Source organism: Oncorhynchus mykiss, chromosome 12 (assembly GCF_013265735.2).
Source record: "Oncorhynchus mykiss isolate Arlee chromosome 12, USDA_OmykA_1.1, whole genome shotgun sequence".
NCBI classification, from domain to species: Eukaryota; Metazoa; Chordata; class Actinopteri; order Salmoniformes; family Salmonidae; genus Oncorhynchus; species Oncorhynchus mykiss.
The window spans coordinates 87,630,079-87,758,089 of NC_048576.1; the positions used below are offsets into that span (position 1 = coordinate 87,630,079).

A 128,011-nucleotide genomic window follows, 5' to 3' on the forward strand; every position below is an offset into this window, starting at 1 on the left:
TCCCAGTGGCTTACTACTGCAGGTGCATGCAGGTGTATGGGTGAAAACAACAAGCTCCCCTTTAAACCGCTAGGCCCTAGGCTACACCTAACCGCTTGACTGGCATGTTTTCCACCCCTCAATGTCAGGGGAAAGGACAGAAGGAGAACAGTAGGGTATTTGAAGGTCTGTTCTCAAATCTTCCTATATAAGTTAGCTAGCCATCACATGGACCGTTGAATGAAGCTCACGGTGTGTTGATGAGCTTTGTTGTGTAGTCTTACTTCAAATCTGTTGGTAACAATGGCTATGTTTTGAGACTTATCTCAATTAGGTCAACGTTATAGCTTCAACAAAAGGTCCAATGCGGCACACACTGCCATAGCGCTGCAGTTTTAACCTTCTCCAATTATACAAACAAATGGTGGATTTTAAAAGTGTAATACTTTTTAATAATACAATAATAGTAAAAATAAGTTTAAATATACCAAGTAAGCAACAGCTCCATCCATTTCTGCTTCCAGGAGAGCAAGGGATTATTTATAACTGCGGTATTGTCCGACACAGACCCCGTGGGTCTTAAGAGGTCGCAGGTGGGGGGGAATTGCTTTTTCCACCCATAAATGTTTATTCAATAGGAAATAAACAAACCTGCAATTACATTTGTGCTTGGGTGATGTCAAGCCCGGCTTGCCTCTAGTGATAAATCTGTAGCCTCCATACTCTGGCTTGAACAGTAATGAGACTTATGAGGTCTCAGAGGAAGATGTAACGTTGTGGAGAAGAGGAGAGAGGAAGACATAAGGCAAAAGACAAAATAATATTTTAGGGTTTTAATTGGTTTACAGATGTTGATGGTTTTTTATTGACGCTTCTTGAAATACGGTAACATTAGACTGCACTGTACGGCATTCTACAGCTAAGTCTTGGGGTGAGTTGATGCATTTTGAAATACAATACAATCAATATGTAGGCCATTCTATTCATTTTTATTTATTTAACCTTTATTTAACCAGGTTAGTCCCATTGAGATAAAACATATCTTTATCTCAATGAGATTTACCTGGTTGACTAAAGGTTAAATAAATTAAACATAAAATAGCCTACATATTGATTGTATTGTATTTCAAACTCATCAACTCATCCCAAGACTTAGCTGTAGAATGCCGTAGCCCAGAGGGGCCAGACAGGCACCCTTTCCCAGAGAAAGAACATTTTCAGTAGGGAAGAGCTTCTCTGTCATGAATAATACTTCTCTTCTCTTTCAGAAGGGAAGAGCTTCTCTGTTATAAATTATCACACATACTTCTCTTCTCTTTCAGAAGGGAAGAGCTTCTCTGTTATGAATGACCACACATACTTCTCTTCTCTTTCAGAAGGGAAGAGCTTCTCTGTTATAAATGACCACACATACTTTTCTTCTCTTTCAGAAGGGAAGAGCTTCTCTGTTATGAATGACCACACATACTTCTCTTCTCTTTCAGAAGGGAAGAGCTTCTCTGTTATGAATGACCACACATACTTTTCTTCTCTTTCAGAAGGGAAGAGCTTCTCTGTTATGAATGACCACACATACTTTTCTTCTCTTTCAGAAGGGAAGAGCTTCTCTGTTATGAATGACCACACATACTTCTCTTCTCTTTCAGAAGGGAAGAGCTTATCTGTTATGAATGACCACACATACTTCTCTCTAACACACATGGCTCCTTTCTTCTTTTTTTTGTGTTTTTTTGTTGTTGAATTTTACCCATTTTTCTCCCCAATTTCGTGGTATCCAATTGTTTAGTAGCTACTATCTTGTCTCACCACTACAACTCCCGTACGGGCTCGGGAGAGACGAAGGTTGAAAGTCATGCGTCCTCCAATACACAACCCAACCAAGCCGCACTGCTTCTTAACACAGCGCGCATCCAACCCGGAAGCCCGCCGCACCAATGTGTCGGAGGAAACACCGTGCACCTGGCAACCTTGGTTAGCGTGCACTGCGCCCGGCCCGCCACAGGAGTCGCTGGTGCGCGATGAGACAAGGATATCCCTACCGGCCAAGCCCTCCCTAACCTGGACGACGCTAGGCCAATTGTGCGTGGCCCCACGGACCTCCCGGTCGCGGACTGTTGCGACAGAGCCTGGGCGCGAACCCAGAGTCTCTGGTGGCACAGCTGGCAGTACAGCGCCCTTAACCACTGCGCCACCCGGGCTCGCATGCGTGCGCACACACACACATACAAAAACACACCAACCTCTAAAACACACTCTTTAGGAAAGTCTGTCACCCAGTCAGAGACAATTAGTGGCTTCCAATAAATCAATATCTCGTTTTCAAGTGGTTGCGATAATATTGTAACTCACACAACACTGACATCAATTTCCTGGGAGATTCGTTTCTGGGAGGCGGAAACTAAATTACACCTTTTTATAGATTCATGAAGACCACTTGAACTTGTGTTGCTGTTGATTACATAAAAGTTAAATAAAACCAAATTGATAACACATACAATGTGCTGAACTTTCTATCAATTTTGTTTTATGGTGTTGTGGGTAATGGACCCCCATCCTTGATGCACCAAATGTCATGACAACCCTTCAGCAGCCCACCGGCAACCCACTGCTTTATAGAGTGGCTCTGATGCTTATTGATGCTCGATGTAGACTAGACAAAATGACTGTGAGATGCTGTCTGGGTCTCTCCACTGGGGGTGGCAGAAGTCGGCCGGCTTCCCCAGGTTCCACAGCCCATTCCTAGGTTGAGGAGCGGATTGTTTCCCTCGGCCTGACAGGCTAGCCTGGGTGGAAGGTGTTGTGATGGGGATGGCTGCTGACTTTTCAAGCCTTCAGACTCTCGTCAGCGGCACAACGCTATCCTGCAGAACTGGGTTTTCTTTCAAATACTTAAGCGACGCTTGATTTTGCTTGTCTTGCGCAGTGAAACCAATGGAATCATCCCAAAAGAGCAAAACCCGACCAAATCAAAGGCTTAAAGTATTTGAGGAAGAAAATAGTATTTGAACCCACGACTGCTATCCTGAAGGTGTTCAAGGCAGCTGTATTGTAGTCAGACAATTGTTTCCAAAATATTAAATATACCTACAAGTATCGTCTGACAGGCATAGGACTTAGTCCTCCTATAGAGGAAATATGCATGGAGGATATTTAATTTGGCGCACAATATCTGATCTGTTTTTACCAATTGAGATGTTGTGATTGTGTGTTCTTGTATCCTCCAAGCTGCAACAACCGTTCTGCCTCAATTAACATTAAATAAATTGCTTTTCCAAGGCCACAATTCTTTGCTTCAAACAAAGCTCTTGTCTAAACGTTTGCATCTGAGGTGACTAGCCGTAAAGCACCCTCCCCGTGACTGAACGCGCTGTGTGTTCTCAGCTCTCCAAATTATTTCTTTCCGGGTTTTGCAGAGAAATGAGAGTGGTAAGCAAGGTCACTGTAGGAGAGTTCAAAGGATTTCCTCATTCTGATTTAAAGGCTACAGCAAGGCTTTGATGTATCTTGGTCTGTTAACTCAAAGGAATTGAGCTTGAGGTCTTTGACCTTGACCCACTAGAATTACTGCAGTGTAATCTTACGAAAGAAGTGAGACAGAATGAGCCTACTCTGCAGCCATCAGAAAACACAGGAAGAAAAGTTGAAATGGTTGAATTTGTTACCGTTTTTTTCTCCACTATACATACAGGCTTAGTTGTTATATCCACGTGAATGCTTAAGAAAGGTGAAGCCTTAACCCATTACCAGTGTCTTCAAGAAGACACCCTGAGTATCAAGTGAACATTTCTGGTTTTGTCCTTCTTTTTTACTCACTCTGGAGAGAGGGGGGGGGCAGCCCAGAGTATGAGCACCACCACTTCTCAGTTATGTGGAGAAAAGTTTTCCATTGGGCGAAAAGAGGGGGAAGAACGGAGGGGATGGAAGTAGGAATGAGAAGGAGGACAGAAGGAGAGACGAGATAAGGCAGACAAGGAGGAGGTATAAGGTTTCTGTTCTACACATCCTCAGGACCGAAAGCCTTTATTGTTCTCTCCGGTGTTCCTCCCCACAGGTGTTTCTGTGACGGACAGATGGGTCCAGAGGGCTCGATGGGGACGTGTGGCTGAATAATAATTTATTGATTTGTCTAATGACGGAATGGATGACTGTTTAACAGAGGTGATAAATAACCTTGCCTGTGGCCTGTAGATTTGAGTTTGTCCTCAAGTTAATGCTAAAGCTTAAAGATGGAATCTGGTGAAACTGCCACATCTGTTTGGGCTATTACAACAACAAAGACGTTACTGCAAACAACAAACACTGTTTTTTCCCCCTCAGACAAAACTGCACGCGTGTTAGAACAGAACATTATGTACAGAATGTTTTTTTACCACGCTCCTCCTCTCCGTTTGGAAGCTCATCCTCTCTGCTTGGAAGCTCCTCCTCTCCGCTTGGAAGCTCCTCCTCTCCGTTTGGAAGCTCCTCCTCTCCGTTTGGAAGCTCCTCACCTCCGTTTAGTCAACAAAACAAAAACCATAACAAAGGCGCTGGGGTGAACAGGGACGCTGTTTCCCATAATGCAGACTCCATCTTTAATTGGTGAAACTGCCATGTCCGTTTGGGATAGTACAATAACAAGGAAGTCACTACAAAACCATAAACACTGTTTTTTTCTCCTCCAAACTTTTTTTTTTACCACACTGTGGACGCTCCTCTTTTCAGTTTTCCCTCCATTTCATGAACAAAACAAAAACAATAACAAAGGCTGTGGGGTGAAGAGTGGTGCTGTTTCCCTTAATGCAGATTCCAGATTGAAGCTTCACTGGCTATAATAATATTGTCAGTCTCGTCCAAAACTGAGTTTTGTATGTGAGTTTGTCATTACTAACTGGTTTTGATTTCGACAATGCTGACTTGCCCACTAACACAGGATACCCAGCTGCATTGATTGCTCTCTATCCAATCCTACTGCAGAACACACAGACAATGAGACAAACCTGCCCAGCAGTGCAGTGGATCAGACTTTGTTTACATAAGACAACACATTGCTAGATGTACAATTAGGTGACTAAAACCTCCTCAGTAAAAACTTCAAAATGAATTACAGATTCCTTGAGTTATCTTAGATTCCTTCTGACTATTTGGGGGAAATAACACTATTTCACCACCAGATGTGAAATTGTAATTCCACATGTGAAAGTGAGATTTCAACATGCGGAGTTTATCATATGTGAAAATGCATATCTGATTTTCATATGTGAAAGCGCAAGTTTACAGGTAGTTTTTTTTAAGGGAGTACTGGCTTTGTTTCTATGGTTTGTCATGGGAGACAAACATCAGCAACTGCCACATCAAATCACATCCCCAAGACTGAAATAGTTTTTGTTTAATGAGCAACAGAGTGGCACTGCATCTCAGTGCTAGAGGCATCACTACAGACCCAGGTTCTATTCCAGGCTGTATCACAACCGGCAGAGATTGGGAGTCCCATAGGGCTGAGCACAATTGGCCCAGCGTCTTCCCGGGTAAGGGTTTGGCCGGGGTAGGCCTTCATTGTAAATAAGAATTTGTTCTTAACTGACTTGCCTAGTTAAATAAAGGTTCAATTAAAAAAATTAAAAACACATGCAAATCGGTGCGTTCAGTCACTCTTTAAGCCCAGGCATTAGCTTGCTCAGGGAGCTTATGCAAGTCTTCAGGTCTCTAATTTGGGATGGGTAGGCCTATGTGTTACGGAGGGGATTCCATGAACCACACTTGCTTGATGAGTCACCTTGTCTGAGACCTGGAGACTTGAGTAAGCTCCCCAAGCTAGCTAATGGCTAGGCTATTGCAGTCTTATGGCATGCAGGAGACTCGGATTCGAACCCAGTCACAGGGGGGAAGTATTTGAGTATTTCAACTCATTGGTAACTGTATAACTGATGAAGACCATGGGGTTTCAAACATAAACATTAACACACTGTCTGGTTTGGTAAATAGAAATGTGATTATTTTCTACACATCCAAGAGCAGGCTGTGAGGTCTAAAGTAAGTGTGAGATGTGTCAATAGCAATCTGATAAATCTATATATTTTCTGTCTACAAACATGTTGAATATTCAGATGTGTTTGACACTGAGTCAAAGCAGATGTAGTGATGTCTAATTTAACAGAGTTATTGTCAATGGTAAGTTAGAGCTTCTGTTTAGGTTAAACAACTTTAAAAAATGTATTGGAAGTATTAAGGATGTCAGGTTTAAAATAGCATAGATGAGCTAATGATTATAATGTGTTCCAATCAATCAAAACGGATAACAGGCTGCTCGAGATGAGGAAGGATGATTTTAAATTAGAATTGTTCTTTGCGACGGAACAGACCGTGAGGTCGTGCTGAACTTTTCAGGTTAGCTGCTAGTTAGCAGGAGAGAATAAATGTGGTTTGTTTTAATTGGTAAATGATACATACAATAGCCTACCAACACACTGCTATACACAGACAGGAATGGAGAGTGTGGTCTTCTTGGATAGAACAAAGAGGGGGAGGATGTTATGGAGGAAATATGGAAGAGATCAGGTGAGGAAATAGGAGGTGTGGGGGCGCTGTATGAGGGATGATGGGAAAAAGGTTTTAATAGAGAGAAAAATATAAGGAGTTGTTTGGGGAAAAGGAGAGGAGAAAAGTGAACAAATAAAGAACACTGGTTGTGCAGTATGTTCTTGCTTCTGTTGCAGGCTACACTTGAATAAAGTATAATTTTAAATGAAAGTTATATATTAGGTTTGTTTAAGTGGTAATTAAGGTATTTTTTTACGCTTCAGAAAGAGCTAATAGCTTCAATGTGATGGATCAACTCATGATTAAATCTCTTCAGCCTGGTTCTTGGAAAGCAACTGATGGTTCCTGGTTTTCCAAGTAATTCTCTGTTTTTCCCACTGTCCTCACTGTCTTTGTGTTTCAAACATGAGCTTGTCCGAGGTGTCGTGTCGCACTCGACGACAGTTGCTATCCATTGGAGCTCTGCGATTGGTTGTCCAAAATTCTGCGGCGGGGCTTAGTGAAGGGTCCATTCAACTCACAGGTAACTGTATAACTGAAAAGGCCATGGGGTTTCAAACATCATCAACATTAACACAATGTCTGTTCTGGTGAATAGAAATGTGATTGATATTTTCTACTCATCCAAGAACAGGCTGTGTCTAAAGAACATGAGGGACGTGTCAATAGCAATCTGATCTATTCATTTCCTTTCTACAAACATGTTGTTGCCTCAGTTGCATGATACATTTGGATGAAGTAACGTTTTAAATGAACATTTGTACTTTCTTTCCCGTTTAAGTGGTAATAAAAAATATAAGTGGTATTATAAAAGATTATTGCATGAAATTAGGCAATTTTTTTCCCTGAACAGGCGGAAAATATGGAGGAAATATGGAAATATGGATATGGAAGAGGTCATGTGTCACGTGAGGAAATCGGAGGTGTGAGGGATGATGGGAAAAAGGGATGAGAGAGAGAAAAAGATAAGGAGAGGAGAGAGGTGATAAAATACTGTCTGTACACAGAGACATGTGTGTGCATGTGTGATGGTGTGTGTGTGTGTGTGTGTGTGTGTGTGTGTGTGGTGTCAATATTTTCTATGTGTGTGTGTTCCAGGTTTCTACCATGTGACTAATAACATAATCTAATCTAATCCTAAAAGGGTTCTTCAGCTTCACCCTTAGGATAAACCTTTGAATAACCCTTTTTGTTTCCAGGTAGAACTATTTTGGGTTCCACGTACAACCTTCTGAGTAAAGGGTTCCACATAACTCAAAAGGGTTCTACCTGGAACTAAAAAGGGTTATTCAAAGGTTTATCCTATGGGGACAGCTGAAGAATTAGATTATGTTATTAGTCACATGGTCGCAGATGTATTCGCAGGGTACCGTGAAATTGTGCATGTCAAAAAAAGAGAAGTGTATGAATGAAAACAATTATATATATATATATATATATATATATATATATATACAGTACCAGTCAAACGTTTGGACAGGTCTACTCATTCAAGGCCTTTTCTTTATTTTTAGAATTTTCTACAGTGTAGAATAATAGTGAAGACATCAACACAAAACTATGAAATAACACATATGGAATCATGTAGTAACCGAAACAAATCAAAATATATTTTATATTTCAGATTCTTCAAAATAGCCACCCTTTGTCTTGATGACAGCTTTGCACACTCTTGGCACTCTCAACCAGCTTCACCTGGAATGCTTTTCCAACAGTCTTGAAGGAGTTCCAACATATGCTGAGCACTTGTTGGCTGCTTTTCCTTCACTCTGCAGTCCAACTCATCCCAAACCATCTCAATTGGGTTGAGGTCAGGTGATTGTGGAGGCCAGGTCATCTGATGCAGCACTTCATCACTCTCCTTCTTGGTCAAATAGTCCTTACACAGCCTGGAAGTGTGTTTTGGGTCATTGTCCTGTTGAAAAACAAATTATAGTTCTACTAAGCGCAAACTATAAGGAATGGCGTATCGCTGCAGAATGCTGTGGTAGCCATGCTGGTTATGTGTGCCTTGAATTATAAATAAATCACGGACAGTGTCACCAGCAAAGCACCCCCACACCATCACACCTCGTCCTCCATGCGTCCTGGTGGGACCCACACATGCAGAGATCATCTGTTCACCTACTCTGCGTCTCACAAAGACACGGTGGTTGGAACCAAAAATCTCTCATTTGGACTCATCAGATCAAAGGACAGATTTCCACAAGTCTAATGTTCATTACTCGTGATTCTTGGACCAAGCCAATCTTTTATTATTATGTATTAAATGACCTTCACATCTTAAAGTAATGATGGACTGTCTTTTCTCTTTGCTTTTTTGAGCTGTTCTTGCCATAATATGGATGTAAGGGTTCTGTGTGTAGCTGGTGTAGAGAGTCAGGCGCAGAACAGCAAATATGAGTAATCAACGTACTTTTACTCAAAATGACAAATGTACAAAGTAACATCACGAGCACACAATGACGGACCAAAAATACAATAAACAATCACTCACAAATACAACATGGGGAACAGAGGGTTGAATAATAAACAAGTAATTGATTGAGTGAAGCCAGGTGTGATAAGACAAAGACAGAACAAATGGAAAATGAAAAGTGGATCGGTGGTGGCTAGAAAGCCGGTGACGTCGACCGTCGAACGCCGCCCAAACAAGGAGAGGGACCCACTTCGGCGGAAGTCGTGACAATGGACTTGGTCTTTTACCAAATAGGGGTATGTATACTTCTGTATACCACCCCTACCTTGTCACAACACAACTGATTGGCTAAAACGCATTAAGAAGGAAAGAAATTCCACAAATGAATTTTAACAAGGCACACCTGTTAATTGAAATGCATTCCAAGTGACTACCTCATTAAGCTGGTTGAGAGAATGCCAAATGTGTGCAAAGCTGTCATCAAGGCAAAGGGTGGCAACTTTGAAGAATCTCGAATGTAACATACATTTTGATTTGTTTGTCACTTTTGCTTACTACATGATTCCATATGTGTTATTTCATAGTTTTGATGTCTTCACTATTATTCTAAAATAAAGAAAAACCTTGGAACGAGTAGGTGTGCCCAAACTTTTGACTGGTACTGTATATATTTACAACTGTAGCAATACTAAATGTCCATTGGGGAGGGTGGAGGCAGGGTAAGTGCCTCCCCAACGCCGTCCTCTCCTTGTTCGGGCGGCGTTCGGCGGTCGACGTCACCGGCCTTCTAACCATCGCCGATCCACTTTTCATTTTCCATTGGTTTTGTCTTGTCTTCCATCACACCTGGTTCCAATTCCATCAACTACATGTTGTGTATTTAACCCTCACACGATATTGTCCACCTTGAAGAATCTGAGAATGATTTGCAATGTATGTTGAACACTGTCAATCTCTGGTGTACAAAGTGGAGATTATTGATCAACCAAGAGAAAACCCAGATAAGCACATCATATAAAAGGGTACAGTAAGACGCATTCATCACTATCCGTTTGGAACAATATTTTTCTCCCTTCTCTGCTGACGAGTATTTTCCCAACTCAAACAAGAGTAATGAAGGTCTGGTGCACTATTTTTTTTATTTCTTTTGATATTTCTTGTATATTATTTTATATTGTGATTTATCAGAGGGTTCTGCAGCACCCTCAGCACCCCAAATGTCCGTAGCTATGAATATATGACCTTTGGAGTGTATAAAGTCCTAATCTGATCCTGCAGGTTTAAGTGTTGGAGTCCGTTGCTAGATAATAGAACATCTGTAAAGTCTTTGGTTATTGTACATGTTCACAGCTCTGCAATTCATGTGTGTGTCCTTATTGAACATGGAGTTATGGAGCAAGGAAGCCAAAACGGCAAACTCTATTTAAAACAGATGTTTCCTTGGGGTGTATAAGCTTGCCCCAAATCGGGCTATTCAAGGAGACATCGGGATGGGAGCCCAATGAAATAAGGTTATGGAACCATCTTATTGACATGCCAGAGGACAGAATAACTCAACAGGCTTTCACCTGGGATAAAACACACAATTACCCTTGGACAAAGGAATGCAATGACATAAGGAAGCTGATCTTCAACAAATATTTTGAAACAAGTTGTGATGGAATCACAGGAGGATGGTGGCACCTTAATTGGGGAGGACGGCTCGTGGTAATGGCTGGAGCGGAATCAGTGGTATGGTATCAAATACATGGTTTCCATGTGTTTGATGCCATTCCAGTTGCGCCGTTCCAGACATTTATATGAGCTGTCCTCCCCTCAGCAGCCTCCACTGGATGAAATGTCAACATGAGCAAACACAAGTTAACCCTTAGCTACAAAGAAAAATGTTGATATATGGCTAAAACCAAAGCGCAGAACGTAAAACCAGATAAAGAACACCTACAGTTTGATCCATAACCCTATGTCACCTATCACCTAACAAGAAGTCAAAGATTCTTGTGTACCCAGTTGAGAACTGGGATACTGCATCTGGCAATTGAAGTAGGAAGGTTTAATACCATAGATGAAGTGCAGTCTGCGATTTAAGGAAGATGGAGAATTAACTGCACTTTTTATTTTACTGTACTTTATAATGATGATTTAAGAGTAACCTTTTTTTAAATGCAGTAGCAGAAACCAGAACTATACAAACTTCAATTTCTATTTTATGTTACGAATTTGCTAAACGTATGACAAATTCCATCTAGGTGACTAGGTGGCTAACATTAGCTTGGCTAGGGGTTAGGGTTAGGTGTCATGGTTAAGCTAAAGTTAAGTTTAGGAGTTAGTTTAAAGGGTTAAGGTTGGGGTTCGCTTAAGGGTTAAGGTTAGGGTTAGCTAAAAGCGTTAAGGTTAAGGTTAGTGACAGGGTTAGCTAAAAAAAAGTTGCTATTTAGCTCAAATGCCAAAGTTGTCAGTGATGAGATTTGAACTCGTAACTTTTGCTTTGCTGGACGTTCTTGTTAAATGCCGACCAACCATCCTACTTTAGTTTTTGCATTTATTAATTATCTGTCTCCTGTAACCATACCAAACGTAACATATCATACTAATTTGCAAGTCCCGGATTTACATTTACTATGTTACGCCTAGTCTATGAGACCAGGCTGGGAGAAGTGTTGAAGGAAAACTTGAATGTCTATTCAGAGAAGAATAGCGTTGCTGGTTACACATTTTATATCAAAAGCTTGGAAGATGGGACAACACAAGTTGTAGAACTGAAAGGTTTTTGTTTGATAAAAATATTTGTTCATTTCAGTAGGAATGCAAATGGGTGTGTATGTGTTTGTATGTGTGTGTGTATATATATGCATGTTTGTATGTATGTAGTTACGTATGTACAGTATGTATGGACGGGCATGCATATGTAAGTATGTTCATTTTCTTTGGATACAGCAAATACAGTGTCCATGTGGGATGGGCATCATGAAGATGAATGACACAATAATAAATCAAATAAAACATCTAATCACATACAAACACACAATAAATACATTGCTGGAGACAAAAGGAGGAACAAACAATGCATGAGGACTATGAGCCATGGAAAGAGAAGGAAGGGGATGGATAGAAGAATTCAGAAGACTAAAAGAACATATTGGCAGTCCAACAACCTTTGATAGGTTGTGGCAGCCACCTGCCCTCTGTCACAATCTATGATGCTCATCATTAGTCATTGTCTTTCCTGAGGTCAGTTATGACAGCAGAGGGCTACAGAGTCCTCCTCCTGGGGTAGCTTGGTTCCCATTTACAATGTGAACAATGTGCTTCCCGTTCAACATGTTAATGATGCCCTTGAGGAGCGGTGCATGTGTGTGTGTGTGTGTGTGTTTGTGAGCGTATGTGTGTGTGTGTGTGTTTGTGAGCGTATGTGTGTGTGTGTGAGAGAAAAATAGAGAGAGAGTGAGTGAAATTGTGGCATATTTAAAAGAGATCCTAAAACACACATTTTTAGCTTGGCTTTTCCTCAGGGTGCATTTTTTAGTCTTTCAGTTTTTATTGTTATTCTTTTGTTTTTTCCATCCTCTTATGTGTGGTAAATATTTATTTTATTTTTTTCGTTGTTTTTTATGTAGTTTCTTTTCCTGTTAAGTGCATTGCTTTGCATTTATGTCTGAAATGTGCTATATAATTCAAGTTAGATTTGATTTGATAGGGTTGAAAGCTACTGGTAATTTACAAAAGTTACCGAAATTTTCAGTAATTTTGGTAATTAACAGAAAATCTATGGAAATCTAATGTAACTTAGAATAACATTTTTAACATTTATTCATTTTATTAAAGGTTTTAAAAAATATAATCAATTTGACTCAAAATTCCATGATGTGTATGCAGTGAGGCATTGTTGGCAGAATAGATGGATGCAGTTCGATGCATGATTAATAGAATTCACCAAGACATTTCTTGGTAGTCCAACATATACTGCAATCAGGTTGTATATCACAGCTGGACTGGTACACTGTTTGCAGCCTCCACTCATTCAGGATGCACTGTTTGCTTCAATTACTCAATATTTTAAACAAAAAACGGCCGACTGTAACTAAGGCTGGGAATGTCAATACAATCAAACTAGCAAGGGCAATGATCACAAGTCAGTCCCAACGTGGCTAATAGGCTAGCACACATGTGTCAAACACAAGGCCTGCGTGCCAAAAAGGACACACAGCGAGTATAAATTAGTCAGTTGAGTGATCTACTTTATGAAACAACAGCTTGATGTGCTCATGTCTTTGAATTCAACTTCAATTGTGCTGCTTTCGTGTGTCCTGTTTACAGTGCGCAGCAGAGGGAAAGTGTACAGACATATGCCACAGTCTTAGCTAGGCTACTAAAATATTGCAGTCTGGCTTCGGTTTTTAATGCTTGATTATGAATAACCCAAAAACACCATGCAAAAGAGACACATATAGGCCTATTACAGCAGCATTTGAGCAGAATCCTGCCTACTCAACTACAATACACAACTTGCAGACTTGTTTACGTGTTGAGGGGGTTTTGTGCGTTTTGTTGCCAACCTTACTTTGCTACCTGACAACTTTACGTTTTTTACTTTTTAATTACCGTTTATATTTTACATTTTTCACTCACTCAGCTTTTTTTCATTCAACTTTTTCACTCCGGACGCTTTATCTGGACGTGGTTCGTCAGGACCTCCACCAGCCGAAGATAAGTAGTAACATTAACATGATGCTTTATCTGGACATGGTTCGTCAGGACCTCCATCAGCCGAAGATAAGTAGTAACATTAACATGATGCTTTATCTGGACATGGTTCGTCAGGACCTCCATCAGCCGAAGATAAGTAGTAACATTAACATGATGCTTTATCTGGACATGGTTCGTCAGGACCTCCATCAGCCGAAGATAAGTAGTAACATTAACATGATGCTTTATCTGGACATGGTTCGTCAGGACCTCCACCAGCCGAAGATAAGTAGAAACATTAACATGATGCTTTATCTGGACCTGGTTCGTCAGGACCTCCATCAGCCGAAGATAAGTAGTAACATTAACATGATGCTTTATCTGGACCTGGTTCGTCAGGACCTCCACCAGCCGAAGATAAGTAGAAACATTAACATGATGCTTTATCTGGACCTGGTTCGTCAGGACCTCCATCAGCCGAAGATAAGTAGTAACATTAACATGATGCTTTATCTGGACATGGTTCGTCAGGACCTCCACCAGCCGAAGATAAGTAGTAACATTAACATGATGCTTTATCTGGACCTGGTTCGTCAGGACCTCCATCAGCCGAAGATAAGTAGTAACATTAACATGATGCTTTATCTGGACCTGGTTCGTCAGGACCTCCAACAGCCGAAGATAAGTAGTAACATTAACATGATGCTTTATCTGGACCTGGTTCGTCAAGACCTCCAACAGCCGAAGCTAAGTAGTAACATTAACATGATGCTTTATCTGGACCTGGTTCGTCAGGACCTCCAACAGCCGAAGCTAAGTGGTAACATTAACATGATGCTTTATCTGGACCTGGTTCGTCAGGACCTCCACCAGCCGAAGCTAAGTAGTAACATTAACATGATGCTTTATCTGGACCTGGTTCGTCAGGACCTCCAACAGCCGAAGATAAGTAGTAAGATTAACATGATGCCTTTTAATTGCAGTCGCTGTACTCATAATATACAGGAGAACGATCACCTCATGGTGCAAGCCCAGCTTCAGACGCAATCGTTAGGCACGGGTAATTTCAGTGTAGGAAAGGATGAAACAGCATCTGTGCCACCAGTAAGTACAGATAGTAACGTTAGTATAAATCCCCTCGCACGGTCCCCGCAGCCGGACAACTTTCTCATGGCTTCTGGAGGGAAATGCTGTAGGAACGCTGTAGGAATGCTGTAGGAATGCTGTAGGAATGCTGTAGGAATGCTGTAGGAATGATGTAGGAATGCTGTAGGAATGATGTAGGAATGCTGTAGGAATGCTGTAGGAATGCTGTAGGAATGCTGTAGGAATGCTGTAGGAATGCTGTAGGAATGCTGTAGGAATGCTGTAGGAATGATGTAGGAATGCTGTAGGAATGCTGTAGGAATGCTGTAGGAATGCTGTAGGAATGCTGTAGGAATGCTGTTGGAATGCTCAACCTGTGTTGCTCATTCAGCCGACAGAAACTTTCAACCAGTTTTCCCCATTAAGCAGCGAGTCGGAGTCAGAGGCCGAGCCTTCTCCTGTCTCTATTCCTCCTGTTACGGTGTCTGAGACGCCGAAGTTTCCCACCATTAGCTCTGACTCCATTACCCGCAGTATTAGACTTAAAACAAATCATCCAGCGATCATACACTGTTTACCAGGGGGCAGGGCTACCGACGTTAAGGCTAATCTGAAGATGGTGCTGGCTAAAGCTAAAACGGGCGAGTGTAGAGAGTATAGAGATATTGTTATCCACGTCGGCACCAACGATGTTAGGATGAAACAGTCAGAGGTCACCAAGCGCAACATAGCTTCAGCGTGTAAATCAGCTAGAAAGATGTGTCTGCATAAAGTAATTGTCTCTGGCCCCCTCCCAGTTATGGGGAGTGATGAGCTCTACAGCAGAGTCTCACAACTCAATCGCTGGTTGAAAACTGTTTTCTGCCCCCCCCCCCAAAAGATAGAATTTGTAGATAATTGGCCCTCTTTCTGGGACTCGCCCACAAACAGGACCAAGCCTGACCTGCTGAGGAGTGATGGACTCCATCCTAGCTGGAGGGGTGCTCTCATCTTATCTACCAACATAGACAGGGCTCTAACTCCTCTAGCTCCACAACGACCTGGAGATGCAGGGCCTTAGACTGCTGCGCAACTCGGGAGCCCAGTTATAAATTACATGGTTAAATGTATGGATAAAAAGCAAAATTGTGCTGCCCTCTTCACTGACCTGTCAAAGACCTTTGATACTGTTTCTCACTCACTGCTAATTCACAGGCTTTAATCGATTGGCCGAGACCAGGCTGCATGTAACTGGTTTAAAAATGACTTGACCGATAGAACGCAATGTGTATCTACTGATGGTGTTAAATCAGGTTTCCTGGATATTACGAAAGGCTTCCTGCAGGAGTCGGTTCTGGGTCCTGTACTTTTTACTGTTTACATGAACAATGTTGACGTGTCTGTAAAAAATTGTAACCTGCACTTGTATGCCGATGATACTGTTGTGTGCTATTGGTTGACCAGACGCCATCTGAACTATAGTCTGCCTTCATTGTATTACAGAACTTTATTGACCTGAAATGAGTATTGAATGCAGGTTAAACTAAGTATACATTGTTCTCTTGAGTGTATAAAAATCACTCTAAATATTTAAGCATATGTACTTTGGATTGTGTCCATATTGATTGTGTCCCTGCTTACAAATATCAAGGCATCTGGATAAACGAAAAGCTGTCTTTTTTAAAAAGCATATTGATGAGTCAGTTAAGAGGCTGAGAATAAACATGGGCTTCTTCTATAGAAATAGGTCCTGCCTCTCGCTAAATAGTAGAAAGCAGATTATTCAGTCAACGATCCTATCGGTCCTACACGATTGCGACATCATCTATATGAACGCAGCTGCCACTTCATTAAAGCCGTTTAAAGCGACAGTTTTACTATTCATCACTGCATTCTCAACCAGAAAGTTGGTTGGCCCTCTTTGATGTCACATAGGTCGATACATTGCTATGTTTTCATATACAGCAGAAAGCCGTTTTACAAAAGGTCCCACTGTACCTAACATCATTACTAAACTTTAGACATGAGTTACCACAACGGGCTCAGGGATGGCCAACTCTGGAAATTCCTTTGGTCTCTACTGAGTTATCAGCTTTCAGTTTTCTTGCACCTTATTTGTGGAACAATCTTCAAAATGTTATTGCATGTGATGTTTTGGTGCCCATAGGGCAATTCAGAAAGATGATTGAGGAGCTTATTACTGATGAATGTGATGTTTTGGTGCCCATAGGGCAATTCAGAAAGATGATTGAGGATCTTATTACTGATGAATGTGATGTTTTGGTGCCCATAGGGCAATTCAGAAAGATGATTGAGGAGCTTATTACTGATGAATGTGATGTTTTGGTGCCCATAGGGCAATTCAGAAAGATGATTGAGGATCTTATTACTGATGAATGTGATGTTTTGGTGCCTCTAGGGCAATTCAGAAAGATGATTGAGGAGCTTATTACTTATGAATGTGATGTTTTGGTGCCCATAGGGCAATTCAGAAAGATGATTGAGGATCTTATTACTGATGAATGTGATGTTTTGGTGCCCATAGGGTAATTCAGAAAGATGATTGAGGATCTTATTACTGATGAATGTGATGTTTTGGTGCCCATAGGGAAATTCAGAAAGATGATTGAGGATCTTATTACTGATGAATGTGATGTTTTGGTGCCCATAGGGCAATTCAGAAAGATGATTGAGGAGCTTATTACTGATGAATGTGATGTTTTGGTGCCCATAGGGCAATTCAGAAAGATGATTGAGGATCTTATTACTGATGAATGTGATGTTTTGGTGCCCATAGGGCAATTCAGAAAGATGATTGAGGATCTTATTACTGATGAATGTGATGTTTTGGTGCCTCTAGGGCAATTCAGAAAGATGCTTGAAGATCTTATTACTGATGAATGTGATGTTTTGGTGCCTCTAGGGCAATTCAGAAAGCTGATTGAGGATCTTATTACTGATGAATGTGATGTTTTGGTGCCCATAGGGCAATTCAGAAAGATGATTGAGGATCTTATTACTGATGAATGTGATGTTTTGGTGCCTCTAGGGCAATTCAGAAAGATGATTGAGGATCTTATTACTGATGAATGTAATGTTTTGGTGCCCATAGGGCAATTCAGAAAGATGATTGAGGATCTTATTACTGATGAATGTGATGTTTTGGTGCCTCTAGGGCAATTCAGAAAGATGCTTGAAGATCTTATTACTGATGAATGTGATGTTTTGGTGCCCATAGGGCAATTCAGAAAGATGCTTGAAGATCTTATTACTGATGAATGTGATGTTTTGGTGCCCATAGGGCAATTCAGAAAGATGATTGAGGATCTTATTACTGATGAATGTGATGTTTTGGTGCCTCTAGGGCAATTCAGAAAGATGCTTGAAGATCTTATTACTGATGAATGTGATGTTTTGGTGCCCATAGGGCAATTCAGAAAGATGATTGAGGAGCTTATTACTGATGAATGTGATGTTTTGGTGCCTCTAGGGCAATTCAGAAAGATGATTGAGGATCTTATTACTGATGAATGTGATGTTTTGGTGCCCATAGGGCAATTCAGAAAGATGATTGAGGATCTTATTACTGATGAATGTGATGTTTTGGTGCCCATAGGGCAATTCAGAAAGCTGATTGAGGATCTTATTACTGATGAATGTGTTCTTTATGACCATGTTTTTATTTCTTTCTGCTTGCATTTTGTATTTATATTTTGATATGTGTATTTTCTATAATTGCTGTAATTCAGGGCTCACCTGTAAAAGAGACCTTGGTCTCAGTATGACTCTCTGATAAAATAAAGGTTCAATACATAAATAAATGACATCTGCAAGTCTTCCAACTTTTGACTTTATTCACAACTGCCACCAGTTTAACGACAAAACATTGACAACAAATACATGTTGACATAACAAAATAAAGTTTGTAGTAAAGAATATTTCATGCTGAAAAAATAATATTAAACACCAATGGTATTCAATAAGTTGATGGTTTATATTTACAATGACAAAGCTGTAAAATATTATCCAATTGTTTTATTTCATCTTGTTTAATTATTTAATGGATTTTGTCACACAGAGGGCCATAGATGATTAGAGACACCTGTGAAATTCTGAAGTACCCAAAGTGGCCACTAGATGTCCTGTGATAAATTACATAAAATCCTTGAAAGATAGCAAAATACTGGTAGTTTACTGGTAGACTTAGGTTTCCAGTAATATACCCTCCCTTTACACTCCTAGTCTGAGATGACTTTGCACATATTTCCCAAAGCGCTCTTTCTCTGTTGATCCTGAGTGATAGGTTGTCTCAATGTAATCCAGGTATGAAATTATCTTTATTTTCAAACACAATCTGTTTTGTGGCTTAGTTGTGGTCAATTTTCAGTGTACAAAATATTATAATTATGTTCTGGCCCCCCGACCATGTGCTCCGACAAAATCGGCCAAAATCGGTTGCCTAACCACTGGCCTACAGGATGTGTGTTTGGTGCCACCTGTGGATCACCCAGAGACACCGGCTGCTCTGATACAGACTGGTAGAGTGGAACTCTAATGGTACTTCTGAGGGAAAGGAGAGATGAAGGGAAGGGAGATGAGGGGAGTGGAGGAGTAGAGGAGTGGAGGGAAGGGTAGGAGACAAGATGATGAAGGGGTGGAGAGGAGGGGAAAGGTGTGGAGAGGAGGGGAAGAGAGGAGAGCAGAGCAGAGAGGAAAGGAGGCAAGGGGAGAGCCCTGAGTGGTTAATTATAACTGAAAGCAGTGCCCTTCTTTTTTTATCCCATGTGTCTTTTCATCCTTCCTTTCTCCAGAGACAGACAAAGCAAAAGTACAGAGAGTGCCTTTGCTGGTGCTAGGACAAAAACCTCTCCCTCAACGTCAGCAAGACCAAGAAGCTGATCGTAGACTACAGGAAATAGGGTGGAGGGAGGGTCAAGAGCTTCAAGTTCCTACGTGTCCACATCCAGAACAGTCATGAATGTACGGCAACCCCTCTTCTCTCTCAGGAGACTGAAACGATTTGGCGTGGCCCCTCAGATCCTTAGGAACTTTTACAACAGCACCACTGAGAGCATCCGGACTGGTTGTATCACTGTCTGGTATGGCAACTGCACGGCCCGCAACAGGAAGGCTCTACAGAGGGTGTTGCGGACAGCCCAACGAATCACTGGGGGCGAGCTCCCAGCCATCCAGGACATACATGCCAGTCACTGTCTGAGAAAGGCCTAAATAATTGCCAAAGATTCCAGCCACCGAGACAGGGACTGTTCTCCATGCTCCTGTCCGGCAGGCGGCACCGGTGCAATCAAGGCTCAGGCAAAGAGTGATAAATACCTGGCCATAAGACTGTTAAATATCCAGGTTACAACACTCTATTTTCCCAGGGGGCAGTAGCAACCTTGTCCAGGTGCTGAGCCTGATTGATAAGGACACAGGTGCTACCAATTAAGGTGATGGTCAGTCAGTGTCCCAGCTTGTGGCTGCTGGTTTGTTTGGTGGCCATGAGGCTTTTCGTTTGGCTTTGAGTCTTTAGTTTGGGCATGCCTGTGGTTTTATGTTTTGTATGTTTATTTTCATCACCATCTGAACAAATAAAGTCAAGACGGAGCTGGCACTGACCTCAGTAAGTTGCTGTCTCCTGAGCACATCCAACACAGTCCTCAAACGCTGATTTCTCACATAAATGCACACATTCATTCAGGTTACAGAGCACGTAACTAAGCCTAGGACCCATAGACAATGCGAGTGTAACAATATCCGTAGGCTGGTTATTGGGTTCATAACAATTGGTTAAATTATTTATTGAATGAGCAGAAATTACACATGGTTTATGTACAGCTTCATTAAAGCACAATAAGCAAACTTATGTTAAATATATTGTGTAACTACAAAACTCAAGTGATTGATTGACAGTAGCTATTGAATGAAGTGTGTGTGTGTGCTTGGGTGTGTTTCTCTGCTACATCTAGTTCACAGTACCATTCTACAAAATTACAACAGTCTTTTTCAGACTGTCATTAAGATATTAGAGAGGTTATTTAACAGCAGTGCAGTTACATTGCAAGTCTCCCCATATTCCTTGGCCTTATGGTATTTTTCTAAAATCCCCACAGTTCTCAGATGCATGATTTACAGGCTGTCCATTCCCATGATATCTGCAGTAGAAACAGAGTTAGACTGACCACTCTCTCAGAACCTAGAATGAGGAACAACAGTGTTTGACTGACCACTCTCTCAGAACCTAGAATCAGGAACAACACACATAATCAGTCCTAGTCCTTACACTGTGATCAGGGTAATTGGAGTAGTAGTCTCTTACCTTGGGGTGGTCAGGTTTGTGCCATCCACCCATTTTCAGGTCCTCTCAGTAACTGACAGTCAGACCAATCCAGACCTTTGTGTTAGTCCTTAGCTATAGCTACCTAGCCAGGCTAACAAGCTAATTAGTAACAACAACAAAAATCGAACAGACCTTTGTGAAGTAGTCAAGCAGGGATAAATGTGCACCAATGTCAAACAAATTGATATGAGTATGATGTCATAGAAGAACAACTAGCTACTGCATTTTATTTGGTATCTACAAGGGGTCATTGCATTAGCTACATTGGTTATCAAGATGGTTTGTATCGATTGTATTAGTGTGGCACCCTTTTGCATGTAAACCATTATCTGTTATACATAGTAGATATTACAGTACATTCCTAACAGGAACATACTGTAATACAGTCCTCATTTATGGTAAGCTATGCCAAGATCTCTAGACATCCCAGACCGAGGACAGCCCCGCTGGTGCACCTGCCTGAATTGCCAGGAGATGGCCACTGACCTTGAGAGGAAGTGCTGCGGTCAGAGCCTGGACAGATGTGTGAGCAGGATGGCACACATGAAACGTTTTTGCCTGGAGGAGGGGACTTTGCGCTCTGTCTGGTCTACCAGAAATGTAATTTTGCCACAGGCCAACCTGCACAGATCACAAGGAGTACAGACATGCATCATAAAGACAATATGTTGTTTGGCAGTATGGAGCCCTGGGACAAGAACCAAGTGGTAATCTCTAGGCTGTAGAGATAGAGCTCTGATGTCCTCACTCCAGAAGACAGCACAGGAAATCACTCCCAGCGCTGTCACAAAGCCTATAACAACACGTACAACTGTTCTACCATTTACTGTCCAGCAGTACCACCAGAGATATCTCCAAGTTCAACTTGCTAAATACTTCAATCCAAATACTCTTGAACCTTAAAACACACAACTGCTGCCATTTCATCACTCCACTATTCTATTTATCATGACCAAGTATGTTTACATAACAGTTGATCACATTTCACCACTCCACTATTCTATTTATCATGACCAAGTATGTTTACATAACAGTTGATCACATTTCACCACTCCACTATTCTATTTATCATGACCAAGTATGTTTACATAACAGTTGAACACATTTCACCACTCCACTATTCTATTTATCATGACCAAGTATGTTTACATAACAGTTGAACACATTTCACCACTCCACTATTCTATTTATCATGACCAAGTATGTTTACATAACAGTTGAACACATTTCACCACTCCACTATTCTATTTATCATGACCAAGTATGTTTACATAACAGTTGAACACATTTCACCACTCCACTATTCTATTTATCATGACCAAGTATGTTTACATAACAGTTGAACACATTTCACCACTCCACTATTCTATTTATCATGACCAAGTATGTTTACATAACAGTTGAACACATTTCACCACTCCACTATTCTATTTATCATGACCAAGTATGTTTACATAACAGTTGAACACATTTCACCACTCCACTATTCTATTTATCATGACCAAGTATGTTTACATAACAGTTGAACACATTTCACCACTCCACTATTCTATTTATCATGACCAAGTATGTTTACATAACAGTTGAACACATTTCACCACTCCACTATTCTATTTATCATGACCAAGTATGTTTACATAACAGTTGATCACATTTCACCACTCCACTATTCTATTTATCATGACCAAGTATGTTTACATAACAGTTGAACACATTTCACCACTCCACTATTCTATTTATCATGACCAAGTATGTTTACATAACAGTTTAACACTTTCCACAACTACACTATTCTATTTATCATGACCAAGTATGTTTACATAACAGTTGAACACATTTCACCACTCCACTATTCTATTTATCATGACCAAGTATGTTTACATAACAGTTGAACACATTTCACCACTCCACTATTCTATTTATCATGACCAAGTATGTTTACATAACAGTTGAACACATTTCACCACTCCACTATTCTATTTATCATGACCAAGTATGTTTACATAACAGTTGATCACATTTCACCACTCCACTATTCTATTTATCATGACCAAGTATGTTTACATAACAGTTGAACACATTTCACCACCACTATTCTATTTATCATGACCAAGTATGTTTACATAACAGTTGAACACATTTCACCACTCCACTATTCTATTTATCATGACCAAGTATGTTTACATAACAGTTGAACACATTTCACCACTCCACTATTCTATTTATCATGACCAAGTATGTTTACATAACAGTTGAACACATTTCACCACTCCACTATTCTATTTATCATGACCAAGTATGTTTACATAACAGTTGAACACATTTCACCACTCCACTATTCTATTTACCATGACCAAGTATGTTTACATAACAGTTGAACACATTTCACCACTCCACTATTCTATTTATCATGACCAAGTCTGTTTACATAACAGTTGAACACATTTCACAACTACAATGTACCATATTATTTTAGCCATTTTTTTAATGGTCTGGGTGACTTAGTACTTTACCAGTTCAGCACCTTATCAGAATGTTTTCCTTACTCTGATTTTGTTCTTTTGAGGTTACAGAGACTACCTTGTAATCTTGTTTATCTCCCTAATAAACCTGTAGTTAACCTGATCTTTTTAATCGGACAGACTTGTTTTGTACTGTATTTACACCAGGGTAGTCCGTCTTTTTGGATATCTACCCTCCTGTAGGCCTGTGAATTTGAAGTTAAAACCGCCAGGAGCATAGATATCCAGAAAAATATAACAATTTAGTAAATAATACGAAAACCCTTCCAAAAATGCAATAATAATTTCTATTTGATAGGTAAAGAATACACAGATATTGTTTCTCACACAAATGTATTGTTTCCCACACAAACTTCCCTTATTTACAAATTATTTATAAGTTTGGTTGTAAGGCCCCCCTCTTTCAACAACATTTCTGAGTACTCTGTAGGTTTTCACGCTTCCTGGGAGCCACCAAGTCTGACAATAGGGAAAGCTCATGTCCTTCCACACTCAAAAGTGTGCTAACTGCTTCCTGTGTTGCGACATCTCCTTGAAGTTATAGAAGCTCAGCCGTAGTTGGTGATGGCACTTCAGGGAGTCTTGGTTCATTTGATCTCAGGATCATTCTCCTTGGTAGCCCCAGTCGAGAGCCAAGTCTTAACACGGTTCTTTACAAGTTCTGGGATGTAGGTGTAGTCCTTTGCTGTTTTCAATGTGAAGAAACCTTATTGTATCGTCTGAATGATACAATAATATTTGAGTATTTTGTCTATAGAATTTAATTATCAGTGCAGACAATATTGACAATGTAACGGCAATGACATGTATTATGACATAATCTAAAAATATAACAGCGCTAACATGTGACTCATTATACAGTATATTGAGTTGTACTAATGACATTTTCTTGATTGCACATCATACAAATATTTTTCACAACCATGAGGATGACTAACACTTGCAAAACCCTTACAAAAAAAAAACGTCAACATTTGCATTTGCTCTTGTCAAATCAAATGTTCACATGTGAAATAGCTGTTTTCACATGTTGAGCTTAAAAATGTGAGTTCACATGATTACAGCACTTTTTTATGTGAGAAGAAAAACTGGTTTTCACCTCAGAAATGTGTATATGCATTCTCATGTGAAAAACTTTCTCATGTGAAATCTCCCATTTACATGTGGAATTGCAAGTTCACAAGTGAAAACCATTCACATGTGTAAATTTAATTTTTAGTTTCACAATTTATTGCAAGATCACATGTGGTGAAATGGGGTTATTCTCCTCACATGTGAAGAGTTGGCATTAACATGTTGCAGTAGCAATGTTTCCACATATGGAATTGTAAATTCTGTAATGTTTTGTACAAATTCTGAAAGTTCAAGTGTGTTAAATATTTAGATTTCCAATTTCTGAGCCTTCCATTCAGAATGTTACTGCTGCAGGCACCCACCTCTCCTCTTCAGACTTTGGAAGAAACCCAGTGAAAAGAACAGAGAAGCTAGCACTCCGTGTCTCCTTATTTATATTTTGTAACATGTTAAAAGTAGCACTGTTAACTCAAGTTTTAGTGCACTATTGTTTTTATCACATTGTCTGAAAGTGTTAAAAAATACACTGAACACATACAATACATCATCTCTTCAGCTAAAAACAACAACGCAATGTCAAAACAAGTTAACTTTGAGGTAATTCACCTAATTTTGCTAACCGATACCGACAATATTCTTGTAAACGAAAATGCTCGCCTAACCTGCTACGAAAATCACTTAGTATCAAATTGGAGTGAAAATAATGTGTCCTGAAAAAAACGTCAGTCTCTGCTGCTACCTTTAGTCAACAAGTTTGGCAACTACTCCTAGTGGTGAAAGTAAGAACTGCAATTGAAGCCAGAAAATTAATTAGAATTTTACCTTTATTTAACTAGGCAAGTTATTAAGAACAAATTCTTATTTTCAATGACGGCCTAGGAACAGTGGGTTAACTGCCTGTTCAGGGGCAGAACGACAGATTTGTACCTTGTCAGCTCGGGGGTTTGAACTTGCAACCTTGACTACTGTTCAGTCGTGTGGTCAGGTGCCACAGGTGCCACAAAAAAAGGACTTAGGAAAATTGCAATTGGCCCAGAACAGGGCCTCATGGCTGGCCCTTAGATGTACACAGAGAGCTAATATTAATAATATGTATCTCTCCTGGCTGAAAGTGGAGGAGATTGACATACATATCTACAACGACCAGGGACCTTTTCAAAAGCCTCATCAAAATGGCAGTGATTGGTACTGTAGATGGTTAACAATAACAAATCAGACATTGAATATCTCTTTAAGCATGGTCAAGTTAATAATTATGCTTTGCATTATGTATTGAACCACCCAGACACAAAGATAGTCGTCCTTCTGAACTGAACACGGAAAATTAATTCACTTTTTGTCCTAAACACAAATTCTTACAGTATGTTTGGGACAAATCCAACACAACACATAACTGAGTAACTGCCTCCTTATTTCCAAGCATGGTGGTGCCTGCATCATGGTATGGGTAAGCTTGACTTCGGGAAACGAGATGGAGCTAAGCACATTCAAAATCCTAGAGGAAAACCTGCTTCAGTCTGCTTTACACCAGACACTGGGAGAGGAATTCACCTTTCAGTATGACAATAACATACACCTTAAGACCAAATCTACACCGGAGTTGCTTACCAAGAAGACAGGAAATGTTCCTGTGTGGCCAAATTACAGTTGAGACCTAAATCTGCTTGAAAACATTTGGAAAGACTTGAAAATAGCTGTCTAGCCATGATCCCATCCTCTTTACAGAGGTTGAAGAATTACAAAAGAATAATGGGCTAATATAATGGGTAATATGTATACCGCTCTTAGACACTTACCCAAGAAGAATCACAGCAGTAACCTTCTGCCAAACATGTTGTGACTCAGGGAGCTGAATACTAATCAAATAACTCAAATCTAGTCGTTGTAGTTATATCAATCTTTAAAATGGTACATTTTTTCTTCTACTTTGACATTACCGAGTATTTTGTGTAGATTGTTCATTAAATTGTGATCCATTTTAATCCCACTTTGTAACAATACAATGTGAAGAAATCCAAGGGGTATGAATACTTTTGCAAGGCACTGTAAGACAAAAGAAACATGACACAGTGTGTGACTGATGAATCAGAGCAGGAACTGAAGAAATGTATTCAAATGCTGCAAGTGAACTCTAGAATTGAACAAATAACTATGCAAATGGAAATCATTGGTCGATAACCAGAGTAAGTTACAAAAATAGGATTTTGATTCCTATGCAATGTTCTACAAATAGTTCATTTTGTCTGCCAGAGGGGGCTGCTCGTCCTGGAGTGAAGGGGGTGGCATCGCATATGTGGGGTAGACCTGGGGCTCATTAGGATATAAGGCGGCAGTAGGGGGGTACGTGGGCGACCCATGTGATAGCTGTTTTGAGGAGGTGCATGGGGGTCCTCTGGGTAACAGGGAGCTTGCATGCCCCGGCTGAGGAAGAGACAGCAGAGGAGGAGCAGGAGGGCAACATGTCCTGGGGAGGGTAACCACTGCTGGTCAACGACCCAGTGTTGTATCCAACATGTCTGACAGAAACACAATGACAGAAAGAAGGTTTTGATAATACAAAAGTTGCCACATTGATTGCAATCCTAATGAATAGAATAATATATATAATTTTTATAATAACAATGCGTGTATAACTGCTCAGCCATAACCTCATGTTATTTATTACATTTTTTTCTTTTAAAATAATCTTCCAAAGACAAAAAATATCACCTCAGGCAGGTCACCCCCAAGACTGACCTGGCAACAGCGTACTAGCCCGAGTCCTGTGAGAACGAGGAGTTTAGGGTATTCCTCCTCCCTGGGAGGTAGCAGAGGAGACTGGGGTGTAGGGATATTGAGTAGAATAATTGTTCATTTATTCTCCATAAAACACCTCTATGCTTCAATATCGATCACAAGTTTTTCCCTACATTCACAAAAACAAAAAACATCACTTCCCTGCAATAGGACACAGTGTGCTCGTAAGTCTTATTACCTTGATAAACAGCTTATTTTGTAAGGCATTCAAGCACCTTGCAACAACTAACCCCTAAACTCTTGCTTAACACAAAGTAGCTAGCTAGCTAAAATATGTTTATTCATCTCTGGCACTTATTTCAGCTGACTAACGTTAGCTAGCTAGTAAATAATTGAAATGTGCAACCACCACACTAACATAAGACCTACTGTGTAAATTGTTCCTAGACCATGGTTCTTTTGAAGTACTTCGATGTCAACTTTGCTGAAAGTCTTGTTGAAGTCTTCTCGTTGAAATCACAGCTAATGTTGCGGACAGGCAGTGAGTGGATCTCTACGGAGGTGTCTACGGATCTAGGGATCTCTCTAGCTTACTGACACGGAAATTCAAATATTCCCGCCCCAACGTAAGTGGTAGTAGCTAGTTGGTTGGGTATGTATTGACGTGACGCTATGATGTCTCCTCTTTCCAAGTGCAAGTGTCATGCAGTTCAGACACCAGAAAACGTCAGTTTAAGTTCATGCACAATAATTGGGAGTGTACGATCCCAGAAATCTTTGTTAACGAGTAACCGGGCATAAAAACAGCCAGCTGAAGCCATCTGAGTGGTTGGCTTCTGAACCCTCACCAGCTAATGACTTAACGCTGGCTGTACTTTGGTCTGACCCACTACAGGCAGTCCGGCAGAAACCAGGCAGATGTTTTCATATCCTGAGCTTTATTCTAGGTCACCACCACACAGTTGCACAAACCCACACATCATTGAAGTATCTTTGTGGTTACAGTTAGAAATGGACTTGTGGTTCTGAAAGATAAAAACAGAAACACAGTGTTGGAAACTAAACAATAGGAAGATCTACACAGGAAGGAATGTCCTAACATTACACTTGAATAGGGATATTAACACAGCACATCAACATGTGGATAAACATCTCACTGGAGAGAGAGAGCTAACTAGTCTGACAAGCTAGATATATGGCCCTCTCTCTCAGGCCTGGTGGGGATCTTATCAGATCTGTCTCTGGGGTCATAAATTATACTGCACCTGCATGAGCTCCAGTTCTGAAACGTCTAGTCTAGACAGTTCTAGAAGCTTGCCCTGGCACCTGCACGAGCTCCAGTTCTGAAACTTCTAATCTAGACTGTTCTAGAGGCTTGCCCTGGCACCTGCAAATGGCAACAATAATGGCTACAATGAAAACGCTGCGGTAGCATGGGTATACAGACTATACAAATTACTCTAGACAAATATGCATCTACAGCGCAGATGCTCATGCAATCAATGCGAAACTGGCACTTATGCAATATAAACAACACGGAGTATCTGAAATATACATAAGCTGCAGGATAAGAACGTTACTTTAATACAGTTGCAGATGTAGCAAGGTAACTTAAGGTAAATTACTTGCAGTCAATCATCATTACGTAGCATAAAACATCCCAACAATAAACCCCACAACTCACTTTCTTGGATGCCCGCACAATCTTCCTAGTAAACACAATGAAAAACCTTGGTAGCAAGCCAAAACTTGCATCTTCTTCTTGGAACCACATAAACACTCTGAGCTAGAGTGGGCGGATGCAGTGTCCAAATGTGCATTCGGGTATGCTGATTGGCTGAAACTTCAGCGTTCTGATTGACAGCTGAGATGGAGAGATATCCACCCTAACGGGACTCTGGGAAAGGTCAGGTGCAAAATAAAGGCCTGGTTTTTTTACATCAGGAGTGTACGATCCCGGAAATACTTGTGCCAGTGCGTGGTCAGGAGTGTGCTCCCGCTCACAATAAATTTCACTGATTGTGTACAGGTTGGAAAATACCCGGAAACACCTATTTTCATGCAGTTATCACTGGCTGTCTAACTGCACCCATACCAACCACACTCTCACACACACATACGAACACACACACTCAAGTACACACGCACACACGCACACGCACACACACACACACACACACACACACACACACACACACACACACACACACACACACACACACACACACACACACACACACACACACACACACACACACACATACTCTTCTTCACCCTGCTGCTGAGCCTATTGATCTACCTCCACAGTGTTCCTGCACACTGTTTCACATTGTTTATAATGGCCAGTTCTTGTGTTCATTTATTAAATATTGTATTACCTTCTCTTTTTTCATTTACTATTTTGCTCTTGTCTATTTGTGTTACTTTTGTTACCTTACATTTATTCTGCCCTGTTGAGGAAGAGCTTTAAGTCAGCATTTCATTGTACCGTTACACCCGCTGCATTCTGTGCATGTGACAAATAAACTGTGGTTAGATTTGATCAACATAGTCCTTCATTATCTCTCTGCAGTTACTCAGGGTTCTACTCCATGTATACTGTCTGTCTGTCTGTCTGTCTGTCTGTCTGTCTGTCTGTCTGTCTGTCTGTCTGTCTGTCTGTCTGTCTGTCTGTCTGTCTGTCTGTCTGTCTGTCTGTCTGTCTGTCTGTCTGTCTGTCTGTCTGTGTGTGTGTGTGTCTCTCACCCATTGCTGCTTTATCCCCAACTTCTTTGCAATGAACACAATCTATTGACTTGTGCATCACTACTCTTGATGCATTTCTTTTTGCATTGAACGCAATGTATGCTTCATAGTTCGTGACGCATATCACTTTGCAAAAGGTTCACATTTTGTGGCTTATCAATTGATACCTGCCTGGTGTGGGAAATGTATGTTTGAGTCTTTCTCAGAAGATTTTAATAGTTTGCTTCACGCCATGTGAATCTCCGGTGGCCAACTTCGTTTAAAGAGGAACTTCAGCACTTTATAACCTCATATTCATTATCTTTACAAGGATACTATGTAATATTTCACTTCAAATGACAGGCATATAGAGACAGTCACGCAGACAGAGACAGACAGACAGAGACAGACAGATAGACAGTCAGGCAGACAGAGCGAGACAGACAGAGACATGGAGCTGCCTGTCCTTAAGCAGTGTTAAGTCTGTTTGTTCCATGCTGCATGGTGTTCCACTCTAGCTGGTGTTCCATGCTGCATGGTGTTCCACTCTAGCTGGTGTTCCATGCTGCATGGTGTTCCACTCTAGCTGGTGTTCCATGCTGCATGGTGTTCCACTCTAGCTGGTGTTCCATGCTGCATGGTGTTCCACTCTAGCTGGTGTTCCATGCTGCATGGTGTTCCACTCTATCTGGTGTTCCATGCTGCATGGTGTTCCACTCTAGCTGGTGTTCCATGCTGCATGGTGTTCCACTCTAGCTGGTGTTCCATGCTGCATGGTGTTCCACTCTAGCTGGTGTTCCATGCTGCATGGTGTTACACTCTAGCTGGTGTTCCATGCTGCATGGTGTTCCACTCTAGCTGGTGTTCCATGCTGCATGGTGTTCCACTCTAGCTGGTGTTCCATGCTGCATGGTGTTCCACTCTAGCTGGTGTTCCATGCTGCATGGTGTTACACTCTAGCTGGTGTTCCATGCTGCATGGTGTTCCACTCTAGCTGGTGTTCCATGCTGCATGGTGTTCCACTCTAGCTGGTGTTCCATGCTGCATGGTGTTCTACTCTAGCTGGTGTTCCATGCTGCATGGTGTTCCACTCTAGCTGGTGTTCCATGCTGCATGGTGTTACACTCTAGCTGGTGTTCCATGCTGCATGGTGTTACACTCTAGCTGGTGTTCCATGCTGCATGGCTGTTGGCACACATACATGATGATCCTATTGGTGGAGGCTTTTAGAGCGCTCGATAGGCGCACAAGCAGGGTTCGTCCATAAGGGACAACCAGGCATCCTCAACCTCCCTCCAAGGGAGCCCAATCAAATGCTTGTACAGCTTGCCCTCCTCTCTCTATCTCTCTCTCTCTCTCTCTCTATCTCACTCTCCCTCTCTCCCTCTCTCTCTCTCCCTCTCTCTCCCTCTCTCCCCCTCTCTCTCTCCCCCCTCTCTCTCTCTCTCTCTCTCTCGCTACCTCTCTCTCCCCCTCTCTCTCTCTCCCTCTCCCTCTCCCTCTATCTCTATCTCTCCCTCTTGCTCTCTGTCTCTCCTGGTGGCTGAGTCAGTCAGGTCTCTACTATGTGAAACAGTGACAGAGAGACTAAACTGGGCCTGTCCCCAGAGTTCCTCTCCATGTCTACTGTCTGTCTGTCTCTCTTTTTACTTCACTAAACACAGGTCAAACACTTAGTCACTTACCTTAAACAATGCCATATCTCTCTCTCTCTCTCTCTCTCTGTGTGTGTGTGTGTGTGTGTGCGTGTGTCTGCGTGCCTGCAGCCATGTGTGCCAGTGTCTAACCTGGCACCCTGTCTACAGCCTAACTGTACACATGCATGTGTGCAAACAATGTGCAGGTGTTGAGATACAGATATTTGTGTCTTTAAGAATGAGAGCCCTAGGTCAAGTGTCCATTACCAATAACAGAAAAATAGGGGGAAATCTTTAACCATTATATATTATCTTAATCCACTGTCTCTCAAACTGTCAGTCAGCTCTCCAATGGCTGTTAGGAGTAAATGTATTTTATTTGATTTGTTTTTCATTTAACCTTTATTTAACTAGGCAAGTCAGTAAAGAACACATTCAATGACGGTCTACCCCGGTCAAACCCGGACGACGTTGGGCCAATTGTGCGCCGCCCTATGGGACTCCCAATCACGGCCGGATGTGATACAGCCTGGATGTGTGTATGTGTATGATAATAGCTTTAATAGGATTTGCTGGAGAGAAGTAGCTGGCAGGGGAATATAGCAGAAACCATGCTAGATGGTCATATATACATTTTACGAGAAAGAGAGGCGGAGAGAGCGCATTAAAAGACCTTTCACTTCTGCTTTTTACAAAGGCGCTGCACCGCGGCTGACCCTTTGCTTTCAACCCTTTCGTGCGTGCGTGCATGTGCATGACCAAGAGAGAGAGAGATGTCTAAGATGAGTATGAAAATATTTCCCAAAGCTCTCTCTCTGGGTTGAACCTGAGTTGATAGGAGGTTGCCTAAAGGATGTGTGTTTGGTGCCACCTGTGGTTCACCAAGAGACACCAGCTGCTCTGATACAGCATCGACTGGTAGAATGGATCTGGGGCTTCAGAGGCAGAGGGGAGGGGAGAGGAGAAGGGGAAAGGAAATTTAAGGAGAGGAGAGGGTAAGAAATGAGAGGAGAACAGGGGAGAAGAATTGAGAGAGCAGAAGAGAGGAGAGGAGATAAGAGGTGAAGAGAGGGAAGGACAAAAGAGAAGATAATAAGAAAGGAGGTTATTTATAACTGAAAGCAATGGTCCAATCTGCTCTCCTCCCAGTTTCCATTCAGAGTGGTGAGGTAGTAACAGCTGAAGCCAAACTTCATCCATTCTTGCGAACAGTACCCTTTTACCATTAAAGACTGTTTCAGTCTTTCTGTTTCACTCTGTAACTGGTCTCTCTCTTTAATCAAGTTGCTGTGGCTGGTCTCTAGCTGGTTTCGCTCTTCAGTCAGTTTGTTGCGGCTTTTCTGCAGCTGGTTTCTCTCTTTAGCCAGGTTATTGTAACTGGTCATTTGATTTCTATGATAGACTAACAGACTTATGATCCCAGCCAGTAGGAGAGCACACAGCAGCCCCAGACACACTGCACCAACGCCGGAGGGTTCCTTCCACCACTGAAAAGATACTGAATGTTGAACACCAACTCCACCCTTCTTGTTGGGCTTGTCGGATCTTACATTGACAATCATCATCAATATCGTCATCATCAATATCCATGGAGCTCATTGCATTAGGTTCATCATCTTCAACTTTATCTGGATTTAATCACAGGAGGTTGGTGGCATCTTTATTGGAGAGGACTAGCTCGTAGTAATGGCTGGAGCTGAATGAGTGGAATGGTATCAAATACATCAAACACATGGTTTGGTGCCATTCCATTCGATCCATTCCAGCCGTTATTATGAGCCGTCCTCAAATACATGCACTTTTTCTGTTACCTCAGTTGCAGGTCTGTATCTGTCCTGTATGTTCGCTGCACTACTCTGGTCCATGTCTGTGACTAACTGTAAGTAACACTGTTTTAACTGTCAACCAAAAAGAAAGGCAAACTGTCAATCTTGTCAAAACAACAGGACACTGACGGAGAGCCACGTGACTTCCACCGAATTCCCCAAAAAACATGAATCAGTAAGTTCACACCTCCTTATATATTAGTCTGTGTTGGTCATCTGTGTGAAAAGGTATTCAGAAGTAATGCGTCGGTCAGCTGTTTGTTCACCCACACCTGCCCGCAATTGGTAAAACCCCATCTGCAAACGCCTGACTTTACGCGATGAAGTGAAAATCTGAGGCCTGTACCAAACCCTAACCTGCAAACATAGAAAATGGTTCCCAACCTTTTTCTGTTACTGTTCCACCAACTAGGTGTGGTATCCCCAGGACCCCTAGGGGTAATTGGCCTATCTACAGGGGGTACGAGGACCCCTAGGGGTAATTGGCCTATCTACAAGGGGTACTTGAGAAGACTCGTGAGACCATAGGCCTACTGGGAAAATGCACTTAAGGGGGTACTTCAGGGGTACTCAGGGCAGAGAAAAATTCAGATATTTTGTATTTATTTTGATTGAACCTTTATTGAACTAGGCAAGTCAGTTCAATAAAGGTTTATTTTATTTTATTTTATATAAACTGAATTTTGCTCTGCCCTGAGTACCCCTGAAGTACCCCCCCCCCTCTTAAGTGCATTTTCCCAGTAGGCCTACTATCTCACGAGTCTTCTCAAGTACCCCCTGTAGATAGGCCAAGTATCCCTAGGGGTCCTAGTACCCCTGGTTGGGAACCACTGCCCTAGAAGACTAAAAAAACCCTTGCTCACCAGAAAATATGTCATACATCAATAGAATGAATGCTTCAATCTAGTTGACATCTGCACAATTTTCTCTTTCATCTCTGCTTCTCTCGCCCAGCAAAGTTTTTTAGGGACCGGGAGAAAATGCAAAATTTCCAAATATTTGACCGGTTTTAAGGGAATTAAAATCTATGAAAACGACCCATCATGTTTCTGATTAGATTTCAGTTCGGCTTTTGGATGCATATTTTATTGTGGTTGAAATAATATCAGCTTTTATGATGCTCATAAAGAACCATTTCACAGGTTTTCTCTCTTTGAATTCAACTCTGACATGGTCCTTTTTGCCTCTGTGGATCATAGTGAATGTGTTTTGCCTCTGTGGATCATAGTGAATGTGTTTTGCCTCTGTGGATCATAGTGAATGTGTTTTGCCTCTGTGGATCATAGTGAATGTGTTTTGCCTCTGTGGATCATAGTGAATGTGTTTTGCCTCTGTGGATCATAGTGAATGTGTTTTGCCTCTGTGGATCATAGTGAATGTGTTTTGCCTCTGTGGATCATAGTGAATGTGTTTTGCCTCTGTGGATCATAGTGAATGTGTTTTGCCTCTGTGGATCATAGTGAATGTGTTTTGCCTCTGTGGATCATAGTGAATGTGTTTTGCCTCTGTGGATCATAGTGAATGTGTTTTGCCTCTGTGGATCATAGTGAATGTGTTTTGCCTCTGTGGATCATAGTGAATGTGTTTTGCCTCTGTGGATCATAGTGAATGTGTTTTGCCTCTGTGGATCATAGTGAATGTGTTTTGCCTCTGTGGATCATAGTGAATGTGTTTTGCCTCTGTGGATCATAGTGAATGTGTTTTGCCTCTGTGGATCATAGTGAATGTGTTTTGCCTCTGTGGATCATAGTGAATGTGTTTTGCCTCTGTGGATCATAGTGAATGTGTTTTGCCTCTGTGGATCATAGTGAATGTGTTTTGCCTCTGTGGATCACAGTGAATGTGTTTTGCCTAAGTTCCTGAAAGCATTTAGCCATGCTGAAAGCAAGCACCATGTATTTGGCACACGTACAGTTAGGCCCTAAAGCTTAGGCTTATGCCCTAATTCCAGATACAAAGAATGAAAGAAAAAGATAAATGTAGTCTATAGATATGAATTGCACAAGAATGATACATGTATAGGCTCTAAATCCATGTTATTTTAGCCCGGTGTTGAGGTTACTCTGTGTGAGTCATCTGTGTGAGTAGTTATTCAGAGATGCGTGTTTGACAGAGACAGACACTCAGGCAGACAGAGACAGAGATTAAATAAAAATGATATTCTGGTATTTACAGTGTTTACATAATCAACATGAGAACTTCTCAAATAAATGTCCCAACATGAAGAATTTCTCAGCTGTGTGAATGGTCAGGGAACTATTTTGGTAATGCCTTGCAGTCCTACTATAAACACATTGTTTTAAAGCATTACAATCCAGTGTTATTTCCCAGTGGTTAGGCCATAATACACGAGTGGGAGAATGAGTCAATCTATAAAGTACATCATGTGACTTTTTATTCAATTTCTGCCTGCTTACTCTTACCTTCTGATAACAGTCCCTCTCAACAAGATCTCGCAGTCTCACTGCAGAATTAGATGTTCATCCACGTTCTCCAAACGTCAAATTTTGAAGTTGTTCCAAACGGTACATTTCAAAGTGTTTTTGTTGCTCCTGGTGCTCTGTACCGTTCCATAAAGGTTACGTTTAGGAACTCATTAAGATTAACATTAAGTTAAGACACACATTCCCTATGGTAAAGGTGAGTGTTAAGGCCTGGGATAGGGTTTGAACATTAAGTTAAGACACACATTCCCTATGGTAAAGGTGAGGGTTAAGGCCTGGGATAGGGTTTGAACATTAAGTTAAGACACACATTCCCTATGGTAAAGGTGAGGGTTAAGGCCTGGGATAGGGTTTGAACATTAAGTTAAGACACACATTCCCTATGGTAAAGGTGAGGGTTAAGGCCTGGGATAGGGTTTGAACATTAAGTTAAGACACACATTCCCTATGGTAAAGGTGAGGGTTAAGGCATGGGATAGGGTTTGAACATTAAGTTAAGACACACATTCCCTATGGTAAGGGTTAAGGCCTGGGATAGGGTTTAAACATTAAGTTAAGACACACATTCCCTATGGTAAAGGTGAGGGTTAAGGCCTGGGATAGGGTTTGAACATTAAGTTAAGACACACATTCCCTATGGTAAAGGTGAGGGTTAAGGCCTGGGATAGGGTTTGAACATTAAGTTAAGACACACATTCCCTATGGTAAAGGTGAGGGTTAAGGCCTGGGATAGGGTTTGAACATTAAGTTAAGACACACATTCCCTATGGTAAGGGTTAAGGCCTGGGATAGGGTTTGAACATTAAGTTAAGACACACATTCCCTATGGTAAAGGTGAGGGTTAAAGTTTGGGATAGGGTTTGAACATTAAGTTAAGACACACATTCCCTATGGTAAGGGTTAAGGCCTGGGATATGGTAAATCAAATAAAAACAAAATAGTGTCCACGAATGGGATCAAACATGCAACCTTCTGATCCAGAGTCACAGAAATCATCCCTGTATGAAGCATTTCACATCATATGATGCTAAATGCATCATATGGGGATGATTTCTTTCTTTTAAAGTTACATATCTTGAAAACTTGAGTTGTGACATTTTGGGACTATGTCAACAAAGGACTAATGAAGCAAATACAAAAATATAGTTTTTGGGTGGTGTTTGTCTTTAAGTACAGTGGTGGAAAAAGTAATAAATTGTCATTCTTGAGTAAATAGTAAAAGTAAATGCTTTGCATCAAATTTCCTATATTAAGTAAACCAGAAGGCACAATTTAATTTTTTTAAATTTATTTAAGGGCAATCAGTCACTCAGACACCTCCAACACTCAGACATAATTTACAAATGCAGTATTTGTATTTAGTGAGTACGCCATATGAGAGGCAGTAGGGATGACACCACGTTATATTGATAGGTGCGTGAATTGGACCACACTCTGCTGTTCTGCCCCTGAACAAGGCAGTTAACCCACCTAGGCCGTCATTGAAAATAAGAACATGTTCTTAACTGACTTGTCTAGTTAAATAAAGGTAATAAAATACTGTGGTCCTGCCTGAGCATTCGAAATGTCAGGGAAAGGGAGAGTCAGGGAAAATGTATCGAAGTAAAAACTACTTATTTTCTTTAGGAATGTAGTGGAGTTAAAGTAAAACTTGTCCAAAATATAAATAGTGAAGTAAAGTACAGATACCAAAAAACATCTTAGTTACTTTACACCACTACCAATTTATACGTCAATCTTGAACAATCTCCCTGGTCCTTCCTGATCCATTTAACCTATCTGGTTATATATATATATATATATATATATACAGTATGTGTGTGCCCTGTTATAGAGACTCAGACAATCCCCTCCATCTCTCTGAGTGACTGAATCATAGCGTCTCAGACTGATGAATAGAAAATGTCTTGAGATTTCCCCTCTGGTGGCAGGTGCTTTGACAGAGCATTGTTCATGTTTAACAGTAACTTCACTTATCCAAGAATAATTTGTTTTCACTGTGGTGTTGAACAATGTGAAAAGTTGCTGTTAGGTGGGTTTGAGTTAAGATAGAATGGACTCTTGCACTTTTTCTCTCACCCTCCCTCCATCTCTCCCTCTCTCTCTCTCTTCCTCCCCCCCCCTCTCCCCCACTCTGTCTCTGTCTCTCTGTCTCTTTGTCTCTCTCTCTCTTTTCCTTTCCCCCCCACTCTGTCTCTGTCTCTCTGTCTCTTTGTCTCTCTCTCTTTTCCTTTCCCCCCTCCCCTCTCCCCCACTCTGTCTCTGTCTCTCTATATATTTGTCTCTCTCTCTTCCCCCCCCCTCCCCCACTCTGTCTCTGTCTCTGTCTCTCTATATCTTTGTCTCTCTCTCTTTTCCTTTCCCCCCCTCCCCTCTCCCCCACTCTGTCTCTGTCTCTCTGTCTCTTTGTCTCTCTCTCTTTGTCTCTCTCTCATGTTGGTTGAGTTATTCAGGCCTCCATGTGAAACAGTGACAGGGTTCACTTCCATGTCAACTGTTTGTCTGTTAGCTTCACTAAACAGAGGTCAAATACCACTTAGTCACAAACAACATCATTAGGTATCTGCTTAATGTACCCCCCAGAACACATGTTGGAGGAAATTAATCCCAAGCAGTGGGTCTGTTGCCTGTACAGCTCAGGGTGGAACATCTGAAGCTGAACCACATATAATATTGGGAAAAAGTTAATTTCACGTTAATGTGTTATCCCCTGGGATGTACTCAGTGCATATTTCCCCCCATTGAATCAAATCAAATCAAAATCCCTTACAGACTAGGTGAACAATGCCATTGTTGTTGTGTGTGTGTATTTGATTTCAAAGCCTAACTGTACACATGCATGTGGTTATTTCAGAGCGGTTACACAATGCATGTATGTTTAAAATAAATTGTTGCTGACCCCTGTGTTTCTAACCCCTTCGATTGTGTGTGTGTGTGTGTGTGTGTGTGTGCGTGCGTGCGTGCGTTTCTGAAATTGTCCGATAGAAATTAGTGTTCGCCACTGATGATTACACCCTAGATCAGCTAGAGGCAGGCAAGAGTGTGCAAGGCGGTATTGAATGTGTCACTGTCTGTCACCATGATTACAAAAATTGTTCTCTCGACCAGTGCACCTACGTTGTAAACTTTCATTCACAGGCTAGTTTGTAGCAACCTCATGATGGGTATAGGGAACATGTGAGTATCATGTAGTAGCCTTAACCTATCGATGTTACATTGAGCTGGTTGAATGGAATATGAATGACAGTTATCCAATATGCTGAAAAAAATAAGACCAGGATCATCTTAAATGGCACCAACCGCCACTGTCGTGTAGAGAACAGAAATGTGTATTTTTGCATAGTTACAACCCAACTCCTGAGAACCAATGGAGACATGCATGCACACACACACACACACACACACACACCACCATGACCAAAAACAACATGTGATCATAATCAATATTTTATCTAGAAAAACTGTGTCCGGATCCTCTGTTGTCCCTCTGATCTCAAATCAGATCAATACTTATATGGTTAATAATACCATGTTGTATTATTAACCATATAAATGGTGGCACAACAACACTATCCAGTCCACTGTCATGTGACAGATCCATGTTACCGTAATGCAATGTTGACTTATTATGGTATTGTAATGATACTTTATTAAGATAAGATCACTTTATTGTTCAATTGCACACAAGGTCCAACAGGAATTTGAGTTCTTCTTTTAACCCAACATCCGAAAGACACATACATACACATACACTTACAGGTTTAGGAGAGGTGTGGGGGGATGTCTTGCTCAAGGGCACAACGGCTGGCAATGGCATCTAGGATTTGATACCAGCATCCCCCCGTTTGCCAGTTCACTTCCCGCCAGATTAAAGTATTACTCAATTGTATGTATTAGTCAATTCAACACTGACTCCTACTGACGATTTGTTAGAATGAGAAATGACAATGTTACTGACCTTTACTGACCCTGCCCGCATCTGATTGGCTCAGGCTCTTTTGGCAGTCCTGTGACTGGCCATTCTCAACACGTCACTACAAAAAACTACCAATCATTACTTTTTTTTGAATCACCAATTTCTGTCTCAGATGAATGCTGCCCTCTGCTGCATACAAACATCTACTTTACACAGGTCTGCTCTATCCAGCCTGTAATGTTTTCCATGTTTTGACGGCTCTAGGTTTCCATGTTCAGCTCTAAGTTTCCATCTTCAGCTCTAGGTTTCCATGTTCAGCTCTAGGTTTCCATGTTCAGCTCTAGGTTTCCATGTTCAGCTCTAGGTTTCCATGTTCAGCTCTAGGTTTCCATGTTCAGCTCTAGGTTTCCATGTTCAGCTCTAGGTTTCCATGTTCAGCTCTAGGTTGAGCAGGTAGTGTGAAGTAGAGCAGGCCAGACTCTAGTGGATGACATAATAATTATGCATATTTGAAATGGTCAAAATATGGCATCCTGGTTTATTTTACTTCTGTTGCTATTTACTATCGTCTACTAGGGGCAACGCAAGCACCTATTAACAGCTAGCGGGCCTCGTTACAGATCTACAGCTCAGAGGATCTTGTGTTCAATCCCAGTGCTAGGCACTCATTTTAATATAGAGTTTAAAATGTTTTAGCATATGCCTATTTATTTCTGCAACAACACACTCACTCATCACAAATGTTAAGCAAGCTAGTTACAGTGACTCCTATAGACATGATTGACATCAGGAAAAGAGGGTAGGCTATCAGCTGATCGTTGATATTGATGATTGATGTAAATCTGCTAGTTAGCTAGCTCAATACTTTTTTTTACTGATTGTGATTCATCTTCAATGCTCTTAAATAATAACTTCATCATATAGCCATGATATATGGCTGGCTGGCCATATAGAGAGAGTTTTGTGAGGATATTTTAGTATTGGGTGGTTAGCTAGAGTCTAGACTACCTGTGTTCAGTGCTTCATTTGTACCAGAACGCATTAAAAAAATATCCTTTATAATAAAGCATTGCATGCATATCAGTGCATTTGCATAGTGGCATAGAGCAGTACAGTAGAGGCACATACAGAAGTTGCACACATGGGGAAAATTTTTATTAGCATAGGGTCCAGGAAAAAATGGGCCTTTTATTACCACATTTGATGCAATTATATGTCCTTTTACATGACTGGAGGCTGAGCAAAATCTTTTTTTCAGCACAAATGATGGAAATGACAGGCTACTTTGACACTGACAAACTGAGAATCGAAGTTCAATAAAAACAACCTTGTCTTGAATCAATCAATAGCTCAGGCCTCGGTCTGTGGAGACACACATATGAGGAGGAAATTATAGTCCTAAAAAATCATTCCAGTTTCACTGACTCAGATGCCCAGATCACTCTCCGGCAATAGCAGATGAGCTCATCCAATAGCATATCGCTCCTGTCCACAGCTCGCCTCATAGACTAGACGTAACATAGCACATGTAAATCCAGGACACTGAAATTAATATGATGTGTTACATTTGGTATGGTTACATAAGACAGAAGGTCCCACCATAACGCCTGTGCATGTTGGACTTCTAACCCCGTTTAAACTTTGTTTTAGCTACAGAAGTGTATCAGTGGATTGATAAATATCTGTGCACGTGCTTAACAGAAAGGGTAGTCATTTTTCACATGTAATACACAGCAACGGGAAGTTTCCATACAAGTTGAGTAGTAGCAAAAAAATACAGGAAATTCACTGAGCAGCACAACCCTAAATTTGACCTATGCACATCAATAGCAGTACCAGGTCCAGTAAGCTGAGTTTGTGGTAAAAGCCCTGTGCAATATCTCAAATTTAGGGTTAGGCTGTTCATTAGATGTTTTTTATGTTTTTCTCCTATTTCCATGCCATGGGACCATGTTGGATTGTGTTGAAGTTGTAGTGAATGAAATGAACTATATTTGGAAAAAACAAATGATGGGGAAGAGCCCCCTAGGCCAGAATCCCCCCAACCCACCCCCCACATCTCCAATCAAAGTTATTCCCCTGTCTGTCACCATGTGCTGTGTCTAATGTTCATAATGTGAAGTCTTACACAGTCAGAGAATCCAAATATTAACAGAAGCATGTTTTCCATTGTGTGCTGCTATTTTGGCCAGGTCTGTCTTGTAAAACAGGTTTCTACTCTCAATGTGACTAACCTGGTAAAATAAAGGTTCAAAGAGAGACAGAGACCAGGCACTATTCAATCATATTCACCATCCAGGAAGTTCAAATTACAACAGGTTGTGGAAATATTCATTTTATACTAATTTGTTTCTAGAATTAATATCTAGAATATGTCCAATATTTCTCAGACATCTCATAGTAAATTAATTGGCTATTGATCGGCTGTTTTCTTGATGTTTCCACTCCTTCTCACAGTAAGATTTTTTCCCCTATTGACAAAAATAGGTGGTGTGTTTTTATAACTATTTAATATAAATGATTAATGAATAATGAACTGTATTATAATTTTATTATCCACCCTTTATGTAAGGATGACAATCCCTTAATAAATTGTTGATATTTCCATATATTCTTACAATTATGTCATATAGACTATAGTCCATGATATTTCATGCCCAGTGTTAACTGTAGGATTAAGCCATGAGCACACTCAACCCTTTGTAAATAGCACCCTAAACAATGCATGCGTTGGTGTGTGACCACTGAAAGGTTGAGGTCAGGCATCATATGAGTTTGTGATGGGCGGGGATTCTCCTGAAAGCTAATGACGGAACAGTCAGCCCAAACTGCTTCGAAATACAATCCATTTTTCAAACACAATCATTATTTTTATGAATGTCTTACTCCCTCTCTCTCTCTCACACTCTCTCTCTCTCTCTCTCTCTCTCTCTCTCTCTCTCTCACACACTCTCTCTCCCTCTCTCACTCTCTCTCTCACTCTCTCTCTCTCTCTCTCACTCTCTCTCTCTCTCTCTCTCTCTCTCCTCTGTTTCCATTTCTCTCACTCTCTCTCTCTCTCTCTCTCTCCTCTGTTTCCATTTCTCTCTCTCTCTCTTCATCTGCTTCTCTTTCACTGAAACTGTATTGGAGCAGGTTCTTTTGTTTGCATGTTCTTGTGGAACTCTTTCATTCCTTCAGCCTCCAGTGGTATTTCAACACTTTCCTGCTTGAACAGCATCATAAAACACAGGAGGTCCCAATGCTAACGTAAGGTAAGAGTTTCAACAGTTAAACAATTTCCTGTAATATCAGAAACTGTAGGAGGTCTTGGGAAGCTTGTTTTTCCTCCTCCCTCTCATACACTCTCCTCCTCCCACCACTTCTTGTTCGCTCTCCAGCCAAAGGTACCTCAGTCTTTCTTTTCTCCCAGGACCGGATAGTTCCAGGCCCTCAGCCCAGTGGTTCACCCCAGGAATCCTTCAGGTATTTGGGCCAGGGATTAGAGATTCTCCCCTTAGGAGACCATGGACTGGGAGGGATAAGGAGGAGAGGAGTATTAGGCTCTGCAGTATGCGACGCCGTTCAGGTCACGGTCGTCTTGGTTATTTGACGCGTGAAATAGTCTTATTTCATTTATCAAATAGTGTTATTTGATGTGTTCATTTTGACACACAAGACCTGATGGAAACATCTACTTTACTCAGGTCTGCTCTATCCAGCCTGTAATGATTTCCATGTTCAGCTCTAGGTTTCCATGTTCAGCTCTAGGTTTCCATGTTCAGCTCTAAGTTTCCATGTTCAGCTCTAGGTTTCCATGTTCAGCTCTAAGTTTCCATGTTCAGCTCTAGGTTTCCATGTTCAGCTCTAGGTTTCCATGTTCAGCTCTAGGTTTCCATGTTCAGCTCTAGGTTTCCATGTTCAGCTCTAGGTTTCCATGTTCAGCTCTAGGTTTCCATGTTCAGCTCTAGGTTTCCATGTTCAGCTCTAGGTTTCCATGTTCAGCTCTAGGTTTCCATGTTCAGCTCTAGGTTTCCATGTTCAGCTCTAGGTTTCCATGTTCAGCTCTAGGTTTCCATGTTCAGCTCTAAGTTTCCATGTTCAGCTCTAAGTTTCCATGTTCAGCTCTAGGTTTCCATGTTCAGCTCTAGGTTTCCATGTTCAGCTCTAGGTTTCCATGTTCAGCTCTAGGTTTCCATGTTCAGCTCTAGGTTTCCATGTTCAGCTCTAGGTTTCCATGTTCAGCTCTAGGTTTCCATGTTCAGCTCTAAGTTTCCATGTTCAGCTCTAAGTTTCCATGTTCAGCTCTAGGTTTCCATGTTCAGCTCTAGGTTTCCATGTTCAGCTCTAGGTTTCCATGTTCAGCTCTAGGTTTCCATGTTCAGCTCTAGGTTTCCATGTTCAGCTCTAGGTTGAGCAGGTAGTGTGAAGTAGAGCAGGCCAGACTCTAGTGGATGACATAATAATTATGCATATTTGAAATGGTCAAAATATGGCATCCTGGTTTATTTGACTTCCGTAGCAATTTACTATCATCCACTAGGGGCAACGCAAGCACCTATTACCAGCTAGCGGGCCTCGTTACAGATCTACGGCTCAGAGGATGTTGGGTTCAATCCCAGTGCTAGGCACTCATTTTAATATAGAGTTTTAAATGTTTTAGCATATGCCTATTTATTTCTGCAACAACACACTCACTCATCACAAATGTTAAGCAAGCTAGTTACAGTGACTCCTATAGACATGATTGACATCAGGAAAAGAGGGTAGGCTATCAGCTGATCGTTGATATTGATCATTGATGTAAATCTGCTAGTTAGCTAGCTCAATACTTTTTTTACTGATTGTGATTCATCTTCAATGCTCTTAAATAATAACTTCATCATATAGCCATGATATATGGCTGGCTGGCCATATAGAGAGAGGCTTGTGAGGTTTGTGTGGACAAGAGGCTTGTGAGGATATTTTAGTATTGGGTGGTTAGCTAGAGTCTAGACTACCTGTGTTCAGTGCTTCATTTGTACCAGAACGCATAAAAAAATCTCCTTTATAATAAAGCATTGCATGCATATCAGTGCATTTGCATAGTGGCATAGAGCAGTACAGTAGAGGCGCATACAGAAGTTGCACACATGGGGAACATTTTTATTAGCATAGGGTCCAGGAAAAAATGGGCCTTTTATTACCACATTTGATGCAATTATATGTCCTTTTACATGACTGGAGGCTGAGCAAAATCTTTTTTTCAGCACAAATGATGGAAATGACAGGCTACTTTGACACTGACAAACTGAGAATCGAAGTTCAATAAAAACAACCTTGTCTTGAATCAATCAATAGCTCAGGCCTCGGTCTGTGGAGACTCACATATGAGGAGGAGATTATAGTCCTTAAAAATCTTTCCAGTTTCACTGACTCAGATGCCCAGATCACTCTCCGGCGATGGCATATGAGCTCATCCAATAGCATATCGCTCCTGTCCACAGCTCGTCTCATAGACTAGAAGTAACATAGTACATGTAAATCCAGGACACTGAAATTAATATGATGTGTTACATTTGGTATGGTTACATAAGACAGAAGGTCCCACCATAACGCCTGTGCATGTTGGACTTCTAACCCCGTTTAAACTTTGTTTTAGCTACAGAAGTGTATCAGTGGATTGATAAATATCTGTGCACGTGCTTAACAGAAAGGGTAGTCATTTTTCACATGTAATACACAGCAACGGGAAGTTTCCATACAAGTTGAGTAGTAGCAAAAAAATACAGGAAATTCACTGAGCAGCACAACCCTAAATTTGACCTATGCACATCAATAGCAGTACCAGGTCCAGTAAGCTGAGTTTGCGGTAAAAGCCCTGTGCAATATCTCAAATTTAGGGTTAGGCTGTTCATTAGATGTTTTTTATGTTTTTCTCCTATTTCCATGCCATGGGACCATGTTGGATTGTGTTGAAGTTGTAGTGAATGAAATGAACTATATTTGGAAAAAACAAATGATGGGGAAGAGCCCCCTAGGCCAGAATCCCCCCAACCCACCCCCCACATCTCCAATCAAAGTTATTCCCCTGTCTGTCACCATGTGCTGTGTCTAATGTTCATAATGTGAAGTCTTACACAGTCAGAGAATCCAAATATTAACAGAAGCATGTTTTCCATTGTGTGCTGCTATTTTGGCCAGGTCTGTCTTGTAAAACAGGTTTCTACTCTCAATGTGACTAACCTGGTAAAATAAAGGTTCAAAGAGAGAGAGAGACCAGGCACTATTAAATCATATTCACCATCCAGGAAGTTCAAATTACAACAGGTTGTGGAAATATTCATTTTATACTAATTTGTTTCTAGAATTAATATCTAGAATATGTCCAATATTTCTCAGACATCTCATAGTAAATTAATTGGCTATTGATCGGCTGTTTTCTTGATGTTTCCACTCCTTCTCACAGTAAGATTTTTCCCCTATTGACAAAAATAGGTGGTATGTTTTTATATACTATTTAATATAAATGATTAATGAATAATGAACTGTATTATAATTTTATTATCCACCCTTTATGTAAGGATGACAATCCCTTAAATTGTTGAGATTTCCATCCATTCTTACAATTATGTCATACAGACTATAGTCCATGATATTTCATGCCCAGTGTTAACTGTAGGATTAAGCTATGAGCACACTCAAACCTTTGTAAATAGCACCCTAAACAATGCATGCGTTGGTGTGTGACCACTGAAAGGTTGAGGTCAGGCATCATATGAGTTTGTGAAGGGCGGGGATTCTCCTGAAAGCTAATGACGGAACAGTCAGCCCAAACTGCTTCGAAATACAATCAATTTTTCAAACACAATCATTATTTTTATGAATGTCTTACTCCCTCTCTCTCTCTCACACACTCTCTCTCCCTCTCTCACTCTCTCTCTCTCTCTCTCTCTCTCTCTCTCTCTCTCTCTCTCTCTCTCTCTCCTCATCTGTTTCTCTTTCACTGAAACTTTATTGGAGCAGGTTCTTTTGTTTGCATGTTCTTGTGGAACTCTTTCATTCCTTCAGCCTCCAGTGGTATTTCAACACTTTCCTGCTTGAACAGCATCATAAAACACAGGAGGTCCCAATGCTAACGTAAGGTAAGAGTTTCAACAGTTAAACAATTTCCTGTAATATCAGAAACTGTAGGAGGTCTTGGGAAGCTTGTTTTTCCTCCTCCCTCACATACACTCTCCTCCTCCCACCACTTCTTGTTCGCTCTCCAGCCAAAGGTACCTCAGTCTTTCTTTTCTCCCAGGACCGGATAGTTCCAGGCCCTCAGCCCAGTGGTTCACCCCAGGAATCCTTCAGGTATTTGGGCCAGGGATTAGAGATTCTCCCCTTAGGAGACCATGGACTGGGAGGGATAAGGAGGAGAGGAGTATTACGCTCTGCAGTATGCGACGCCGTTCAGGTCACGGTCGTCTTGGTTATTTGACGCGTGAAATAGTCTTATTTCATTTATCAAATAGTGTTATTTGATTTGTTCATTTTGACACACAAGACCTGATGGAAACATCTACTTTACTCAGGTCTGCTCTATGCAGCCTGTAATGATTTCTATGTTCAGCTCTAGGTTTCCATGTTCAGCTCTAGGTTTCCATGTTCAGCTCTAGGTTTCCATGTTCAGCTCTAAGTTTCCATGTTCAGCTCTAGGTTTCCATGTTCAGCTCTAGGTTTCCATGTTCAGCTCTAGGTTTCCATGTTCAGCTCTAGGTTTCCATGTTCAGCTCTAGGTTTCCATGTTCAGCTCTAGGTTTCCATGTTTTGACAGCTCTAGGTTTCCATGTTCAGCTCTAGGTTTCCATGTTCAGCTCTAGGTTTCCATGTTCAGCTCTAAGTTTCCGTGTTCAGCTCTAGGTTTCCATGTTCAGCTCTAGGTTTCCATGTTCAGCTCTAGGTTTCCATGTTTTGACAGCTCTAGGTTTCCATGTTCAGCTCTAGGTTTCCATGTTCAGCTCTAGGTTTCCATGTTTTGACAGCTCTAGGTTTCCATGTTCAGCTCTAGGTTTCCATGTTCAGCTCTAGGTTTCCATGTTCAGCTCTAGGTTGAGCAGGTAGTGTGAAGTAGAGCAGGCCAGACTCTAGTGGATGACATAATAATTATGCATATTTGAAATGGTCAAAATGTGGCATCCTGGTTTATTTTACTTCCATAGCAATTTACTATCATCCACTAGGGGCAACGTAAGCACCTATTAACAGCTAGCGGGCTTCGTTACAGATCTACAGCTCAGAGGATCTTGTGTTCAATCCCAGTGCTAGGCACTCATTTTAATATAGAGTTTTAAATGTTTTAGCATATGCCTATTTATTTCTGCAACAACACACTCACTCATCACAAATGTTAAGCAAGCTAGTAACAGTGACTCCTATAGACATGATTGACATCAGGAAAAGAGGGTGGGCTATCAGCTGATCGTTGATATTGATGATTGATGTAAATCTGCTAGTTAGCTAGCTCAATACTTTTTTTTTACTGATTGTGATTCATCTTCAATGCTCTTAAATAATAACTTCATCATATAGCCATGATATATGGCTGGCTGGCCATATAGAGAGAGGTTTGTGAGGTTTGTGAGGACAAGAGGCTTGTGAGGATATGTTAGTATTGGGTGGTTAGCTAGAGTCTAGACTACCTGTGTTCAGTGCTTCATTTGTACCAGAACGCATAAAAAAAATCTCCTTTATAATAAAGCATTGCATGCATATCAGTGCATTTGCATAGTGGCATAGAGCAGTACAGTAGAGGCACATACAGAAGTTGCACACATGGGGAAAATTTTTATTAGCATAGGGTCCAGGAAAAAATTGGCCTTTTATTACCACATTTGATGCAATTATATGTCCTTTTACATGACTGGAGGCTGAGCAAAATCTTTTTTTCAGCACAAATGATGGAAATGACAGGCTACTTTGACACTGACAAACTGAGAATCGAAGTTCAATAAAAACAACCTTGTCTTGAATCAATCAATAGCTCAGGCCTCGGTCTGTGGAGACTCACATATGAGGAGGAAATTATAGTCCTAAAAAAGCTTTCCAGTTTCACTGACTCAGATGCCCAGATCACTCTCTGGCGATGGCAGATGAGCTCATCCAATAGCATATCGCTCCTGTCCACAGCTCGTCTCATAGACTAGAAGTAACATAGAAAATGTAAATCCAGGACACTGAAATTAGTATGATATGTTACATTTGGTATGGTTACATAAGACAGAAAGTCCCACCATAACGCCTGTGCATTTTGGACTTCTAACCCCGTTTAAACTTTGTTTTAGCTACAGAAGTGTATCATTGGATTGATAAATATCTGTGCACGTGCTTAACAGAAAGGGTAGTCATTTTTCACATGTAATACACAGCAACGGGAAGTTTCCTATGCACATCAATAGCAGTACCAGGTCCAGTAAGCTGAGTTTGCGGTAAAAGCAAAAACACCTTACTTTGATTGCAACCACTTGAACAGCATCACAAAACACAGGAGGTCCCAATGCTAACGTAAGGTAAGAGTTGCAACAGTTAAACAATTTCCTGTAATATCAGAAACTGTAGGTCTTGGGAAGCTTGGTTTTCCTCCTCCCTCTCATACACTCTCCTCCTCCCACCACTTCTTCTTCGCTCTTAAACCAAAGGTACCTCAGTCTTTCTTTTCTCCCAGGACCGGATAGTTCCAGGTCCTCAGTCCAGTCGTTCACCCCAGGAATCCTTCAGGTATTTGGGCCAGGGATTAGAGATTCTCCCCTTAGGAGACCATGGACTGGGAGGGATAAGGAGGAGAGGAGTATTACGCTCTGCAGTATGCGACGCCGTTCAGGTCACGGTCGTCTTGGTTATTTGACGCGTGAAATAGTCATATTTGATTTACCAAATAGTGTTATTTGATTTGTTCATTTTGACACACAAGACCTGAACGGCCTTTCATACTGTAGTAGAGGTTTGGGGTTAAGAGCTAGCCTAAAGCCTGGGATACAGACCGTCACTTGTAAATGTTTGTCTACTAATTCATCTTGTATGGAGCCTACACATGTAGGATCTTAATTTGATCACCCTCTTGCTGGAGAACTTAAACGTTTGAAATTTCCACTTTGAAAAGTATCAACCCCTACAAAACGTCCATTTAATTATAATCTACATTATAGTTCACATTTCCTGTTGCTGTAGGATATTTTCCCTGCTGTAGCAAACTGGTCAAATTAAGATCCAACATCTGTATTTTATCCTGTTTTCTACAGCAGTATTTGTGTTATAGGAGAGATTTATGTTGGTCTGTCCTCTGTTAAATAGTATTATTATGAGAAGAGAGGAGAAGCTGTTAAAATGACTGTGTTGAAAGGGAATGTCTTTCTGTCATCTACAGTTAGTCATGAGGAAATCCTTGTTAGGGTGTGGCACTACTTGTGTACTAAAATTGTTGGTGTGAGTTCATGAAAACATGATGAGATAGCACCGAGCTGGAGGAAATTGACTGGCCGTATTTACTCTGAGTAGGAGCCAACTCAGGGTAGAGTGCACAGGAGGTTGGTGGCACCTTAATTGGGGAGGATGGCTCGTGGTAATGGCTGGAGCGGAATGAGTGTAATGGTATAAAAATAAAATATCAAACACAAGGTTTCCATGTGTTGGATGCCATTCCATTCACTCCGTTCCAGACATTATTATGAGCCGTCCTCCTGTCAGCAGCCTCCACTGGTAGAGTTTAAACACTGACACACAACCTCATACACACTATGTTTACTGTATAGACTCAACTTAATATAGCTTGAATATACAGTTACAGTAAGCAATTTCATAATATTGAAAAACACAACCATACTAACAGCTTTACTGTACAATACAGATACACTACTTCAGAATGCAGATGTATTATTCACTACAATACAGATGCACTACTTCAGAATGCAGATGTATTATTCACTACAATACAGATACACTACTTCAGAATGCAGATGTATTATTCACTACAATACAGATGCACTACTTCAGAATGCAGATGTATTATTCACTACAATACACTACAATACAGATGCACTACTTCAGAATGCAGATGTATTATTCACTACAATACACTACAATACAGATACACTACTTCAGAATGCAGATGTATTATTCACTACAATACAGATACACTACTTCAGAATGCAGATGTATTATTCACTACAATACAGATGCACTACTTCATCCATGTCCAAGTACACCATTTAGATAATGTGAAAGCTTTAGTAGGTTATCCAGAGGCTTTATCTAATCAATAAGAGGAGAGATAGAGGGACATAGGGAGGGAAACAGGGGGAGTCCACTGTCTCAAGGCAACATTTACAACATTACTCCTTCTTAATGCGTTTATACAGCAGCCAGATAACATATAGCTTGCCTCAATTTCCAAGCTTACTTATAAGCCGAGTGATGAACGAGACGTGGGAGTATTAACATATAGCAGGGTTTCTTTATCCTGATTCTGGGGCTCAACAGAGGTGCACATATTTGTTCTTGCCCATCACTAACACCACCTGATTCAGCCAGTAAAATGCTTGATATTAAGTTGATTTGTTTAAACAGGTGGGTTAGTAATGACCTTATAGTAGTACAGACTAATGAGCAGTGGTGGTTCTAGGTTGTATGGCTCCCTGGGCGAACCCCACCTTCAGGCTAGCCAATGTGCACCGGTTAGTCGGACTAATTTAAGGTAGTATGTACATGAATGTATAGTTTAAGTGACTATGCATATATGATAAAAAGAGAGTAGCAGCAGCTGAAAAGAGGAGATGGGGGGGACACAATGCAAATAGTCTGGGTAGCCATTTGATGATCTGTTCAGGAGTCTTATGGCTTGGGGGTAAAAGCTGTTGAGAAGCCTTTTAGTCCTAGACTGGCGCTCCGGTTCCGCTTGCCATGCGGAAGTAGAGAGAACAGTCTATGACTGGGGTGGCTGGGGTCTTTGACAATGTTTAGGGCCTTCCACTGACACCGCCTGGTGTAGAGGTCCTGGATGGCAGGCAGCTTAGCCCTAGTGATGTACTGGGCCGTACGCACTACCCTCTGTAGTGCCTTGCGGTCAGAGGCCGAGCAGGTGCCGTACCAGGCAGTGATGCAACCAGTCAAGATGCTCTCGATGTTGCAGCTGTAGAACCTTTTGAGGATCTGAGGACCCATGTCAAATCTTTTGAGTTTCCTGAGGGGGAATAGGGTTTGTTGTGCCCTCTTCACAGCTGTCTTGGTGTGTTTGGATCATTCTAATTTGTTGGTGATGTGGACACCAAGGAACATGAAGCTCTCAACCTGCTCCACTACAGCCCTGTCGATGAGAATGGGGGCGTGCTCGGTCCTCCTTTTCCTGTAGTCCACAATCATCTCCTTAGTCTTGGTTACGTTGAGGGATAGGTTGTTATTCTGGCACCACCTGGCCAGGTCTCTGACATCCTCCCTATGGGCGGTCTCATCGTTGTTGATGATCAGGCCTACCACTGTTACGTCGTCTACAAACTTAATGATGGTGTTGGAGTTGTGCCTGGGCATGCAGTTGTGGGTGAACAGGGAGTACAGGAGGGGACTGAGCACGCACCCCTGAGGGGCTCCAGTGTTGAGGATCAGTGTGGCAAATATGTTGCTACCTACTCTTACCACCTGGGGGTGGCCCGTCAGGAAGTCCAGGATCCAGTTGCAGAGGGAGATGTTTAATCCCAGGATCCTTAGCTTAGTGATGAGCTTTGAGGGTACTATGGTGTTGAACACTGAGCTGTAGTCAATTTAATAGATTTCTCACGTAGGTGTTCCTTTTGTCCAGGTGGGAAAGGGCAGTGTGAAGTGCAATAGAGATTGCATCATCTGTGGATCTGTTGGGTGGTATGCAAATTGGAGTGGGTCTATGGTTTCTGGGATGATGGTGTTGATGTGCGCAATTACCAGCCTTTCAATGCACTTCATGGCTACGGACATGAATGCTACGGGTCTGTAGTCATTTATGCAAGTTGCCTTAGTTTTCTTGGGCACAGGGACTATGGTGGTCTCCTTGAAACATGTTGGTATTACAGACTCAATCAGGGACATGTTGAAAATGTCAGTGAAGACACCTGCCAGTTGGTCAGCACATGCTCGGGGTACACGTCCTGGTAATTGTGAATGTTGACCTGCTTAAAGGACTTACTCACGTCGGCTACGGAGAGCGGGATCACACAGTCGTCCGGAACATCTGATGCTCTCATGCATGGCTCAGTGTTGCTTGCCTCGAAGCGAGCGTAGAAGTGATTTAGCTCGTCTGGTAGGCTCATGTCACTGCGCAGCTTGCGGCTGTGCTTCCCTTTGTAGTCTGTAATAGTTTGCAAGCCCTGCCACATAAGATGAGTATCGGAGCTGGTGTAATATGATTCAATCTTAGCCCTGTATTGGCACTTTGCCTGTTTGATGGTTCGTCTGAGGGCATGGCAGGATTTCTTATACGCTTCTTGTTAGAGTCCCGCACCTTAAAGCGGCAGCTCTACCCTTTAGCTCAGTGCTAATGTTGCCTGTAATCCATGGCTTTTGGTTGGGGTATGTACGTACGGTCACTTTGGGGATGACGTCCTCGATGCACTTATTGATAAAGCCAGTGACTGATGTGGTGTACTCGTTAATGCCATTGGAAGAATCCTGGAACATGTTCCAGTCTGTGATAGCAAAACAGTCCTATAGTTTAGCATCTGCTTCATCTGACCACTTTTTATAGACCGAGTCACTGGTGCTCCCTGCTTGATTTTTGCTTGTAAGCAGGAATCGGGGGGATAGAATTGTGGTCATATTTACCAAATGGAAGGTGAGGGAGAGCTTTGTACGTGTCTCTGTGTGTGGAGTACATGTGATCTAGAGTTATTTTCCCTCTGGTTGCACGTTTAACATGTTGATAGAAATGAGGTAAAAATGATTTAAGTTTTCCTGCATTAAAGTCCCCAGCCACCAGGAGTGCCGCCTCTGAGTGAGCAGTTTCCTGTTTGCTTATTTCCTTATACAGCTGACTGAGTGCAGTCTTAGTGCTGGCATCTGTCTGTGGTGGTAAATAAACAGCCACGAAAAGTATAGATGGCAAATAGTGTCTTACTGTGTCTTACAAATAGTGTGCTGTTCTATCTAGCCAGTGCAACGTATATCCCGCTAGCTGAATATCCATGTCATCATTCAGCCACGATTCCATGAATCATAAGATGATACAATTTTTTGATGTCTCGTTGGTAGGATATTGATGATCGTACCTCATCTAATTTATTGTCCAATGATTGTACGTTGGCAAGTAATATTGACGGTAGCGGAAGCTTTCCCACTCGCCTTCTGCGGATCCTTACGAGGCACCCTGCCCTGTGACCTCTGTACCTGCATCTCTTTCTCTTGCCAATAACGGGGATGTTGACCTTGTCGGGTGTTCGAAGAATGTCCTCTGAGTCCTGCTTGTTGACGAAAAAAAAATCTTTGTCTAATCCGAGGTGAGTGATCGCTGTCCTGATATCCAGAAGCTATTTTCTGCATTAAGATACGGTGACAGAACATTATGAACAAAATAAGTTACAAATAACGCAAAAAAAAACCACAGCGCAATTGGTTAGGTGCTCGTAAAACTGCTGCCATTTACTCTGTGCCATTTTTTTAGATGAGGGACAATGGTCGCTACTGTTTCTCTACATGCTTGAGTTAAGTCTCTTCTGGGACCCCTTTAACAACCCCAATGTGTTATTGTCTGAAGTGTTTCATTGGTTAGACCAGATAATAGGGAACTGGCTCACATTTCAGTTCCACAATTCAAGAACCCCAGTCTAGAAAAGTACAAGGGAAGTTTTTGTGAGATCTGTGACATTTATCACCACTCAACAACACCATAAGACTGTTTGTCCACTGAGCTAAAGCCTGGGCTTTAAAGACAGATGGTCATAGGATAGTCACACACTATTGAGAGATGAGGAAAAACATAGTTTTCCACTTCCTCCTTAGTATTCTACAGCAATTGACCCCATTGTTTCACATTCACTTTTTCTTTTAAGAAAAATTATAGAATAAGAGTTGTGTAGGAGTAGCTATAGGTAAACAAACACATGCTTTTTGTGAGAAGTTGTCATGGCAACCCGCAGGAAGTGTGGTAGGAAGAAAAAGGAGATGGAAATAAGTATGGTAGGTATAGAAACTCTGACCAGGTGCTTAATACAACATAATAATATAATGCAACACAACAACATTGGCTGTAGTGACCATAACACTGTGACAATAACAAGGAAAGCCAAAGGTTGGGCCTAAAGTAAGCTCTAAGAGATCATACAAAATATTTTCTCAGGACTCTTTTGTTGAAGATGTTAAACATTTATGTTGATCTGATGCGTATGGGGAAGTGAATCCAGATGCAGAACTGGAAGTATTTGTAAAATGATTTATGCAAATTGTTGATGTGCAAGAAATCAACTGTGAGAACTGTAGAGCCCCCTGAATTGATGATGCATTGACAAATTGTATGGTTCAAAGATGTGATTCTAAAGAGCTGCTCAGGTTATTGGTTGACATACTGTCAATTGAGAAATGTTGTGACTAAGCTTAACAAAAATAATAAATTATATTACCAAACCAAGATAAATGACATAAAACACAATGGAAAAATACTTTGGAGTACCTAAACTGATAACATGTGCTGAAAACCCAATTAATCTCCATTGTTCATTGAAGTTGATGGGTCATTTACAACAAAACCTTTTGGTGTTGCCAATCATTTCAATGACTCTCACTAGTGAAGTGGAAAACCTCAGAAGGGAAATGACAACACTGAACAGGGAACTGTCATATTTTTGTATAAAATATCTAAGAATGAAATAGAAGGGTTATTGTTTTGAATTTGGTCAAGTTAGTGTGGGAGAGGTGGAAAAACTATTGTTAACCATCACTAATGATAAACCACCAGGTGAAGACAATCTTGATGGGAAACTATTGAGAATGGTAGCAGACTGGATTGTCACCACTATTTGCTATATCTTTAACCAAAGCCTAAAGGAGTGCGTGTCCACAGGTGTGGAAGGAAGCTACCTGAATTCCATTTCCTAAAAATAGTAAAACACCCTTTGCTGGCTCTAACAGCCGCCCAATCAGTTTGCTGCCTGTTCTTAGTAAACTGATGGAGAGAATTGTGTTCAACCAAATACAATGCTGTTTTTCCAGAGTTAACTACTGATTTTCAGCATGTATATAGAGAAGGGCACTCAACTTGTACTGCACTGACTTAGGGGACAGGTGATTGGTTAAAATAGATTGATGATGATAATATAATAGTTGGAGCTGTATTGTTAGATTTCAGTGCAGCTTATCATGTTATTGATCATAAATTGGTATTGAAGAAACTCACTTGCTTTGGCTTTACATCACCTGCCATAACATTGTTGGAGAGTTATTTATCCAATAGAACCCAATGAAAACTTTTTGAACATCCGACATGTACAATGTGGTGTCCCTCAGGGCAGTTGCCTTGGGCCATCACTTTTCTCTATTTTTACCAATGAATTGCCACTGGTCTTACACAAAGCTAGAATGACTGTATGTGGATGATTATACACTCTATATGTCAGCACCCAAAGCCAGGGAGCTCACTGAAATTCTAAATAAGGAGTTACAGTCAATATCAGAATGAGTTATTAATAATAAACTGTACTAGTTGTTAAGGCTCTGGTCTCGATTACTGTCCAGTAATATGGTCAAGTTCAGAAAATACCTAGCAAAGCTATAGCTGGTTCAAAGCATAACAGCACACCTTGCCCTTAACTGCACACATACCTAACATCAACAAGATGCATTCCAGTCTTTCCTGGTTAAGGGGTGGATTAGAGATGAACTGCTTCTTGGTTTTTATTTGACTTTATTATTTTTTGTTCCTTAAATGAATCATCTAATCTCTGCTCAGGCAGTAGCAGTCATCCAGCGAGGCCATCTAAAGAAAGTTATGTGGTCCCAGTACAGTACTGTCTTTACTAATACTATTTAGCTACCCTGCCTATGTAGAGTGCCTTCCGAAAGTATTCAGTCCGCTTTACATTTTCCACATTTTGTTATGTTACAGCCTTATTCTAAAATTTATAAAATCGTTTTTTTCTCATCAATCTACACATAATACTCCATCGTGACAAAGCAAAAACAGTTTTTTAATGTTTGATATTTAATTAAAAATAGAAAACTGAAATATCACATTTACATAAGTATTCAGACCCTTTACTCAGTACTTTGTTGAAGCACCTTTGGCAGCGATTACAGCATTGAGTCTTCTTGGGTATGACGCTACAAGCATGGCACACCTGTATTTGGAGTTTCTCCCATTTTTCTCTGCAGATCCTCTCAAGCTCTGTCAAGTTGGATGGGGAGCGTCACTGCACAGCTATTTTCAGGTCTCTCCAGAGATGTTCGATCGGGTTGAAGTCTGGGCTCTGGCTGGGCCACTCAAGGACATTGAGACTTGTCCTGAAGCCACTCCTCCATTGTCTTGGCTGTGTGCTTAGGGTCATTGTTCTGTTGGAAGGTGAACCTTTGCCCCAGTCTGAGGTCCTGAGCACTCTTCAGCAGGTTTTCATTAATCTCTGTACTTTTCTCCATTCATCTTTCCCTCAAGTTCAGGCTCTGGCTGGGCCACTCAAGGACATTTCAGAGACTTGTCCCGAAGCCACTCCTGTGTTGTCTTGGCTGTGTGTTTAGGGTCGTTGTCCTTTTGGAAGGTGAACCTTCACCCCAGTCTGAGGTCCTGAGCGCTTTGGAGCAGGTTTTCATCAAGGATCTCTCTGTACTTTGTTACGTTCATCGTTTCCTTGATCCTGACTATTCTCCCAGTCCCTGCAGCTGAAAAACATCCCCACAGCATGATTCTGCCAACACCATGATTCACCATATGGATGGTGCCAGGTTTCCTCCAGACATGACGCTTGGCATTCAGGCCCAAGTATTCAATCTTGGTTTCATCAGACCAGAGAATCTTGTTTCTCATGGTCTGATAGTCTTTAGGCGCCTTTTGGCAAACCCCAAGTTGGCTGTCATGTGCCTTTTGCTGAGGGGCTTCCGTCTGGCAACTATACCATAAAGGCCAGATTGGTGGAGTGCTGCAGAGATGGTTGTCCTTCTGAAAGTTTCTCCCATCTCCACAGAGGAACTCTGTGAGCTCCCTGACCAAGGCCCTTCTCCCTCGATTGCTCAGTTTGGCCGGGCGGCCAGTTCTAGGAGGAGTCTTGGTGTTTCTACATCTGCATTGCTTGCCACTGTTCTTAGGGACCTTCAATGCTGCAGAACATTTTTGGTACCCTTCCGCAGATCTGTGTCTCAACAAGCCATGAATTCCTTTGAATTCATGGCTTGGTTTTTGCTCTGACATGCAATATCAACTGTGGGTCTTTATATAGACAGGTGTGTGCCTTTCCAAATAATGTCCAAACAATTGAATTACCACAGGTGGACTCTAATCAAGTTGTAGAAACATCTCAAGAATGATCAATGGAAACAGGATGCACCTGAGCTCAATTTCGAGTCTCATAGAAAAGGGTCTGAATACCTATTTTTTTTATTTTGAATAAATTTGCAAACATAAAAAATAAAATGTTTTCGCTTTGTCATTATGGTGTATTGTGCGTAGATTGCTGAGGAATAACACTGTAAAGTAACAAAATGTTGAGAAAGGGGTCTGAATAGTTTCTAAAGGCATTATATGCTGCAGAGCTGTCTGACATCAATAATTTTACTCGTTTGTCAAAGTAGATAAGGTATACTTTTTCACAAACTGTCTCTGTCCCTGTCGTACATTCCTCATTGATGTGGTCTGTGTGCATCAAACCTAATTTAGCAGGCTTAAAAGAGTATCCTTCCAGAGATCCATATACAATGACGATGCCATAACAATGAGAGTATTTTTCCCCTAAGGCAGGTGAAAAGTCCAAAATAAGCCCATAGAAACGCACTTGGTTCATCTCTTCCTCTCTTATCTGTCTTTGAGCTAAAAGAAAAACTGGTGCAATGGATTATGATCATTGCAGTTAATTACCACATTTCTGCACTGTATTTCTTTGAATATTTGCTTAATAAAAACTCCCTTCAGCCCAGCATCCCACATGATTCTTAACTTGATTTCTCTCGTTAATTATTTAATTTCTCTCTAGAGAAATGACGTGTTCGGCTCACAAAAAAAAAAGAACTAAATTGAACCAACTTCGGTCAATTAGTTGTTTAATAACTAATTATTAGTTATTAAAAAATAAAATATGTTGGTTAATCACTCAGCCAATCTACAGGACATGCCACCAGGGGTCTCTTCACAGTCCCAAAGTCCAACATGAATTCACGGCAACAGAGCCATAATCGATCCATCTCCAATTACTAAAGCAAAAAGCTAAATACCTTTTAAAAACAGATTAAAAAACATATGGAACGGCAGGGACTGTATGTGGACACGCACACAAACACATGCACACACAGACGCACTCTAACACACACAACATTTTTTAGTTGCATTGTTCATATTATGCTTTAGTTGTTTGTATATCATTGTATTTTAAATTTGTATCACTGTCCTTGTCAAACCAATAAATTTTACCACCAACTTTAGCATCCCGCTGACTTTATCATCCCTCCAACTTTGTTTCACCTTTTCTCTATGTCTGAAAGGTGTAGCCGGTATCAAAGCCTTTTATTTCCGCGAACTGGCCTAGTCATGATTGTGGTAAAGTTCTGCCTATGGCTTAGTATGAAATGTAGCCGTAATGCTGAGGCGACATTGGCATGCACTACACTCTTAATAACCTCTTGAGACTAAGGGGCAGTATTTTGATGTTTGGATGAAAAACGTACCCAAATGAAACTGCCTATTTGTCAGGCCCAGAAGCTAGAATATGCATATAATTGGCAGATAGAACACACTCTAAAGTTTCCAAAACAGTCAAAATATTGTCTGTGAGTGAGTATAACAGAACTGATATTGCAGGCGAAAACCTGAGGAAAATCCAACTAGGAAGTGCTGTTATTTTGAAACCTCTGTTCCATTGCATGCCTTCCCTCCATTTAAAGGGATATCAACCAGATTCCTTTGCCTATGGATTCCACATGGTGTGAACAATCTTTAGACATAGTTTCAGGCTTTCTTTCTGAAAAATTAGAGAGAATGATCACATTGCGTCAGTGCATAGCTGGGTGTCTCCAGAGTTTTGCATGCACCAACAGCTTGGAGCAGACCTTTTCTCTCTCTCTCTCTCTCTCTCTCTCTCTCTCCTATTGAAAAAGCTAAAGTCCGGTTGAAATATTATCGATTATTTATTGTAAAAACAACCTGAGGATTGATTATAAAAAAACGTTTGACATGTTTCTATGAACTTTACGGATACTATTTGGAATTTTCGTCTGCCCGTTGTGACCTGCACGAGCCTGTGGATTACTGAACAAAACGCGCCAACCAAATGGAGGTTTTTGGCTATAAAAAAAAAATCTTTATGGAACAAAACTAACATTTATTGTGTAACTGGGAGTCTCGTGAGTGCAAACATCCGAAGATCATCGGATGATCTTAAGCGATTAATTTGATTGGTCAAGAAAGTCAGAAAAGCAATCTACTTTGCTGTTTAATGTTTTGTCTGCTGAGAGAGCTGTCCTAACATAAACGCTTGGATAGCTTTCGCTGTAAAGGTTTTTTGAAATCTTACACGCCAGGTGGATTAACAAGCTAAGCTGTGTTTTGGTATATTGCATTGTGATTTCATGAAAATTAAATTTGGCGCTCTGCAAATCAGCGGATATTGACAAATGATCCCGCTAAAGGGATGGGTGTGCCAAGATTTTTAAGTTCTTGATGGTTGCTAGGCAGTGGTCATTACTACTATCTTCCTTTCTGAACTTTGCGAGGCATGTCACTTCATCCATCTTCGCAAAGCCCACCACCATATGCACTGTTTCTTAATAACCACAACTGGATGGATCCATAAAGAATTACTTTGGGAATGAATATCACCGAATGACCAAAATATTTGAATAAAAGTAGGCTAATTCAATTGAAGGCATCAAATTGTTGCTTACTGAAACTCCCAAAGTCATCCAATTGTATTGAAGCAATAGCCTGCTGCGTGTGGTCAACTTCAGTGCCGTTTCGGGCTGCTCTGAGACGAGTGGGGACTGGTCTTAATAATTCAATTAATGTCAGATTTATTTTCTTTTCACTGAGGCTCCGTTTGGATATTGGTTATAGGCCACAGCTAGGTTGTGGAAATGTTAGCTACGTTGAGGTGAGTGCTGCTCATGATCATCTTGTCAAGTTGGCTCATTTATTGCCCATGATCAGAACATTTTGCCAACATGCGAATGTAGCTTAATAAATCGATTATTTTCCTCTTCAGTCGCTTAGTAGCCTAGACCTACTACTGGCAAAAAACCTTTGACTTGTCTTCATCAATGTGATTTTGTTTCACTGAATCTCTGTGTGTATATTTGGTTAATTCTCTGGCTGGGCAAATAAGTGAAGGTGGTATAGCTTATCTATTTGTTTTCTCATCTATCTGATCTTTAATTACTTGTTACTTTTATTCCTTATTCTTATCTGTATTTTTTAAAACTGTATTGTTGGTTAGGGGCTCGTAAGTAAGCATTTCACTGTAAGGTTGTATTCGGCGCATGTGACTAATACTATTTCATTTGATTATCACTGATCAGAACCATTTGTCATGCAATAATGTAGCCTAAATTAAGTGCATGATTTTGCTCGATCATGTATAGACAACTCCAAAACCTGCAGAGGTTGAAAAAGAGATGAAATGTGGATTTTAGACAGTGGTTCCACATGTTCCTGTGATGGAAAAATATTATTTGTATTTTATTCCGTTATATTCCATTATATTCTTAGCCTACCATAACATATATAGTTGTTGACAGTGGTCAGGGTAAGTGTGTTTAACAAACAAAATACCTTTTGATTTAATGTAGCCTATAGGCTCAAAATAAATCATTTTTATTAGTCTTATAATGTTTCATAGGACTTCTTAAAAACATTGTCAGATTTATTTTATTTACTTTTTACCCCTTTTCTCCCCGATTTCGTGGTATCCAATTGGTAGTTACAGTATTTTCTCATCTCTGCAACTCTCGTACAGACTCGGGAGAGGCGAAGGTCGAGAGCCGTGCGTCCTCCGAAACAGTACCCAACCAAGCCGCACTGCTTCTTCACACAATGCCCTCTTAACCAGGAGTCACTAGTGCGCAAAGGGATAAGGACATCCCTGCCAGTCAAACCCTCCCCTAACCCAGACGACGGCGGGCCAATTGTACGCCACCCCATGGGTCTCCCGGTCTCAGCCGGCTGCGACAGAGCCTGGTCTCAAACCCAGAATCTCTAGTGGCACAGCTAGCACTGCGATGCAGTGCCTTAGACCACTGCACCACTCAGGAGGCCCAGACATATTTATTTTCAGGCAACATACCATGAAGTCTTTCTGTAGGGTATCAGTGTGTCAGTGTGTTTTTTTTACTATTCATGTTTTTGTTTTATTGTGGACCCCCAGGAAGAGTAGCTGATACTTCTGCAAAAGCTAATGGGGATATAAATAAATAAACACAACCAACAGTTTCCCTCATTGCAGGTGGAGATCAGTCGAGATGGAGAAAGGTTATCCCGGGGATGGTACTTCTGCCCCTCACCCAGAACCTCCCATGAACTATGGGGGGATAGCCACGGGCCAGGGCCCCCAGCCAGGCTTGTACCCCCAGCCCCCAGGCGGAAATCCTGCCTCCCCTGGTCCTCCACAACCAGGGTTCCAGCCTGGTCCCTACCAGGGAGGTGAGTGTCTACTATTGTACTTCAGAAGGCTGGATTTACTGTATATTCTGCATGTGAGAACCAAGCATTTTCACATGAGTTTTTGCAACAAAAAATACCTCTAGCTTAGAATGTTTGTTTCTATATTTTTTCTTTGCCATTATCAACTCCATCTTAAAGACGACAGGACACACAACAAACTCTTTTAAAATACACATTTGGGTCTATGGAGATGAATTGAACGTTCTCTGCCCCTTGTGGCAACCACTGTAGATATGATACAATCAGCCCAAGCCAAGTAAGAACACACAACAACAACAAACAGCTTAACACCACTTTGGAAACACTCCCCTTCAATGTCAATAATGTGTGGTGCCAGATATGTGTGGAAAAACAGGCAAACACCTACGCACACAATAAACCCTGACCATTATATTTAGCTATGCACATTCTAGTCATTTATCACAGTACATGCTCTTATCCAGACATATGTAAACAAGCTCTTATCAAGGGAAGAACATGGGGTGGAACCCATTGGAACTGGAAATGGGGTGGAACCCATTGGAACTGGAAATGGGGTGGAACCCATTGGAACTGGAAATGGGGTGGAACCCATTGGAACTGGAAATGGGGTGGAACCCATTTGGAACTGGAAATGGGGTGGAACCCATTTGGAACTGGAAATGGGGTGGAACCCATTTGGAACTGGAAATGGGGTGGAACCCATTTGGAACTGGAAATGGGGTGGAACCCATTTGGAACTGGAAATGGGGTGGAACCCATTTGGAACTGGAAATGGGGTGGAACCCATTTGGAACTGGAAATGGGGTGGAACCCATTTGGAACTGGAAATGGGGTGGAACCCATTTGGAACTGGAAATGGGGTGGAACCCATTTGGAACTGGAAATGGGGTGGAACCCATTTGGAACTGGAAATGAATTTCACTGGGGGTGAATTTTGTTGATGATATGGTGCAATTATCTGAATCAGTTTGCCCCCAGGCCCCCCTTTGTGGGTTAACCCAGTTAAAATGATAGTTCAGCAATGTTACATATTTAGAATAAAAAAAAATCCTTACCTTGAAAGGAGTCTGAGCGAGCAACCTTCAACAACAGACTGCTTTCGAGGTCAGAAAACTATCTACATAAAACTGTGAAACTCCCTTAAATGTAAAACTCCCTTTAATCAAGTCCATTTCCACCACTAGGTACAATCTTATTCCACAGTACGTGGTGGTATAGTAATAACATGTTCATTGCATTGTGACCACATTGTGATTGGGATCTTACTCTCCTATTCAAGGTCCCCAAGCAGGTGTGTACACACCTCCACCACAGTACACCTCTGGACCAGGTGGACCGGTGCCAGTTGGTGAGTTGATACTTCCACTTCCACCACACACAGAGTGATGTACAGCTAACCTTGTGGGGACACAAAATTCAGTCCCATTAAAAATCCTATTTTCCCTAACCCCTAACCTTAACTCTAACCCCTAACCCTAACCCCAAACGTAACCCTAGCTATTAACCCTGACCCTAAAACTAACCCTAGCGCCTAACCCTAAACCTAATTCTTACCCTAACACTAATTCTAACAGGACTAACAAAATGTCCCCAGTTGGTCACATTTTGGTTTGTTTACTATACTTGTGGGGACTACACACACACACACACACACACACCCACACAACATAATCAAAGGAGTCAATGCAAGCTAAATAAGGAACTTACTCGAAGAGTAACCCAAATGCATGAGATTACATGTTTGAACACAACTTGTGACCTCAACTGGTGACCTGAATATAATTATTGCCCCGGAATTGACCCAAACTGCCCCCTCCAACAATAGCTGTACATAGTTCAGACTGAAACAGTATCGTTTTGTCCGGTTGCCCGGCACAGCGCATTCAGAAGAAAATGTGAACATATTCAGTTATATAATGTCTCAGTCAGAGCTACTCTGAGAAACCAGAGGATTTGAAGTTAAATGAGGTCTCAGTCAGAGCTACTCTGGGAAACCAGGGGATATGAAGTTACATAATGTCTCAGTCAGAGCTACTCTGAGAAACCAGGGGATATGAAGTTACATAATGTCTGTCAGAGCTACTCTGAGAAACCAGGGGATATGATGTTACATAATGTCTTAGTCAGAGCTACTCTGAGAAACCAGGGGATATGATGTTACATAATGTCTCAGTCAGAGCTACTCTGGGAAACCAGGGGATATGAAGTTACATAATGTCTCAGTCAGAACTACTCTGAGAAACCAGGGGATTTGAAGTTACAATGTCTCAGTCAGTGCTACTCTGGGAAACCAGGGGATATGAAGTTAAATAATGTCTGTCAGAGCTACTCTGAGAAACCAGGGGATTTGAAGTTAAATAATGTCTCAGTCAGAGCTACTCTGAGAAACCAGGGGATATGAAGTTACATAATGTCACAGTCAGAGCTACTCTGAGAAACCAGGGGATATGAAGTTACATAATGTCTCAGTCAGAGCTACTCTGAGAAACCAGGGGATATGAAGTTACATAATGTCTCAGTCAGAGCTACTCTGAGAAACCAGGGGATATGAAGTTACATAATGTCTCAGTCAGAGCTACTCTGGGAAACCAGAGGATTTGAAGTTACATAATGTCTCAGTCAGAGCTACTCTGAGAAACCAGAGGATATGAAGTTACATAATGTCTCAGTCAGAGCTACTCTGGGAAACCAGAGGATATGAAGTTACATAAGGTCTCAGTCAGAGCTACTCTGAGAAACCAGGGGATATGAAGTTACATAATGTCTCAGTCAGAGCTACTCTGGGAAACCAGAGGATTTGAAGTTACATAATGTCTCAGTCAGAGCTACTCTGGGAAACCAGGGGATATGAAGTTACATAATGTCTCAGTCAGAGCTACTCTGGGAAACCAGAGGATTTGAAGTTACATAATGTCTCAGTCAGAGCTACTCTGGGAAACCAGGGGATATGAAGTTACATAATGTCTCAGTCAGAGCTACTCTGGGAAACCAGAGGATTTGAAGTTACATAAGGTCTAAGTCAGAGCTACTCTGAGAAACCAGGGGATATGAAGTTAAATAATGTCTCAGTCAGAGCTACTCCAGGAAACCAGAGCATTTGAAGTTACATAATGTCTCAGTCAGAGCTACTCTGGGAAACCAGGGGATATGAAGTTACATAATGTCTCAGTCAGCTACTCTGGGGAACCAGGGGATATGAAGTTACATAATGTCTCAGTCAGCTACTCTGAGAAACCAGGGGATATGACGTTACATAATGTCTCAGTCAGAGCTACTCTGGGAAACCAGGGGATATGAAGTTACATAATGTCTCAGTCAGCTACTCTGGGAAACCAGGGGATATGAAGTTACATAATGTCTCAGTCAGCTACTCTGGGAAACCAGGGGATATGAAGTTACATAATGTCTCAGTCAGAGCTACTCTGAGAAACCAGGGGATATGAAGTTAAATAATGTCTCAGTCAGAGCTACTCCAGGAAACCAGGGGATATGAAGTTACATAATGTCTCAGTCAGAGCTACTCAGGGAAACCAGGGGATATGAAGTTACATAATGTCTCAGTCAGAGCTACTCTGAGAAACCAGGGGATTTGAAGTTAAATAATGTCTCATTCAGAGCTACTCCAGGAAACCAGGGGATATGAAGTTACATAATGTCTCAGTCAGAGCTACTCTGAGAAAACAGGGGATATGAAGTTACATAATGTCTCAGTCAGAGCTTCTCCAGGAAACCAGGGGATATGAAGTTACATAATGTCTCAGTCAGAGCTACTCTGAGAAACCAGGGGATATGAAGTTATATAATGTCTCAGTCAGAGCTGCTCTGAGAAACCAGGGGATATGAAGTTACATAATGTCTCAGACAGAGCTACTCTGAGAAACCAGGGGATATGAAGTTACATAATGTCTCAGTCAGAGCTACTCTGAGAAACCAGGGGATATGAAGTTACATAATGTCTCAGTCAGAGCTACTCTGAGAAACCAGGGGATATGAAGTTACATAATGTCTGTCAGAGCTAGTCTGAGAAACCAGGGGATATGAAGTTACATAATGTCTCAGTCAGAGCTACTCTGAGAAACCAGGGGGTATGAAGTTACATAATGTCTCAGTCAGAGCTACTCTGAGAAACCAGGGGATATGAAGTTACATAATGTCTCAGTCAGAGCTGCTCTGAGAAACCAGGGGATATGAAGTTACATAATGTCTGTCAGAGCTAGTCTGAGAAACCAGGGGATATGAAGTTACATAATGTCTGTCAGAGCTACTCTGAGAAACCAGGGAATATGAAGTTACATAATGTCTGTCAGAGCTACTCTGAGAAACCAGGGGATATGAAGTTATATAATGTCTCAGTCAGAGCTACTCTGAGAAACCAGGGGATATGAAGTTACATAATGTCTGTCAGAGCTACTCTGAGAAACCAGGGGATATGAAGTTATATAATGTCTCAGTCAGAGCTGCTCTGAGAAACCAGGGGATATGAAGTTACATAATGTCTCAGTCAGAGCTACTCTGAGAAACCAGGGGATATGAAGTTACATAATGTCTCAGACAGAGCTACTCTGAGAAACCAGGGGATATGAAGTTACATAATGTCTCAGTCAGAGCTACTCTGAGAAACCAGGGGATATGAAGTTACACAATGTCTCAGTCAGAGCTACTCTGGGAAACCAGGGGATATGAAGTTAAATAATGTCTCAGTCAGAGCTACTCTGAGAAACCAGGGGATATGAAGTTACATAATGTCTCAGTCAGAGCTACTCCAGGAAACCAGGGGATATGAAGTTACATAATGTCTCAGTCAGAGCTACTCTGGGAAAACAGGGGATATGAAGTTACATAATGTCTGTCAGAGCTACTCTGAGAAACCAGGGGATATGAAGTTACATAATGTCTGTCAGAGCTACTCTGAGAAACCAGGGGATATGAAGTTAAATAATGTCTCAGTCAGCTACTCTGGGAAACCAGGGGATATGAAGTTACATAATGTCTCAGTCAGAGCTACTCTGAGAAACCAGGGGATATGAAGTTATATAATGTCTCAGTCAGAGCTAGTCTGAGAAACCAGGGGATATGAAGTTACATAATGTCTGTCAGAGCTAGTCTGAGAAACCAGGGGATATGAAGTTACATAATGTCTCAGTCAGAGCTACTCTGAGAAACAAGGGGATATGAAGTTATATAATGTCTCAGTCAGAGCTACTCTGAGAAACCAGGGGATATGAAGTTACATAATGTCTCAGTCAGAGCTACTCTGAGAAACCAGGGGATATGAAGTTATATAATGTCTCAGTCAGAGCTACTCCAGGAAACCAGGGGATATGAAGTTAAATAATGTCTCAGTCAGAGCTACTCTGAGAAACCAGGGGATATGAAGTTACATAATGTCTCAGTCAGAGCTACTCCAGGAAACCAGGGGATATGAAGTTAAATAATGTCTGTCAGAGCTACTCTGAGAAACCAGGGGATATGAAGTTACATAATGTCTCAGTCAGAGCTACTCCAGGAAACCAGGGGATTTGAAGTTAAATAATGTCTCAGTCAGAGCTACTCTGAGAAACCAGGGGATATGAAGTTACATAATGTCTCAGTCAGAGCTACTCTGGGAAACCAGAGGATTTGAAGTTACATAAGGTCTCAGTCAGAGCTACTCTGGGAAACCAGGGGATATGAAGTTAAATAATGTCTCAGTCAGAGCTACTCCAGGAAACCAGGGGATATGAAGTTACATAATGTCTCAGTCAGAGCTACTCCAGGAAACCAGGGGATATGAAGTTACAGAATGCAAAGTTCAGAAAGCAGCATCTGTGCATCCATTCATAAGATAGCCAGTTAATGTTTCCATCCATGTTTTGGACGAGGCTTTTCCTCTCTGACTTTGTATCCCAAATGGAACCCTATTCCCTTTATAGTGGGCCTATGGGTCCTGGTCAAAACTAGTGCTCTTTATAGGGTACAGAGTGCCATTTGAGAGAGACTCTCTCACCCATTTGGGTTGTGACCCTTCTCTAACACTGATGTTATTGTGCTGTGCCAGAGAGGTGCCAGCCAATCATGATTGATTTGATTTGGAGGCACTCTAAAATGTGTAGCAGACTGGTGGGAATGAATGGTCTCTGATCCTGGATCAGCTTTCCTTCCTCAGCTCTCAGGCAGACTCGACTAGCATTGGTCCCAGATGTGCAATCTACAACGCCATTGCTGTAATTGTCACAATGAGCACAAACAGGTCTGCGACAGGTTAATATTCTACAGTAAACTGGTTCAAAGGAAATAACCTTATCTGCTGTGGAGAACTGTTTAGCAGAACAAAACGATTCCTGAGTAAATATTTAGTCTTTAGAAAGGGAAGGTTATTTGATTCTCTTTGGGCTACTATTCCGGAAGTGCAATTCAACTGTTTGTGTGTGTGTGTGTGCACGTGCACTTGCGCATGTGTGTAGAAAGTTTCTAAAGTGCGGTTGTACTCAGCAGACCACCAGGTGTCAGCATTGACTTTCACATATTTATTTCTGTCTTTCTAGATAAGGGAAATTGAAGTTGTATTCATGATCCACTAAACAGTTCCCTTGACATTACTCTCTTCAATTACACTACAATCCGTGTCACATCGGTGCCCCTTTATAAAGTTGTAAAGAAGGATGGACGGAAAGTGAGAGAGAGACAAATGACATGGGAAAAGGCAAGAAAAGAAAGATGGACAGAAGAAAAACATAAAAGATTGGGAAATGTTAGGAAAAATAATCATGAAAAAAATGGAACTTGGTGGGGAACTTGGTTACCTTGACTCTCCTTAGTGACCCATGTATTAATATCTCCTAACATTGTCTCTCCTCAGTGACCCATTTAATAATGTCTCCTAACATTCTCTCCTCAGTGACCCATGTAATAATGTCTCCTAACATTGTCTCTCCTCAGTGACCCATGTAATAATGTCTCCTAACATTGTCTCTCTTTCTCCTCACTGACCCATGTAATAATGTCTCCTAACATTGTCTCTCTCCTCAGTGACCCATGTAATAATGTCTCCTAACATTGTCTCTCCTCAGTGACCCATTTAATAATGTCTCCTAACATTGTCTCTCCTCAGTGACCCATGTAATAATGTCTCCTAACATTGTCTCTCTCCTCACCGACCCATGTAATAATGTCTCCTAACATTGTCTCTCCTCAGTGACCCATGTAATAATGTCTCCTAACATTGTCTCTCTCCTCAGTGACCCATGTAATAATGTCTCCTAACATTGTCTCTCTTTCTCCTCACTGACCCATGTAATAATGTCTCCTAACCTTGTCTCTCTCTCAGTGACCCATTTAATAATGTCTCCTAACATTCTCTCTCTTCAGTGACCCATGTAATAATGTCTCCTAACATTCTCTCTCTTTCTCCTCACTGACCCATGTAATAATGTCTCCTAACCTTGTCTCTCTCTCTGTGACCCATTTAATAATGTCTCCTAACATTCTCTCTCCTCAGTGACCCATGTAATAATGTCTCCTAACCTTGTGTCTCTCTCTCTCCTCAGTGACCCATGTAATAATGTCTCCTAACTTTCTCTCTCCTCAGTGATCCATGTAATTATGTCTCCTAACCTTGTGTGTCTCTCTCTCTCTTTCTCCTGTGACAAATGCAATAATGTCTCCTAACCTTGTCTCTCTCTCTCTTTCTCCTCAGTGACAAATGCAATAATGTCTCCTAACCTTGTCTCTCTCTCTCTCTCTCTCTCTCTCTCTCTCTCTCTCTCTCTCCTCAGTGACCCTTGTAATAATGTCTCCTAAACTTGTGTGTGTCTCTCTCTCTCCTTAGTGACCCAGGTAATAATGACTCCTAGCCTGATGGAGGTCGGAGGTTCGACCATGTGTCCCCACTGCCAGCAGCACGTGGTCACCAAGACAGAGACCAACTCTGGCCTGCTCACCTGGCTTATCTGTGGTGGCCTCTTCATTGTTGGGTGAGAGAAATCATTCTGTAATGCTATGCTGTGTATATGACCGACTGGGGTAGGAAACCCGTGCACCACACAAGCGTTAGCCCTCTCAACTAAAGCCTATAGGCATACCTTTAATTAGTGAATTATGGAATAGGGTACCATTTTGACAGAGAGAATTCATTAACTCCACTGTTTACCCTCTAGGTGCTGGCCATGCTGCGCCATCCCTTTCTGTGTAGACTCATGTAAAGACGTGAATCACAGCTGTCCCAACTGCAACAATATCATCTACGTCTACAAACGCATTTGATATTAATTTGACCTGACTGTACTACCTTTATCTGAAGGACTGGGACATGGCACTTCAATCAAATCAACATTTCTGTAAATGTATGAGGTTCGTATTCACTAGGGCATGTGATGTTGGAAAATGTTTTACAACGAAGAAACAAAAACTCATTCTTATTGGACAAGTCCAGATAGTCCCTCTCTTTTTCAGTCCATTTTCTTCCATTTGGTGCCTAATGAATACAACCCAGGGGTAGCCAAAAGGGTTATGTCTATCCTATATAGTCCCTGAGCAGGTGGTGAGCTTCCCTCAGCTCCACAAAATACTACATAATATATGCCATTTAGCAGATGCTTTTATCCATTTTTGTATGGGTTGTCCTAGCGGAAATTCAAACCCACAAGTGCCAAGCTCCATCAGGTCCCTGGCCAGACTTGACCCTTGTAGTGACTACCAAAGAGAATCCTGATACCAAAGACTGGTAGTAGCTGTGCTATAGCTGTTTCACTGTAGTTCTGTACTCGTCTGAAGTCCATGAAAGTAAAGGAACTTCTAAACCACTCTACTTATTGTAATATTGTTACATTGAGATGTATATATCACCATCACTTCTTATTGTAATATTGTTACATTGAGATGTATATATCACTTCTTATTGTAATATTGTTACATTGAGATGTATATATCACCATCACTTCTTATTGTAATATTGTCACATTGGGATGTATATATCACCATCACTTCTTATTGTAATATTGTTACATTGAGATGTATATATCACCATCACTTCTTATTGTAATATTGTTACATTGAGATGTATATATCACCATCACTTCTTATTGTAATATTGTTACATTGAGATGTATATATCACCATCACTTCTTATTGTAATATTGTTACATTGAGATGTATATATCACCATCACTTCTTATTGTAATATTGTTACATTGAGATGTATATATCACCATCACTTCTTATTGTAATATTGTTACATTGAGATGTGTATATATCACCATCACTTCTTATTGTAATATTGTTACATTGAGATGTATATATCACTTCTTATTGTAATATTGTTACATTGAGATGTATATATCACCATCACTTCTTATTGTAATATTGTTACATTGAGATGTATATATCACCATCACTTCTTATTGTAATATTGTTACATTGAGATGTATCCATCACCATCATACTTCTTATTGTAATATTGTTACATTGAGATGTTTTTGTTATTACACTCTTGCAGTCGTTCCCTCACCGATCCCGTTCTCTTTTTTCCTCTGAAAGTTCTACTACTCATTTGTCATAAAAGACCATTGTCAATAATTACAATGGATCTCATGGTTGTCTTTTCACTTCCTGTCTAGTTGCTCTGTAAAGCTCTGATTAAAGTTGTCTGTATTGAAGAGATGACTCAGCATTTTTTATTATGAACAGATAGGAAGCCTGAGCAGACTGCCAACAGTTATTTGTCATCCATAAACTGTGACTACTTCAAACCTCACTGGTTTCACAGCAGCAGTGCTAGAACTTTATCTCACCAGGGTTGCGTCCCAATTATCTCTCTTTTTTTTTCCAAAGTGTGTACTTGTTCATTTCTCTTCACGGATTTGAGAGGAAATGACTTGTTCTCTCTCTAGCCCATGGACACAACGGGAAGAAGATGTGATTATTGGAATGCTCCAATTCCTGTAAAACTCATTGTATAAATTTCCTGCAACAGTCCATCAACTTTCTGTAACTAACATTTCATCTGTCCAGACCAGTATGACAATTGAGAAATTGTCCCTGTTGGGCTAGATAGAGGAAGTGGAAATTAAACTGAGACACAGTTGACGTCTGATAGAATAAGTGCTCTTCACGAGTTTAAGTGAGTTTTCAAGTTCCAATTCAATGACATACTTGATAATTGCTCCTGATAACTGAATGCTCCAGTTTAGTGCACACTCTCATGAAAGACAATTGCTCTTCAACAATTAGAAAGGGTCACACAGGGAATGAGGGAGAGATGGATACAGTATGTTAGATGTTTGTTTCTAAACTCCAGTGTGCTGTTCAAAACACTCAAGTCCTTTGTTTGTGCTTTGTTCAACATGCCCGGACATGTACAGTACGGTCATTTGATGTTGACGTATTCACTGGAGCTGACTACCTCAAATGTTCTACTGCTTGAGTTCCTGCACCTCTTATTAGCTCAACAGTATTGTGGAGTTCCTGCACCTCTTATTAGCTCAACAGTATTGTGGAGTTCCTGCACCTCTTATTAGCTCAACAGTATTGTGGAGTTCCTGCACCTCTTATTAGCTCAACAGTATTGTGGAGCTCCTGCACCTCTTATTAGCTCAACAGTATTGTGGAGCTCCTGCACCTCTTATTAGCTCAACAGTATTGTGGAGCTCCTGCACCTCTTATTAGCTCAACAGTATTGTGGAGCTCCTGCACCTCTTATTAGCTCAACAGTATTGTGGAGCTCCTGCACCTCTTATTAGCTCAACAGTATTGTGGAGCTCCTGCACCTCTTATTAGCTCAACAGTATTGTGGAGTTCCTGCACCTCTTATTAGCTCAACAGTATTGTGGAGCTCCTGCACCTCTTATTAGCTCAACAGTATTGTGGAGTTCCTGCACCTCTTATTAGCTCAACAGTATTGTGGATCTCCTGCACCTCTTATTAGCTCAACAGTATTGTGGAGCTCCTGCACCTCTTATTAGCTCAACAGTATTGTGGAGTTCCTGCACCTCTTATTAGCTCAACAGTATTGTGGATCTCCTGCACCTCTTATTAGCTCAACAGTATTGTGGAGCTCCTGCACCTCAATGTAAATAGAACTGGCACCTATTCCTGTCAAGTCAAGCACTGGATTCAGTGAGAATAATGGGTTGTATTCATTAGTACATTCTTGAAATAAGTTGTTATTTAGAACCTAACAGGACTATTCAGCTGTCCACACAAAGCCTTTGAAGAACCCTTATTGGTTCCATATAAAAATCACTTTTGGTTCCATGAAGAACCCTTTCCACAGTGGGAAAAAAGGTTCCAACTGAAACCAAAAAGGGTTTTACCTGGATCCCAAAAGGATTCTCCTATGGGGACATCTGAAAACCCTTTTGTAACCCTTTTTTCCCTAAGAGTGTACACACCATAGCAAGCCATAGCAAAATGTTTTTTTATGAAAATTAAAGTTTCCCATTTTGGGCAGCTTGCCTCCGTTTGGTTCCTAGTGAATACACCCACAGTGAAACTGTAGTTCCAACATGCCAGTAGAGGGCACTCAGCCTTACTGAATTGGCTGTTCTCTACAAAGTCTTGCCAGTAGAGGGCACTCAGCCTTACTGAATTGGCTGTTCTCTACAAAGTATTGACAGTAGAAGGCACTCAGCCTTACTGAATTGGCTGTTCTCTACAAAGTATTGACAGTAGAGGGCACTCAGCCTTACTGAATTGGCTGTTCTCTACAAAGTATTGAGGAACAGACTACAATCACTTCTCTGAGTGATTCAAACTATTGAATGCCGTTAGTGACGTCTTCCTTGTGACATCTTTATCATTTTACGAACATTGGGAACATTGGTTTTTAGAGGAGTTTACGATTTTGGTTAGCTTCTTAGGGCTGCAATCCCGTTAATGGGATCGATATGACAACAGCCAGTGAAGGTGCAGGGCGCCAAATTCAAAACAGAAATCTCATAATTCCAATTCCTTAAACATACATGTATCTTATACCGTTTTAAAGGTAATCTTGTTGTTAATCCCACCACAGTGTCCAATTTCAAATAGGCTTTACAGCGAAAGCACCACAAATGATTATGTTAAGTCACCACCAAGCCAAAGAAATACTCAGCCATTTTTCCAGCCAAAGAGAGGAGTCACAAAAAGCACAAATAGAGATAAAATGAATCACTAACCTTTGATCTTCATCAGATGACACTCATAGGACTTCATATTACACAATACATGTATGTTTTGTTTGATGAAGTTCATATTTATATAAACGTATATCTCTGGTATTGCAGACAGCCACATATTTTACAGAAATACTCATAAATGTCAATGAAAATTCAAGTGTTAGACATGGAAATATAGATATACCTCTCCTATATGCAACCGCTGTGTCAGATTTTTTAAAAACTTTTTTAAAAAGCAAACCATGCAATAATCTGAGATGGCGCTCAGAAAACAAATAAACTTTTCCGTCATGTTGGAGTCAACAGAAATCAGAAATTACATAAATATTCCCTTACCTTTGATGATCTTCATCAGATTGCAGTCCCAGGAATCACAGTTCCACAATAAATGCTTGATTTGTTCGATAATGTCCATTATTTATGTCCAAGTAGCTACTTTTGTTAGGGCTTAGGTATACAAAGCCAAACGCTCGTGCAGGTCCCGCATAACTTCGGACAAATACTTCAAAAAGTTATATTACAGGTCTTAGAAACATTTCAAACTAAGTATAGAATCAATATTCAGGATGTTTTTATCATAAATCTTCAATAAAGTTCCAACTGGAGAATTCCTTTGTGTCTAGAGAAGCAATGGAACGCAGGTCGATGTCATGTGAAATGCGCATGACCAGGAAATGGCTCTCTGCCAGTAACCTGACTCATTCCCCTCTCATTCAGCCCCACAACACAGTAGAAGCCTCATTCAAGTTTCTAAAGACGGTTGACATGTAGTGGAAGCCATAGGATGTGCAACTCCATCCATATCCCACTGTGAATTCAATAGGGCCTGGGTTGAAAATCGACCAACCTCAGATTTCTCACTTCCTGTTTGGATTTCTTCTCAGGTTTTTGCCTGCCATGTGAGTTCTGTTATACTCACAGACATCATTCAAACAGTTTTAGAAACTTCAGAGTGTTTCCTATCCAATACTACTAATAATATGCATATATTAGCAACTGGAAATGAGGAACAGGCCGTTTACTCTGGGCACCTCTGGGCACCTTTCATCCAAGCTACTCAATACTGCCCCTGCAGCCATAAGAAGTTAATTGAAAAATGTCCTCGCAACAACTCAAGTGGGCTAATAAGCTACTGAAGTTTACCCCCTTGAGGTTTGGGTAAGCTCTAATATATTACAGATACACACAAATAGTAAGGTCTCTGGGCTGAAGACATGGTGAAGTGGATTTGAACCATAGAGGGAGTGAGGGAGAGAGAGAGAGGAGAAAGAGAAGAAAGAGAGAGTCCCGTTGGAGTGGTGAAGACAACCTATTGGAGCCTTCGTTGCTACCGACCATTCAAATGAATCACACCCTGTTGTATTAAGCAGAGTGGAGAACGATTGAGAGGGAGAGAGAGAGTGCATACCTCCTCAGACTGTTAAGCACTGTGAACTCACTGAACTGAGAGTAAAGAAGAAACTGTAATGCAGTAGATCAAGCTGAGAGGAGAGAGAGACCAAAAATTGTACGGTACCCATTGTTAATTTACTGGTACAGTGTGTGGGTGAGGGGGGGTCAATTATTAGCTGATGGATTAAATACGGGGATGAGCTACCCAAATCAAGGCGTAGTGGGAAACACATGACACATTCTCAGTATGGAAAAATATGTTTTATAGTATGTTCATTTTTGAAAATCAATTGTGCTTTAAATGCCAGGATATTATACTCATTTCGGGTTTTCATTTAGTAGAATTTGCTGCACACTTTAAAGGAATTTCATAGCCACAATGCATTGGGGGGGAGTTTTGATCACAAGATCTCTTCACGTAAACAACATAACTTTGAAGATGGAGAATAGCGAAGCTTCTTGTTCTCCTTCAAATTATCAAAACAATTTAATCGTAACATTACATCTTTGAAAACAGATCTGCTTTATAAGTTATCACAGTTCGAACAGTAACATTATCTACAGGGTTAGCCATTGGCTTGCTGTTGAGTGATAACTTCATATTTAATATTAGCATTGTTAGCTAGCTACTTGCAGTAAATACCAGGGCTTGTGTTCAAACTGTTACATGATCTGATGACAATAGAGCTAGCCAGCTTGTAGTCCTAAAAAACAGAAATGCTTTACCTCTGTACCTCTCATTCAGCCATTCCTATGGGGAAAATGGCAGGGAAAGAATAGTGTTTTGGGATTAACACTGAAAACAAGGTCTGAGGTTAGAAGATCTTAAACGTTTTGATCTATGAGGTATTACCAGTCAGTTAACATGACCTTTTGTATTATGAAGCCTTTTGTGTGCTTTATGTGTTTTTTTTTATGACAAATGCTTAGAAATTCACAAAAAGATAGCACAAGATGGCGCCGAAGAACATGGCTGACGTTTACATTCTCCCAACCAATTGTGCTATTTTGTTAGTTTTAAAATTTTGTATAACTTATTTTTTAACTTATTGTGTACATAATGTTGCTGCTACCGTCTCTTACCCAAAATAATTTCTGGACATCAGAACAGTGATTACTCACCGCGGACTGGAACAAACTTTTTCCTTTAACGAGTCCGAAGAGAAGTATATCCTGCTTTCACTGGAACAGGCCCAGATCCCCGCCTTATGCGTGAAGAAAAGAAGCAGGGAAAGGGGCCGCAGATCGGGCAGCCTTCTAGAATCCATAGGTGAGTGAGTAAACTCCCACTGTCATCTGTTCTTCTTGCTAAGTGTAGTTATTGGAAAATAAAATTGCTGACCTACAATTAAGATTATCCTACCAATGGGACATTAAAAACTGTAACATCTTATGTTTCACGGAGACGTGGCTGAACGATGATATGGACAATATAGGGGCTAGAGGGGATGCACCAGCAGAACAGAGACGCTACCTCTGGTAAGACGAGGGGTGGGGTTGTGTGTCTATTTGTCAATAACAGCTGGTATTATTAGACATTATTAGACAATATTAGACATCCTCCTGGATGTCTAATATTAAAGAAGTCTTGAGGTATTGCTCGCCTGAGGTAGAGTACCTTATGATAAGCTTTAGACCACACTATCTACCAAGAGAGTTCTCATCTATATTATTCGTAGCCGTCTATTTACCACCACAGAACGAAGCTGGCACAAAGACCGCTCTCATCCACCTCTATAAGGCCATAAGCAAAGACGAAAATGCTCACCGAGATCGGCACTCCTAGTGGGACTTTAATGCAGGCAAACTTAAGTCAGTTTTACCAAATTTTACCAGCACGTCACATGTGCAACCAGAGAAAAAAAATCCTAGACTACCTTTACTCCACACAAAGATATGCATACAAAGCTCTCCCCCACCCTCCATTTGGCAAATCTGACCATACTGTAATCCTATCCTCCTGATTCCTGCTTACAAGCAAAAACTAAAGCAGGAAGTACCAGTGACTCGCTCAATACGGAAGTGGTCTGATGTACAGGACAGTTTTGCTGGCACAGACTGGAATATGTTCCGGGATTTATCCAATGGCATTGAGGAGTACACCACCTCAGTCATCCGCTTCATCAATAAGTGCATCGACGACTTCGTCCACACAGTGACTGTACGTACATATCCCAACCAGAAGCCATGGAAAGCTGCTGCTTTCAAGGAGCGGGAGACTAATCCAGACACTTATAAGAAATCCCGCTATGCCCTCAGACAAACTATCAAACAAGCAACGCGTCAATACAGGATTAAGATTGAATCATATTACACCGGCTCTGACTCGAGCCTACCAGATGAGCTAAATGCCTTTTATGCTCGCTTCGAGGCAAGCAACACTGAGGCATGCACGAGAGCACCAGCTGTTCCAGATGACTGTATGATAACACTTTCGGTAGCGGATATGAACAAAACCTTTAAACAGGTCAACATTCACAAAGCCGCTGGGCCAGACGGATTACCAGGACGTGTACTCAAGCATGCGCAGGCCAACTGTCAAGTGTCTTCACTGACATTTTCAACCTCTCCCTGACCGAGTCTGTAATGCCTACATGTTTCAAGCAGACCACCATAGTCCCTGTGCCCATGGAAGCGAAGGTAACCTGCCTAAATGACAACTGCCCCGTGGCACTCACGTTGGCAGCTATGAATTGCTTTGAAAGGCTGGTCATGGCTGACATCAACAACATCCTCCTGGACACCCTAGGCCCACTCCAATTTGCACACCGCCCCAACAGATCCACAGATGACACAATCTCAATCATACTCCACACTACCCTTTCTCACCTGGACAAAACCTTCATATATGTGAGAATGCTGTTCATTTACTACAGCTCAGCGTTCAACACCATAGTGCCCACGAAGCTCATCACTAAGCTAAGGACTAAACACGTCCCTCTGCCACTGGATCCTGGACTTCCTGACGGGCTGCCCCCAGGTGGTAAGAAGAGGCAACAACACGTCTGCCACGCTGATCCTCAACACAGGGGCCCCTCAAGGGTGTGTACTTACTCCCCTCCTGTATTACCTGTTCACCCACGACTGCGTGGCCAAACACGACTCCAACACAATGATTATGTTTGCTGACGACACAACAGAGGAAGGCCTGATTACCGACAATGATGAGACGGCCTATGGGGAGGAGGTCAGAGAACTGGCAGTGTGGTGCCAGGACAACAACCTCTCCCTCAATGTGAGCAAGACAAAGGAGATGTTTGTGGACTACAGGAAAAGGAGGGCCAAAAAGGCCCCCATGAACATCAACGGGGCTGTAGTGGAGAGGGTCGAGAGTTTCAAGTTCCTTGGTGTCCACATCACAAATTAACTATCATGGTCCAAACATACCAAGACAGCCGTGAAGAGGGCAGAACACAACCTTTTCTCCCTCAGGAGACTGAAAAGATATTGCATGTGTCCCCCGATCCTCAAAAGGTTCTACAGCTGCACCATCGCGAGTATCCTGACCGATTGCATTACCGCCTGGTAGGGTAACTGCTCGGCATCTGACGTAAGGCACTACAGAGGGTAGTGCGAACGGCCCAGTACATCACTGGGGCCAAGCTTCCTGCCATCCAGGACCTATATAATAGGTGGTGTCAGAGGAAAGCCCATAAAATTGTCAGACTCCAGTCACCCAAGTTATAGACTGTTTTCTCTGCTACTGCACCGCAAGCGGTACCAGAGTGCTAAGTCTAGGACCAAAAGGCTCCTCAACAGCTTCTACCCCCAAGCCATAAGACTGCTGAACAATTAATAAAATCGCCACCGGACAATTTACATTGACCCCCCCCCTCCCTTTTGTACACTGCTGCTACTCTCTGTTTATTGCATAGTCACTTGCATAGTCACTTCACCCCCACCTACATGTACAAATTACCTCAACTATCCTGTACCCCTGCACACTGACTCGGTACCGGTGCCCCCTGTATATAGCCTCGTTATTCTTATTCTTATTGTGTTACTTTTTATTATTACTTTTTACTTTAGTCTACAGTACTTGGTCAATATTTTCTTAACTCTTCTTGAACTGCACTGTTGGTTAATTAAGGCCTTGTAAGTCAGCATTTCATGGTAAAGTCTACACTTGTTGTATTCGGTGCATGTGACAAATAAAGTTTGATTTGATTAAGATTATCTCATAGAACAACATGTAGAAGATCTGCTAAGCCTGTATTTACCACAGACCTTTTTTATTTCCATAGGCCTTGTCCAACCAACCATGACTGTCACACCCTGATCTGTTTCACCTGTCTCCACCCCCTCCAGGTGTCGCCCATCTTCCCCATTATCCCCTGGGTATTTATACCTGTGTTTTCTGTCTGTCTGTTGCCAGTTCGTCTTGTTTGTTCAAACCTATCTGCGTTTTGTCTCAGCTCCTGTTTTTCCCTAGTCTCTCTTTTTCTCGTCCTCCTGGTTTTTGACCTTTGCCTGTCCTGACTCTGTATCCACCCTCCTGACCACTGCCTGTCCCTGAGTCTGCCTGCCGTCCTGTACCTTTGCTTCACCTCTGGATTACCGACCTCTGCCTGACCTGTCCCTGAGTCTGCCTGCCGTCCTGTACCTTTTCTTCACCTCTGGATTACCGACCTCTGCCTGACCTGACCCTAAGCCTGCCTGCCGTCCTGTACCTTGGCCTCTGCTCTGGATTATTGACCACTGCCTGACCTGACCCTAAGCCTGCCTGCCGTCCTGTACCTTGGCCTCTGCTCTGGATTATTGACCACTGCCTGACCTGACCCTAAGCCTGCCTGCCGTCCTGTACCTTGGCCTCTGCTCTGGATTATTGACCACTGCCTGACCTGACCCTAAGCCTTCCTGCCGTCCTGTACCTTGGCCTCTGCTCTGGATTATTGACCACTGCCTGACCTGACCCTAAGCCTGCCTGCCATCCTGTACCTTGATTGACCTGTCGTTTGCCTGACCCTGTGGTTACAATAAACGTTGTTACTTCACACAGTCTGGAATTGGGTCTTACCTTGAAACCTGATAATGACTGAGTTAGTGCCTACAAAAAGATGCCATTATTATTGCTCTCTATACCAGGCATTTAATTCAGTGGTGAACATGGCAGGAGAAATCCAGCTACAAAGGTTGTGAGTTAGTCATGTAGCCATAGTTACTGTAGCTCTCTAGCCACTGCACTATGCACTGCCACTAGTTATAGCTAACGTTGGTAACGTGGTAACCTACTACTACATTCCTATTTTCCTCAGCGGTGCTGGTCCCAACACTTCTATTTTCTTCTAGTTCTCCTGACTTGTCAAGTCGGTTTGTGTTGTGATGTTCATGCGATGCAATATTACTTTCTACCTGAAAGGTTACAGCCTGAATGGGTCTAGCCTAGCTAGTTTCGTTGCACATAACCTTTTATTTTTTTATTATTTTATTTCACCTTTATTTAACCAGGTAGGCCAGTTGAGAACACCTTTATTTAACCAGGTAGGCTAGTTGAGAACACCTTTATTTAACCAGGTAGGCCAGTTGAGAGCAAGTTCTCATTTACAACTGAGACCTGGCCAAGATAAAGCAAAGCAGTGCGACACAAACAACAACACAGAGTTATACATGGAATAAACAAACATACAGTCAATAATACAATAGGAAACGTCTATATACAGTGTGTGCAAATGAGGTAGAATAAGGGAGATAAGGCAATAAATAGGCCATAGTGGCAAAATAATTGCAATATAGCAATTAAACACTGGAGTGATAGATGTGCAGAAGATTCATGTGCAAGTAGAGATACTGTGGTGCAAAGGAGCAAAATAAATAACAGTATGGGGATGAGGTAGCTGGTGGTGAAAGTAATGGGAAGCTGCTCTCGTTATTGTTTCACCTTGGCACTCCAGTTTGATAAAGTATTTATCTACACATAGTTCTACTATCCTCATGTGTTGGTTAATGTTGTACTTGGTCTGACGTCTTTTCATGATCTATGTGAAGGAGTGTGAGCTGAAGGGGCAGCTGTTGCCCTCGTGAGTGAAAAATATGTGAGATAACCATAAGCAAAAATACACAGTACTCTACTATATGTTATCTTGACATTTATTGCGGTGCTGTACTTGGATAATAAAGTTTCCCTTTTTCTCTGAGAGCAACAACACTTTCCCATCTATTTCCTACGCTTCACCAGAAAGTTCATCTCAGTGTGAAGATGCAGTAGACACGTTAGAAAGGAGTATTCTAGAGAATAGCATAACACCTTTTACAGGCCTTTATGTGTAGCTAGTATGTTAGATGCTGAAAGCTTCCCCACCAGAATCAGGTGGGAGGCCACAGCCACTCCATCACCCAATCACGTCCTCTCCCTCCCAGAAGGGTCCAGATGTGGAGGCGGGAGAAGGAGGGGACTGCCACTCCATCACCCAATCTCGTCCTCTCCCTCCCAGAAGGGTCCAGATGTGGAGGAGGGAGAAGGAGGGGACTGCCAAGGAGGCACACCTTATGGCCATTTTAGAGTCCGGGATTAACAAGTAGTTTTATGTACGCTGTATGTAACTATTAGTTGTTTTTGATGAAGTCCTTTTTTTTAAGCCCAAAGTGAATTTCTGTTTTCTCATTGATGTGTTTCTTGTTTGTAATAAAAATAAATTGATACAGGTACAGCCGCTGTTGGTGTGTTTTACTTTCAACATTTCAACATCAAAAAGTGCACACTCACATCTAAGCTATATTGTTGCAGTTGCATGGCAACAATTAGATCAATTAAAAGAACAAATAAACCTGCTCACTGCTACTGCTAGTATCACTTTATTATTGATGCTTTGCGTGTCGCCTTCTTCATAGATTCTTGCTCTACTAAATAAAATAAATGGATATAATTTGGTAATAATAATTGATTACATTTCTATAGTGCTTTTCATAACATTCTGAAAGCACATCAAAATATGAAAACAAACAAGCAATACATCACGAGTAGCCTAGCTATCGTTGGCTGGGTCAAGCAATACATCATGAGTAGCCTAGCTATCGTTGGCTGGGTCAACCAATACATCATGAGTAGCCTAGCTATCGTTGGCTGGGTCAACCAATACATCATGAGTAGCCTAGCTATCGTTGGCTGGGTCAACCAATACATCACGAGTAGCCTAGCTATTGTTGGCTTGGTCAACCAATACATCACGAGTAGCCTAGCTATCGTTGGCTGGGTCAACCAATACATCATGAGTAGCCTAGCTATCGTTGGCTGGGTCAACCAATACATCATGAGTAGCCTAGCTATCGTTGGCTGGGTCAACCAATACATCATGAGTAGCCTAGCTATCGTTGGCTGGGTCAACCAATACATCATGAGTAGCCTAGCTATCGTTGGCTGGGTCAACCAATACATCATGAGTAGCCTAGCTATCGTTGGCTGGGTCAACCAATACATCATGAGTAGCCTAGCTATCGTTGGCTGGGTCAACCAATACATCATGAGTAGCCTAGCTATTGTTGGCTGGGTCAACCAAAACATCATGAGTAGCCTAGCTATCGTTGGCTGGGTCAACCAATACATCACGAGTAGCCTAGCCATCGTTGGCTTGGTCAACCAATACATCACGAGTAGCCTAGCTATCGTTGGCTGGGTCAACCAATACATCATGAGTAGCCTAGCTATCCTTGGCTGGGTCAACCAATACATCATGAGTAGCCTAGCTATCGTTGGCTGGGTCAACCAATACATCACGAGTAGCCTAGCTATCGTTGGCTGGGTCAACCAATAGAGGACAAGTCTGAGTGCATGCATCTTCCAAAGATGGAGAGGAACAGTTCAAGGCTTGATCAGAGGAAGGTGGTCAGGGAGATGGTTGATGAAGGAGTCTGGTGACGATCTTGTAGAGGTGAACCAGCATGAGTCGTGTAGCCACTGCACTTCTCCTTTGCAATGTATGTTACCCACTTGGGTGATGCCTCAGCAGCTCAGGGCGACAGAAAGCTCTCCACACAATATTCTAAGTAGTAGCCAGTCATCCTCATTATGAGCCCGCTGCCTCAACACTGCATTCCTCTACTGCATCTCCCATTCAAGCTTCAGGGGACTCTTCAATTGATTCATGCGTAGGCCTACGGTACACTCATGTTTACTCCAAATACATAATTCCAAATGCTAGCTACTTAGCTAACATTAGCCAAAACAACAACACGAAAGGTCACTCGGTGGGGCTACAGAAGTTCCTTTCTGGTTCATATGAAGTTGTACAAGACAACAGGGAACTCAGAACTTGTTTTTATCCAACTGGGAAAAATCGATTTAAACTGTCACCCAACTCGAAATAACAAGTCATAAACTCAGGCATCGTCCTAGAGCTACGACTTCTGTGACTTTCCCGGTCAGAGCTCGTTATGTTTCTGAAATCACACATATACACAAGCCAGATTTTGGCCATGGCCAGTGTGTGTCTGTGTGTGTATGCCTGCACACTCCTGTGTGTATATGTGTGAGTATGCTGAATAGACTACAATTACAGACACCTGCGTTAGCATCACACAGATTGGAGCTCAGACTTTGATCGATGGGCTGTCAGGATACCCCCATTTGCGTCCCCTGATACTGAAAACTAATCAGGGAGAGGGAAGGAGCTATGAAGTGAAAGAATAGGGAAAAAAACATCCCTTATAGTGGGGACTTCTGTTGGCTTTTGTCCTCTGGTCTCTAGTCTTCTACTCCATGACCCCCTGTCTTAGCCTGGTCCCAAATCTGTTTGCATTGCCTTGCCAACTCATATGGTCATTGTCATTGTTCCTCTGTCACCTGTGCATCATACTGGAATGAGAGGACGTACAGGCGTTTAAGGACAGGTGTTTAAAGACAGGAGTTTAAGTACAGTTAAATTTCAGGTGTATAAAGACAGGAGATTAAGGACAGTTGTTTAAAGACAGGTGTTTAAAGACAGGAGTTTAAGTACAGTTACATTTCAGGTGTATAAAGACAGGAGATTAAGGACAGTTGTTTAAAGACAGGTGTTTAAAGACAGGTGTTTAAAGACAGGTGTTTAATAACAGTTGTTTAAAGACAGGTGATTAAAGACAGGTGTTGTCACGAGTCCGACCGAGGGTGTTTCCCTTTCCCGGGCAGGTGGCGCTCGGCGGTCGTCGTCACCGGCCTATTAGCTGCCACTGATTGTTTTTCCTTCCCCTCCTTGTATGTTGAGTGGTAGCACCTGTGAATGTTTGATTAGTTTGTCTTTATTAGACAGCCGGCCCGCCTGGTTGTTGTGCGGGATTATTTCTATGTAAACCTTCGGCTCTGTGGTATAGGCACGTGTTAGTGTCCGGTCGGGATTGTTTCCCATTGTACATTTTGATTTCCCTATGTTTTGGGAACGTAACGTTTTTGTGAGCACCCTGTGGTGCATTGGTGCGATAAAAAGACGCGCAGCCTTGAACTCTCTGTCTCCTGCATTTGACTCCACACCCACGACACCCGGAGCATTACAGAATCCCGCACCTGTCAAATTGATGGAGTCAGCAGGAGCAGCAGCCAACCCTCTCCCATCGATGGAGGAACGGGTTCTCCACCACACCACCGTCCTTCATCGGATCGGATCCGCGATGGATCAAGTGATGGAGAGAATGGACAGATGGGAGAGGAGTGGGCTCCTCTCTCCACCTTCGGCACCCACGGTTCCGGACTCCCCATCTCCCGACTCCAGCACCCTCCGTCTGACGCTACCGAGGGCTTATGATGGAGCGGCGGCGGGTTGCCAGGGGTTTCTGCTCCAGCTGGAGCTATACCTGGCCACCATCAGACCCACTCCCTCAGGAGAGGAGAGGGTGAGTGTCCTCATCTCCTGCCTCACGGGTCGTGCCCTGGAATGGGCGAACGCGGTCTGGAATGGTCCAGACTCAGCGCGGGAGCACTACCCAGAGTTTTCCCGTCGCTTCCGCGCCGTGTTTGATCACCCTCTAGACGGCCGAGCGGCGGGAGAACGACTATTTCACCTCAGGCAGGAGAGGAGGAGCGCCCAGGATTACGCGCTGGAGTTCCGGACCTTGGCAGCCGGATCTGGGTGGAACGACAGGGCCCTCATGGACCACTACAGGTGTAGTCTCCGAGAGGATGTCCGCCGGGAGTTAGCGTGTCGGGACACCACTCTGTCACTGGATCAGCTGATTGACATGTCCATTCGACTGGATAATCTGCTGGCTGCCCGCGGGCGTTCAGAGAGGGTCCTGTGCGTTCCACCACCCAGCCCCTCCGCTCCCATTCCGATGGAGTTGGGAGGGGCTGCGCCGAGGGGTACCGGAGGAGGAGGCCTTCCCTGCACCAACTGTGGTCGGAGAGGACACACGTCTGATAGGTGCTGGGGGGGTCCGTCTGGGAGTAGAGATGGCAGGCGGAACGCTTCTCGGTCACCCCAGGTGAGTCAGCATCAAACTCACCCAGAACCCCCTGTTGGCCACATGTTTGTCTTAACTTTTTTCCTTCGCTTTTTTCCCTCTTCCCAGCATAGGGCGCTCGTCGATTCAGGCGCAGCTGGGAACTTTATGGATCGCGGACTCGCCCTTAAATTAGGGGTTCCGCTGGTGCCGATAGATTCTCCTTTCCCCGTGCACTCCCTAGATAGCCGGCCATTAGGGTCAGGGATGGTCAGGGAGACCACGGTCCCACTGGACATGGTGACGCAGGGGAATCATAGGGAGCGTATCAGTTTCTTTATTATTGACTCGCCTGCGTTTCCAGTGGTGCTGGGGACTCCCTGGCTGGCCCGGCACAATCCTAAAATTTCGTGGAAACAGGGGGTTCTCCAGGGGTGGTCAGAGGAGTGTTCTGGAAGGTGTTTGGGAGTTTCCATCGGTGCTACGTCGGTGGAGAGTCCAGACCAGGGTTCCACGGTGTGCATTCCCCCCGAGTATGCCGATTTGGCAATCGCTTTCAGTAAAGTGAAAGCGACTAAATTACCACCTAATCGACCGGGAAGGGATTGTACGATAGATCTCCAGGTAGACGCTGCGCTTCCCAAGAGTCACGTGTACCCGCTGTCCCAGGAGGAGACGTTGGCAATGGAGACATATGTCACGGAGGCGCTGGGACAGGGGTACATTCGGTCCTCCATTTCACCCGTCTCCTCAAGTTTCTTTTTTTGTGAGGAAAAAGGAGGGAGGCTTGCGTCCGTGTATCGATTATAGAGGTCTAAACGCCATCACAGTGGGGTATAGTTACCCTCTACCTCTCATCGCTACGGCGGTGGAATCGTTCCACGGAGCGCAGTTCTTCACAAAACTGGATCTCAGGAGCGCGTATAGTTTGGTGCGTATTCGGAAGGGAGACGAGTGGAAAACCGCATTTAGTACTACATCAGGCCACTATGAGTACCTCGTCATGCCGTATGGGTTAAAGAATGCTCCAGCCGTTTTCCAATCCTTTGTAGACGAGATTCTCAGGGACCTGTGCGGGCAGGGAGTGGTGGTTTATATCGATGACATTCTGATCTACTCGGCCACTCACACCGCGCATGTGTCTCTGGTGCGCAAGGTGCTTGGTAGACTGCTGGAGCATGACCTATACGTCAAGGCTGAGAAATGCGTGTTCTCTAAACGAGCCGTCTCTTTTCTGGGATATCGCATTTCCACCTCGGGGGTAGTGATGGAGGGTGACCGCATTAGGGCCGTGCGTAATTGGCCGACTCCGACCACGGTAAAGGAGGTGCAGCGTTTTCTGGGTTTTGCCAACTACTACCGGAGGTTTATCCAGGGTTTTGGCCAGGTAGCGGCTCCCATCACCTCACTGCTGAAGGGGGGCCCGGTGCGTTTGCAGTGGTCAGCAGAGGCGGACGGAGCATTCAACAAGTTGAAGGCGCTGTTTACTGATGCGCCCGTGTTGGCGCATCCGGACCCCTCTCTAGCATTCATAGTGGAGGTGGACGCGTCCGAGGCTGGGGTGGGTGCCGTGCTGTCACAGCGCTCGGGTACGCCACCAAAACTCCGACCCTGCGCTTTCTTCTCAAGGAAGCTCAGCCCAGCGGAGCGTAACTATGATGTGGGGGACCGGGAGTTGCTAGCGGTGGTTAGAGCTCTGAAGGTGTGGAGACACTGGCTTGAGGGGGCTAAACACCCCTTTCTCATCTGGACCGACCACCAGAATCTGGAGTATATTCGGGCAGCTAGGAGACTTAACCCACGTCAGGCAAGGGGGGCCATGTTCTTCACCCGGTTCCGATTTACTTTGTCTTATAGACCGGGCTCCCAGAACGTGAAGGCTGACGCACTGTCCCGCCTTTATGACACGGAGGATGGGTCCACCGAACCTACTCCCATCCTTCCCGCCTCGAAGCTGGTAGCCCCAGTGGTATGGGAGGTGGACTCGGACATCGAGCGGGCGTTACGGGCTGAACCCGCGCCTCCTCAGTGTCCAGTGGGGCGAAGGTACGTGCCGCTTGGTGTTCGGGACAAACTGATTCGGTGGGCTCACGTCCTACCCTCCTCGGGTCACCCTGGGGTGACGAGGACAGTGGGGAGCCTTCAGGGGAGGTATTGGTGGCCTACGTTGGCTAAGGACGTTAAGGGTTATGTCTCCTCCTGTTCAGTGTGCGCTCAGAGTAAGGCTCCTAGGCACCTTCCTAGAGGGAAGCTACAACCCCTCCCTGTTCCACAGCGGCCATGGTCACATCTGTCCATAGATTTCCTAACCGATCTCCCGCCGTCTCAGGGGAACACCACGGTTCTGGTAATTGTGGATCGGTTCTCTAAGTCCTGCCGTCTCCTCCCGTTGCCCGGTATCCCTACAGCCCTACAGACTGCGGAGGCGTTATTCACCCATGTCTTCCGGCACTACGGGGTGCCGGAGGACATCGTTTCTGATCGGGGCCCCCAATTCACGTCCCGGGTATGGAGAGGGGGGGGGTCTCTGTCAGCCTGACCTCCGGTTATCACCCCGAGAGTAATGGGCAGGTGGAGAGAGTGAACCAGGAGGTGGGTAGGTTTCTGCGGTCGTATTGCCAGGATCGGCCAGGGGAGTGGGCACGATACATTCCCTGGGCTGAAATGGCTCAGAACTCACTACGCCACTCCTCTACTAACGTGTCCCCCTTTCAGTGTGTGTTGGGGTACCAGCCGGTCCTGGCACCATGGCATCCGAGCCAGACCGAGGCTCCTGCGGTGGAGGAATGGGTACAGCGCTCCAAGGAGACCTGGAGGGCTGTCCAGGAATCTCTACGACAAGCGAGTGGACGGCAGAAGAGGAGTGCTGACCGCCACCGCAGTGAGGCCCCCGTGTTTGTACCGGGGGACAGGGTCTGGCTCTCGACCCGAAACCTACCTCTCCGCTTGCCCTGCCGGAAGCTGGGTCCGCAGTGTGTAGGGCCCTTTAAAGTCCTGAGGAGGATAAACGAGGTGTGTTATCGATTACAACTCCCTTCCTATTATCGTATTAAATTAACCCCTCGTTTCATGTGTCTCTCCTCAGGCCGGTGGTAGCTGGTCCCCTGCAGGACAGTGAGGTACCGGAGGTCCCTCCCCCCCCGCTGGACATCGAGGGGTCCCCGGCGTACACGATCCGGGCCATTCTGGACTCAAGACGCCGGGTGAGGGGCCTGCAGTACCTCGTGGACTGGGAGGGGTACGGTCCGGAGGAGAGGTGCTGGGTACCGGTGGGGGACATCTTGGATCCCTCCATGTTGAGGGATTTCCATCGCCTCCATCCGGATCGCCCTGCGCCTCGTCCTCCGGGGCGACCTCGAGGCCGGTGTCGGCGCGCTGCGGGAGCCACGCGTCAGGGGGGGGGTACTGTCACGAGTCCGACCGAGGGTGTTTCCCTTTCCCGGGCAGGTGGCGCTCGGCGGTCGTCGTCACCGGCCTATTAGCTGCCACTGATTGTTTTTCCTTCCCCTCCTTGTATGTTGAGTGGTAGCACCTGTGAATGTTTGATTAGTTTGTCTTTATTAGACAGCCGGCCCGCCTGGTTGTTGTGCGGGATTATTTCTATGTAAACCTTCGGCTCTGTGGTATAGGCACGTGTTAGTGTCCGGTCGGGATTGTTTCCCATTGTACATTTTGATTTCCCTGTGTTTTGGGAACGTAACGTTTTTGTGAGCACCCTGTGGTGCATTGGTGCGATTAAAAGACGCGCAGCCTTGAACTCTCTGTCTCCTGCATTTGACTCCACACCCACGACACCCGGAGCATTACAGGTGTTTAATAACAGTTGTTTAAAGACAGGTGTTTAAAGACAGGTGTTTAAAGACAGGTGTTTAAAGACAGGTGTTTAAAGACAGGTGTTTAAAGACAGGTGATTAATAACAGGTGTTTAAAGACAGGTGTTTAATAACAGTTGTTTAAAGACAGGTGTTTAAAGACAGGTGTATAAAGACAGGTGTTTAAAGACAGGTGTTTAAAGACAGGTGTTTAATAATGTCACGACTTTCACCAAAGTTGGTTCTTCTCCTTGTTCGGGCGGCGTTCGGCGTCACCGGTCTTCTAGCCATCGTCAATCCATTTTTCATTTTCCATTTGTTTTGTCTTGTTTTCCTACAGACCTGGTTCTCATTTCCCTCATTAAGTGTTGTGTATTTAACCCTCTGTTCTCCCCATGTCTTTGTGTGGAATTGTTTGTTTTTAGTGCTTGTGCACATTTGTTACTGGTGCACATCGGGTTTTGTACCCATGATGGTTATTGTATTAAACTGCTCCGGCTATTACCTAGTTCTGCTCTCCTGTGTCTGACTTCACTGCCACCAGTTACGCACACCTTTACAAACAACAGTTGTTTAAAGACAGGTGTTTAAAGACAGGTGTTTAAAGACAGGTGTTTAGGACATGTGTTTGAAGATGGATGCTTGGTTTTGTCATAGGACATAAGGAAATGGAAGTGATCTGGTTTGTTCTCTCTTTGTTCTTCCCACACCCTTTCTCCTCCTCTCCCCCTCCATCCCTCCATCCTCCTCTCATCCCTCCCTTTCTCCTCCTTCCTCTCTCTCTGTTCCTCTCTTTGAAGTTGCACAGGATCTACCGGCCAACAGCTGGAAGCAGGAGAACAAATGTCCCTTTAAACCTGCTTTAAATGTCCCTTTCATCCTTGTCAAACATAATATAATAGTCCCTTAAATCAATGTTCCTGTCATTTTCCCTCCTGTTTTGGGTTCCTGGGGGAGGCTGGGTAGAGGCAGGGGGAAGTGGAGGTCAGGTGGGGGGGGTCAAAGGCAGCCACCTGGAGAGTGGTAAAGGGCGATGCGGAGGATGAGGTCAGATCCTTACCCCCAAAGCGACCCTCGTCACTTGCCCCCCCCTCCCCCTTTAGCTCCGTGACCCCAGGAGGTTGTGACCTTTCAGGTGTGGCTTTCATAACAGATTTTTGTTCCATCCAGTCACATACTGTACTGACGCACGTACACTCACACGGATTAACTCACATAGCTGTGTGGGAGCATGAAGAAACACACAGACGCAAACACACAGACGCAAAGATAGATGCAAGCATGCAGAAGCACCTGCACGTACACACACATACACACGTACACACACATACACACACACATATACAGACAGACAAACAGATGCACACATGTACAAACACTGAGGCAAGCACAGGCGCACACGCATGCACACACACGTTAACATATACAGACACCCATTTGCCGAGATGAATATACAATCATTTCTGACTCTAAGGCATCATTATGAACCCACACTTTGACAGTATTCAGTATCTTGATTTTACAATAAATTACCTTCTTTATTGATTAAGCATTTCACTTTTAATTATAATGAATCAACAGCAACAATATTTATTCTCCTGGTCCCACTGCAATTTATTGATCAACACTTTTTCCATTCTAACCAGATGCAAAATCCATAAAGCGTTACATACTATGACTGTAAGTATATTTTGTGCTGGGTTCAGCAGGTTTACAGTGAAAGACTGTGTTTTGATGAAAGGTTTTTGTCATAGAACAGGCCCAAAGAGTTCAAGTCCTGAATTTCCCTTGTGGGTACTTCGCAGATAACGGAGGTGTGTGTGTGTGTGTGTGTGTGTGTGTGTGTGTGTGTGTGTGTGTGTGTGTGTGTGTGTGTGTGTGTGTGTGTGTGTGTGTGTGTGTGTGTGTGTGGACACTCCTTATCTTGTCATTTGTGTATGAGAGAAAGAGTGCGAGAGGGAGCGAGAGAGCAAGAGAGAGAGAGATAGAGAGAGAGAGCGAGAGGGGAGACAGAGAGAAAGAGGGGAGAGAGAGACAGAGAGCGAGAGTGAGAGAAAGAGGGGAGAGAGAGAAAGGGAGAGAGTTTAAAACTAACCCACCACCTTCTCAGCTCTGCCCATTTATCAGGCATGTTGATCAGCAGTAAGAACAGACAGAGAAGAAGAGAGGATGGAAGATGGGGAGGAGTGCCAGAGAGAGTGAGTTAATCATTATGGCTGCCGTAGGGTTCTTTCATCCATCACTCTGTGTTCCATTGACATGGCCTGCCCTGGGTAGAATACTGTTCCTTCATCCATAACTCTGTGTTCCACTACGATGGTCTGGCCTGGGTAGAATAATGCTCCTTCATCCATCACACTGTTCCACTGAGATGTCCTGGCCTGAGTAGAGTAACACTTCTTCATCCATCACTCACTGTTCCACTGAGATGGCCTGGCCTGGCCAAGACCTCAGAAAAGAAAGGGGGAAGAGAGAGAGTAAAGAGAGAGAGAGTAAACTGGTCGTAGAGGATACAAGGTAAAGACAATCCTGGATCAATTCTAGATGTGCGTCTTAAATGGCACCCTATTCCCTATATGGTGCACCTTTGACCAAGGCCCCGTGGGCTGGGATGCAGTCCCATTGGGGATACAGTCTGGTTCTTCCCGGCTGCCTTCCTCCACAGTCTCATTAAATCTCTAGCCATCCTTCTGTCCATTCCTTTATGACCTCTGCAGGGAGGTGAGTGTTTCTCTGTCTGCCTCCTAAATGGCATCCTATTCCCTACATAGTGCACTACTTTTGACTAATACGCTATGGGATGCCTCTATGTGGCCTGGTCAAAAGTAGAGCACTATATAGGGAATAGGGTGCCATCCTTATTAAATACTGTACGGTCTGAAGCCAGGGACAGGATTTATGCAGTGTGTGTGTGTGTGTGTGTGTGTGTGTGTGTGTGTGTGTGTGTGTGTGTGTGTCAAGGACAAAGAGAACTGAAGTTGTTAGCTTGTTAATTCTAGCTCTGTGTAAAGAGTTGCTGCAGCACAAGCAATATATCTTACCGTACATCCATTTTTCTTCTGGCAAAAAAACGGTGAGGGTTTCTCCATCTAGTTTGTCTGTGTTTGTTGTGTTCATTTAAATATTTACAAATCTATTAATATTAAGACTAATTGCAAAGATACAGAGAGACCCCCCCCCCCCTCACCCACCCCGCCCATCCAAACTAATATTAGGCAGTTGCTACGTGTCCCCCACTCTCCCTTCATTAACCATCCCTGTTGTCTTTGTAGTTTGTGTTTGTGTTGATGTATCTGGAGCCCCGGTCCTCTTTGTTGTCCTGTGGCTTTAACTATGCTGATTTAAACACTGCTCTAAGACCAGGCCATTTATCTGTCCAGATGAAAGGAGAGGCAGCTGAATGAAACAGAATACATTAGACAGGTACAGTGTTCACATGGAGGGGCTGGGAAACTGAGAGGAGAGAGGTGCAACACGCACATGCACACGCACACAAACACACACACACACATACACACACACATATACACAAACACACACGCACCCAAACACACACGCACACAAACACACACACACACACTCTGAGAGAATAGATGTGTCAGGAGAGTCGATCAAATAGTACCTGAGTTTAAATCTGGTTTGTCACAAATACTTAATCTGTGCTTGATTGAGCATGCCTGGCACAATGGAACCATTGCAAATGAACTGCAGGCAGGCAGGTAGCCTCATTCAAATGCTCAAAGTATTTTAAGGGGAGAAAATACTGTTCGAAGCCAGGTGTAATACGTCTAGCAGAGGAGGAGGCTGCAGTGTTAGCCCCTTGGCTTGATGGAAAGGGAGGAGAGCAGATCAAACAACTTGTTCCTTCATGAAGGTAATAGGATCAGGTGGAAAGCACAAGGCCACTCTGTTCAGCACTCGGAAGCCCTGTACCTGATCTATGAACCTTCAGTTTGATGTACTGTTTATCTAAAAAAATACTGTATTTATATGTAGATGACAGGAGTATTTCTATATATAGTTCAGATACAGTAGAATTGTAAATGCAGATAATTGCCCCCGTGTTATCCTCTTTACATGTTGTTATACTGACACAGATGAGAAAATTACAGCTAATATACAAACTGCTGAAGTTTTGAGTTCATTTGCATGCAAACACTACACTCTCTGAGAGTCAGAGGATTCGTCCCAAATGGCACCCATATGCCCTATATAGTGCACTACTTTGGTCCAGGGAGCATAGGGTGCGATTTGAGACACATACAACTGTGCACAGAACAGTCAGTCAATCTGTGTTTCAGTTGGGTCACAGTGACCTGGAGGCACATGGACCTGCAGGAAAATGGGGTCACACTAACCCTGGGTCTATCAGAGTCATCATAATAATGTTTGCGTTTCCATTTTAGTCATTTAGCAGTGCTCACCGTGGGATTCATTTACAGTTTTATCCAACTGCTTACACATGTTTTCAAAACTGTCTCCTTTTTTTCAAATCTCTACACACAATTTCCAAAACTGCACACACAAAACGCAATATACCTCACATCTCCTTCAAAATGTAACACTGCATTCAAAATGGCATAAACACATGTCAGAATGAAGCATTTGCATCAAATGGCAAACACTGCTTTCATAATAGTACATTTTTGGATATACCATGTAAACACTGTTGTTCTAAATCTAAAGCTCTTTGGTCTTTCATAAGCTTATATCTACATTTCAATACAATGTTCTACAGTGAAAGTAATCTGCTGAGAGGTGTAACAAGTACACTGTAAACACCAATGCAATGTTCTACAGTGAAAGTAATCTGCTGAGAGGGGTAACAAGTACACTGTAAACACCAATGCAATGTAGAAACAGAAAATATTTATTAGGCCAAACATTACTGTTGTATACAGTAGCAGACAACAAAACCATAAACATATGTAAACCAAAAGTATATTCTCTAGAATACAGTAAAGAACACAATTGTGTGTGTGTGTGTGTGTGTGTGGGGGGGGTGGGGGGTGGGGGTGGTCACCAGTGCTAAGCTACGCTTCATCTCTTCTCCGGCCTGGCCACAATACTTTGTCCACATCACAAGATACGTTTTCTCTTGCCAAACATGGAGGGAAGTATCTCCTAGCATGGCGTATCCAACCTTGGACAGAGGCAACCTCTATGTCCCCACATGGAGGGAAGTATCTCCTAGCATGGCGTATCCAACCTTGGACAGAGGCAACCTCTCTGGAGAAGCGGCATGCGGGCATAGGGTTGACGATCAGACACTTTCCAGTGCCAGGCTGAGAAGAATTCCTCTATGGGATTTAGAAAAGGTGAATATGGGGGTAGGTACAAAACTACAAATTGTGGATGGGTGGCAAACCAGTTTTGGACCAGAACAGCCTGGTGAAAACTAACATTGTCCCATAAAACCACAAATCTAGCAGGCTCCTGATCTGGATCAGGGATAAGCATTGTGTAAATTGCATCCAGAAAAGTGAGCATATGGCCGGTGTTGTACGGACCCAGTGTGGCATTGTGATGGAGGACCCCGTTCTGAGTGATGGCAGCACACATAGTTATATTACCCCCACGCTGTCCAGGGACATTGGTAATTGCCCTCTGTCCTATTACATTTCTTCCGCGGTGCCTGGTTTTGGTGAGGTTGAAGCCAACCTCATCCACATAAATAAATTCACGGCGAATTACATGGGCATCCAGATCCAATACTCTCTGTAACAGACAAAAGGATATACAGATGAGTAAATATGGTATGTCTGAAGAACTGGAAGTAGTGTTGCATACATACCTCTACAAAGTCATGTCGCATATTCTTGACTCTGTCAGAGTTTTTCTGAAATGGCACCTTGTAAAGTTGTTTCATTGTCACTCGGTGCCGTTGGAGGATGCGTTGTGTGGTCGACAGGCTTACAGCATTGATGTTGTTAAATATGGTGTCATTATTCAAGATATGCTCTCTAATCTCTCAAATCCTAAATGCATTGTTGACCAAAACCTTATTTACAATTGCAGTCTCTTGTACATCTGTAAACAAGCGTCCTCGTCCTCCATGAAAGGCTGAGAAACAGCTTATGGTTTTGGATATTTGGTGTGTAGTTTGGCACTTTGTGTGAGAGGTTTCAAAAATAGTGTGACATGAAAAGATTTTGTGTGTAAGCAGTTGGAAAAAACTGTAAGATACTCTTAGCAACATGGTCTTGTAGTGGATGCGAGCTTAGACTGGAAGCCAGTGGCGTGTGCAGAGGACTGGGTGACAAGAGTGAACTTGGGAAGGTTGAACACTAGGTGTGTTGCGGTGTTCTGGATAAGTTTCAGGGGTTTGATTGCACAAGCAGAGAGCCCAGCCAATGGAGAGTTGCAGTAGTCTAGACAGGAGTTGACAAGAGCCTGGATTAGGACCTATGCTGTTTCCTGTGTGAGGAAGGGTTGTACTCTACGGATGTTGTAGACCATGAACCTACAGGAGCGAGTCTCTGTTTATCATATACCCTGATGCCTAGTCACCTTACCCCTATATATACACAACATGACCAAAAGTATGTGGACACCTCCAAAATCATGGGCATTAATATGGAGTTGGTCCCCATTTTGCTGCTACAACAGTCTCCATTCTTCTGGGAAGGCTTTCCACTAGATGTTGGAAAATTGCTGCAGGGACTTGCATTCATTCAGCCACAAGAGCATTAGTGAGGTCGGGCACCGATTTTGGGCGATTAGGCCTGGCTCGTAGTCGGCGTTCCAATTGATCTCAAAGGTGTTCGATGGGGTTGAGGTCAGGGCTCTGTGCAAACCAGTCAAGTTCTTCCAAACCAATCTCAGAAAAACAAAAATATGTATGGATCTCTCTTTGTGCACGGGGCATTGTCATGCTGAAGCAGGAAAGGACCTTCCTCAAACTGTTGCCACAAAGTTGGACTCACAGAATCATTTAGAATGTCATTCTATGCTGTAGTGTTAATATTTCCCTTCACTGGAACTAAGGGGCCTAGCCCAAACCATGAAAAACAGCCCCAGACCATTATTCCTCCTCCACCAAACTTTACAGTTGGCACTATGCATTCTGGCAGGTAGCGTTCTCCTGGCATCCGCCAAACTCAGATTTATGGTAAAGCGGGATTCATCACTCCAAAGGCATTTCCACTGCTCCAAAGTCCAATGGCAGCGATCTTTACACCACTCCGGCCGACGCTTGACATTGAGCATGGTGACCTTAGGTTTGTGTGCGACTGCTCGGCCATGGAAACCCATTTCATGAAGCTCCCGACGAACAGTTCTTGTGCTGACGTTGCTTCCAGAGGCAGTTTGGAACTAGGTAGTGAGTGTTGCAACTGAGGACAGACAATATTTACGCGCTACGCACTTCAGCACTCGGCGGTCCCGTTCTGTAAGCTTGTGTGGCCTACCACTTTGTGGCCTACCACTATCACTTCAGTATCCCTGGACATTGTTAATACACTACTGGAACTGACCATGTATATAGTATGCTTACTTCTCATGTTCTTTTTATTTCTTTTTTTTCTCTCATGTGTTGTTGCTCTACCTCATAGTTTTTTACTACCACATTTTGTAATTGATTACTGCATTGTTGGGTTTAGAGCTCTCAAGAGAGGCTTTTCACCGTACTTGTCCATGAGAGGTTAAAACTTGAAGCTGAAACTTGATGTTTGCAGAGAATGAAAGGGTGTTGTCCAACACCAAGGGTTTTTTTTCATTCTGAAAGGGGGACACCATGGATTTGTCCTGGATTGGCCGTCCATGATGGAGAGGCCTTGGAGCTTGCGGTGGTGGGCCGACATCCAAACTGGGATATCTGCCAGGCATGCAGAGATGCTTGTCGCCACCTGGGTATCAGAATGGGGGAGGGAGAAAAGTAGTGTCATTCGCATAGCAATGATAGGAAAGACCATATGAGGATATGACAGAGCCGAGTGACTTGGTGTATATAGAGAAGAGAGTAGACGAGAGAAGAGGAGAGGGCCTAGAACCGAGCCCTGGGAGACACCAGTAGTGAGAGCATGTGGTGCAGACTCAGATCCTCTCCATGTTACCTGGTAGGTGCGACCTGCCAGGTTGGATACAACCCAAGAGTGTGCAGAGCCTGAGATGCACATACCCGAGAGGGTGGATCTGATGGTTCACGGTGTCAAAGGCTGTTGATAGATCTAGGAGGATGAGAACAGAGGAGATAGAGTCAGCTTTGGCAGAGCGGAGAACCACCAGTGACGCAGAGGAGAGTGGTATCAGTTGAGTAAGACATCTTGAAGCCTGACTGGTTAGGGTGACAGTGACAGCATGAGGAAATAGACAGGTGAGAAAGGGGAAAAGAGAAAATCTCCACTTAGGAGAAATTAGTAGCCCTCCGTCAGGGCCAAAAAAGTGTAAGCACTTAAGGGCAACATATTGGCAGTTCCAAATGCTGCCGGAGACTAGGAATTCCACATGGTTTGTGTGTGCAGGGTACATTAAATTAGAAGGGTTTCAGCCAGGTGGGGAGCGTCTGTAAAGCCTACAGGGAGAGGAGCGAACTGGGATAGAAAGCACACACAGTTAACAAAGCTACGAAAGAGCTAAATGAGATCATCTGAAAATAATGAGGTGATTTACTCAAGTGAGAGAGATTTGTCATATAATAGGACTGGTCCAAACAGTCTTAAAATGCATCCTGTCCTTCATTCCCACTGACCCTGTGACCATTCTCAGATGAGTCACTGTCATGGGACTAGTCCCAACAAGTCCCTTCATTCCTACATAGGATTAGTCCTAATGTAACCGATGTGAAATGGCTAGCTAGCTAGCGGTGGTGCGCGCTGATAGCGTTTCAATCGGTGACTTCACTCGCTTTGAGACCATAAAGTAGTGGTTCCCCTTGCTCTGCAAGGGCCACGGCTTTTGTGGAGTGATGGGTAACGATGCTTCGTGGGTGTCAGCTGTTGATGTGTGCAGAGGGTCCCTGGTTCAAGCCCAGGGTGGGGCGAGGAGAGGGACGGAAGCTATACTGTCACATTGATGCTGTTGACTCGGATCACTGGTTGCTGTGGAAAAGGAGGAGGTCAAAAGGGGGGTGAGTGTAACCGATGTGAAATGGCTAGCTAGTTAGCGCTGCTGTGCGCTAATAGCGTTTCAATTGGTGACCTCACTCGCTTTGAGACCTTGAAGTAGTGGTTCCCCTTGCTCTGCAAGGGCCGTGGCTTTTGTGGAGCGATGGGTAACGATGCTTTGTGGGTGACTGTTGTCTGTGTGCAGAGGGTCCCTGGTTCAAGCCCAGGTTGGGGCGGGGAGAGGGACAGAAGCTATACTGTTACACTAACAAGTCCCTTCATTCCAACTGATATGCCCTGGCCGGGCATTGCACTTGCCTTTTAAAAGTAATTTACACTTGTGTCAACATCCTCAGTGATAACCGTGACTGTGATCCCTGTGAACGTCAGGGAAATTGTCGTTAAAGGGGCAATCTGGGATTCAAACAACAACAAAGCTTTCCCTGCCACTCTTTTATTTCTCTTTTGGTAAACAGCTATGGGATGGGGGTTCCTAGACGGAGCTGTTGATGCAAGGACTGATGATCCATGAGATCAGAATTATAGTTTTAACGAGGCTATACAGTGTTTGTTTGAAGTGAAATGGCGTTTTGTCCTTTATTCCCACTGACCTGGAAAAATAGGGAGGGGGGGGGGGGGCTTGATAGGCAAGAGTCAATCAATCTTAGGGCTGACGCCATATTGCTGTCACCTATCACTCACACAGTCACTCACCCAAGGGGCTGATGCGGTAGGTGATACAGGGTGGCAAAACGAACTCCAACTCCTTGAGATGCACCCATTTGAACCCAGTGTCCTCTTTATATTTCTGTGAGGTAGCACTGGGGTCACAGGGGACACATACAATAGGAAGAGACATTGTTTGAGCTGGCTAATGTTTTAAATGTTAATAAAGTGATGATGAAGCACGTACATATTGCTCTCTGCAGCTGCGTCCTGGTCAAAAGTAGTGTACTATAAAGGGAATAGTGCCATTTGGGACTCAGCTTTACTCTCTGTGTCTTATAATAGGGCATAAAGTGCCAAGCTTAAGATGAGGTGGTGTGGGTGTCACTGTCGGCAGGAGGTTATGGATGAAATTATGGCTGGTGGCGGTTTGTGCCAGGTGACTGGGTTTGACTTAGGAGTCACTGAGTTTAGGGTATAGCACAGTTCTCTCTTTCTTTCTTTCTTTCTTTCTTTCTTTCTTTCTTTCTTTCTTTCTTTCTTTCTTTCTTTCTTTCTTTCTTTTTCTCTATCCTCTGCTCCCTTTCTCTTTCCGGACATGTAAAGGTTTTCTTTCATACTCTCTGTGTTACTAGGGTCACGAGTCCTGAAGGCAGTCAAATTCCACGTGACCGTTTAGTCACAGTAATTAGCCTTCTCCAAGCTCTGATGCTGCTGATGGTGATTAGTAGCCTACCAAACTTGCTAACTGCCTGGTACTGGGCACTCTATTGTCCCTCTAATCACTCTGACATCAATGCAAATGTATTCAAAAATCGAACACTTCATGAGATCCCATGAGCTCATGTTGCGCAACATCTCAATAGGCTATGCAATTGAGTGAGAAAACACAGTGATGGCCTCTACTAAAAATAATCAGGTTTCTATAGTCTAGGCCTAGTAAAGTTATTTCTCAACTTTCCTAATATTAAGCACATTGCTTATATTTACAGCAGGTGTATAGCCTACCTGGCTGGCATGAAAATGAACCAGGGGGAAAAGCGTCCTCCAGTCACTATTTAAGTGTATAGATGACATGTATTTTTTTTCCGCAGCTCCTGTTTCCATACAGGTGCATGATAACGATGAATTCTAAATAAATACAAATGTCACACATATATTTATTAGTATATGTGAAGACAAAATTAAATCAAGAATAATATGATGGGTGACAATATTAGCCTATCACTTCTGAATTATATATTATCACTTGTGAATGATGCCCAGCATAAGAAACAATACAATGAATCTTAGTCGCACACCTCATGTAGCCTAGCCCATAGGCCTAAATGTTTTAATAAGGTTTGTATCACAACTAAAGTGGCCAAATAACTTCTTAAAATGAAGCACATTAATCTGCTTTACAAGGGGTGTAAAGCCTAACTGGCATACTTAAGTAGCGCGTGAGTTTCAAGTTTGGGGAAGATAATTTTCACCATTAAAATGCACCTTTATAATAAATCATTACATGCATAATTGCATTTGCCACTTTTGATAATGGCGTTTTCCGCTAATGGAACATTCGCTCTTACATCCTACTGCCATGTACGCATTGATGCACTTATAATGTGAAGAAATAGTTTATCAACATGTCAAGCTAAATGTTCTGATCTGTTGCGTCAGCCTCCTTGCGTGTACAAATGTTTTTTGATGCTATTGGTTGTATTCATTTGGAATCTATCGCATCCCACAACTATCCCAGACTATGTTTGTAGTATTCATTTCTCACACAGAATAGAATAGGCCGACCTTTGTACTATGGGGGATAGTAGATTGACATAGGCTAGTGGTTTTGCTGTTCGTTAGGTCGACTCATCTTGTTGGCTGACGAAAAGTAAATGTGGACAGTTCTTCAGATATCATCAATATGTACCTCAGAATTGGATAACTGCACAGTTGCGTTCCCGATGTGTCTGTCTTCACTTGTAGCCTGTGAGAAAGACCCATCACCGCACAGCACTCAGTGAGAAGCGCAGAATGGCCACTGGCCACAAAAGTCATTATCAAGTGCTTGTCAAATTGTGAGTGAGTGACTGATGTAGTGTGTACAGCTGATGCCTTTCAATTGACTTTTTTCAAATCATCATTAGAGTCGCATCTTGCAGCCTTACAATGTATTAAAAATCTAAAAATATTGGCCAACGTTTGTAGAACAACTAAAGTTGCATTAATAACTCTAAAATAAGCATACAGGAATACCTATTTCTTTGTTAACCGCTCAACACAGAATAGCTGCATGTGCTCACTCCCTCAAATCGTTTGGAGAACATATCCTTTCAATGTTATTCATCTCTCATCTATTTTATTCACACACACACACACAGAAACACAGACACACAGACACAGACACACACACACAAACACACACACACACACACACACACACACACACACACACACACACACACACACACACACACACACACACACACACACACAGGAATATATTACATAACAATCAAATATACAACACCCAGCCACAAACAGGTCCCTACAATGATGAGATATTGGACACTTAAATAATATTAGGCTGTGATATTGAATTATCGAGGGCCATATTGTGGCCTATCTATCAGACACACACACGCGCGCGCGCGCGCGAGCACACACACACACACACACACACACACACACACACACGCAAACACATGCAAACACACACACCACACACACACAGACACACACACACACACACACAAGCAAACACATGCAAACACATGCAAACACGCACACCACACACACACAGACACAGACACACACACACACACACACACACACAAGCAAACCCATGCAAACACATGCAAACACCCACACCACACACACACAGACACACACAGACACACACAGACACACACACAGAGTAATGGTAGCCCAGGGCAGTCTAATACACCTCTTCATCACTTTACCTGTCATCCAAGTTGAAATGAGATTCCAGCCATGTAAAGGAGTTCCAGGAACAATCTCCCAGTGTCCCACACTAAGATACCAGTAGGGCCAATACAAGAGTGTGACATTGCCAGATTCAATCATTTCAAACAATATAGTTTATGTCCTCAGTTTCTCCTAAAAGATGATAGCAGAAGCTTCTGGGGTATGTCTTCAAGTTGAATGCTGGAGTGTATTCACAGTAAGAAGCAGGCAGAAGCAAAACGGGACGGAACGGGGAGGGACACCTGAATCTGTCCAATCAGAAATAGTTGATTTTGTTTTTCTACAGTGTGCTGAAATTATGACATGCAAGGTGAATTTAGCCAGTCCAAAAATGTTCTGTTGAAGATTATCCTGTCCAATAAGTGGTGTAGTTTGAATGTTCTTTAGATGATGGATGCATGACTCTCTATGTAGACAAACACATCAATGGAGAGCAATTACTCTTGGGCAGATTTAATGATGAACTGACCACAGTTACAACCATGACTTAACTACTTCCTGTTCTTGCTCAAACAATTATTAGCAACAAATGAGTTGCTAGGTAGATAATGAATTAACATTACAATCTACAACCATCCCAGCTCTGCAGATTTCGCTGTGAAGAGAATGATTAGATCATTTGTTTTGTTACTGTCCATATGTAGCTTGTTTTTGGTCACAGGTTCAGGAATAGCTGAAGAATTGCAACATTTACCTGGAGCCAACTTTGCAAATAGCACTACTGGGTCATTTGAAGAGTCATATTCTATCGATCAATAATATAATACTAGTTTTGGCAAAAAATGTTATCTTTAATTTACAATCTGTATAAACTATGGGTCTCCTGACCCCTCCTGTCTCAGCCTCCAGTATTTATGCTGCAGTAGTTTGTGTCGGGGGGCTAGGGTCAGTTTGTTACATCTGGAGTACTTCTCCTGTCTTATCCGGTGTCCTGTGTGAATTTAAGTATGCTCTCTCTAATTCTCTCTTTCTCTCTTTCTCTTGAGGACCTGAGCCCTAGGACCATGCCTCAGGACTACCTGGCATGATGACTCCTTGCTGTCCCCAGTCCACCTGGCCGTGCTGCTGCTCCAGTTTCAACTGTTCTGCCTGCGGCTATGGAATCCTGAACTGTTCACCGGACGTGCTATCTGTCCCAGACCTGCTGTTTTCAACTCTCTAGAGGCAGCAGGAGCGGTAGAGATACTCTTAATGATCGGCTATGAAAAGCCAACTGACATTTACTCTTGAGGTGCTGACTTGCTGCACCCTCGACAACTACTGTTATGTTACTACTATTATTTGACCATGCTGGTCATTTATGAACATTTGAACATCTTGGCCATGTTCTGTTATAATCTCCACCCGGCACAGCCAGAAGAGGACTGGCCACCCCTCATAGCCTGGTTCCTCTCTAGGTTTCTTCCTAGGTTTTGGCCTTTCTAGGGAGTTTGTCCTAGCCACCGTGCTTCTACACCTGCATTGCTTGCTGTTTGGGGTTTTAGGCTGGGTTTCTGTACAGCACTTTGAGATAGCTGATGTACGAAGGGCTATGTAAATACATTTGATTTGATTTGATTTGAGAATAGAAAGGTTCAAAACCTTCAAAGATTCTTCAAAGTTGCCAACCTTTGCCTTGATTACAGCTTTTCACACTCTGATGCAGATACAACTATACTAAATGTATTCACATCACCTAATACGTGATTAAAACACATTTTTGCAATATGTCTTGTGTCTATATAACGGTGCCCTCTGTACAGCAGTGGAGGCACCTCAGAGGAGTGCCTCCCTTGAAAAAGTTATTATTTTTAGGTCAAACTATACTAAATATATTCACATGTCACCAAATACCTGATTAAAACTCATTTTTGCAATGGTCTACAGTAGTCTCAACAGCACCCTCTACGGTAGCAACATGGTGTAGTGGGAGGACAGCTATTTTCCATTCTCCTCTGGCTATATTGATTTCATAACAAACCCTAGGAGGCTCGTGCTCCTCATCCCCTTATATAGACCTACATGGTAATTATGAAGACTTCCTGAGGACGTCCTCCAACCAATCAAAACTTTTGCAGTATGAACTGACATGTTGTTCATCCAATCAAAGGACCAGAGAATGCATCTTATATTATGCATGTGTGATTTAGAAGCTTGGTGAGTTGGTAACATTATTGGATAGATTGAGTTTGAGATAGTGAACAGTGATAGTTGAGCATTTTTAGAATTGTGTTAAATTCTAATTAGTTTATTCAAACTACAGGAAATGGAGGCGATAGATTATATAATGTGTTCTTGGTTTTAAAACTTAATTTTTGTGTCGAGTTACTGTCATTTATTTCAATTTGCTTTGCTAACATGCCCCTCCCACCTGAGAATCTGTCATTTCCATCTATTTCCTGTGTTTGAGGGGTGCAAAAGTCACTTGTCACTTAAATCTCACTGGATTGATTGCTTTCATTCTACTCTTGCTTGTGCCTGCCGTCTTTTCCCCATTAACGTTATGAGCGCGGAAATGTTTGTAATGACCTGTCGAACACACCCCGGTAATGGCTGAAATTGAATACAGTTTAAATGTTTACAAATTAGATGTGCTGAAATGAAAGCAACTTCCAAAAATGAAAACTCGGAATATAGTGATATTATGTCTGATCTTGCAAACAATTTAAAGTATGTTTAGAAAAGTTTAATCTGGAGCCAAGCGTGTTGTTTTTTAATCCAAAGGTATTCTGCTATTGCCACAATTGTTGAATTATTGTCCGTGCACAACATTGTCCGTGCCAGTCAATTGTTTAATGTGCTATAATGCATTTAATAACTGCTGGATTATAAAAATGCAAAATATTTGGAGTGTCTTCCTCCGTTGTCCAATGTTTAATTTCTTCAAATTGTTTTAATAACCTTTTAACGTTTTTGATGACCCTTGCTTCTATCGGAGTTCAGTTGTCTCCGTCAGAATTGACAGCTAACGCTAACAACAACGTAGTGATTTGTTTTGTTGAAGAACCCCTTCATTGACCACAACAGATTCAAGGTTCTGGGAAAAGGTTTAATCAATCATGTAATTGACGAAGGTCTGCATATTCACAATGCCTAACACAACGAGAAGGTAAGAAGAAACAGGTATGGTCTCAAGCAGCTTATTGACACTTCTGCATTTTTTGGGCATACAGTGCCTTGCGAAAGTATTCGCCCCCCTTGAACTTTGCGACCTTTTGCCACATTTCAGGCTTCAAACATAAAGATATAAAACTGTCTTTTTTTGTGAAGAATCAACAACAAGTGGGACACAATCATGAAGTGGAACGACATTTATTGGATATTTCAAACTTTTTTAACAAATCAAAAACTGAAAAATTGGGCGTGCAAAATTATTCAGCCCCCTTAAGTTAATACTTTGTAGCGCCACCTTTTGCTGCGATTACAGCTGTAAGTCGCATGGGGTATGTCTATCAGTTTTGCACATCGAGAGACTGAAATTTTTTCCCATTCCTCCTTGCAAAACAGCTCAAGCTCAGTGAGGTTGGATGGAGAGCATTTGTGAACAGCAGTTTTCAGTTCTTTCCACAGATTCTGGATTGGATTCAGGTCTAGACTTTGACTTGGCCATTCTAACACCTGGATATGTTTATTTTTTAACCATTCCATTGTAGATTTTGCTTTATGTTTTGGATCATTGTCTTGTTGGAAGACAAATCTCCGTCCCAGTCTCAGGTCTTTTGCAGACTCCATCAGGTTTTCTTCCAGAATGGTCCTGTATTTGGCTCCATCCATCTTCCCATCAATTTTAACCATCTTCCCTGTCCCTGCTGAAGAAAAGCAGGCCCAAACCATGATGCTGCCACCACCATGTTTGACAGTGGGGATGGTGTGTTCAGCTGTGTTGCTTTTACGCCAAACATAACGTCTTGCATTGTTGCCAAAAAGTCCCACTCCTTGGGATGTTTAAAGCTTGGGAAATCTTTTTGTATCCAAATCCGGCTTTAAACTTCTTCACAACAGTATCTCGGACCTGCCTGGTGTGTTCCTTGTTCTTCATGATGCTCTCTGCGCTTTTAACGGACCTCTGAGACTATCACAGTGCAGGTGCATTTATACGGAGACTTGATTACACACAGGTGGATTGTATTTATCATCATTAGTCATTTAGGTCAACATTGGATCATTCAGAGATCCTCGCTGAACTTCTGGAGAGAGTTTGCTGCACTGAAAGTAAAGGGGCTGAATAATTTTGCACGCCCAATTTTTCAGTTTTTGATTTGTTAAAAAAGTTTGAAATATCCAATAAATGTCGTTCCACTTCATGATTGTGTCCCACTTGTTGTTGATTCTTCACAAAAAAATACAGTTTTATATCTTCATGTTTGAAGCCTGAAATGTGGCAAAAGGTCGCAAAGTTCAAGGGGGCCGAATACTTTCGCAAGGCACTGTATAAGAGTTGGCTTTTAGGGGCATGATGAGCGGGAGGTTCCGCTAACGAGGGCAACTACAAAGAGCTTGCAGAGGTAATTGCACATTACGATGCTTTGCTTGTTGAGCAAGTGGACGTTTCTACTGTCTTTTATTGAAAGTCAAATCAATTCAGAATGATTTGAAAGCTTCCATTTAATCATCCATTAAAAGTAAGATTGAAAGAAAAGTTGACGCAGCAATTTTTTCCGCATGGCAAATGGATGAAACCACAGACATCAGCTGTCGCTAGCAGTTCTCCGTTATCAACAGGTATGTGGATGATCAGGGCTTTTTTTCCAGGAATGTTTTGTGAATCTTGGGCTACTTTGATGTGTCAAGTGGGCGAGATGCACAGTCTGTGTTTGACCTGAAATGTCTGATTTTAACTTCATGGAGAAAAAAAACGTGTTGCCTAAACCGATGATGGCACTGCTGTAATTGAATATATCTGCTATTTGTATTCACAGCTAAATCCCCTCCTGTTCCCTGATTAAGAGGTGATGACCACTACACTCCACTAGCAGTATCAACTCTCTCCAGACATGAACTGAAGCCACGTCTGACGTGTCCTCTAATCCACTGACACATTGAATGTTTCCTCTGCAAGCACTGTGAGTAGCCCATGTCAGTTTTCACTCATTACTGTATGTAGAGTCAATCACACACACACACAAACACAATCCCGTTATTGTTACATTTACATCAATGTGGTTGTAATCCTTGCTTGGACTTACTCGTTCTTAGCTCCTATGACTAACTGTGTTGTGTTGTTGTTTTTTGTCTTCCCAGTCAAATCCTGTCCTGTCCTCATGGTGAGCCTGTCCTGCACTGAAGCCTCTAAACACCTCAACTCATGTCCTGCACTGAAGCCTCTGAACACCTCAACCCCTGTCCTGCACTGAAGCCTCTGAACACCTCAACCCCTGTCCTGCACTGAAGCCTCTGAACACCTCAACCCCTGTCCTGCACTGAAGTCAAGCCTCTAAACACCTCAACCCCTGTCCTGCACTGAAGTCAAGCCTCTAAACACCTCAACCCCTGTCCTGCACTGAAGTCAAGCCTCTAAACACCTCAACTGATGCGCAATACCCTCATTCAATCCCTGCCGTGATCCCTTCCACTGTGGAAATAGTGCTCTCATTCCCATTCCCCATAATGTTTTACCTTAAATATCTTTATTAAATGTTTTAGGTTAAAATAATTTGTCTTTCACGATTTATGAAACAGTTTGTTGTCTATATCATTGATCTTCCATCCTCCTTAATTGTCCAAGTCACCAGCCTCCACTGCTGAACAGTATTATGTAAGAGACAGGCATTGATTAGCTAGCTGTGTCTTCTGTAAGTGAGGAAGAGACAGTGATTGCCTCCTCCTCTCATCCGCCTTTCTGTGTGGGGTCTGGTTTTGTGAACCCTCTCTGTTCAAATCTGTAAAGGTGTAAAGTTGCCTCTACTCTTTCATTCAAAAGGTGTGTGTGTGTCAATTCTCAGCTATAGAGGTCATCTGGGACAGTGGGTGATAGAGGTTTTACAAGCCAAGTCGCTCTCTCGCCCCCCCACCCCTCTCTTGTGCTATCGTTCTCTTTCGCTCCCTCTCCCTCTCTCTTGGTCTCTCTTTCTTTCGCTCTTTCTCTCTCTCTCTCCCTCCCTCAACCCCCCTCCCCCAGTTTCTCTTTCACACACTCAGACATCTTGCCATCCTCACCTCTCTCAGAGACCCGTATTAGTGCGTCAGTCTGAGAGGCAGATTCATGAGGTTATTGCCTGTGTTTTTAGCAGCCCAGCTGGTATCTGCAGTGCTGTGTAACTGCAGAGTGGTGCTCATCACTGCATCGTAATATCCCCCTGCATCCCACTCTATGTCTCTCCAACTGCTCTCTGAAGCCCACCCACACCAGACCTGGGTTCAAATACTATTACAAATCATTTGAAATACTTTATCTGTGCTCGATTGAGCTTGCCTGACAAAATGGACCAATATAATCATCCCACAACTGCAAACCCCACCCATCGTGGCACTCCAGGCAGGGGAGAGCAAACGCTCAAAGTATTTGAATGATTTTTAATAGAATATCAACCCAGGGGTGCTGTCCCACAGCTCTGCAGTCTACCCACGGTGAGTGAGAGGGGGTTGGTACTGTACTGTTTTAGTGGCTGACAGGTTATAGGGTAGAAATGATGGCCTGATCATTCGTTCCCTCGAGGCTGCAATCAGTGTCACGGATCATCAGTCAAACGTCACATTACCTGCCGAGTGTTGTTGTTGAGGATCAACACGGTATGTACAATTACAGCAGAATTCATCCAGAAGTTTGTGTGCGTGTGCGTGCGCGTGTGCGTGCGCGTGTGCGTGTGTGCGTGTGTGTGTGTGTGTGTGCATGTGTGCATGTGTGCGCAGTTAAATGGCTGCGCAGTTCGCAATTACAGAGGTGTAACCTGTAGAACCTTAACTGTGTGATCATCACCAACGAGTGGCCAATTAAATGTCACCATGACTTCCAACTGCAGCAGGAACACTCTGTACCTCATTGCCATGTACACACTCGGGGTGAATAGACTCTGAGTCGTTATTCCCCCCAGGGGTGTGTGCTTAGCCCTCTCCTGAACTCCCTGTTCACCCATGGCTGTGTGGCCACGCACGACTGCAACTCCGTCATCAAGTTTGCTGACGACACAACGGTGGTCAGCCTGATCACCAATGGCGACAAGGAGGAGGTGCCAGGACCACAACCTCTCCCACAATGTCAGTAAGACCAAGGAGCTGATCGTGGACTTCAAGAAACAGGGCTGGTGCACACCTACAGACACATCAAGGGGGCCACAGTGGAAAGGGTCAACAGCTTTAAGTTCCGCAGTGTCCACATCACTGAGGACTTATCATGGTCCTCTCAGACCAACACAGTCATGAAGAAGGCGCAGCAGTGAGTCTTCTCCCTCAGGAGGCTGAAACGATTTGGCATGGCCCCTCAGATCCTTAAGAACTTTTACAGCTGCTCCATGGAGAGCATTCTGACTGGTTGTATCACAGTCTGGTATGGCAACTGCACTGCCCTCGACCAGAAGGCTCTAGAGATGTATTACTATCACTACTGATTATTGATTGCTATTACCATTAGTATCTATCTACACTGAGCATACAAAACAATAAGAACACTTGCTCTGTCTATGACATAAACTGGCCAGGTGAATCCAGGTGAAAGCTATGATCCTTGATTGATGTTACTTGTTAAATCCACTTCAGTAAGTGTACAGGTTAAATCCCCTTAATCTAATTAACATAATACAAATCTGTCCATTTAAGCTAGAGATATGTTTTTTTGCATAGAATGCATCTCAATCCACTGCACCCGTCTATATAACACTTCCACATTTGCAATGAAAGGTGACAGAGCTAGAGAGGTGTTTGTCAGACCATGAGGCATCCCATCTGCGGTGAAAGGTGTCAGAGCTAGAGAGGTGTTTGTCAGACCATGAGACATCCAGAATATCGGTCTTCTCACAAAATCACCTGTAGCGTCCGAACGGTTTGGCCTACAAACTATTATGACCCCTCTATAGAAAGATCACGAACATGAGCGTATTGGGACTCGTCTGAAGTCGGTACAGCCGATCTGCCAACTTCTGTCTATAGTGTCCGAACAGTTTGGGCTATGCATTAATACGACAACTCTGAGTAAAGGTGAGACTCAAGAACACGTACATGTTTGTTTCTTTACTCTAGGACTCCCACAGGCCTCACAGGACTCGTCTGAAGGTCCCCCGGTACCAGTTGAAAAACATTGTGGAAGTATACAGTACCAGTCAAAAGTTTGGACACACCTAATCATTCAAGGGTATTTCTTATTTTTACTATTTTCTACAATGTAGAATAATAGTGAAGACATAAACACTATGAAATAACACACATGGAATCCTGTAGTAACCAAAAAGGTGTTAAACAAATCCAAATGTATTTCAGCATTTAGATTATTCAATGTAGCCACCCTTTGCCTTGATGACAGCTTTGCACACGCTAGGGAATTCTATCAACCAGCTTCACCTGGAATGCTTTTTCCAACAGTCTTGAAGGACTTCCCACATATGCTGAACACTTGCTTTTACTTCACTCTGCCTTCCAACTCATCCCAAATCTCAATTGGGTTGAGGTTGGGTAATTGAGGAGGCCAGGTCATCTGATGCAGCACTCCATCTCTCTTCTTATTGGTCAAATAGCCCTTACACAGCCTGGAGGTGTTTTGGGTCATTGTCCTGTTGTAAAATAAATGATAGTCCCACTAAGCGCAAACCAGATGGGAAGGCTTATCGGTGCAGAATGCTGTGGTAGCTATGCTGGTTAACTGTGCCTTGGGTTCTAAATAAATCACTGACAGTGTCACCAGCAAATCACCCCCACATCATATAGGTTAGACACTTCAGAACAAACTTTCTTTAGATTTTTTTGCATGGGCTAAAAGCAGTAATGTCAAAAATATAAAAAAATAAATACTTTTTCTCTATATATTTTTTATACTTCAAGGGGACTTAAAAAAATATAATAGCAAAAGGATCCTTGGTATGACCTTCTTTAAAAACATGTAAGCCTTGAGACATGGATTGTGTCACTATTACTCCTGTTTACATGTATATACAGCACATTCGGAAAGTATTCAGACCCCTTGACTTTTTCCACATTTTGTTACACTTCAGCCTTAATCAAAAATGGATTTAATGTTCTGTTCCCCTCATCAATCTACACACAATACCCCATAATGACAAAGCAAAAACAGGTTTTTAGACATTTTTTCAAATTAAAATATCACATTTACGTAAGTATTCAGACCCTTTACTCAGTACTTTGTTGAAGAACCTTTGGCAGCAATTACAGCCTTGAGTGTTCTTGGGTATGACGCTACAAGCTTGGCACACCTGTATTTGGGGAGTTTCTCCCATTCTTCTCTGCAGACACTCTCAAGATCTGTCAGATTGGATGGGGAGCGTCACTGCACAGTTATTTTCAGGTCTCTCCAGAGATATTCGATCGGGTTCAAGTCCAGGCTCTGACTGGGTCACTCTAGGACATTCAGAGACTTGTCCCGAAGCCTTGTTGTCTTTGCCGTGTGCTTAGGGTCATTGTCCTGTTGGAAGCTCTAGAAAGAGTATTGGTGATTCCAAACTTCTTCCATTTAAGAATGATCGAGGCCGTTGTGTTCTTGGGAACCTTCAATGCTTCAGAAATGTTTTGGTACCCTTCCCCAGATCTGTGCTTTAACACAATCCTGTCTCGAAGCTCTACGGACTATTCCTTTGACCTCACTGCTTGGTTTTTGCTCTGACATGCACTGTCAAATGTGGGACCTTATATAGACAGGTGTGTCTTTCCATATAATTTCCAAACAATTGAAATGAACACAGATGGACTCCAATCAAGTTGTAGAAACATCTCAAGGATGATCAATGGAAACAGGATGCACCAGAGCTCAATTTCAAGTCTCATAGCAAAGGGTCTGAATACTTATGTAAATAAGGTATTTCTGTTTTTTTTATACATTTGCAAACATTTCTTAAAACCTGTTTTCGCGTTGTCCTTATCGATTGTTGTGTAGATTGATGAGGAAAACAAATAATTGTATTAATTTCATAATAAGGCTGTAACGTAATAAAATATGGAAAAGGTCAAGGGGTCTGAATACTTTCCAAAGGCACTGTATTACCACTAGTACCAGTCCCTTATATAAATATAATGTTTTATTAGTTATACTATAACAAATAAAAAATAAAGGTTTTATGTGAGAATAGGGACTGAATGGGTCTGAAGCCAAAAAAATAAAGGAAATTCACAAATTCTAGATAGCTTCTACCGACCAAGTTATAAGCCTCCTGAACACCTAATCAAATGGCCACCCAGACTATTTGCATTGACCCCCCCCCCCCTCTCTTTTACACCACTGCTACTCTCTGTTATCATCTATGCATAGTCACTTTATTAACTCTATCTACATGTACATATTACCTCAATTACCTCGACTAACCGGTGCCCCCGCACATTGACTCTGTACCGGTACCCCCTGTATAGAGTCTCACAATTGTTATTTTGCTGCTGCTCTTTAATTACTTTTAATTGTTATTCATGTGTTTTTATTTATTGTATTTCTTTTTAAACTACATTGTTGGTTAGGGGCTCGTAAGTAAGCATTTCACTGTAAGGTGAAATAAGAATACATTCCAGAAGCCAGTCCTCTCCCTTAATGGCTTGGTGATTCTGTATGGTGCAAGGTGGGTGTGAGATTATGGGTGTACCTGTTGTATTCGGCGCATGTGACAAATACAATTTGATTTGATTTGAATACCTATTCCACCCATGCTCTACCAAGGTTTTCCAGCACACAGCTTTGACCTATTACAGGAGCTATGTTGGTGTTGTACTTCAAACTATGTGTAGGCATGTTGCTTAGGATTTAAACCTTCTCAAACAGCCTAATTCAATCATTAATTCAAGGTACCACACTGTTGGGTAGAGCATGCAACAACTTCTCACAATTTTCCCTCTGTGGGGAGTTCTCATAGACCGCCAACAAAGAAAGCCTCCATTTGCATGTTGGGAATGAGTGCATTACACACAAATTTTGGATTATAATTGAATTGTAAGGCTTTTATGAATGTCCTGCTGCCTAGTAGTGTTGCTTTGCTACCAGCCTCATGTCAATGAGCGTTAGCATTCTAGCTAATATCTGCTGTGTCCAAAATAGTTGTTTTTGCAACTATCACAACCAAATATTTGACCGACAGGCTCAAATCGGTAGATACATTTTTGAATTTTTTTTATTTTTATGTTGGGTAAAAGTAGAGGTTTAGAGCAACAAAATGGTATATCATACACTACATTCGAGGAACAATGGGATAGTAATTTTGCTTTGAATTTGTTCAACTTGTAAACTCATTTTTGATAAAATGGCTTTTGAATGTTTTGGTACTACTATTGGAGAGACCCTCTTTGTCTACACCCATTCAGCATCGTTCACACCCTCTTAAGCTTTAGCCCCACTCATCTCTTTAAGGTTTGATCTGAATGTACTAACATTAGTCAAGCACCCAAGCTAACTTGCTAGCTACCTCCAGACATCTAAGTGAGAGAGAACAGCTCAATGAACATTACTCGCCCTAGCAGAGCTGGTTAGGTTGTTATGTTATCCGGAGCATTGGTGACTGCAACTGCGCTGTCAGATTGTCCATTCGTAAATTCAGAGTGTTTCGCATTCAAAGTGTGCGCTGGGCGCTCTGGCCAATGAGTAGGGTTGATCCGAACATTCTGACCTCACAATGGCAGTCAAGCACCCAAGCTAACTGGCTAACATTGGCTAGCTTGCTAGCTACTTCGAGACCAGAACACCCCACTCTGACCGTTTTACTCGCCCTAGCAGAGTTTGTTAGGCTGTTTTCATGTTATCCAGAGAGTTGGTGACTGTAACTGTGCTGCAGGCAACAATTTAATTAAGAACGCACCTGAAATGTTCGCTTGCATAGTGGAGTATTTCGTCTATATATATAGCTAACTAGTTGGATAAACAATAAAGCATAACCCCATCTCATGACGTTACTACCCTGCATTAATCTGCAGGTAGCTAACCAAGCAGATTCAATGTCAGCTAGCTAAAATTAGGCTATAGCTAAGCAAGCAAATGGCTTTTGTTTGTCAAAATTAGAAACTTGTAATATCTGAAAATGTAGCTAGCTAGACTATCTTACATCATTCATGGTTGGACACGTCTCCTGTCGGATGCCATGGTTACCCTTAGTTTGAAGATGTAATCTGGAGACAGGTGTTTTCTCCATCTCCTTAGCTATCAAACTCGAATTCCACTGATTTCAAAACTCAGTCCTCCAGAAAGTGGAAAGCAACACTTATGCAGTTTTAATACACAATCCATTTGTTTAAAAGCTGCTTTAGACAGGATTACCTAGACATACTGACCAACTCAAACAAACAGAAGCGTGATATATGGCAGACCAATCCAAACTCATCTCTCGGCATGTCTAGCCCACTCATTATCTCAGCCAATAATGGCTAGAGGGAAGGTTGCTGATTTTTTTGGGGCTAAACCAACTAGGCTTGTAATTGAAAAGTGTTATTCATATTTACAGATGACATACAAGTTTATTATTAAGGCACATGAAAGTTCACATGTTCAAGAAGGCATTTCTGCCAAAAAACACATTTTTATAAAAAAAAAGTTGTTCAAATGGCTCTCCTGTGAAATAGTGACCCGCGACATACGCCTAGCTTCCTGAAACGCGTCATATATAATCTTAGCGACTGTTCAAACAATAATCAAAACAACATTGTAACCTTATGAGAACCCCAAAAGTTGTATTTTGTTATAACTATGCAAATCTAGGCAATATTAAATAGGCGCAGACGGTGAAAAGCAGTTGTTCTCCCCCACGGTGAACATTGTACTTGTTTATGACGTGAATTGCAACTCACAGGTTGTACAAAGCATTACGATTCATTATGATGCAATGATTTTGTAACAATGGAAAAACATTTGCACAACTCTCATGGTGAGAGGTGACAGTGGGTGAGTGGCACCCAATTCCCTACGTAGTGCATTACGTTTCACAAGAACCTTATGGGCCCTGGTCAAAAGTAGTGCACTGTATTGAGAGTAGGGTGTCATTTGGGACACATTCAGTGAGTGTCTTTGACCTCCTTGTTGTTTGAAGTATCACGTGATGGTCTGAAGTATAATGTGAAAAATCAGATTCATTTAGGATATGACAACTCTTTGAGGATTTTGGTATGTACTTTGTGATATTGTGATATTCATTGGGTGTTACAACATTTTGAAAACCTTTTGATTTGCACAATAGGCAGATAAGTGCCAAGAAAATACTGAATCTGTGCACTTTCTGATACAACCATGAAACTTGGTACACGTATTTGGGCGGCAGGGTAGCCTAGTGGTTAGAGCGTTGGACTAGTAACCGGAAGGTTGTGAGTTCAAACCCCCGAGCTGACAAGGTACAAATCTGTCGTTCTGCCCCTGAACAGGCAGTTAACCCACTGTTCCCAGGCCGTCATTGAAAATAAGAATTTGTTCTTAACTGACTTGCCTGGTTAAATAAAGGTAAAAAAAAAAAAAAAAAAAAAAAAAAAAATCATTAGGAACATTATAAAATAAAAAATAAGGATCAGGATTTTACTTTACACGTCAAATCATGCCATGTGTGTCACAATATATTAGGAAAATCAATACAACTTCAACTGTGTTATTTAATGTGTGAACGTGTTCAAAACAATTGACAGAGACAAACAAGACCAGACAGACATCTTTGATTTTTAGAGGGTATCTTTATCTTATTCTCAGTTATAAAATATCAACATGCCTTCTCACAGGAAATAACCAAATACATACTGTACATACATTATATTCATTTAAATTCATTAGTAAAAGCTGCAATATGTAACTTTTTGGGTGACCTGACCAAATTTACATAGAAATCTGAGTTATAGATCTGTCATTCTCATTGAAAGCGAGTCCGAGAAGCTGTATAACTGTTTTATATGCACTATTTCTATGCTTCCCATTCTTATGTTTCGTTTTTGCTTGTTTTACTTTCGTTTTTGTACGCCAGCTTCAAACAGCTAAAAATACAATATTTGTTGGTTATGGAATATATATTTCACAGCAGTTTAGATGGTACAATGAGTCTCTACACAATGGCTGCTTGTTTTGTCATATAAACTGACATTAGGCAAACTATTAGAATTTTTGCAACCAGGAAATGGCAGAGCAATTTCCACGTATTGCACCTTAATTATGCTAGCCAAAACAATCAATGCATTACATTCAATCAATTCATGTCTTATGAAGTGCTGTCATGGAGAAATGGTAGCCTGATCCCAGATCTGCTTATGCTGTCTTGACAACTCCTATGGTCATTGGTTTGAGTTGTCAATACAGCACCAACAGATCTGGTAACAGGCTACGAGAACAACTGATTTTAAAAAGAGCCTGACATGTAGAAAACACACAATGGAAAAGCTATCAGTAGACTGCCGTACTGTAAGCAGAGGGAAATACAATCTCAGATATGCTAATTTATTAATAATAATGTTCTGTATGTGGACTGGTCATCAACACCAAGGAGCATAAATAAGCTATTTAATAATTTAGAGTACAGAGATATTTTGCTTCATTTACTGTACACATTTTTTGTCTTAACTGACTTGATATTTTACGCACTTTTGAAAGCTCTTGCACTCAGACAGATGCGCGCACACGTGGAAGCACACAAAGACTTACGCACGCATGCACACATACACACACACACACGCACACACACACACACACAAACATACCGACACACTCAGAGAGAAAATGAAAGAGTGGAGGAAAATAAAATAGTATATTCTACAGGTTTACAGTATCTGTTTGAGAAAAGCGTGAAGCCTCCAGAGATAAGAGTTTCCTATTATGATTATCCGGTCATGAGTTATTAATGTCACCAACAGTGGGTGTTCCCTAGTCATCACCATAGCAACTACCACTCCCTCCCACCTGCTTCAGAGTCTCTCACGTGGTAAATGGAGAGGACACCTGGGTCGTATTCATTGAATCTGTTTTCCAACCAGAGCTCAGGCAAGAACTGCACCCCCCTGGGTGTTTTCAGTAGTAGTTTACTCTTTCACAAATCAAATTACCGTAATCAGTCTAATTAACGTTGGTGGAAACCTTTGACGAGGGTTATAAACCAATGTCACACTAGCAATGTTGGGATGCTTTCAACAAAGAAAATCCATAATTGCTTAGATACACTCCCATTGCATTTTCTGGGATAGTTATGAAGTCCTGTTTGACATTTTATTACTGATTGTCACTTGACATTCAGTGACAAACTGTCAGGATATCTTATATAATTTGGTATGTCATGTTTATGACAATATGACAATGTTATGACACTGCAACTGGTCAAATAAAGTGGTACTGAAGTGTCTGTATTGATGCATGTTGCTCATCATGACCAATAGACATCCAAAAAATAGCATTAACATGACCAATGGACAATCACAAAACAACGTTAACCTGTTAACCTGTCAACATCACTCTTATCACAGGCTTTAGCAATTATCTTTCCAATTATACACACACACACTTATTTGTTAAAAAGAACGACTCCCCTTCAGAGCATGGAAGGTATGTTATTAGAGCTATATAATGAAGATAGTTGACCTCAGCTGATACACTGTCAATAGTCAATAATGACCCAGCATGCGCTTTACCTTGACTTGAACCCTGTCCAATCAATGTTTATTGGTCACATTGTTGTTTTTTGGTGGTTGCCCATTGGTCATGTTAATGTTGTTTTTTTGGTTGGTCATGTTAATATTTTTATTTAGTTGTCTATTGGTCAGGTTAAGGTAAGGTTTAAGGTTTGGGATAGGCTTCTTTAAAAAAAATCTAACACAACTTTCAATGCCTGGATTTGAACATGCAACTGGAGGCAGATGCTTGAAGGTAACAGAGCTCACTGTTTCCTCGAGTGGCTGGTTTCCACGTCATCCCCCAACATCCTCAGAGACGGATGAACGTCGAGTACTGACTTGTATCCCGGGTGACCGGCCTGAGTGTGCTGCCCTCCAGAGGCCAGTGGACAACTTTGAGAAGGTAATAGCCTACAATGAGATATCAAATATGAGAGATGGAGCTATATTTCTACCATTCATCAGATATTACATGCATTTAATGCACGATTTATGAGGCCATGTCACGCTGAATCCCTCAAAGGAAATGTTTTGTGTATTTTGCCCTCTGGCTTAGTTTCACCCAATGTGGATAGATGAGTACATGTTTTGCCTGAGGACTAAGGGGCCACAAAGTGTTTGTGCATTGATATGTGTGTGTGTATGTTTGTGTGCGCATGTGTATGTGTGCATGTGTAATGTGTGTGTGGATGTTCATTGGACAGAAAATAACAGAGATGTGTTTTATACAACAAGCTCTCACAGTCTTACTGCAGAATCCAACGTTCGTCTATAAACGTTTGATTTTTAAGGTTAAGTTTATGCATTAATTCCGAATGGTTAAATTTAGGGTTACGGTTGGGATAGGTTTAAAACAAAAGGAACTCCACAGTTAAAACTTCTTTAGGCTAGGGTGTATTTTTCTCCACTTCCTGTCTGACTGACGTGCCCAAAGTAAACTGCAATGAGTCCTATGCAATTCCAGCTCCCAGATTGCAATTCCTATGGCTTCCACTAGATGTCAACAGTCTTTGTTCAAGGTTTCAGGCTTGTTTCTTACCAAACAAGGAAGAATTTAGAGTTTTGGTACTGGGAGTCACAGTTGGAAATCAGTCTGTGGGTGCACGACGAAGAGGATGCACACTTGCTAATTTTACTTTTCTATTGAACATACTTATTTTATGAAATATTATTGTTAAATTACATTTTAGGGTTCCTGAGGATTAAGTAGAAACATAGTTTGACTTGTTTTAACAAAATTTATTGGTAGCTTTTTGGATTCCTTTGTCTGCATGTTGAACGAGTGGATTACTCAAATCGATGGCGCCAACTAAACTGACTTTTTGGGATATAAAGAAGGATTTTATCTAACAAAACAACCATGCATGTTATAGCTGGGACCCTTTGGATTGCAAATCAGAGGAAGATTTTCAAAAAGTAAGTGATTATTTAATCGCTATTTGTGATTTTATGAAGCCTGTGCTGGTTGAAAAATATGTTGATATGGGGCGCCGTCCTCAAACAATCGCATGGCATGCTTTCGCTGTAAGGCCTATTGTAAATCGGATAATGCAGTTAGACTAACAAGAATTTAAGCTTTTAACCAATATAAGACACTTGTATGTACCTAGATGTTTAAAGTTCAGGCATTAATTCTGAATGGTTAAGGTAAGGGTTAAGGTTTGGGATAGGCTTATAACCTAGCAGTTGGATCGAACACGGCCATCCCCCATCCCCATCCACATTGCCCTAGCAAAACCCAAGCCTACATGATGGTAATAGCCCTCACCATTACCCCTAGCGGACGGTTTTTAAGTCTTCTACTGACGTCCTGGTTACCTGGACGGACTTCAAATTTCGCAGTCAATCGTGAGCAACCTGGCTGGTTTTATAGGTTGTTTCTGGGCAGGACAGAACACAGTTGATCTATGAGTTGTCGTGGCTACATAAATTCACAGTTTCTCAGTCATCTGATTTCTCACCCTCGTGCCAGTCAGACAGAGGAGGGTTGAAGAGAGAATAGAAATATACAGCTATGAGGGTGAGAGTGAGAATAAACTGGCTTTTTACTGTTCTAATTACATTGTTAATCTGGTTATAATACCAATAAGGCACCCCGGGGGTATGTGGTATATGGCCAATATACCACGGCTGAGGGGCTAAGGGCTGTGTCCAGGCACTCCGTTCTGCATCGTGCATAAGAACAACCCTTTAGCCGTGGTATATTGTCCATATACCATACCTCTGGCGTTATTGATTAATTAACTCTCGTTTACTCTCTCTATCTCTCTCTTTCTCTCTGCCTGTCTCTCTCCCTCTCTTGCTCTCTCACATACATACAGACAGAGACACACACACACACACACACACACACACACACACACACACACACACACACACACACACACACACACACACACACTCACACTCACACTCACACACGATCTAGTCAGTGATATAAAGTTAAGGGTCTGAGGAGCTGCACAAATACATTCATTCTAATATGACTAAGACAATCATCAAAGACAACCAATATTTAATTGAAGACTCTTTAAAATGGTAGTAATGTCCTCCTTTTAAAATTGTGGAATCCATGGTTACAAGATTACTGATCCTATGGAACCTCTACTTATTTTGCTGTAATTGTTTTGCTTTATTTTTGTGCGTCTACAACAATCTCCTTCAATCCTGGTCCCAGCACTAACACACCTAGCACACCTTGATTCAACCACTCAAATTGCTTGATGATCAGTTCATTCGCTGAATCAAGTGTGTTAGTACTGGGCTAGAACAAAAACCTGCACATGTATGTGTCGTCAAGATCGGTATAAAAGAACACTGATCTAACAGTTAAGTCTACCATAATCCTTCACCATGACAACAACAGGCAGCTCCTACTTATCCTTAACAACACCTGTGAGATGGCTCCTGATTGGATGGTTCTTTCCCAATCCCTTCCACCTTTGATGAATTCACTCTTAACATCCACAGATCCGTTTTTTAATAAAAAGTCTCCTGTAATGTCTAATGCACCTCTGATACCCACTATATATTAACAGGAAATGTCAGCAGTAGTGATTGTGAATCAAATAATCTAAGGCCATCACTAAAGACTTGAGCATCAATGCCACGGGTACCTCTTCAAAGGTGAGTGGTTTCTCTCGCTGAGTGTCTCTGCGATGAACTCTTTGACTCGAGAGGGCTCCCGTTGGATGATGGCCATCTGTTCAGATTCAGAGCCTCCCTCATCCTCCCACCGTCCCTCCCCCATCACCTCCTCCTCCCCATCCGTCGACAGCAGTATATCAGAGACAGTACCAAAAACGTCCCAATGTCAAAGCGAGGTTGATATGTCACAGAGGAATTCCTCAGTTGTCACTCTCCATTCCCATTTTCAAATGGCTGGCTATAAAACCCAGTAATAAGCAGCCGCCATGATGCTCGTTTATCAGTCCCTGATCACAGTCAAAGCTCATCGTCAGACACTGTCGGAGCAGTAATACAGTCAAAAAGACAGGCAGTTATCCAGGCTGAATGATCAGTCTGTTAGATTGCTTTTCCGCATGAACGAGTGGAGAGATGGTTCTCAACACACTGTTGCTGGGTTGTGAGTTCTGTTCTGCTGTTTGTGCTCAGCAACATTCCTACTTGATTTCTCAACTTTTCTTCTTCTTCTTATTCTCAAACATTCTTTCTCTCACTTCAGATAGATAGATAGATTGTTGCGTATTCATACACCAACCACATATCTTTCTGTCTCCTCTTCTCAGACGCTCCTCTAACTCTTGTCTCCTCCACCTCTCCTCTCCACCACCTCTCCTCTCCTCTCCTCCATCTCCTCTCCTCCACCTCTCATCACCTCTCCTCTAACTCTCCTTTCCTCTCCTCCACCTTTCCAGCCCTCCACTCTAAATGTCTGTTGACATTTGAAAAGCTCAAAGAGTCCCAGAATCGGGTCATCATCAAGGTCGGTCGTCAGGGAAACCCTCCACACTTCCCTCCTCACGAGGAGATGCAGATGGGCTTGCCGTTCTTATCGTACTGGTATACCAGCATCTTGATGCAGTGGGAGTTGGCAGGGGAGATCCAGGGGCTACTGGTGATAGAGAAGTTGTGTCCAGCGTAGAACGGCGGCGGCTGCTTACGGCATCGGAACAACGTCCGGAGAACCGTGGCCGCCATGGTCCGGAAACGCTTGCTGATGAAACAGTAGAGAAAGAAGTTGACCCCGGTGTTTAGGAGAGCTAGCATGTTCGCCACATCGGTTAGGAGGTGCAGAAGGCGGGCGGGACCCGGGGACGCCGGCGGCGCCGTGTACAGGTGGTAAAGGATCACGACGGTGCGTGGTGCCCAGAGGACGGCAAACACGGAAGTAATGGCGAGTAGGATGGCGGTGGTCTTGCCCGTGGAGTAGCCGCGCAGGCGGAAGCAGCTGCGACGGCGCTGGAGCTTCCTGACGATCATTGCATTGAGGGAGAAGAAGACGGAGCAGGGGAGGAGATAGACAGTCGCACAGTGCACCCAGACCAGCACATGCTGCGCAGCACTACTACTACTCCCCCTTCCTCCACTTCCTGTACCACCTCCAGGTAAACCATGCCACAGCTCAGGCCACCAGTAGTAAGGCGCCGCAGACACCAAACACCCCATATAGACGCCCATGATGACCCGCCGTGTGCGGGCCGGGTAGGAAACGCTATGATACTTCAACGGGTGACAGACTGCAATATAACGGTCAACGGTCAAGGGGACCGTGATCCAGATGGAGGTGTGGATGGAGGAGAACTCCAGGACCTGGACTGCCTTGTTGAGGGAGGGGGGAAGGGGCGCGCCCAAAATGAAGTCCTCCAATATGAAGTCGACGAAGACGATGAGCAGGAGGACCAGGATGTCAGCGGCGGCGAGCGCCAGAAGGTAGTTATAGGAGGACTTCTGACGCCGTAACACCAGCTGGGAGAGGATGATGACAGTGAGTATGTTGGCTGGATGAGGGGGAGGGGGAAGGTTATGAGGGTGACACAAGGGAATAGGTTTGGGAGATGAAGGAATAGGATGGGGAGGCACAGATTGGTGGTTTATGAAAGCAGAGAAGCGGAGAGGAGGAGAGTGGGCGGGAAATGTAATAGGTGAGAGTTGAGAAAGGAAGACGAGAGGGAGAGATAGAAAGCAGAGTGGAAACAAGTTGTTGCAACGAAAGAAAGGAACGGATGTGAGGGGGGAGAGTATGAGCCAAGGGTCAGATATATGGGGAGATGAATGGAGACAGAGATAGGAAGGAGAGGAAAGCGATGGGGAAATTACATGAGAGGAAAAGCATGGAAGTGAAGAAAAAATAATGATGAGAGGTTGAAATTGAAAGTGGAATGAAAACGGGTTATGCCAAAGGAAAATGAAAGAGAGAGGAAGAGAGTTAGTTTTACTGGGGAGGTCATTGACAAGGAACAACACTCATTCAGCCAATCAGAAACAGCACACACTCTACCTATATAGAGCACACCCACACATGTACATGCACATGCACATGCACACACACACATGCACACGCACACACACGCACACGCACACACACACACACACACACACACACACACACACACACACACACACACACACACACACACACACACACACACAACTACACAAAGTTGAATTTGTCTTCCATTTATTGGCATGAAGAGAACCAAATAACAACCCTTTACATAACCCTAACAAGTGTTGTGTTCGAGGCCACTTAAAGCGAGACTGGTTCAAGACCAAGACCGGAGCAAATCGAATCTGAGTCAAGACCAAAGAACGGAGGAAGGCGAGACCGAGTCAAGACTGAGATCTGGAGGGGGACAAGGGTTCCGTGACGAGTCAAGACGAGACCAGAAAAATATCCAATTCAAGACAAATCACCACCATAAGAGTTCTAAATTAGTATTATAACGAAGGAACATTTGATTTACCCTTTCAAACTTTTTCAGCTAGTTGGCCGTCAAAATTGCACTGATAAATGATGGGGAATTGTAGCCTCCTCTGCCTTCTGCAGATTGCCTGCCAATGCATGCTTGTCCCAACCAAGCACTCAAGCTAACTGGCTAAAATTGGCTAGCTTGCGAGCTAGCTACTCCCAGACACAAATGAGAGAACACCTCACTTTGACAATTTTTCTCGCTGTAGCAGAGCTGGTTAGGCTGTTTACATGTCATCTAGAGTGTTACCTAGTCTAGTTCTTGAATAACTATGACCTTTTCCCCCTATATTTACTGACACTGGTCATATTCAGCAGGTGTTTCGGATTTTGCAAATTCATTAGTTGTTTTGCACTCAGACGTGAGTGTTCTGAAATCGGAGAAGATAGGTAGAGTGAATTTGCGACACAAAAGATATGCTAACTGTATAACAGTCGTTTTAAGTTCTTGCTAGATAACCAAATGACACCTGCATCTCTAGCTGTGTATAGCCACCAAAAAAAACGATATGAGGGGAAAAAGTCAGTCACACCCACTCTTCCAATGGCATAAAATGACATCCACCTAGCAGCTAACTAGTTAGCTAGTTATCTAGCTAACATTAGGCTCTGTGTTTTTAGCTACATAAATAGACACGCTAGCCTATTAGCCACGTTATGACTGACTTGTGATCATTGCCCTCGCTAGTTTGATTGTAATTGACATTTCCAGCCTCAGTTACATTCGTCGGTTTTTGTCCAGAATGTTGAGTCATTGAAACGGAAATCTTGAATGGAGGCAACAATGTAGCAGTCCAGCTGTGATTTACAACCTGATAGCAATACGTTTTTAACTACCAAGAAATGTATTGGTAAATTATATTAATCCTATACTGAACTGCATCCATCTATTCTGCCAACAATGCCTTAGTGTAGGTCATGAAACATTGATTCAAATAGAACCTATTTTTAAAACGTCTTCTAAAGTTGGTTTTGTAGCATAAACTGGGAATTTGATATTTTTGACTGATATTATGATTGTCTGTTTGTTTCATTTCCGCAAAATAGTAAAAACGCTGCAAGTTCCACTTTGAACTTTAGATCACCGGTTACTTTGTTTGCTAAACGTGAAGTGTTTTTTGCAATGGGAATTAAAAGTTGTACATTTCGATTGGGAAATGCTTAATGGTTGTGTTTTGTATTGTTATGATTGGGCCCTACTGGGTTATTATGTCCTAGTTTATGGACTGCTTATCCTTTAACATCATGCTGTGTGTGACTGCTGTCTTTCCATCAGCCCTATGCAGTGGTGTAGTGGTGATTTAACATCATGCTGTGTGTGACAGCTGTCTTTCCATCAGCCCTATGCAGTGGTGTAGTGGTGCTTGGAGAAGTGGGTATACTCTAATTCTGCCAAAAGGTTCGTCCCTCCAGCGAAGGAAAGGCACCTCTGTGAAAATCCCATGTTTTCCTAACAAAACATTTAAAAGAGAGTTTTCCTATAGATTTGTCAAATTGTCAAAATCACACTTTATTTTACAGAAAACAAAAAACAAAAATGTGATGGTCTAAATATACAACAATGTTTAAACTACATCAATCTGATTGGATGGGCCTGTCAGGGCCTGGCTCCCTAGAGGGTGGGCCTCTGTACACCCAGGCCGGTCCATGTCTACGCCCCTGATGCAAACAGCACATGATGAAAATTGCGCATTCAGAAATAGCCTACCAACCAACACTTTTTCAATACCTGGTTTGTATACCCATTGTTGCCTTAGTTAGCATATACTGGTAGATACCATGTTGAAACATCTGTCCTACTCTACCAGCTACCGATGTCATTCTTCTGTGAGCTGCTGCATGCCAAATCCAGTTGAGAGATGCACGCTCTTGCTGCCTGCAAATGATATTCCACTGAAACTAGGCTGTGTGCAGCACACATGTGAATATATTTCACGTCCTTCGCGATTGTGTAGGCTACTTTGTGCATGATTTCTCTACTGTACTACATAATTGATAAGTTGTATCAGTAGGGATTCAGAAGTGAGTATATGCTTCTGCCTGCGTATACCCTCCAGTACACCACTGGCCCTTTGTGTTTTACAAAAAGTGCTCTCCTACATAGGAGCTCTGGTGTTACAGTTGCTGTCCTGTCAGAACCACTAACCTGTCACACACTGAAGGCCTGTAGGTTCACCACAGTACTAACCTGTCACACACTGAAGGCCTGTAGGTTCACCACAGTACTAACCTGTCAGACACTGAAGGCCTGTAGGTTCACCACAGTACTAACCTGTCACACACTGAAGGCCTGTAGGTTCACCACAGTACTAACCTGTCAGACACTGAAGGCCTGTAGGTTCACCACAGTACTAACCTGTCACACACTGAAGGCCTGTAGGTTCACCACAGTACTAACCTGTCAGACACTGAAGGCCTGTAGGTTCACCACAGTACTAACCTGTCAGACACTGAAGGCCTGTAGGTTCACCACAGTACTAACCTGTCACACACTGAAGGCCTGTAGGTTCACCACAGTACTAACCTGTCACACACTGAAGGCCTGTAGGTTCACCACAGTACTAACCTGTCACACACTGAAGGCCTGTAGGTTCACCACAGTACTAACCTGTCAGACACTGAAGGCCTGTAGGTTCACCACAGTACTAACCTGTCACACACTGAAGGCCTGTAGGTTCACCACAGTACTAACCTGTCAGACACTGAAGGCCTGTAGGTTCACCACAGTACTAACCTGTCACACACTGAAGGCCTGTAGGTTCACCACAGTACTAACCTGTCTCACACTGAAGGCCTGTAGGTTCACCACAGTACTAACCTGTCACACACTGAAGGCCTGTAGGTTCACCACAGTACTAACCTGTCAGACACTGAAGGCCTGTAGGTTCACCACAGTACTAACCTGTCACACACTGAAGGCCTGTAGGTTCACCACAGTACTAACCTGTCACACACTGAAGGCCTGTAGGTTCACCCCAGTACTAACCTGTCAGACACTGAAGGCCTGTAGGTTTACCACAGTACTAACCTGTCAGACACTGAAGGCCTGTAGGTTCACCACAGTACTAACCTGTCACACACTGAAGGCCTGTAGGTTCACCACAGTACTAACCTGTCAGACACTGAAGGCCTGTAGGTTCACCACAGTACTAACCTGTCAGACACTGAAGGCCTGTAGGTTCACCACAGTACTAACCTGTCAGACACTGAAGGCCTGTAGGTTCACCACAGTACTAACCTGTCAGACACTGAAGGCCTGTAGGTTTACCACAGTACTAACCTGTCACACACTGAAGGCCTGTAGGTTCACCACAGTACTAACCTGTCAGACACTGAAGGCCTGTAGGTTCACCACAGTACTAACCTGTCAGACACTGAAGGCCTGTA

General features: G+C 42.5%; 2 protein-coding genes and 1 long non-coding RNA gene across 10 annotated transcripts in view; 1 reads left to right on the plus strand and 2 right to left on the minus strand.

Moving 5' to 3' along the window:
* Nucleotides 1-20,122: 20,122 nt before the first annotated feature.
* Nucleotides 20,123-72,293, plus strand: LOC110486939 (lipopolysaccharide-induced tumor necrosis factor-alpha factor homolog). Of its 7 annotated transcripts, XM_036939032.1 has the most exons (8): nucleotides 43,011-43,135; nucleotides 43,262-43,346; nucleotides 46,866-46,984; nucleotides 47,111-47,195; nucleotides 62,462-62,658; nucleotides 63,941-64,009; nucleotides 70,469-70,613; nucleotides 70,797-72,293. In XM_036939032.1, exons 5-8 carry the CDS (start codon nucleotides 62,478-62,480, stop codon nucleotides 70,900-70,902), a joined length of 501 nt encoding a protein of 166 aa, XP_036794927.1. In that variant the 5' UTR covers nucleotides 43,011-43,135; nucleotides 43,262-43,346; nucleotides 46,866-46,984; nucleotides 47,111-47,195; nucleotides 62,462-62,477; the 3' UTR covers nucleotides 70,903-72,293. The 7 variants fall into 7 exon arrangements, with proteins under 7 accessions (XP_036794928.1, XP_036794927.1, XP_036794929.1 ...); XM_036939034.1 differs by lacking the exon at nucleotides 47,111-47,195; XM_036939035.1 differs by lacking the exons at nucleotides 43,011-43,135; nucleotides 43,262-43,346; nucleotides 46,866-46,984; nucleotides 47,111-47,195 and adding exons at nucleotides 48,791-49,390; nucleotides 49,520-49,598 and having other exon boundaries at nucleotides 62,447-62,658.
* Nucleotides 26,013-29,114, minus strand: LOC110487558. 2 transcript variants are annotated; one of them, XR_005035186.1, is made up of 4 exons: nucleotides 29,019-29,114; nucleotides 27,764-28,359; nucleotides 27,335-27,503; nucleotides 26,013-27,114 (listed from the first exon to the last, which is right to left on the minus strand). It is a non-coding gene; the product is annotated as an uncharacterized LOC110487558 (long non-coding RNA). The 2 variants fall into 2 exon arrangements; XR_005035185.1 differs by having other exon boundaries at nucleotides 27,335-28,359.
* Nucleotides 72,294-120,322: 48,029 nt separating the features above from the next.
* Nucleotides 120,323-128,011, minus strand: part of LOC110486944 (probable G-protein coupled receptor 139) — a 26,143-nt gene continuing 18,454 nt past the window's right edge. The window contains exon 3 of the mRNA XM_036939037.1: nucleotides 120,323-123,653. Within this exon, the coding sequence (XP_036794932.1) occupies nucleotides 122,674-123,653 (980 nt within the window). The 3' untranslated portion in view covers nucleotides 120,323-122,673. The remainder of the gene's footprint in view (nucleotides 123,654-128,011) is intronic.

What these genes read in the sequence shown, in the direction of transcription:
- LOC110486939 (XM_036939033.1), top strand. Translation starts at nt 62,478, where the DNA reads ATGGAGAAAGGTTATCCCGGGGATGGTACTTCTGCCCCTCACCCAGAA. An exon ending in AGGTGGACCGGTGCCAGTTG is followed by an intron (nt 64,010 to 70,468) that starts GTGAGTTGATAC and finishes CTCTCTCCTTAG; the next exon opens with TGACCCAGGTAATAATGACT. An exon ending in GGTGGCCTCTTCATTGTTGG is followed by an intron (nt 70,614 to 70,796) that starts GTGAGAGAAATC and finishes TTTACCCTCTAG; the next exon opens with GTGCTGGCCATGCTGCGCCA.